The sequence below is a fragment of the Salmo salar genome, chromosome 16 (assembly GCF_965601325.2).
Source record: "Salmo salar chromosome 16, fSalSal1, whole genome shotgun sequence".
NCBI classification, from domain to species: Eukaryota; Metazoa; Chordata; class Actinopteri; order Salmoniformes; family Salmonidae; genus Salmo; species Salmo salar.
Window position 1 is genome coordinate 22,926,072 of NC_138306.1, and position 121,896 is coordinate 23,047,967.

The 121,896-nt window shown below is 43.3% G+C and overlaps 1 protein-coding gene across 4 annotated transcripts; it reads left to right on the plus strand.

Moving 5' to 3' along the window:
- The first annotated feature begins 52,366 nt into the window (after positions 1 to 52,366).
- On the plus strand, positions 52,367 to 120,160 carry trim44 (TRIM family member 44). 4 transcript variants are annotated; one of them, XM_014148330.3, is made up of 6 exons: positions 52,367 to 52,652; positions 60,526 to 61,199; positions 63,901 to 63,978; positions 81,825 to 82,109; positions 89,164 to 89,189; positions 117,792 to 120,160. In XM_014148330.3, exons 2-6 carry the CDS (start codon positions 60,573 to 60,575, stop codon positions 117,874 to 117,876), a joined length of 1,101 nt encoding a protein of 366 aa, XP_014003805.3. In that variant the 5' UTR covers positions 52,367 to 52,652; positions 60,526 to 60,572; the 3' UTR covers positions 117,877 to 120,160. The 4 variants fall into 4 exon arrangements, with proteins under 4 accessions (XP_014003805.3, XP_082818733.1, XP_082818732.1 ...); XM_082962606.1 differs by lacking the exon at positions 52,367 to 52,652 and adding an exon at positions 58,896 to 59,188 and having other exon boundaries at positions 89,167 to 89,189; XM_082962605.1 differs by lacking the exon at positions 52,367 to 52,652 and adding an exon at positions 59,166 to 59,188.
- The last annotated feature ends 1,736 nt before the right edge of the window (positions 120,161 to 121,896 follow it).

Here is a 121,896-nt window from a genome sequence, read left to right on the forward strand (position 1 = left end):
CATAATGACAAATTATAATGACATAATGACAAAATGACAAATTGAAAACATATATATATATATTTTATCTAACCTTATCTGCATAAGCACTCAGACCCTTTGCAATGAGACTTCGTAATTTGCTCAGGTGCATCCTGTTTCCATTGATCATCCTTGAGATGTTTCTAAAACTTGATTGGAGTCCACCTGTGGTAAATTCAATTGATTGGACATGATTTGGAAAGGCACACACCTGTCTATATAAGGTCCCAGAGTTGACAGTGCAAAAACCAAGCCATGAAGTCGAAGGAATTGTCCGTAGAGCTCCGAGACAGCATTGTGTTGAGGCACAGATCTAGGGAAGGGTACCAAAAAATGTCTTCAGCATTTAAGGTCCCCAACATCACAGTGGCCTACATCATTATTAAATGGAAGAAGTTTGGAACCACCAAGACTCTTCCTAGAGCTGGCCACCTGGCCAAACTGAGCAATCGGGGGAGAAGAGCCTTGGAGTCACGTGCGAGAGAACCTGGCGTGATAGCAGGTTCACTATGATCCCCGGGTTCGTCCCTTTGATGGCATCCTGTGACTGGAGCCACGTGTCAGGGAGAGTGTACTGTCGCATATACTCCCTCTCCAGCCTCTACATTTTTGTCATTTAGCAGACACTCTTATCCAGAGCGACATACAGTAGTGAATGCACAACCCTGGCATTGCACACACCATGCTGGCATTGCAAACACCATGCTCTACCAATTGAGCCACAGGTCATCAGGTTGCTGATTACCCCGCACACCTGTCACCATCGTCTCACACACCTGTGCCTCATGAAGCTCACCTGGACTCCATCACCTCCTTGATTATCTTCCCTATATCTGTAACTCCCCTTGGTTCTTTCCTCAGGTATTATTGACTCTGTTTTCATGTCGGTGCGTTTGTGTTTCGTGTTCATTGTTTATTTTATTTATTAAAACACTCACTCCCTGAACTTGCTTCCAGACTCTCAGCGCACTCATTACACTTGGTCAGGAAAGTGACCAGGAACATGATGGTCACTCTGACAGAGCTCCAGAGTTCCTCTGTGGAGATGGGTGATCCTTCTAGAAGGACAACCATCTCTGCAGCACTCCACAAATAAGGCCTTTATGGTAGAGTGCCCAGACGGAAGTCCCCGCTCAGTAAAAGGCACATGACACATCGCTTGAAGTTTACCAAAAGGCACCTAATGACTCTCAGACTATGAGAAACAAGATTCTCTGGTCTGATGAAACCAATATTGAACTCTTTGGCCTGAATGCCAAACGTCTCGTCTGGAGAAAACCTGGCACCATCCCTAAGGTTGTGGCAGCGTCATGCTGTGGGGAAGATTTTCAGCGGCAGGGAATGGGGGACTAGTCAGGATTGAGGGAAAGATTAATCTCTACGTGATTGGTGTCCCCCCACGGGGCGGTTGAGCTAATTTAGGCTTATGTGATTAGCATGAGGTTGTAAGTAACAAAAGAAAAACCAAAGACGTAGATATATCAGATATGGGCAGAAAGCTTAAATTCTTGTTAATCTAGCTGCACTGTCCAATTTACAGTAGCTATTACATGAAATAATACCATGCTATTGTTTGAGGAGACAGCACAATTATGAACTTGAAAATGTATTAATAAACCAGTTAGGCATACTTGGGCAGTCTTGATACAACATTTTGAACAGATTTGCAATGGTTCATTGGATCATTCTAAAACTTTGCACATACATTGCTGCCATCTAGTGGCCAAAATCAAAATTGCGCCTGGGCTGGAATAATACATTATGTCTTTTCTCTTGCATTTCAAAGACGATGGTACAAAACAAATACAAAAAAAGGGTTGGATCAGAGAGTACAGAGAGTACAGTACAGAGAGATCCTTGATGAAATTTGGCTCCAGAGCGCTCAGACTTCAGACTGGGGTGATGGTTCACCTTCCAACAGGAAAATGACCCTAAGAACACGGCCAAGACAATGCAGGATTTGCTTTGGGAGAAGACTCTGAATGTCCTTGAGTGGCCCAGCCAGAGCCCGGTCTTGAACCTGATCAAACATCTCTGGAGAGACCTGGAAATAGCTGTGCAGCGACACTCCCCATCCAACCTGATAGAGCTTCAAAGGATCTGCAGAGAAAAATGGGAGAATCTCCCCAAATACAGGTGTGCCAAGCTTGTAGCGCCATACACAACAACACTCGAGGCTGTAATCGCTGCCAAAGGTGCTTCAACAAAGTACTGAGTAAAGGGTCTGAATACTTATGTAAATGTGATATTTCTGTTTTTTATGTTTTATAAATTAGCAAAAATATTGAAAAATCTATTTTTGCTTTGTCATTATGGGGTAATGTGTGTAGATTAATGAGAAAAAACAACAATTGAAACAATTTTAGAAAAACGCTGTAACGTAACAAAATGTGGAAAAAGTAAAGGGGTCTGAATACTTTCCAAATGCACTGTATAATAAACAGAGTAGCAGCATATGTGAAAGTGTTTCTAGTGTGTGTGTGTGTGTGTGTGTGTGTGTGTGTGTGTGTGTGTGTGTGTGTGTGTGTGTGTGTGTGTGTGTGTGTGTGTGTGTGTGTGTGTGTGTGTGTGTGTGTGTGTTGGAGTGTCAGTGTAGTATGTCTGAGTTTCTGGGTAGAGTCCAGTGAGTGTGCATAGAGCCAGGGCAAGGGAGTCAGTGCAAAACAATTAAAATAAAAAACTATTTAATAAAGCAGGTCTATGTAAATAGTCCAGGTAACCTTTTGATTAAAAACCTCTCTAGGGGGTGTGGGATGCTACTGTCCCACCTGGCCAACATCCGGTGAAATTGCAGAGCGCCAAATTCAAATTAAATTACTATAAATATTTAACTTTCATGAAATCACAAGTGTAATACATCAAAATAAAGCTTAACTTGTTTTTAATCCAGCCGCCATATCAGATTTCAAAAAGGTTTACGGCGAAAGCAAACCATGCGATTATCTGAGGACAGGGCCCAGCACACAAAACATTACATACAGTTACCAGCCAAGTAGATTAGTCACGAAAGTCAGAAATAGCAATACAATTAATCACTTACCTTTGATGATCTTCATATGGTTGCACTCACAGGACTCCCAGTTACATAATAAATGTTTGTTTTGTTCGATAAAGTCCCTCTTTATATCCAAAAACCTCAATTTTGTTGGCGCGTTTTGATCAGTAATCCAATGGCTCAAATGCAGTCACAACAGGCAGACGAAAATTCCAAATAGTATCCGTAAAGTTCGTAGAAACATGTCAAACGATGTTTATAATCAATCCTCAGGTTGTTTTTAGCCTAAATAATCGATAATATTTCAACCGGACAATAGCGTCGTCAATATAAAAGAAAAACAAGGAAGGCGCGCTCTCGGTTGTGCACAGGAAACAGCTCTGGGGACATCCCACTATCCACTCACTCAAAGTGGTCATTCTCCCTCATTTTTCAGAATAAAAGCCTGAAACAATGTCTAAAGACTGTTCACTACTAGTGGAAGCCATAGGGAACGGAATCTGGGTCCTATCCCTTTAAATGGTGGATAGGCTTTCATTGGAATAACAGCCATTTCAAAATAATGGCTCATCCTGGATGGATAGTCCTCAGGTTTTCGCCTGCCATATCAGTTCTGTTATACTCACAGACAGTTATTTTAACAGTTTTGGAAACTTCAGAGTGTTTTCTATCCATATCTACCAATTCTGTGCATATCCTAGCTTCTGGGCCTGAGTAGCAGGCAGTTTACTTTGGGCACGCTTTTCATCCAAAGGTGAAAATAGTGCCCCCTACCCTAGTGAGCTTAACTGTTCAACAGTCATATGGCTTGGGGGTAGAAGCTGTTAAGGAACCTTTTGGTCCGAGGCTTGACGCTCCGGTAGCACTTGCCGTGCAGAAGCTGAGAGAACAGTCTATGACTTGGGTGCTTGAATGCATAGTGCCAACTGTAAAGTTTGGTGGAGGAGGAATAATAGTCTGGGACTGTTTTACATGGAATTGGCTAGGCCCCTTAGTTCCAGTGAAGGAAAATCTTAATGCTCCAGCATACAATGACATTCTAGACGATTCTGTGCTTCCAACTTCATGGCAACAGTTTTGGTAAGGCCCTTTACTGTTTCAGCATGACAAAGCCCCCATGCACAAAGCAAGGTCCATACAGAAATGGTTTGTCGAGATCGGTGTGGAAGAACTTGACTGGCCTGCACAGAGCCTTGACCCCCAACTCCATCTATCACCTTTCGGATGAATTGGAACGCCGACTGCGAGTCAAGCCTAAAAGCCCAACATCAGTGCACAAGCTCACTAATGCTCCTGTGGCTGAATGGAAGCAAGTCCCCTTAACAATGGTCCAACATCTAGTGGAAAGCCTTCTCAGAAGAGTGGAGGCTGTTATGGCAGCGAAGGGGGGATGAACTCCATATTAATGCCCATGATTTTGAAATTAGTTGATCAATGAGCAGGTGTCCACATACTTTTGGTCATGTAGTGTACACAGGCACCATCCTACAATGCACAGCTAAGCACAGACACAAGCATTTGCTATAGCACACACCTATCTCTTTTCCTCTGTCAGTAATTGTCATTCTCTCTCTTTCACTCTCACTCACGAACACAAACACATCTGCCTGGTGTGTATTGAGCCTGGCAAGCTGCTGTGGGCTGGATGACTTTGGAGCGTGCAGACTTGAGGAATGCAGACTTGCTGTGCAGGAACCACAGAGCCAGGACAGGGCACGACCTCAGCCATGTTCTGTTTTTATAACCTCCACTCCCCTAAAATACGCCCTTCCCGTCACTCAACCTCTCCTCCCTCTGTCTCTGATGTTACCGCCGGACAGGGCCCTATTTCCATGCTCATTCTTGAGTTCAAATGCTCATCTCCCAAACTAGATACAGATGACTAGCACAATCAATCCATCAGGCTCCTTCCCTGTCAACAAACTGCCATATATAGGTGTTAGGTTGAGGGGGTGGATCTTAACCCTCCCTCATCCTCCCTATTCTCCATTTCTCTTCCCCCTTCCAGGTGTTCCCATAACTCACAGAGTCTCAGATCCAGGGAAGACATTCCTGAACTTCAGAGGCAGAGGCATCTTGACAAATGAGGAGATGGATTTATGACTCACTGTGGGGGGAGGGGAGGGTGTAGAGAGAAGGGGGGGATGGGTGAAGGAGGGAAGGTGATAGGTGTCTCCAAAACTAGACCCTGAGCCGGATCATTTAAAAATGTTGGGAGGCAATGCAGATGTCTAGAGAGACTAGGGAGAAGGGGGGGGGGGGGGGGGTTAAAGGAGGGAGGAAAGGTGATAGGGGTCAAGTTTTTTCTCTCTCTTTTGCTCTCTCTCTGTTCATTTCTTTTTCTCTCTCTTTCTCTCTTTCTGTGCGTCTGACAGCTGGAGTGTTCACAAACATCTTATTCTTCTCCCCGGTCTCAGCAGGTTTCACCACGGTATGGTCAGGCACGGACAAGGTGCTGCACCATGTCATGGGGAAAACATTTCAGACTGAAATTGGTTTGTACTCAAAAGAATGCTTGTGGCAGGGTTTAGCAGTTCTCTCAAATGTGAACTTAGCTATTTCAATTGACAGAAGAGGTGACATTTCACCGATTGCATTTCAAGTTTCTTATATTCCACCTGCATAAGGTATTCAACCTGCTCTTAGACAATCGCCTTCTCCAATGGTATTTTAATTTGTTTTGAATGACTTTTCCTGCCACGCTATAGGACATCCACGCCCATGTGCCCTTGCTGGTGAATAGGGAGTGTTATATTGCGGTGCCCTATGGTGTGTGAAGTTGATGGATGTGCAGACTGGTGTCATTCCTCTGAGCCTCTGGTGTAATGAACCCTGTTCTGCTCTTGTAACATTTGTGCTGATTGATTACAAACAGAAAGTGTTTAACATGCAGCGGTTGCCCGACTTTTAAGACTGTGACACAGCTTCAGAGACGAATGACAGAGAGAGGAGAGAGATCTAGAGAGAGAGAGAGAGAGAGAGAGAGAGAGAGAGAGAGAGAGAGAGAGAGAGAGAGAGAGAGAGAGAGAGAGAGCTGGAGAAGGGAGAAAATTCCCACAATGCTTTTTTTCACACTGCACAGCTTGTTAAATCAAAGAGCTTTCGTAATAAGGCTTTTGTTCCACCCACATAAGAAGAAGAGCAGTCCAAGTCAAGGCGCCATGCTTTCTTGCTGCCTTGCCACTTTCTATTACATACTTATCCCTATAGTATCTGATAGTATCTGGTGGTGGGAGTCTTAAAACATGATCTCCTACATTGTCTTTCTCCATGTGAGAGGAGGACTGAAGGATTTGTTGCTGTGCCATCACTTTCTCACTTCACTCTTTTGCTATCTTTTACCTCTTTCTTTCTCTCTCAATTTTTTTCACTCTCTCTCTCTCCCCTATCTGCTTTTCTCTCCCCAACTCATTATCAACACCCATTTAGACTTTCCTTTCCTCCTTTTATTCCCAGCTCTTGTAGTTGTTAAAGTGGAAGGAAAAAAGCTAATGGAAGATAGCTGTTATTCTTACTAGCTGGGGCTCCAAAAAGCACAGCTCACCCCTCCCTCTCATGTTCCAACTCTGCTTGTTCACTCCCCACTCACAGTCAGTCACTCCTCTCTTGTCTCACAGTCAATCTTCTATCTCTCAAAGGGCGCTGTCTGGTCTGCTAGCCCTGAGACAAGGCAGGTATTTGCTGTGTTTGAGTTGGACTGAGAACCCTTTCCCGGCTTGGGACCCCTCCAACCTTCCCTGGTTTTGTTTGTCACCCCCCCCCCCCCCCCCCCCCTATGTATCATCCTAGCTTTAGTTAACCTTGAGTTTCTGAACCAAACTGTTATGATTTAGTTTGTGAGCCAACCCCACAATCTCACATCTTCCTGAATTTGAATATCAACACTCTCTGCTTACTGATGAACCTAACCTGTCCTTCCTCCCCATGTCCTTCCTCCCCACTCTCTCTCTCTCTCTCTCTCTCTCTCTCTCTCTCTCTCTCTCTCTCTCTCTCTCTCTCTCACTCTCACACTTTATCCATCTCTCTTGCTCTCTTTCTTTCCAACTCTCTCTCTCTCCTGTAGCAAGCGCCAGCAACTTACCTACTGGCTGTGGTGTGACAGAGAGGGAGATATAAATAGAGCAGCCCCACAGATCATTGTGCCAGACAGAATGTTGCATCTGCTGTGCAAAGTGTTGGGTGCCTCTAAACTCCTCATCTTTCATCTCTCTCTCCCTCTGCTTCTTTCTCTCTCCGCACTCTGCACTCTCTGCACTCTGCTCTCTCTCTCTCTCTCTCTTTCTCACACACACACACACGCACAGTACACACACCCACTCAAACACCCCCATACACCTGCTGCCATATGTTGGGTGTTGAGTGCTCCTAACTATTTCCACGTATAGTACACACAAATACAAATGCACGCACACATACATACATGCACACACGCTCACACACACACCAAGTCTGCTGTGCTCGGTTTGCAATGCATGTGTTACTTCCATCCATTTGAAACAGTGTAATGAATCTTCTAATAGGATCCTCTGCGTCCACCACCCAGGACAAGGCTCACTCGGGATACATTATCAGAGTCGGTACAGTCACCTGGTTTCTTCACGCATCGCGCTGACAGAAGCCAACATCTCTCTGGTAAGAAGAAGGGCGGGGGTGTATGCCTTATGATTAACGAGTCGTGGTGTGATCATAAAAACATACAGGAACTCAAGTCCTTTTGTTCACCTGACCTAGAATTCCTTACAATCAAATGCCGAACGCATTATCTACCAAGAGAATTATCTTCGATTATAATCACAGTCGTGAATATCCTCCCCCAAGCAGACACCTCGATGGCCCTGAAAGAACTTCATTGGACTCTATGTAAACTGGAAACCACATATCCTGAGGCTGCATTTATTGTAGCTGGGGATTTTAACAAGGCTAATCTGAAAACAAGGCTCCCTAAATTTTATCAGCATATCGAATGTGCGACCCGGGCTGTTAAAATTCTGGATCATTGTTACTCTAACTTCCGCAACGCATACAAAGCCCTCCCTTGTCCTGCATTCGGCAAATCTGACCACAACTCCATTTTGTTGCTCCCAGCCTATAGACAGAAACTAAAACAGGAAACGCCCGTGCTCAGGTCTGTTCAATGCTGGTCCGACCAATCTGATTCCAAGTTTCAAGATTGCTTCGATCACGTGGACTGGGATATGTTCCGGATAGCGTCGAACAACAACATTGATGTATACACTGATTCGGTGAGCAAGATTATTAGCAAGTGCATCGGTGATGTTGTACCCATGGCGACTATTAAAACCTTCCCCAACGAGAAACTGTAGATTGATGGCAGCATTCGAGCAAAACTGAAAGCGCGAACCACTGCTTTTAATCAGGGCAAGGCGACCGGAAACATGACCGAATACAAACAGTGTAGCTATTCCCTCCGCAAGGCAATCAAACAAGCTAAGCATCAGTATAGAGACAAAGTAGAGTCACAATTCAACGGCTCAGACACAAGTGGTATGTGGCAGGGTCTACAGTCAATCACGGACTACAAAAAGAAAACCAGCCCCGTCACGGACCCCGATGTCTTGCTCCCAGACAAACTAAACAACTTCTTTGCTTGCTTTGATGACAATACAGTTTCACCAACACGGCCCGCTACCAAAACCTGTGGGCTCTCCTTCACCGCAGCCAATGTGAGTGAAACATTTAAACGTGTTAACCTTCGCAAGGCTGCTGGCCCAGATGGCATCTCAAGCCGCATCCTCAGAGCATGCGCAGATCAGCTGGCTGGTGTGTTTACGGACATATTCAATCAATCCCTATCCCAGTCTGCTGTTCCCACATGCTTCAAGAGAGCCACCATTGTTCCTGTTCCCAAGAAAGCTAAGGTAACTGAGCTAAACGACTATCTCCCCGTAGTACTCACTTCCATCATCATGAAGTGCTTTGAGAGACTAGTCAAGGATCATATCACCTCCACCCTACCTGACACCCTAGACCCACTTCAATTTGCTTACCGCCCCAATAGGTCCACAGACGACGCAATCGCAATCACACTGCACACTGCCCTAACCCATCTGGACAAGAGGAATACCTATGTAAGAATGCTGTTCATTGACTACAGCTCAGCATTTAACACCATATTACCCTCCAAACTCCTCATTAAGCTCGAGACCTTGGGTCTCAACCCCGCCCTGTGCAACTGGGTCCTGGACTTTCTGACGGGACCCCCACCAGGTGGTGAGGGTAGGAAACAACATCTCCACCCATCTGATCCTCAACACTGGGGCCCCACAAGGGTGCGTTCTCAGCCCTCTCCTGTACTCCCTGTTCACCCATGACTGCATGGCCATGCACGCCTCCAACTCAATCATCAAGTTTCCAGACGACACTAGAGTGGTAGGTTTGATTACCAACAATGGCGAGATGGCATACAGGGAGGAGGTGAGGGCCCTCTGAGTGTGTTGTCAGGAAAATAACCTCACACTCAACGTCAACAAAACAAAGGAGATGATTGTGGACTTCAGGAAATAACAGAGGGCGCACCCCCCATCCACATCGACGGGACAGTAGTGGAGAAGGTGAAAAGTTTTAAGTTCCTCGGTGTACACATCACGGACAAACTGAAATGGTCCCACCCACACAGACAGCGTGGTGAAGAAGGCGATGTCACCCACCCGATGTCCACAGGAAGGCCAAAAAGATCATCAAGGACAGCAACCACCCGAGCTACTGCCTGTTCACCCCGCTATCATCCAGAAGGTGAGGTCAGTACAGGTGCATCAAAGCTAAGACCGAGAGACTGAAAAAACAGCTTCTATCTCAAGGCCATCAGACTGTTAAACAGCCATCACTAACATTGAGTGGCTGCTGCCAACATACTGACTCAAATCTCTAGCCACTTTAATAAAAAAAATTGGATGTAATAAATGTATCACTAGTCACTTTAAACAATGCCACTTTATATAATGTTTACATACACTACATTACTCATCTCATATGTGTATACTGTACTCTATACCATCTACTGCATCTTACCTATGCCGTTCGGCCATCGCTCATCCATATATTTATATGTACATATTCTTATTGATTCCTTTACACTTGTGTGTAAAAGGTAGTTGTTGTGAAATTGTTAGATTACTGCATGGTTGGAACTAGAAGCACAAGCATTTCACTACACTCGCATTAACATCTGCTAACCATGTGTATGTGACCAATAACATTTGATTTGATTTGACAAGTCCTTTATTCTGCCATTTAAACAATATACGTCTAATAAAAAAATGAAACCTATCACACTAAGCATTTGACATCAGGTAACGTCTTTTTTCCCCAGAATGTTATTGTAGTTGATGTGGTCTGTTGGTTTATTCTGTAAGTTGGACCACTTTGAACATCATCGCTGACAGTTTTTAAGCATTTGAAAAAGCTAACATAAGTGAATGTGATAGATGGAAGCAATAATACATATTTTGTTGCATTCTCCAGTTGGCTCCTCTTTCTTATTGATATCATGGTTACTTAATTGAGAGTGTAAAGCAGTTGAAATTTGGCCATAGAATCAATGACCAAAAAATACGTATTTTCAATGTCTGTAAATTACATATTTTTGATAAAACGGATTTTCAACGTCCGGAAATACGTATTTTTACCTTTCTTTCAGCACCTAAAATGCAACTGATTTCAATGTCCAGAAAATATGTATTTTTGACGTCCGTTTATAAGACGTCTTTCAAACGTCATTATAAGATGTATTTTTGATGTCCGGAAAGGACATCTTCAGCACCAGAAATGGACGTGATGTCAATGTCTGGAAAAGACGTCTAAAATTTATATTTTCAGCGTAATTTTGCTTACTGGGATACTTCTATGATTATACCATTGTTGATGTTATAAGCAGTTCAGTGTTGCTCTAACATTGTTTGGAGGTCTTAGTAAAATAATAGCGTGGGAGATTTTCCTGTATTATCCCAGATTGTTTTGGCCACTGCCTGGCCATGTAGTCTTAGGCAGGGCAGTCCAGTCAATGCTCAGCTACAGTAAATTAAAGGAAAAAGGAAAAGTCATCGGAGGCAGAGATGCTCTGCAGGTAATTCCCCACCTAGAGGCGATTGCTAAACTAACAGGCCGTGCAATGATTAAGAGATTCATTTCCCACCTCTCAGAGATGCCATTACAAAGTCATCATCTCACTCACTCCCACAGGCACACACGCAAATCCACACACATTTCTTTTAGCAAGCTGAAGAGGAATGATTTCCAACCCATTTTGATAGTACATTAATTTACATACAGTATTATTATGTATTTATTTTTCCTGGTTGCATCACTTAATCTCATAATCTGCTTTTGCCCTGAATAGTTTTGTTTTCATCCAAAGATGCCTGACATACAGCTTAATTAAACACACACACATACACACACTCATACATGCACTGTCAGCCTAATCAATGAGGCTTAACTTTCATTAAATCAAAATTTTGATGATGATTATTTCGTTCTCCCTCCTATCCTTTTCCCCTTTTTTCTCTCTTCCCTCTCGCTCTCCGTGACACAAAGCTAACAACAAACGTTCAGACAACTTTAGAGAATGTTCCCTTAAGAGTCTCATTAGGTCATGAATTAACGTTTTAGGAATGTTTCCAAGAGACCATTCGTTTAATGTCAAATTGAACTTACCCAGAACGTGGTTATCGTGTTCTCAGAACTTAAGATATTAATGTTCTAGAAATGTTCAATGGAACGTTGCAACAACATTCGTGCCCAGTTTTCTGTGGGTTAGGAGAATAGTCCTTCAAAATCACACCACATTCACAGAACATGGTTGACATGTTCTCAGAACATAATATATTGATGTTCTAGAAACGTTTCAAGAGAACGTTGCAAGAAAATGTATGTATACAATTACAGATCGAAATACAATAACTACAGCTGATGTGATTCCTAATCAGAGACAGGAGACAAAGGGCTGTGAGACAGGGGTTTAATTCTAGATACATGGAAAGTGGGATGTATACAGAGGGTGCGGGACAACAGAAGGAGAACAGCAAAGGGGCTAAGGACCTTAGAGATGGGGAAAGGGCCGATTAAACAGGGGGAAAGTTTGCGGGACTCCACACGGAGGGTCAGATCCCGAGTGGAAAGCCATACCCTCTGCCCAAGACGGTAGCGGGGAGCAGGGGTCTGGTGTCGTGGATACCTTTTAGGTGGTCTTGAGAAGAGCGGCCCAGGCTCTCTTCCAGGTACGGCCGACTTCAGACAATGTGCATGGCAAAACAGACTCCAACCCAGTCGATTAGGGGGTTGTGCCTCTGGAGCCATGAAAACCCCAAAACTATTTGGTACATGATGAGACTCCAGGAGCAGAAACTGCATAGCCTCACTGTGGTTGCCTGACACTTGCAGGTTGATAGGAACCATATTGTGGGTGACTTTGCCAATAGAGCGCCCATCCAGCGCTCTGGCGTCCATCGGGATGGAAAGGGGTAGAGTGGAGATACCCAGCTCTGACACCAGGGTAGTGTCCATAAAGCTCTCGTCGGCCTCAGAGTCAATGGACTGATCTCCCCACAGCAGGGTAGCAGAGAGTGGGTTACGAGTAGTGAGAAATTGGAAACTCCCCGTACGGCTCACCAGTGTACTCATTCCTACTGATGAGCCTGGTCTTTTAATGGGCAGCTAGATAAGAATTGTCCCGTAGCTTCACAATACAAACAGCTGTTGGTGTTCAGTCTCCATAAGCACTCAGCAGTAGACAATATAGCCCTGCCCAGTTGCATGGGCTCCGGAGGAGGTGAGTCGACAGCCCTCTGTGATCTCAGATGGATCTCGGGTGACACCGAATTCTTCAACGTAGTTGGAGCAGCTTACGAGCAGCCTCTCTCCCTGACAACGGAGAATCAAACACTTTTCGTACCTCCGCCACAAACTCCTCCAGACTGAGGCAAACGGTGGACTTTTGCTCCCACACCGCCATAGCCCAGGGCCCTCCCGGACATCAGCGTTATCAAGTACGCTATCTTTGAGCGGTTTGAGGGGAACGAAGAAGGCTGCAGCTCAAAGATGAGGGAGCACTGGGAGAGAAATGCCCGGCAGGTTACAGAATCTCCAGTGTAGCACCCCGGAGGAGAGAAGCGGGGTTCTTGGTACACTGGGGTAGGCTGGGAAGAAGCGCCGCTGGTGGCGGGGTTGCTGAGAGTCTGGGGATTACTGTTGTGGCTTGCTGCCTAGTTGGGAATCCGTGGAATTGCTCCAGCAATGTATTCAACCCATGGTCATGGCATTCTGCCAGGGTATGGAGTCGCTCAATAAGGCTTTGCAGTAACTCCTCATGTCTTCCAATGGTGGCTCCTTGGGAGTAGACAGCGTTGCGGAGCTGGATCCAAGCCTGCTGGGTCAGTCATGGCCAGTTCGTACTATCACGGCTCAGGCTAAGACCCAGGTAGGTCAAGGCAGGCAAAGAGTCGTAATCCAAATTAGAGTCAGGCAGGTACAAGACGGCAGGCAGGATCAGGGTCAGGACAGGCAGAAAGGTCAGAACTGGGAAGACTAGAAAAAGCAAAAACTAGAGCACAGGAAACATGGGAACACGCTGGTAAGACTTAACGGGACAAGACGAACTGGCAACAGACAAACCGAAAACGCAGATATAAATAGACATAAGGTAATGAGAGACACCTGGTGGGGTTTGGAGACAATCACAAGACAAGTAAAACAGATCAGGGTGTGACAGTTGCCAAATAATGACTTTAACATATATCGCTAAGAATGTGGTAGTAGAGTGACTCCCGTAGCAGGTTTCGAACCCAAGCCACTAGCACCAATAACAAACACCCTATGCACTATCCCAATAAGGGATATCTATGGGGGATGTGTTTATTGGGCCAGTAAAGTTCGGCCCTGTCCAGAAAAAACCCTAACCCCTCCTCCCAAGGCACTTGTGTAGATCTGAAACAACTTAATCCGTGTAAGCAATAGGGTGAATGCACTTTGAAGTAAATCTCAGCTCTGTTGAAAGTACACTCAACAAAAACTTTTATTGATCATAATGAATCAGGAATATAAATAAAACAGGTTAATATACCCCACCAACATTAGACAACAATGCAGAAAGCCCTTAAAATGTTGCAATAAGTCAATGAAGTGAACAATGAGAGAATAGTCAAATCAACTGATAGCTGACACAGGCATGTTGGCATAGCAGGAAGATCTGAAAGCTATGAACCAAGAGGTTGTGAGTTCAAATCAGTATTGAGGACATGTTGAATAATAATTATTGCATAAATGGACATGCATATTGTAATCATGCATGTCAAATTTGTAAGCTGAAAGGACTATGTGAGTATTTCTAACTTTGCCAACAGACTAAAAGAGCTGTAAGCGATCAGGCCCTTGGTGTGCTTGGCAACAGTAACAAGGTGTGATGTGTTTTGGGGAGAACATTTCTTTGGGACCATCAGGCGACGTCCTAACAACTGATACTCAGAAATGTTCTTGGAACGTTCCCATGTTATGTGTCTTGAACATGAATATCTTGTATTCTGAGAACATGGCAACTGTGTTCTATGTTTGTTTGGCAGGATGTTGATGGAATATTCTCCTAACCCCCCGAAAACTGGACACATTAATGTTCTTGCAACGTCCCATAGAACATTGTAAGCACGTTCTGGATAACTTCTGTTTGACATTAAGGGAATGTTCTCCTAACTTTAACACTAAAACAAGCTAAAAATGTTCTCAGAAGGTTTTTGTTATCATAGATAGAATGTTCCCCTAACTAATGGAAAACTGGACACTAATGGAAACATTACGGGTAATATTACAAAACTGTTCTCTCTCCCTAGAATTGTTAGCTGGACAGATACTCTTCCCGGGTCTGTTGGCTGTCGCTGGCTCTACACTCCCTCTGGCACTTCAATAATTGTTTTAGAAGTTGATATTGGACACTGACACAGAGAGATGGAGAGAGAGAGAGGAAAAGAGAGGGAGAGCACACTCCATCCATCAGCCAGGCTGAGACAGAGACCAGTGGCAGGTCATAGTTTTATCCTTTTGTTTTGGTGAAGGCAGTGTTCCCGTCTCCGCGAAGATGAAATTCAATCTTCTTCCTTTCACTCACTCTTTCTTTTTCTACTCTACCTCTTATTATTTTTCTCCTCTACCTCCTATTCACTCTCTTGCTCCCTTTCCTTTCTCCTTCACTCAACCTCCCCTTCCCATTATTTCTCTATCTATCCATCAGTCACATCAGCCTATCCACCCTACACACAAAGCCCTCTCTTTCTGTTGTGTTCGCCTATGGCTTCGTTGGATTGCGTTGTTTGAGGGAACATTATGTAATTCACATTCACCTTCAAATCTGTAATTACCTGAACAATTGTGCCAAATGCTAGTAGCCCCCCCGTTACTCTTATAGATAACAGAACAGGTTTTGATGCTGCTGACTTCTGATTGACAGTTTAGATAAGCTACTCTGAGCTTCATACCAAGCTGTAGAGTGCAGAAATGGGGCCCGTTTAGAAGGTTAGATACAGTATGAAAAGAGAAGGACAAGAAAGGAGAGAAAAGAAAAGGAGCCGCACTCCAGAAATAAGAGGCTTGTCACTTGATATAATATGATTTTCAGATATTTGTATTATATCTCTTTTTCGGGTTATAGTAAATGAAGGTAACCCCTGTACAGCGCACCACAAAACTGTCATCGGTCAGAATCTTTGCTAGTCATTTTCAGGTCAGAGACTGAAGGCAATGATGACATACAGGTATTTTGGCTGTAATCAGTCTACTTCCCTCCTTAACAACCCATGGAGTTGGGTTGTGTCCAGCCTGAGAGCCAGAGAGTCTGGGCCTCTGAGTGGCAGGCAGGCAGGGGGCAGGCCTGGGGGAGAGAGCCCAGTGGTGGCTTTGGCAGGGTCTGGCTCTAGGGCCTTTTGGCTGGACAGTCAATTCTGGTAGGGGAGCCGCCCAGGGCCACAACAGTGCCAGGATGGCAGTCGCTATACCCAAGCTCAAGACCAACAATTTAAAGTAGGCAACAAAAAACAAAAAAGTACTCTAAAATCATTCCAATCCAGATTAAACTGCAATGTCTGTTTAGTGTATACGATGTCTGGCTTTAGGACCATGCGGAGCATCGCTCAGAGAGCAGCTGCCAGCCTGTGCCCCTTTTCTGTCACTTTTAGAAAGCAGAGGGCAGAGACAGTGTCATTTGCTTTGCCGGTTAGCCGTTTAGGCAGTGCGCCGATTGCTTTGAATTTGATGTTGACATTTGAACTCAGCCTTGTAAACCTTGTAATCTGATAGTCAGGCATTAATTGAACCAGGCATTGGTCGCCCTCCTTTTTGATGACCATTCAAAACCAAAAGCTGTTTTATTGCTATTAAAATATAGGTTGTGATAGCTGTAGGCCTAAATGTTGTTTTCAGTTTTATTGCTTCTTTAATCAGGACAACAGTTTTCAGCTGTGCTAACATAATTGCAAAAGGGTTTTCTCATGATCAATTAGCCTTTTAAAATTATAAACTTGGATTAGCTAACACAACGTGCCATTGGAACACAGGAGTGATGGTTGCTGATAATGGGCCTCTGTACACCTATGTAGATATTCCATATAAAATCTGTCACTTCCAGCTACAATAGTAATTTAGAACATTAACAATGTCTACACTGTATTTCTGATCAATTTGATGTTATTTTAATGGACAAAAAATGTGCTTTTCTTTAACTCTTACATCTAGACGTTCCACTAGCGGAACACCTGCTCCAATATCCAATGATGGGCGTGGCGCGAAATACAAACTCCTCTAAAATCCGAAAACTTCAATTTTTCAAACATATGACTATTTTACAGCATTTTAAAGACAAGACTCTCGTTAATCTAACCACACTGTCCGATTTCAAAAAGGCTTTACAGCGAAAGCAAAACATTAGATTATGTCAGCAGAGTACCCAGCCAGAAATAATCAGACACCCATTTTTCAAGCTAGCATATAATGTCACAAAAAACAAAACCACAGCTAAATGCAGCACTAACCTTTGATGATCTTCATCAGATGACGACCCTAGGACATTATGTTATACAATGCATGCATGTTTTGTTCAATCAAGTTCATATTTATATCAAAAACCAGCTTTTTTACATTAGCATGTGACGTTCAGAACTAGCATACCCCCCGCAAACATCCGGTGAATTTACTAAATTACTCACGATAAACGTTCACAAAAAACATAACAATTATTTAAAGAATTATAGATACAGAACTCCTCTATGCACTCGATATGTCCGATTTTAAAATAGCTTTTCGGTGAAAGCACATTTTGCAATATTCTCAGTAGATAGCCCAGCCATCACGGCTAGCCATTTAGACACCGACCAAGTTTAGCCCTGACCAAACTCCGATTTACTATTACAAAAGTTTGATTACCTTTGCTGTCTTCGTCAGAATGCACTCCCAGGACTGCTACTTCAATAACAAATGTTGGTTTGGTCCAAAATAATCCATCGTTATATCCAAATAGCGGCGTTTTGTTTGTGCGTTCAAGACACTATCCGAAGTGTAAATAAGGGTCACGAGCATGGCGCAATTCGTGACAAAAGATTTCTAAATATTCCATTACCGTACTTCGAAGCATGTCAACCGCTGTTTAAAATAAATTTTTATGCCATTTTTTTCGTAAAAAAACGATAATATTCCGACCGGGAATCTGCGTTTAGGTAAACAGAGGAAAGAAAACAAAGCATTCGGTCGATGCGGGCACAAGCCTGAGTCTCACAGTACTGTAACCAGCCACTACCCAAACGCACTACTTTCTTTCAACCAGAGCCTGCAAAGCCACGATTCAGCTTTTTGCCGCCTTCTGAGAGCCCATGGGAGCCGTAGGAAGTGTCACGTAACAGCAGAAATCCTCTGTAATGGATAGAGATAATCAAGAAGGGCAAGAAATTGTCAGACAGGCCACTTCCTGCATGGAATCTTCTCAGGTTTTGGCCTGCCAAATGAGTTCTGTTATACTCACAGACACCATTCAAACAGTTTTAGAAACTTTGGAGTGTTTTCTATCCAAAGCTAATAATTATATGCATATTCTAGTTTCTGGGCAGGAGTAATAATCAGATTAAATCGGGTACGTTTTTTATCCGGCTGTGAAAATACTGCCCCCTAGCCATAACAGGTTAAAAAACAAGGACATTTCTAATGAATTTTGTTGTACTACTGAATGAAACTGAGAAGACGCACTCAGACCAGCCTTTGTGATTGAACGTACGTTAGCTACATTACTTTAGTTGCCTGCTTTGAGCAAATATTGTATGTAGTATAACCTATTCTGGGAGCTTTGTGTGTGTGTGTGTGTGTGTGTGTGTGTGTGTGTGTGTGTGTGTGTGTGTGTGTGTGTGTGTGAACCATATGGAATATATTTGGACAATTGGCTTTCCTGAAAACAGGTACTGACAGAAGGAGAAATGTGAGTCTGTCAGAGGTCGTCACGCTGATGGGGATGGTGATGGAGGTGTTTGTTGTGTTTGTGGTCCACACAAGGAAGAAGCAGGTGTCCCTTCCAGTGATGTAGAGCTGACCTTGGACCTGGTGCCAGAAAGGATGGTCATCACGGAGGCTGTAAAACCCTCCGTCCTTGATATAGAAATTATTTGACTTCACTGCCTCTTCAATGGTAAGGTCCCTTGCAACATAGGGGCACTTGACCTCCATCACTGCTGTGGTGCCCACCAGACCATCTAGCGACCCAGCGACCCAAAGCCCTGACTCCTGCACATCCATTCCTGTAGCCATTTGCCTTGATACCTCAACAGATGGTCTGGTGCCCTCTTCTTTGTTATCTGTGCCCCACTTTACAGACAACACCCCATCCAACGACTGTGATCTGAGGAAACTTTTTAGCAGCAATGGAGTAACGCGCTTGGCGCTAACCACTGCTCCATAATTGCTAGCCGTCAACCTCCCTCTCCTCATGGTGTTCCAGTTGGGGTTGATGCACTGTCCAACTGTTGCCTGCCATGCATCCTGCTGCTCCACCGACAGCCAGGATGCTTGCATGCCCCAGGTGCCCTTGTTTTTTAACAATGTCCAGTACAGACAAGGATGACAGGGAGGGTAGCCATTGTTCTGGCTCAGGTTCAAGGAGACATGCCATTCAACTAAACCAGCACCAGAAACGTGTTTTTTAGCCACTGAAGATCCTCCTATTTGGGCTCTCGGGACAGAGGGTTGTCATCTTCAAACGGGTACGGGTCCTCCACTGACTGCACCTGGTTGGGTATGGCTAACTTACTTCACTCGCATTCCACATCCATACTGACGATATTGTGAACCACCAAAAAAGGCTGCGTGGCTACATTTATGAGCTCCACCAAGGCATTCACATGAGGTAGAGAGAATCCCCTGGTCACCTATAGAGACCTGCCAAGAGGAAGGATGTTAAGTGCCACATGCCTTTCAATGCATGACTTTGAACAGCTTGAAATGAATTTGTTGTAAGAAATGTGCTATATAAACAAAGTTTGATGACATTACAGCTGTAGAATATTTAATAAACTGTCATTTTCACATGAAGACAAGTGCAGTTTTTTCATAAACTTTTAATTGATAACTTGGGATTTGATCACTTGATATTAATCATATAGTGGGAAGGATCCTATAAATCAAGAATGTGTGAATCCATGTACGGTACCACTTGGTGGTCTTCTCTCCTTTTAATTGAACATCATTGTACATCACTGGGGCCAAACTTCCTGCCATCCAGGACCTCTATACCAGGCGGTGTCAGAGGAAGGCCCTAAAAATTGTCAAAGACTCCAGCCACCCTAGTCATAAACTGTTCCCTCTGCTACCACACGGCAAGCGGTCCCGGAGCACCAAGTCTAGGTCCAAGACACTTCTAAACACCTTCTACCCCCAAGCCATAAGACTCCTGAACAGCTAATCAAATGGCTACCCAGACTATTTGCATTGCCCCCCCCCCCCCCCCCCTTCTACGCTGCTGCTCTACTCTCTGTTGTTATCTATGCATAGTCACTTTAATAACTCTACATATATGAACATATTACCTCAATTACTCAACCCCGGTGCCCCCGCACATTGACTCTGTACCGGTACCCCCTGTATATAACCCCGCTATTGTTATTTACTGCTGCTCTTTAATTATTTGTTATTCTTATCGCTGACTTTTATCTTAAAACTCATTGTTGGTTAAGGGCTTGTAAGTAAGCATTTCACTGTAAGGTCTACACCTGTTGTATTCGGCGCACATGACAAATAACATTTCATTTGATTTGATATTAATGCTCTTATGCTCATCCTTGAAAATGCCATAAGATCTGAAATAGACACCAAAGTTGACATACTGTACAAACAATTATCTAGGCTAAGTAAAACAAAATAATTGTTTGATATACTGCTCTGCTTACTAGCTAGCTAAGGTGTAGTCAGTGGCTAGCTAAAAAAGAGAAAGGGGACACAAGAAGTGAATGGATTGGACACATAAGGTCTCTGGTCGAGCTGGTGAATGGCAGCTGACAGTGTCAGTTGAGATGGCATGCTGGAGCTCACTGCAGGAAATTGTGGTCTTGCTGAGGTTTTCTCTGTTGCTAATTAGCGTTCAGAAATTTTGAAAATTGAGGTAAATATATTGATAAAACTTACCTTGTCCAAGAGATAATTACACAGTTATCAAAACAAAACGGCAGGGTAAGAGACAATTTATGCTTGATCTGTAAATGTGGTCGGAGACGTCGTATTACCTTACAACTCTCAAATTTTGTAACAATGCGGAGGGCTCCGTATAGCTCCACATTGACATGATTGGTTGACGGTAGGTGAGGGCAGGAGGTCCTGTATAAAAACAAACTCACTTCCTTGACAACTTCCTTCATAACAGCTCTGCCCTGCTCCGCGAAGTGCAATAAGTATGAACGCCCTGACTTCTGCAGAGGCCATATCACCGCAAATGCTACACGGCCAATGCAGAAGTCGGATTAACCATGCAGCGCCTTTAAGTCTACACAAAACACAGACCTTATATGAAGTAGTTCTAAAATCCCAGACGCAAAATTGGATAGGTTTTATGGGTATTATGACGTCTCCACTGTAGCAGACTATTGACTCCCATTGTAAAAGAGCCAACTTCGTTGTCTATTTTTTGTTATACAGAAATAACAAAAAAAATGCAGAAAAGCTGCTGTGTTGTTCAATGTACATGTAACCAGGTCAAAAATCCCTCTCCAACGTAGGGAAAGGCCTATCCCTTACAAAAATGTACCATGGTACTTTCATTTATACCATGGTACCACTATGGTACTTTCACTTATAGTTTCAATGTCACATGCAGAAGTACAGTCAAACTCAAAACCCAACAATGCAATAATCAATAACAATGTAATACTAGAAAAAAACACATGAGAAATAAGAGGAAATATGAAGAACACAATAAGGAAGTAAGCATACTATATACAGGGTCAGTTCCCATACCATATTTACAAAGTGCAGGGATACTGGAGTGATGGAGGTAGATATGTATAGGGTAAGGTGACTAGACATCAGGATATAAGATGAACAGAGTAACAGCAGCTTGTATGTGAGTGGGTGTGCGTGTGTGTAGAGTCAGTTTAAATGTATGTGCATGTTATGTGTGAGTGAGTAGATGATGGAGTAAGTGAGTGTGTAGGGCCCATTGTGCATTCATAGAGACACAAATACGAATAAAAAGGTCTATGAGGATACAAGGATACAACTCAGATAGTCTCTGTAGCTATTTTGTTAGCTATTTATCAGTCTTATTGCTTGGTGATGGAAGCTGTTCAAAAGCCTGTTGGTGCCAGACTAAATGCATCGGTACCGCTTTAAGCAGAGAGATCAGTCTATGGCTTGGGTGATTGGGTCTTGAACGATTTTCCGGACCTTCCAACCACCCCGCCTGATATAGATGTCCTGGATGGCAGGGAGCTTAGCCCCAGTGATGTACTGTGGTGTCCGCACCACCCACTGTAGCACAATGCGATTAAGGGCGGTGCTTTTGCCATACCAGGCAGTGATGAAGCCAGTCAAAATGTTCTCAATGGTACAGCTAGGGCTGTTGTGGTGATCATATTACTGCCACACTGGAGGTCATGAGTCATGAAGGCAGTCAAATTCCACGTGACCGTTTAGTCACAGTAATTAGGCTTCTCCAAGCTTTGATGCTGCTGATGGTCATTAGTACAGTGAGGGGAAAAATTATTTCATCCCCTGCTGATTTTGTACGTTTACCCACTGACAAAGAAATTATCAGTCTATAATTTTAATGGTAGGTTTATTTGAACAGTGCGAGACAGAATAACAACAACAAAAAATCCTGAAAAACACATGTCAAAAATGTTATAAATTAATTTGCATTTTAATGAGGGAAATAAGTATTTGACCCCCTCTCAATCAGAAAGCATCCTGTATTGATGCTTTACCCTTTTGATGGTTTGTCGGAGGACATAACAGGATTTCTTATATGCGTCTGGGTTAGAGTCCAGCTCCTTTAAAGCGGCAGCTCTACCCTTTAGCTCAGTGCGGATGTTGCCTGTAATCCATGGCGTCTGGTGGGGGTGTGTACATACGGTCACTGTGGGGACGACGTCATCAATTAACTTAATGATGAAGCCAGTGACAGATGTGGTGTACTCCTCAATGCCATCGGAAGAATCCCGGAATATATTCCAATCTGTGCTAACAAAACAGTCCTGTAGCTTAGCATCTGTGTCATCTGACCATTTCTGTATTGACCGAGTCACTGGTGATTACTACTTTAGTTTTTGCTTGTAAGCGGGAATCAGGAGGATAGAATTATGGTCAGAATTGCCAAATTTTGGGCGAGGGAGAGCTTTGTGTGTGTAGTAAATGTGGTCTACAGTTTTTTCCCTCTGGTTGCACATTTGACATGCTGGTAGAAATTAGGTAACACGGGTTGAAGTTTCCCTGCATTAAAGTCCCCGGCCACGCTGCCTCTGGATGAGCGTTTTCCTGTTTGCTTATGACCTTATACAGCTCATTGAGTGCGGTCTTAGTGCCAGCATCGGTTTCTGGTGGTAAATAGACAGCTACGAAAAATATATCTGATAATTCACTTGGTAAATAGTGTGGTCTACTGTTTATCATGAGATACTCTACCTCAGGTGAGCAAAACTTTGAGACTTCCTATTAGAGATTGTGTACCAGCTGTTGTTTACAAATATACACAGACGACCTCCCCTTGTCTTACCGGAGGCAGCTGTTCTATCTTGCCAATGCAGCGTAAACCCTGCCAGCTGTATGTTATCCGAGTCGTCGTTCAGCCACAACTCTGTGAAACATAAGATATTACAGTTTTTAATGTCCCGGTGGTAGGATATTTGTGATCATAGCTCTTCTATTTTCGTTTCCAATGATTGTACTTTGGCTAATAGTACTGATGGTAAAGGCAGATTACCCACTCGCCGTTGAATCATTACAAGGCACCACAACCTACGTCCCCGATATCTCCGTCTCTTTCTCATGTGAATGACGGGGATTTGGGCCTTGTTTTGTGTCTGAAGTAAATCCTTTGCGTCCCACTTGTTAAAGAAAAAATCTTCATCCAGTACAAGGTGAGTAATCGCTGTCTTTATATCCAAAAGCTTTTTTGGTCTTAAGAGACGGTGGCAGAAACATTATGTACAAAATAAGTTACAAATAATGCAAAAGAACACACACAATAGCACAATTGGTTAGGAGTCCGTAAAATGGCAGCCATCCCCTCCGCCGCCATTCTGTCATATCTAAACTAGCCAGCTGCATTTGCTAGCTAAGTAATTTAAATTTGAAAGTTAAAAAAATTACAAAATCTCTCTCTCTCTCTTTCTTGCTTCTCCTTCATTGTTGAATAAATTAATTTGTTCACAACTGTTCAACTATTGTCTTTCTCTATCTTTGAGTCAACTACTCACCACATTTCATGCACTGCCATGCTAGCTAGCTGTAGCTTATGCTTTCAGTACTACATTCATTCTCTGATCCTTTGATTGGGTGGACAACATGTCAGTTCATGCTGCAAGAGCTCTGATAGATTGGAGGATGTCTTCCGGAAGTTGTCATAATTACTGTGTAAGTCTATGGAAGGGGGTGAGAACCAAGAGCCTCCTAGGTTTTGTATTGAAGTCAATGTACCAAGAGGAGGACGGAAGCTAGCTGTCCTCCGGCTACACCATGGTGCTACCCTACAGAATTCTGTTGAGGCTACTGTAGACCTTCATTGTAAAACAGTGTGCTTTAATCAATTAGTTGGTGACGTGAATATATTTAGTATTGTTTAATCTAAAAAGGACAACTTTTTCTGTGTTTTACCATTTTTTATTTTTTTTTCACTGAGGAGGATGGTCCTCCACTTCTTCCTCTGAGGAGCCTCCACTGGTGTGGAAAACTTTTATTCACAGGTAAGACATTTAACTTGATTTGGTATAGTCTGTTTGTAACTCCACTGATTACTTGTAGCTGAAAAGTATGTTTGTGTTCACGTGGCTGCTAGCACCTTCATGAAAAGGGTCATGAGGGAAGCCCTACAATATTACGTTTTTATGAGTACTGAGAACATTCGGAAGCAGGCAATGTTGAAAAGTATTCTTAAGACATGTTGTACTTTTCTTAAATGTAGTTTTGTAATTGACTAAAACAAGCAGACAACAAGAACATTGTGTTTGAAAAAGTAAACGTTTTTGCTGTGAGCCAATGGGGTAACCTTGGTAACCACAGGTTGTTTTCCCCACAGCTGGGCGGGGCCGTGACGTTGTATCTAATAACGACTGAGACTTATAGCAAAGATTTTTCATAACTAACCCAAGATAGACGACAGCCTGTCATTTCAAATGGGAAAAAAATCAGTCATAGTGGACTGTTTTTTAAAACTGTGGAGTGGGTAAAGTCTAAAGTCAAAACTTAGTCCACTCTGTTCATGACAGATTCTAGTTTTAGGAACAGAAAACTGTATTGAGATCAAATGTTTTATCAATTAGAAGACTTGCAGAATGTCGGCCAAAATCAATTTCGCCGGCAACTGGGATTCCTCTCACTACCATATTTGGAGAGATAATTGCTTGATGCAAAACGGTTTTCTCATGTGATCCTTATTTAGTATTTGTCAAGTGCTACAGTTTTTTCCCTTATTGTAAATGTCTTTCAAATGATTTCCTTCTTTCAAATTATTTCCATATTTGGTAGTGAGTGGAAACACCAAGCGGATGCTTCACATTTATACATCCGGTGAGATATATGTCTCATTGTTCTATCTGTGCTTACAGTCTCCTTGGGAGTGTGGGGTCATAAATGTGATACCAGTCCCCTTCATTGATTTTAACACATAAAGCAACGTATTCACGGTTTCCTTCCTCTCAAGCAACTGAGTTAGGAAGGACGTCTGCATCTTTGTAGTGACTGGGTGTATTGATACACCATCCAAAGTGTAATTAACAACTTCACCATGCTCAAAGGGATATTTTGTTTTTACTCATCTACCAATAGGTGCCCTTCTTTGCGAGGCATTCGAAAACCTCCCTGGTCTTTGTGGTTGAATCTGTGTTTGAAATTCATTGCTCAACTGAAGGAACTTACAGATAATTGTATGTGTGCGGTACAGAGATGAGGTAGTCATTAAAAAATCATGTTAAACACTAATATTACACACAGAGTGAATCCATGCAACGTGTTATGTGACTTGTTAAGCAAATGTTAACTCCTGAAGTTATTTTAGCTTGCCATAACAAATACTTATTTACTCAAGACATTTCAGCTTTTCATTTTTAACTAATTAGTAAGCATTTCTAAAAACATAATTCCACTTTGAAATTATAGGGTATTGTGTGTAGGCCAGTGCCACAAAATGTCAATTTAATCCATTTTAAATTCAGGCAGTAGCACAACAAATGTGGAAAAAGTCAAGCGGTGCGAATACTTTGTGAATACTATATATACGTCTATTTCAGGTTGCACTGTATGGGCCATTCCACAAGTAAATTAGTCAGTGTATGATGAGGTTGAGTGGTGGTTGACATTGTACATGCCGTTCCACAGACATTTATACCTAATATTGCGGTGATAATTAATGTCTGAGGTCATATTTGTTCGTTTTTGCTGTTCCTCAAATAGCATTTTGGAGTTTTTTTAATTGTGTAGAAATGCAGTAAATGAGCTTCAACTTCTACACACCCTACTTTGCCATACCTTAGGTTTAGCTGAGCTGACACACAGAGGACCGTTGTGCGCTCACGGTTAGGGCCCTGGTGAAAGGGGAGCACTGGGTTTTATTGTAAGGAGGAGTCCAAGGATCTGTTCTGTGTCCTCTGCTATGATGTCACGGCTGTGAGCATTCTAATTGTGGTGGAACAACATGTAAGAATGGAACAGACAGACTGATAATAGTGCCCTAATATGTGCACTGTGAGTGGAGGCATTCAAAGCATAGGCTCTGTGGAGAAGAAAGAGTAAGTATGAGTGATGTGTGTGCATGCATGAGTGTGATGTTGGAATGCCTTTTCTGTATCTTCATAGTCCACTCTTGCCCTGAATTGAACCATTATGGTATAGTCCGAGAACACTGTTATCTAACAGTGCCTGTTAGAGTTCATATCTCTGTGTCTGTGGTGTCCTGACGTGTCTGGTGCTCTGGAGTGAAGTAGAGTAGAGCAGCACTCAGACAAGGAACAGGCAGAGACTTGCCAACCTCAGATGAATCACTGATACAGTATATCAGCGAGCGCCTTCAGTGTCGTACACCATGCCAACACGTGACAGTCTCAGACAAATCCCCATTGTGTTTGGTTAGGACTTTTATACCCTTATTTTCCTGGCAGAGGAGGCAGTCAGTGTTTCTGTCTCTATTCTGCTGATCTGGACAAGATTAAGTGTTGCGTTAGGACAGAATTATTCTTGACAACATAGACGACAGTATTTGCTTACTTAGAGCTACTCCTCTTTGCTCCCTGTGGAGCATTAGGCCTTAACAAACCCAGAGGCTACAGTAAAGTAATTGTAACTCCACTGTTCCTTTGTAAAGATTCTGTCTGAAAGAATGTAAGGACCAATGGCGTCCGGTCATTCAGGGCCACCTGTTTTGAGACCCAAATTTTTTGAAAATAAATGAATAAAAATAAATACATTTTAGAAAATGTTTTTGGGGTTGCCTGTTCTGCATGTTGTTTTGGCATTAATATGTGTCACATCAGTTTGCAAACAATGTAAACTATAATAATAAAACCTCCATACAAACATGGTCTCTTTTTTGCTTTCTTGAGTAAGGCAGCTCCAAAATGCAGGTGTTTCAGCTTTGCTCAGTGTGTTCTGTGGTGGTGGGGCAGCCAGCGGAAAATATGGAGCGTAGAGGTTGGTAATATTCTCTAGTTGCGCCATGATTGGCTCAGTGTTCTGTCACTCATGGGGACACTACGTCACTGCCAAATCTAAAGGTGGAGCTAAAAAATTCAAGGCCCTTGGGTGCTGCCATAGAGTTACATTAGAAGTGCCCATCCAAAAAGGCTCAAGGTCATTGGCCACAGATAAAATGACGTCAAATCACGTTATATCTAGAGTAGCTTTGATTGGACTGATCATTTCAACATCATACTTTCAAAATCTTAGCTAGCAGTCATGAATCAAGTCGACACTTTTTAATCCTTGTCATATGAAGAGAAATAATGAAGAGAAATTATAGATAAAACATATCGGTGCTAATCGGCCATTGCACATAAACATTACACAACAAGTTGGAAATCACAAATTCAACAATGAGTGGTTTGGAAGGAATCAGTGGCTAACTGCAAGCATTGCAAAGCAATCACTAGCCTGATATTCTGTGGAGTGGGTGTGTTCTCCCAATTCTTGGTTTATGGTTCTCTTTCCCAGTTTAAAATGATAAACATTCAACATTGGCCATGCTGTCAATCCAGCATGATTTCTGCCACGCTCAAAACAACTGTTAACTCAGAACTGGGAAATCTGACTTCAGTGAGTTCAAGACAACTGGGAAATCTGACTTCAGTGAGTTCAAGACAACTGGGAACTCAGGAAAAAATGAGCTCCGACTGGGAAAATACATTTTGAAAGGTCATCCAACTCGGAATTGTAAGTAGGGAACTCGGGCCTCTTTCTAGAGCTACGACCTGAAGATCACTGACGTCATCATGATTCAATCTTGTTTTTTCCAGAGTTCCCAGTTGTCTTGAAAGCACCATAAATCCAGAGAATGCCAGACTTTGATGACAAAGTTTGATGACAAACTTTGTCCACGAAGGACCACCGCACCCCCTTCCTGTTTAAGTGAGCACAGCACAACAAGGTGAGTCCAAAAATGTCTTGTATGCTGCTGCATAAATTCTGTAATATGCCAGGGAGATATGTATACAGTAGCTAAGTTATACTAAGTGTATGTTGTGAAGTAAGATGTTAGAAGCCCATGTGCCTCACCCTAATAATTTGGTCTATTTTCCCCTCTTAATTTCGCCTATTGTTCTGACTTGCTGATGCACAAGTAGCCTATGACCTGTTTTAGAGAAATGTATTCATTGAATATTGTAAGAGCTTTCATTGTCTGCTTAAATGCCCCCTTTATTTATCCTACGGTTCTGACTTGGTGTACAGGGAGGACACTGTAAGAACGGCCCATGTTCTGAATTCTGTCGCTGTACATTTCAAAAGTGGTGAGCAAATAGTTATATTGACTAAATCCGTCCTAGCTCGCTCATTAATGTCTTAATCGAAATTTTGGATTGCCTCTTACCTGCTTGTCATCTTCTTATGCCATAGTTTGTACATCTCAGTTGTCAGTAGGAACCACATTTGTTTAAGCAAGTCAGCCATATCAGCTATGTTTTTTTAAGGTAATAAATCAGACTGAATGAACTCTTTCGCTGCCAGACAAGGCTCCGCTGATAGCCAGGTGTAGCAGTGGTAAGGTGTTGGGACTGCTGTTGGGACTCTGCTGTTGGGAACCTTGCTAACCTACGGTTCTGTTCAAATAATGGTTTAAAGTTACACGGATTGGCATAACTTGACAGTGTCTATCTCTAGAGATCAAGCACAAACAGAAGTGGAAATCCAAGACAGATATTAGAAGGCAAACAGAATGTCATAATATTAGCTGAATGGGTTGTTTGACTCTAAATAACTCTCTCGTTTCCCCAGCTCTGACAGCAGTCAGAAAAAGCAGGGGCCGACCTCGCTGGAAACCGACGGAGGCACATCACTGCCCTCAGATTGGTAGTGTAAGATGGTTACCATGGAGACGTCCTGTGTGAAGAGGGGACTAATAAGAGGTAGTCGTGGATCGAGCGGGGTGGAACGAGGCTGCAGAACAGGACTGCGTTCGCTAAGGCTCTGACGGTGAGTCACCGATTTATCTGATTATTTACGTCTGTCAAACTGACATGGCACAGGATCCAAACCATAGCCAAATCGACAGAATCTCGTTTGCGGCTCGATGGAGCTTGTCTAGAGCCCAGAGCATTAGAAATGGAACAAGAGGGAAAGGGATTGTGCTCTGACGTCTTTGGAAAATATGGTACACTTTCAACCTTTGGATGACCAGTTTGTTTTCACCCCTTTTGAGCAGAGAAAACATCAAATATTGGCCTCAGTGGACAAATTAGTGTTCCCTGTCGTGGAGGCTTTTCTGAGCTGGGACCAGGAGATCAGTTGATTAGCTTTGATCAGTATACTGATTGAAATAAAGCAACTTTGAAAAGGCAGATGACAGTGGTGATGTTTACAAGCTTGCATCTCCTTTCAGTTTGTCTCCAGACAGCTGGCTGGGTGTCAGGCTTGACAGCATCGGTTAAATGCTTTTCATCTGAGCCACAGAGTGACAGGGGCTATTGTCCATATATTGTACTGTCAACACTCAGTGAATCACTGTCAATGAGTATACAGTTTTCCTTCCAACAGTAATTTGATTGTGCCAGTCGTCTCATCAATCAAACGAATGCCAGTGTTAACCCAGTCACTGTAGCATATTGACTAACCATACATCCTCTCAAAATCAAATTGTTTTGAACAGATTAACAGAGGATATTGTTCATGATTCGGGATGCATTTTGGTTTATTTTAGGCGCAGAGGACATTGTTAGTGATTTGGGGCACATTTTGGTTTAGTGGATGAGCTCTTTAACTTTTGTATATACTGTAGATATTTACCCTGGTCAGCCAGTCAACTGCCTGACCATCTCCCAGCCTCTAATTGGCTCGATGGAAGTTCCATTCACTTCTATTGAATCTTTGTGTTCATTTCAACAACTTTGTACTTGTAATGTACTAGACACCTTGAACAAGATTGATGTAAAGGAAATCCACTGGGGCTGATTTGCTTGATCCTTTCTTGCTGCAGCTTTCTGCTCCTCTGATTACAGAATCTTTAACACACATTTTTAACCTTGCAATTATCTCTGGTACCATCCCCAGGGTCTGGAAGGTGGACATATACTCCCCATTCACAAAGTTGGGACCCCTGTGACCTAAATAATTATTGCCCCACTTCAAAACTCTCTTGATTTGCAATAATTATAGAATCAGTGGTAAATATTCAACTTACTTCCTTTTTAACTTCAACATTTATTCTAAATGTCCACCAGTCAGGTTTGTGCGGCACTTTTTATTCACCTGTCTAAAGCAACACTGTGGACTACTCATTACTTATCCATAGGCATTCATCAATTTGGCTGGACCAGGCTGCGTGTAGCTTGTTTGGAAATTATTTAAAGGACAGAATACAGTGTGTATTTACTGATGGTGTTTAATCAGGTTTTCTGGACAAAACAAAGGGTGTCCCACAGGGATCGATTCTTGGTCCGGTTCTTTTCAACACTTACAATATTGGTTTATCTGTGCAGATGACACTGTGGTGTATGCTATTGCCCCCACAGCTGACCAGGATCTGTCATAGCTTTAATCTGCCTTTATTGCCCTGCAGAAAGCCTTTGTTGAACTGAAATGGGTACTTAATGCAGGTAATACCAAGTACAGTGCATTCGGAAAGTATACAGACCCCTTGACTTTTTCCACATTTTGTTATGTTACATCCTTAAATATTTTTTTCCCTCATCAAGATACACACAATAGCTCATAATGACAAAGCAAAATCAGGATTTTAGACAATTTTGCAAATGTATTACAAATTAAAAACGGAAATATCAAATTTACATAAGCATTCAGACCCTTTACTCAATATTTTGTTGAAGCACCTTTGGCAGCGATTACAGCCCCGAGTCTTCTTGGGTATGATGCTACAAGTTTGGCACACCTTTATTTGGGGAGTTTCTATACTTCTATGCAGATCTTCTCAAGCTCTGTCATGTTGGATGGGGAGCATCGCTGCATAGCTATTTTCAGGTCTCTTCAGAGATGTTCAATCGGGTTCAAGTTCAGGCTCTGGCTGGACCATTCAAAGACATTCATAGACTTGTCCAAAAGTCACTCACTCCTAAGTTGTCTTAGCTGTGTGCTCAGGGTTGTTGTCCTGTTGGAAGGTGCACCTTAGCCACCAGTCTGAGTGCTCTGGAGCAGGTTTTCATCAAGGATCTCTCTGTACTTTGCTCCGTTCATCTTTCCCTCGATCCTGACTAGTCTCACAGTCCCTGCCGCAGAAAAACATCCCCACAGCATGATGCTGCCACCACCATGCTTCACCGTATGGATGGTGCCAGGTTTCCTCCAGATGTGAAGCTAAGGCAGGGTAGAGATGGCACCGGAGATCAAGGCTGACATTTTAGGTATTCCTAACCAATTTTTTTTTTCTTCGTTCTTTGCGTTGTTTGTAACTTATTTTTTACTGATTTTGTACATAATGTTGTTGCTACCGTCTCTTATGACCGAAAATAACTTCTGGGCATCAGAACTGCGATTATTCAACATGGACTGGCAGAATCCTTTTTTTCCTTTAACAAGTCTGAATGATATACTGCTTTCCCTATAAAAGGCCCAGATCCCCGTCATTTGCGTGAAGAGAAGGCAGAGAAAAAGGTGCCAGAGGGCGGACTGCCTTCTGAGAATTCGTAGGCGATCGAATAAACTCTCACTTCCTTCCATTCTGCTAGCAAACGTGCAATCTTTGGAAAATAAAATCGATGACCTACACGGAAGATAAAACTACCAGTGGGACATTCAAAACTGTAATGTTTTATGTTTCACAGAGTCGTGGCTGAACGACGACATTATCAACATACAGCTGGCTGGTTATTTGGAGTATTGGCAGGACAGAACAGCGACGTCTGGTAAGACAAGGGGTGGCGGACTATGTATTTTTTTGTAAATATCAGCTGGTGCACGATATCTAAGGAAGTCTCAAGGTTTTTGCTCACCTGAGTTAGAGTATCGCATGATAAGCTGTAGACCACACAATCTATCTAGAGTTTTCATCTGTATTTTTCATAGCTGTCTACATATCACCACAGACCGATGCTGGCACAAGGGCTGCACTCAATGAGCTTTATTCCGCCATAAGCAAACAGGATAACGCTCACCCAGAGGTGGCACTCCAAGTAGCCGGGAACTTTAATGCAGGAAAACTTAAATCAATGTAACCAAATTTCTAGCAGCATGTTAAATGTGCACCAGAGGGAAAAAAAACTCTGGACCACCTTTACTCCACACATAGAGACGCATAAACAGCTCTCCCTCACCCTCCATTTGGCAAATCTGATTATAACCCTATCCTCCTGATTCCTGCTTACAAGCTAAAATTTAAGCAGGAAGTACTAGTGAATCGATCAATAAGAAGTGGTTAGATGAAGCATATACTAAGCTACAGGACTGTTTTGTTAGCACAGACTGGAATAAGTTCCGGGATTCCTCTGATGGCATTGAGGAGTACACCACATCAGTCATTGGCTTCATCAATAAGTGCATCGATGACGTCGTCCCCACAGTGACCGTACGTACATACCACAACCAGAAGCCATGGATTACAGGCAACATCCGCACTAAGCTAAAGGCTAGAGCTGCCGCTTTCAAGGAGCGGGACTCTAACCCGGAAGCTTATAAGAAATCCCGCTATGCCCTCCAACGAACCATCAATACAGGACTAATATTGAATCGTACCTCCCCAGCTCCAAACACTCGTCGGATATGGCAGGGCTTGCAAACCATTACAGACTACAAAGGTAAGCACAGCCGAGAGTTGCCCAGTGACACGAGCCTATCAGACGAGCTAAACTACTTCTATGCTTGCTTCAAGGCAAATAACACTGAAACATGCATGAGAGCACCAGCTGTTCCAGAAGACTGTGTGATCACGCTCTCCATAGCCAATGTGAGTAAGACCTTTAAACAGGTCAAAATTCACAAGGCCGCAGTGCCAGATGGATTACCAGGACGTTTACTGCGAGCATGCGCTGACCAACTGGCAAGCGTCTTCACTGACATTTTCAACCTCTCCCTGTCTGTAATACCAACATGTTTTAAGCAGACCACCTTAGTCCCTGTGCCCAAGAACACTAACATAACCTGCCTAAATGACTACCGACCCAAAGCACTCACGTCCGTAGCCATGAAATGGCTCACATCAACACCATTATCCCAGAAACCCTATACCCACTCAATTTGCGTACCGCCCCAACAGATCCACAGATGATACAATCTCAATTGCACTCCGCACTGCCCTTTCCAACCTGAACAAAAGGAACACCTATGTGAGAATGCTATTCATTGACTACACCTCAGTGTTCAACACCATAGTTCCCTCAATGCTCATCAATAAGCTAAGGACCCTGGGACTAAGCACCTCCCTCTGCAACAGGTTCCTGGCCTTCCTGACGGGCCGCCCCCAGGGGGTAAGGGCAGGTAAAAACACATCCACCATGCTGATCCTCAGTACAGTGGCCCCTCAGGGTTGCATGTTCAGTCCCCTCAGTCCCTGTGGCTCAGTTGTTTGCAACACCAGCATAGTGTGTGCAACGCCAGGGTTGTGGGTTCGATTCCCACGGGGGGCCAGTACAAAAAAAATGCATGAAATGAAATGTATGCATTCACTACTGTAAGTTGCTTTGGATAAGAGCGTCTGCTAAATGACTAAAATGTAAATGTAATCCCTCTTCATTCATGACTGCATGGCCAGGCATGACTCCAACACCATCATTTAGTTTGCCAATGACACAACAGTGGTAGGCCTGATCACCGACAACGACGAGACAGCCTATAGGGAAGAGGTCAGAGACCTGGCCATGTGGTGCCAAAACAACAACCTCTCCCTCAACGTGATCAAGACAAATGAGATGATTGTGGACTACAGGAGAAAGAGGACCAAGCATGCCCCATTCTCATTGACAGGGCTGTAGTGGAGCAGGTTGAGAGCTTCAAGTTCCTTGGTGTCCACATCACCATCACACTAACATGGTCCAAGAACACCAAGACAGTCGTGAAGAGGGCACGACAAAACCTATTTCCCCTCAGGAGACTGAAAAGATGTGGCATGGGTCCTCAGATCCTCAAAAGGTTCTACAGCTGCACCATCGAGAGCATCCTGACTGGATGCATCACTGCCGGGTATGGTAACTGCTCGGCCTCCAACTGCAAGGCACTACAGAGAGTAGTGCGTACAGCAAAGTACATCGCTGGAGCCAAGCTTCCTGCCATCCAGGACCTCTACACCAGACGGTGTCAGAGGAAGGCCCTAATAATTGTCAAAGACTCCAGCCACCCTAGTCATAGACTGTTCTCTCTGCTACTACATGGCAAGCGGTACCGGAGTGCCAAGTCTAGGTCCAAGAGGCTTCTATACCACCAAGCCATAACACTCCTGATTATCTAATCAAATTGCCACCCAGACTATTTGCATTGCCCCCCCCCACACTTTTATACCGCTGCTACTCTCTGTTGTTATCATCTATGCATAGTCGCTTTAATAATTCTACCTACATGTACATATTACCTCAACTAAATGGTGCCCCCGCACATTGACTCTGTGATGGTACCCCCCTGTGCATAGTCTCGCTATTGTTATTTTACTGCTGTTCTTTAATTACTTGTTACTTTTATTTATTATCCTTAATCGTATTTTTTTTTAAACTGCATTGTTGGTTAGGGCCTCGTAAGTAAGCATTTCACTGTAAGATCTACACCTGTGGTGTTCGGCGCATGTGACTAATACAATTTGATTTGATTTGATTTGGCATTCAGGCCAAAGAGTTTAATCTTGGTTTCTTTGGCAAACTCCAAGTGGGCCTTCATGTTCCTTTTACTGAGAAGTGGCGTTCGTCTGGCCACTCCACCATAATGGCCTAATTGGTGGAGTGCTGCATAGGTGCTTGTCCTTCTGGAAGGTTCTGCCATCTCCACAGAGGAACTCTGGAGCTCTGTTGGAGTGACCATCGGGTTCTTGGTCACCTCCCTGACCAAGGCCCTTCTTCCCCGATTGCTCAGTTTGGCCAGCTCTAGGAAGTCTTGGTGGTTCCGAAATTCTTCCATTTAAGAATGATGGAGACCACTGTGTTTTTTGGGACCTTCAATGCTGCAGACCTAATCCTGTCTCGGAGCTCTACGGACAATTCCTTTGACCTCATGGCTTGGTTGTTGCTCTGACATGCACTGTCAACTGTGGGACCTTATATAGACAGGTGTGTGCCTTTCCAAATCATGTCCAATCAATTGAATTTGCCACAGGTGGACTCCAATCAGTTGTAGAAACATATCAAGGATGATCAATAGAAACAGGACGCGCCTGAGCTCAATTGAGTCTCATAGCAAAGGGTCTGAATAATTATGTAAATAAGGTATTCATTTTTTTGTTTTTTATATATAAATTAGCAAACATTTCTGAAAACCTTGTCATTCACTTTGTCATTGTGAGTTATTTTGTGTAGATTTATGATATATACTTTTTTATCCATTTTAGAATAAGGCTGTAATGTAACAAAATGTGGAAAAAGGGAAGGGGTCTGAATACTTTTCACATTTATTTTCCATATCACATAAAAATGCATCTGATGATTTATGCGTACATACTTTTGATGGTGCCCTTCATTGACTGTATCCCTGCTTATATATAGTATATTTGGGCATCTGGATTGACTAAAAGCTGTTAATTAAGAAACTAAGAATGAAAATAGGCACATTTTATAGGAACAGGTCCTGTCGTTCGTTAAATAGCGTAAAATAAATCATTATTGACAATGGCCATTTCGTCTATTTGAATGCAGCTGCCACTATTGGAGGCAGTATTACGGTTGATAGGTTCAGTACACATCATTACATTTTGTATCAGAAAGTAGGCTGGCCTTCTATGAAGTCTCGTAGATCGATGCATTGCACTCTTTTTGACTTTAAAGCCCTCTTCCATAAACTTCCGCCATACCTTAGCTCATTGTTAACCTTCAGACGTACAGTATAAGTTACCAGACCCAGACTCAGGGATGTCTAAACCTGGAGATCCCTTCATTCTCCAGCGAGCTTTTAGTTTTTTTGCATCTTATGTTGGTGCCTCTAGAGCAATTCAGGCAGATGTTAGAGGGCCTTTTTATTGAAGAATGTGTTTGTTTCATATTATTATGTTTTCCTTTTCATGTATTTTGTAAATGAAAATGTATAAAGATATGTATAGTGTAATTGTTGTTTATTGATACGTTCATGCAGGGCTCATCTACAAGAAAAAAATGTGGTCTCAGCATGACTCCTAAATAAAGGTTGAATAAGAAAATATGTGGAGTAGAAGATGATTTCACTCCATCCTGTTTTGTCTTAGCCATTCTTCTGTTAGTGGTGAAAAATGGCATGTTAAGACCTGCAACTTCCTGCCAAGTGGCTCTCTCCCACACTCCTAGCGTAACCATCTGCTAGTAGCAATAAAGTCCAGGTCAGGCCTGGTTTTATGATAATAGACATGCTACAGACCTGGCTCAGAAGATGATTGAATCAATGACTTATTGAGGGAAAGTGTCCACTAAACCTGGGTATCAATTCTATGGTAACATTACATTTACATTTTAGTCATTTAGCAGACAGTAGTGAATGCATACATTTCATACGTACTGGTCCCCCATGGGAATCAAACCCACAACCCTGGCGTTGCAAACACCATGCTCTACCAACTGAGCCACATGGGACCACATAAATAAGAGAAGGAAAATAAAAATGAGCAGATGAAGGCTTTCACAGTCTCATAAAATAGCCTGAGAGCTGTTAGTGAAGTGTGAGTGATGTGAAATCACCACCATTACTGCTAATAACATCAGAGCTGAATGCTGCATCCAGATTGTGCCTGACACCACACACACACACAGACACAGACACACACACACACACACACACACACACACACACACACACACACACACACACACTGTGTGTCACCTACCTATCATTGTATGAAGCAAACACTCTCTCTGCCTTCTCTCCACCTCTTCTCCTTCCTTGCCTCATATGCATGTACAGGATTAATCTAATTCTGACTGCATAAGAAATATACAGATTATATTTGAATATTGAACATTGTATATTAGGGGTTTTCAGGAATGAAGGATTCTGCAGAAAATTGGTTTAGAGTTTTGGATTGAGTGCCCAAATAGAATATTCTGGGATGATTCTGAAATTATTAGCTTTTCCTCTGGGACTGCAGAGGATCAGGAGCAAATTCAAATGTCCCCCTTTGGCATTATAATCTCTCTCTTTCTGTCTCTTTCTGTCTGACCTTCTATTTCGGTCTCTATTTCTCCATATCTCCCATTATATTTATTAATTGGATGGGTCTCCCATTGATCGGATTCCCGTCTACAAATATCTCGGCATCTGGATTGACAAATACTTCATGTTTTAAAAACATATGGATGAGCTAGTTAAAAAGCTAAAGTGGCTTATTTTTTTTAATAGATCTTGCCTCTCCCTAAATAGCAGGAAGCAGATTGTACAGTCCACTTTCCTGACAGTTCATTATGGTGACACCATTTACCAGATTGCAGTAGCCACTACTCTTAAACCTTTGGGTGCCGTCCACCATAGCACCATTTGTTTTATCACTGGTGACAGTTTTAATAGTCACCACTGCATCCTGTATCAACAGGTTGGCTGGTCCTCATTAAAGTCCCATAGGTCAATTCATTACTCCCTTTTTGTTTACAAAGACCTATTACACAAGCTTCCAACTTACCTAACTTAGTTGCTAACATATAAAATAATTTGATACCAAACCCGTTCACATGGTTTGTTAACTCTTCAGATTCCTCGGGTCTCCACGGAATTAGGTAAATCTGCTTTTAGTTTTCACGCTCCACATTTTTGTAATCACTTGCAAAATGTATTACATTTGGATTCCGTGGTGCTACTAGGGAACTAAGACAGTTGTTTTAATTGATTGATTGTTTATGATGGCTGTGATGTTCTAATGTAATGTAGTTGTTATTGTATTTTGTTATATTTTTTTATGTTTTACTTTATGGTCTCAGTGCACAATTGAAAATCAGACCCTGGTTTCAATTGGGCTCCCCTGATTAAATAAAAGTTAATAAAAAAATTATGGATCGCTATCTCTCCCCTCCTCTCTATATCTCTCTCTCCTTCTATTTCTCTCTCATTCCCCCTTTCTAGATTTCTTCTCCCTCTCCATTTCTCTCTACTCAGCAAACTGGATGCAGTCTATCACAGTGCCATCCGTTTTGTCACCAAAGCCCCATATACCACCCACCACTGCGACCTGTATGCTCTCGTTGGCTGGCCCTCACTACATATTAGTCATCAGACCCACTGACTACAGGTCATCTATAAGTCTTTGCTAGGTAAAGCTCCACCTTATCTCAGCTCACTGGTCACCATAACAACACCCACCCGTAGCACGCGCTCCAGCAGATATATCTCACTGGTCATCCCCAAAGCCAACACCTCCTTTGGCCGCCTTTCCTTCCAGTTCTCTGCTGCCAATGACTGGAACGATTTGCAAAAATCACTGAAGTTGGAGACTTATATCTCCCTCACTAACTTTAAGCATCAGCTATCTGAGCAGCTCACCGATCGCTGCAGCTGTACACAGCCCATCTGTAAATAGCCCATTCAACTACTTACCTCATCCCCATATTGTTTTTATTTACTTTTTTTTGCTCTTTTGCACACCAGTATTTCTATTTACTTGCACATCATCATCGGCACATCTATCACTCCAGTGTTAATTTGCTAAATTGTAATTACTTCGCTACTATGGCCAATTTATTGCCTTACCTCCTCACTCCATTTGTACTCACTGTGTGTAGATTTTTCTATTGTTATTGACTGTACTTTTGTTTATCCCATGTGTAACTCTGTGTTGTTTTTTGTCGCACTGCTTTGCTTTATCTTGGCCAGGTCACAGTTGTAAAAGAGAACTTGTTCTCAACTGGCCCACCTGGTTAAATAAAGGTGAAGTAAATAACAAATAAAATATAATCTCCCTCCACACAGACCCATCTGAGCACCACCAGTCCAGACACTGACTTACTCTCTAAAACCTACTGATTCTGCATTATTATTTGACACAGTGTTATACCAGGCAGGGTGTACCGGGCTGGCAGAGAGCAGCCCAGGGACTGACCTGCTTTGAGATGAGGGAGAGAGAAACAGGAACATACTGTATATTCTGTACCTTTCCATTCAACCAAGGTGCATGAACAGAGGAACACACTAGGTTGTAGAGCAGGTATGTCAAACATATTACCTGCCAGGGGGTCCAATGCGGTCTGCGGGTGGTATGAGTAGAAAATATATAATATACAGTAACAGTCAAAAGTTTGGACACACCTACTCATTCAACGTTTTTTCTTTATTTTAACTATTTTCTACATTGTAGAATAATAGTGAGATATCAAAACTACAAAATAACACATATGGAATCGTGTAGTAACCAAAAAAGTGTTAAACAAATCAAAATATATTTAACATTTGAGATTCCTCAAAGTTGCCACCCTTTTCCTTGATGACAACGTTGCACGCTGTTGGCATTCTCTCAACCAGCCTGGAATGCAATTCAATTAACAGATGGGCCTTGTTAAAAGTTAATTTGTGGAATTTCTTTCCTTCTTAATGCATTTGAGCCAATCAGTTGTGTTGTGACAGGGTATGGGTGGTATACAGAAGATAGCCCTATTTGGTAAAAGACCAAGTCCATATTATGGCAAGAACAGCTCTAATAAGAAAAGAGAAATGACATTCCATCTTTACGTTAAGACATGACGGTCAGTCAATGCGGAACATTTCAAGAACTTTGAACGTTTGCAGTCGCAAAAAAACATCAAGCGCTATGATGAAACTGGCTCTCATGAGGACCACCAAAGGAAAGGAAGACCCAGAGTTACCTCTGCTGCAGAGGATATGACACATCTCAACATCAACTGTTTGATGTTTTTTTGCGACTGTGAGACTGTGTGAATCAGGCCTTCATGGTCGGATTGCTGAAAAGTAACCACTACTAAAGAAGAAGAGACTTGCTTGGGCAAAGAAACACAAGCAATGGACATTAGACCGTTCAAAATCTGTCCTTTGGTCTGATGAGTCCAAATTTGAGATTTTTGGTTCCAACCGCCGTGTCTTTGTGAGATGCAGAATAGGTGAGCGGATAATCTCCGCATGTGTAGTTCTCACCGTGAAGAATGGAGGAGGAGGTGTGATGGTGTAGGGGTGCTTTGCTGGTGATACTGTCAATGATTTATTTAGAATTCAAGCCACACTTAACCAGCATGGCTACAACAGCCTTCTGCAGCGATACACAATCCCATCTGGTTAGGCACTTAGTGGGACTATCATTTGTTTTTCAATAGGACAATGACCCAACATACCTCCAGGCTGTGTAAAGGCTATTTGACCAAGAAGGAGAGTGATGGCGTGCTGCATCAGATGATCTGGCCTCCACAATCACCTGACCTCAACCCAATTAAGATGGTTTGGGATGAGTTGGACCACAGAGTGAAGGAAAAGCAGCCAACAAGTGCTCAGCATATGTGGGAACTCCTTCAAGACTGTTGGAAAAGCATTCCAGGTGAAGCTGGTTGAGAGAATGCCAAGACTGTTCAAAGCTGTCATCAAGACAAAGGGTGGCTACTTTGAAGAATCTAAAATATATTTTGATTTGTTTAACACTTCTTTGGTTACTATATGATTTCATACGTGTTATTTCACAGTTTTGATGTCTTCACCATTATTCTACAATGTAGAAAATAGTCAAATAAAATGAAAATCCTTGAATAAGTAGGTGTGTCATCTTTTGACTTGTACTGTAAATTAAATATAATATATAGTTTTTTTGGGTGGCGGGGGGTGGCGGGTGAACTCAATATAAATAGCAACATGCCACAATTTCAAAGTCTACTGAGTTTCAGTTCATGTAAGGAAATTAGTCAATTTAAATAAATAAATTAGTCCCTAATCTATGGATTTCACATGACTGGGCAAGGACGCAGCCATCGGTGGGCATAGGCCTACCACTTGGGAGCCAGGCCCACCCACTGCGGAGCCAGGTCTGGACAATCAGAATAAGATTTTTCACAAAAAAGGGCTTTAAATACACCAAGAAATACTCCTCAGCACCGCCTCACACAATTCCGCAGGTGAAGAAGCTGGATGAGTGGGTCCTGTGCTGGCGTGGTTACACATGGTCTGCGGTTGTGAGGCTGGTTGGACATACTGTCAAATTCTCTAAAACGATGTTGAAGATGGCTTATGGTAGAGAAATGAACATTACATTCTCTAGCAACAGCTCTGGTAGACATTCCTGCAGACAGCATGCCAACTGCACGCTACGTCAAAACATCTGTGACATTGTGATGTGTGACAAAAAATGCACATTTTATAGTGACCTTTTATTGTACCCAGCACAAGGTGCACCTGTGTAATCAGCTTATTGACATGCCACACCTGTCAAGTGGGTGGATTGTCTTGGCAAAGGATACATTCACACTAACAGTGATGTAAACTAATTTGTGCACAAAATTTGAGAGAAATAAGCTTTTTGTGCATATGGAAAACTTCAGGGATCTTTTATTTCAGCTCTTGAAACATGGGACCAGCAATTTACATGTTGAGTTTATATTTTTGTTCAGTATACTTAAAAATTATTAAATCCAAATCGTAATGATAACGGACCTACAGTTTATTGACTGTGTCCAGTTCACTATTAATCACTAAAATGTAAGCTAGACAGTGTGCAAAAGTTTGCAAGAAAAAAATCTGATTTAGAAGGCTAAAATCACATTTCCATCTAAAAAAAATCATATTTAATCATATACTTTTTACAACATTTAGATGTAAATCTGATATATACAGTGTGAAAGCTCTTAAAGTTACAATGTTTCCATTATAACGTCTTTATGATCATTGTAATGACATCATAAAATAGACATTAATTTCCCATATTCCATCTCTCATCATTCCCAAAATTCGGATGTTGAAATATATTGTCCCAGTGTTCATTGTTTGTTGTTGAAGTTTGGGGAAGAGTCTCTCTGTAACACCCAGACATTCCATTCTCCCAAAATAGAGATCAAGAAAGAGGAAGTTGTCACACAATTTTATGATCCACTGTTAAGTCATAAAACCGGCCCAACTCCCCCATCTCCTCTCATGTGGGAGAGAGGGGGGCTAGTTATCTGTCCACCATGGGCCTAGCTGATCTGGCACCTTTGATCCTCATCAAGGAGAGAGAGTCATGACAATGGTATTGGCGATACTATCTTTGTTCTCGATTCGGGCCCAAAACGTTTATTCTAAAATGTCCATGTCCAGTATCCGAGTTTGGGAAACCTGCTGTAACATATAGTATATAGTAAGTTAACAGCCAAACCCTGTGACACGTCCACTAGATGTCGCCGGTCTACTAACCACCGGTCCTGGGAACCCATCCTTACGCACACCTGGCAACCTTCATTCTGCACACCTACACCTCATTAGGCACACCTGGACTTCATCATCTCCCTGATTACTTCCCCTTTATATATTACTCCGATGAATCACCCACCAGGCAATATTGTTTATGTTCCCATGTTTAGACGCTTTCTTGTTTTGTATCATTCAATGTCCTTTGTCATTAAACTCCCTAACTGCACTTCCTGACTCCCTGTGTCTACGTTACAGAATATTGCCTCACAAAATGGAACCAGCAACCAACCGAGACATCTCCCAAATGGTCAGTGAACAGGGAGACCTATCTCGCCAACACCACGATCAGCTGGCGCAACTGGGGATGGTGATGGATGAGGTCTTCCGCCTTCTTCAACATCTAGATCTTCCCCACAGGGCATCACCCCAATGAGCGGAGGATCCTCTACCATGGGTTGACCGAGCGAGCCAGCAGCCCAGCACATTCAGCAGTCTGCCCAGGTCAGCGATGCCCATTTGTCCCTTCCAGACAGATTTGACGGGACCCCATCCAAATGCCGTGGCTTCCTTCTCCAGTTTTCCCTCTATTTCCTCATAAAATGGGAGCCCCCACCACCGAGATGTCCAAGGCTGCCACGGATATTTCACTGTTGACTGGGCTGGTGTTGGAATGGGCTACGGCCGTCTGGGAGAGCGGAGAGGAGAAGCCTGGTTCCTATGTGAGGTTCATGGCTTTGTTTAAAGGAGTCTTCGATCATCCACCGGACGAGGATGGAGATTATGGACGGGGCCCCGGATGCCAGAAGACCTGCTTTCCCTTACCTTGTGGTTCCACTTGCAGTTGAGAATCCTGTGGTTGCCCTCCAGGCCGACTTTTCACCTGTGGATGTATTTCAAGGCCTACCTTCAAACTCAGTGCCTCTTTGCTTGACATCATGGGAAAATCAAAAGAAATCAGCCAAGACCTCAGGGAAAAAAATTGTAGACCTCCACAAGTCTGGTTCATCCTTGGGAGTAATTTCCAAATGCCTGAAGGCGGTACGCGGTCCGCGTTCATCTGTACAAACAATAGTACGCACGTTTAAACACCATGAGACCACGCAGCCATCATACCGCTCAGGAAGGAGATGCATCCTGTCTCCTAGAGGTGAACGTACTTTGGTGTGAAAAGTGCAAATCAATCCCAGAACAACAGCAAAGGACCTTATGAAGATTCTATAGGAAACAGGTACAAAAGTATCTATATCCACAGTCTATATCCACGAGTCCTATATCGACATAACCTGAAAGGCCGCTCAGCAAGGAAGAAGCCACTGCTCCAAAAACGCCATAAAAAAGCCAGACTATGGTTTGCAACTGCACATGGTGACAAAGATCGCACTTTTTGGAGAAATGTCCTCTGGTCTGATGAAACATAAATAGAGCTATTGGCCATAATGACCATCGTTATTTTTGGAGGAAAAAGGGGGAGGCTTGCAAGCCGACGAACACCATCCCAACCGTGAAGCACGGGGGTGGCAGCATCATGTTGTGGGGGTGCTTTGCTGCAGGAGGGACTGGTGCACTTCACAAAATAGATGGCATAATGAGGTGGGAAAATTAAGTGGATATATTGAAGCAACATCACAAGACATCAGTCAGGAAGTTAAAGCTTGGTCGCAAATGGGTCTTCCAAATGGACAATGACCCTGAGCATACTTCTAAAATTGTGGCAAAATGGCTTAAGGACAACAAAGTCAAGGTATTGGAGTGGCCATCACAAAGACCTGACCTCAATCCAATAGAACATTTGTGGGCAGAACTGAAAAAGTGTGTGCTAGCAAGGAGGCCTACAAACTGGACTCAGTTACACCAGCTCTGTCAGGAGGAACGGGCCAAAATTCACCCAACTTATTGTGGGAAGCTTGTGGAAGGCTACCTGAAACGTTAAACATTTAAAGGCAATGCTACCAAATACTAATTGAGTGTATGTTAACTTCTGACCCACTGGGAATGTGATGAAAGAAATAAAAGCTGAAATAAATCCTTCTCTGTACTATTATTCTGACATTTCACATTATTAAAATAAAGTGGTGATCCTAACTGGCCTAAAACAGGGAATTTTTACTAGGATTAAATGTCAGGAATTGTGAAAAGCTGAGTTGAAATGTATTTGGCTAAGGTGTATGTAAACCTCCGACTTCAACTGTACATGTTTAAATTACCTCGACTTACCTGTACATTGACTCTGTACAGGTACCCCCTGTATATAGCCTCGTTGTTGTTAATGTGTTACTTTAATTTTTTTATTTTTTTAAACTTTATTTAGTAAATATTTTATTGAACTGCATTGTTGGTTAGGGCTTGTAACTAAGCATTTCACGGTAAGGTGCTATTGTATTCCAGGCATGTGACAAATAACATTTGATTTAAAAAGTCCTTAGAAATTAAATTCTTACGTACTCCTCTTTAAATGTGCGTATTTCTCCAAGCTCAGTTGTCCTGAGTCTGCACAGAACTGCCAGGACCTAGGATCAATGGAGACACTCAAGTTTCTGAATCCAGTATCTCGTAACATTCCTGAAAATAGTCATGGTCTCCAAACCTTCAAGTTGCATACTGGATCCTATTCCAACTACTGAAAGAGCTACTTCCTGTGCTTGAACCTCCTTTGTTGAATATAATAAATTGCTCCCTATCCTCCTGGTGTGTACCAAACTCACTAAAAGTGGCAGTAATAAAGCCTCTCCTGAAAAAGCCAAACCTTGACCCGGAAATGTAAAAGAATATTGGCCTCTATCGAACCTCCCATTCCTCTAAATATGTTTAGAAAAATCTGTTGCGCAGCAACTCATTGCCTTCTTGAAGACAAATAATGTATATGAAACATTTCAGTCTGGTTTTAGACTCCATCATAGCACTGAGTCTGCACTCGTGAAGGTGGTAAATTACCTTTTAATGGTGTCAGACTAAGCCTCTGCATCTGTCCTCATGCTCCTAGACCTTAATGCTGCATTTGACACCATCGATCACCACATTCTTTTGGAGAGAATGGAAATCCTAATTGGTCTACATGGACAAGTTCTTGCCTGGTTTAGTTCTTATCTTTCAGAAATATATCCGTTTGTCTCTGTGGATGGTTTGTCCTCTGACAAATCAATTGTACATTTTGGTGTTCCTCAAGGTTCCGTTTCAGGACCACTATTGTTTTCACTATATATTCTACCTCTTAGTGACGTCATTCAGAAGCACAATGTCAAATTTCACTGCTATGAAACATGGTGAAGCCCCAAAATTGCCTACACTGGAAGCTTGTGTTTCAGGCATAAGGAAGTGGATGGTGGCATATGTTACTTTTAATCTTGGACAAAACAGAGATGCTAGTTCTAGGTCCCAAGAAACAAAGAGATCTGCTGTTGGATTTGACAATTAATCTTGATGGTTGTACAGTCATCTCAAATAAAACTGTGAAGGACCTCAGTGTTACTCTGGACTCTGCTCTCTTTTTTTGACAAACATATCAATAATTTTTAGAGGACAGCTTTTTTAAATTGTTGTAACATTGCAAAAATGAAAAACTGTTTGTCCAAACATTATGCAGTAAAGCTAATCCATGTTTTTATCACTTCCAGATTAGACTACTGCAATGCTCTACTCTCCAGCTACCTGGATAAAGCACTGAATAAACTTCAGTTAGAGCTAAACACGGCTGCTAGAAACCTGACTAGAACCAAAAGATTTCATCATATTACTCCAGTGCTAGCCTCTCTACTCTGGCTTCCTGTTATGTTAGGACTGGTATCAAGGTTTTACTGCTAACCTACAAAGCAGTACATAAGCTTGCTCCTACCTATCTCCCCGATTTGGTCCCGCCATACATACCTACACATACGCTAAGGTCACAAGACACAGGCCTCCTTATTGTCCCTAGAATGTATAAGCAAACAGCTGGAGGCAGGGCTTTATCCTATAGAGCTCCATTTTTATGGAATGGTCTTTCTATCCATGTGAGACTCGGTCTCGACATTTAAGTATTTTCTGAAGACTCATCTCCTCAGTAGGTCCTTTGATTGAGTGTAGTCTGGCCCAGGGGTGTGAAGGTGAACGGCAAGGCACTGGAGCAATGAACCACCCTTGCTGTCTATGCCTGGCCAGCCACTCTCTCCACTGGGATTCTCTGCCTCTGACCCTATTACGGGGGCTGTGCAACTGGCTTACTAGTGCTCTTCCATGCCGTCCCTAGGAGGGGTGCATCACTTGTCATGGAAATTCATACTGAGAGAGACTGCCATTTCTTCAAACAATCATCTTTATTTCAAATGTATTAATTAATGCAATAATGAGGCTGGTCGACCCCACACCCTTGAGTGTTGGACCGAGTAACCTAACCTTTACACAAGTGCAGAGTACTATATATAGCTGACACTAAAAACGCTTTGTCATGGTTGGTTCAGCACCTCTCATGCAGACCAAGGGGAATCATACGCCACTCTGGGTTCATACGGTCGTTATCTGCACAGGGTTGTTGTCTTAACCCCACCCTGGCTTCATTTCCCAGTTGCAAGGATGATTTTGAGACAATGAGGGATTGTTCTAGTCCTAAGCTATCTCTAGTAAAACACATTATTGTCTACAGTATGTAATGCAGTCTTGAACTCATTTGTCAGCTCTAGCCATCTCTAGTGACCAAACGCCCAGATTAGCTGCAGGGAACTAGAGTGGAGACCATAAAAACACAGACACTAGTAGGACAGAAATGTCTTACTATGAGTGGGTTGAGTCACTGACCTGATCTTCCTGTCCGTTTTTGCACCTCCTTGGGCTTGTCTCGGTGGAGGAGATCCTCGTGGGCTATACTCAGCTTTGTCTCAGGGTAGTAAGTTGGTGGTCTGTTGATATACCTATAGTGGTGTGGGGGCTGTGGGGTTATATTCTGCCTGGTTGGCGCTGTCTGTGGGTTCAACTGTTCTGCCTGCGGCTATGGAACCCTGACCTGTTCACCAGACATGCTACCTTGTCCCGGACCTGCTGTTTTCGACTCTCTTTCTCTCTACCTCACATGCTGTCTCGACCTCTGAATGCTCGACTACGAAAAGCTAACTGACATTTACACCTGAGGTACTGACCTGTTGCACCCTCTACAACCACTGTGATTATTATTTGACCCTGCTGGTCATCTATGAACGTTTGAACAGCTTGAAGAACAATCTTAATGACCATGTACTCTTATAATCTTCACTTGGCAAAGCCAAAAGAGGACTGGCCACCCCTCAGAGCCTGGTTCCTCACTAGGCTTCTTCCTAGGTTCCCGCCCTTTCTAGCCACAGTGCTTCCACATATCCATTGCTTGCTGTTTGGGGTTTTAGGCTGGGTTTCTGCACAGCACGTTGTGACATCTGCTGATGTAAAAAGGGCTTTATAAATACATTTGATTGATTGATTGATTGATTGTTTGATTGTTTGATTGATTGATTGATTGATTGATTGATTGATTGATTGATTGATTGATTGATTGATTGATTGATTGATTGATTGATTGATTGATTGATTGATAATGGCACAGCATTTCATAACCTTCATTGTGGGAAAGTTGATATGTTTCAGTTTTCTGCCATATGACTGGTTTCACATTTCTCTCCAGTGATCAAAAGATAAAATAGATCTAAAAAAGTCATTTATATTCACAATCCCCTTATGCAAATTAATTACTCAACCGTTTGTATTAATTAGTAAATTACAGTGCATTGAGAATGGTGTTATTTCTATCAGGAAAAAATCAATTCGTAAAGTATTCAGATTCCTTGACTTTTTCCACATTTTGTTACTTTACATCCACATTCTAAAATGTATTAAATAGTCAATCTACTCACAATGCCCCAGAATGACAAAGCAAAAAAAGGGTTTAAGAAAATGTTGCTAATTTAGAAATAAAATAATAATAATAATAAATGAAATATCACATTTACATAACTATTCCGACCCTTTACTCAGGACTTTGTTGAAGCACCTTTGGCAGTGATTACGGCCTCGAGAATTATTGGGTATGACGCTACAAGCTTGGCATACCTGTATTTGGGGAGTTTCTCCCATTCTTCTCTGCAGATTTTCTCAAGCTATGTCAGGTTGGATGGGGAGCATCACTGCACAGCTATTTTCAGGTCTCTCCAGAGATGTTCTATTGGGTTCAAGTCCCGGCTCTGGCTGGGCCACTCAATGACATTGAGACTTGTTCCAAATCCACTCCTGCGTTGTCTTGGCTTAGGGTCGTTGTCCTTTTGGAAGGTGAACCTTTGCCCCAGTCCGAGGTCCTGAGCACTCTGGAGCAGATTTTTATCAAGGATCTCTCTGTACTTTGCGCCGTTCATCTTTCCCTCAATCCTGACTAGTCTCTCAGTCCCTGCTGTTGAAAAACATCCCCACAGCATGATGCTCCCACCACCATGCTCCACCATAGGGATTGTGCCATGTTTCCTCCAGACATGACGCTTGGCATTCAGGCCAAAGAGTTCCATCTTGGTTTCATCAGACCAAAGAATCTTGTTCCTCATGGTCTGAGTCCTTTAGGCGCCTTTTGGCAAACTCCAAGTGGGCTGTCATGTGCCTTTTATTGAGGAGTGGCTTCCGTCTGGCCACTCTACCATAAAGGCCTGATTGGTGGAGTGCTGCAGAGATGCTTGTCCTTCTGGAAGGTTCTCCCATCTCCACAGAGGAACTCTGGAGCTCTGTCAGAGTGACCATCTGGTTCTTTGTCACCTCCCTGACCAAGGCCCTTCTCCCACCATTGCTCAGTTTGGCCGGGCGGCCAGCTCTAGGAAGAGTCTTGGTGGTTCCAAACTTCTTCTATTTAAGAATGATGGAGGCCACTGTGTTCTTGGGGAACTTCAATTCTGCAGAAATATTTTGGTATCCTTCCTCAGATCTGTGCCTCGACTCAACCCTGTCTCTGATCTCTATGGACAATTCCTTCAACCTCATGGCTTGGTTTTTGCTCTGACATGCATTGTCAACTGTGGGACCTTATATAGATTGGTATGTGTCTTTCCAAATCATGTCCAATCAATTGAATTTGCCACAGGTGCACTCCAATCAAGTTGTAGAAACATCTTAAGTGTTATCAATGGAAACAGGATGCACCTGAGCTCAATTTTGAGTCTCATAGCAAAGGGTCTGAATACTTATGTCAATAAGTTATTTGTGTTTTTTATTTTTAATACATTTCTTAAAACCTGTATTTGCTTTGTCATTATGGGGTATTGTGCGCAGATTGAGGATTATTATTTTTTAATATCACTTTTAGAATAAGGCTTTAACGTAACAAAATGTGGAAAAAGGGAAGGGGTCTGAATACTTTCCGAATGCACTGTAAATTGGCTTAAAGTGACGGTCAGAATACGTTGTATCTTTAGACACACCTCCACCAAACCTTCATTTATTTGCACTCCACCTCAAACGGTTAGTGGGTGAATAGCATGCTATTCTCATACTAAAGTTCAAGGTCAGAATAAGCATAGAGAAAAAGTGCATAAAAAGGAAATGATGTTCTATAGTGAGTAAGTTATGTGGTCTTGCCATATCTTGTCAATTAGAGCTTACTTAACCCTCTGCATAGTTTCACTCTGAGGTGGGTTATTCCACGAATTGAGGCCCTTTAGCATCCCTTTCATATTTTAAGTAGAAATTGTTCACCAATATTGGATTTTAAAAGCCTGTTATATTTAATTAAGTGTCCTTTAATATAGACCACATTCAAAATATGCACTCTCTCTGACTTCTCAGAGGATGTTATCCCACTTAAACCCAAACCTTCTCCAGGTTATCACCATCCTTGTAAAGCCCTAGTTATTTTGTTGTTTTGAGAACATTATTCCTGATGACTGTTATTTATTTAATGTGATTAGTGAGCCATTTTAAGGGGGGGGGGGGGGCTATCCCTCAATTTAAGGTAAACCCTGTTACGTGAACTGAACTCTCTTTTAATTTGGTGAAGCTATTCCTTTTAAAATATTTTTTTCAAAATAAACATTGAACATCTAATAGTCAAATCATAGTGTAAAAACAAGTGAGCTGGTTCTACTCTTTTTGGCCACTTTCTAGTGCAAAACTGAGTGGGTCGAGCGTAACACTTCAACAATGTTACCCATAGACAGGCTAGAAATGTTTTAACAATTACATTTTTTTATGCTTTTGTATAGCTTGCATTTAATTGCCCTTCCCTGTTGCACACCACAATCGTCCATTTCCCCTGTCATGAGGGGATTTATGGCCGATTTAAGATTAAATCATCAACCCAGTTACTTAATTTGGTACCTAAAAGGCACTTACTTTACTATAGTCTGTTTTTTATTTAACATCTTGAGATGGGAAAACGTGTTTTTTATTAAGTTGAATGTGCTGGTCATGACAGAATGAAAATGAGGTGAATGTTTTATTCCCCACCAAGTTACACAACCCAAAAGGGACTCTCGTGAAACTACCCAAGTGAGCTATATCAAGTGTTGTCTTTGTTGAAATCTGACTTTCCGATTATTTTTTTAAGCCGTCCTTATTTTCCACTGGAAATCACTAAAGATTTGGAAAATATAATTTTCTCATCTGTTTGTGCTAAATGCTTTTTTTTTTGTCTCTGTTGTTTATTCTCTTGCAGTGTGGCTTGTCTGGCTTTATTCTTTTATATTTTGCAATTGGCAACACATCTTTGTCTGCATCCTCCGAGGCCCACTCAGACTGTAATTTCAGTTTACACCTTGACCAAACTGGCTCCGTGCATGCATCCTCCATCATGCGCATGTTGATTTTGTCTATTCCCACCAGATGCATTCATGACACACCAGTTAAAATAGCAAAACCAAGTGTGAACCAACTATATTAATTTGGTGACAGGTCAAAACACAGATGAACCATTAATGGACATTTCTAGTTTGCTGTTGCTAGGTAATTTGTCTTGTTAGATAATCATTGGGTTATTTTACCTGAAATGCATATGGTACTTTTTTTTGCTGGATCTTTGTAGAATTTTGACCAATTTTGTGTCATATAAAATCGTGTTTTTTCTAATCTGACATTTAATCCACAGATAAAGGGGAAACCTAGAGAGTTTTTAGTTAGTTCTCTTTTATTAATCTCTCGTATTTTTGTATTTTTCTTCTTCTGTGGATTCTATATGGCAGTTGGCAACCAACTTTAAGGTGCATTACCGCCACCAAATGGACTGGAGTGTGGACCTTGTTCATTTTTCAATCACCCATGTGGGTTAGTATTCTCCTAAAAAAAACAATGAGTAGATGGGAGAGGCGGACTTTCAGCGTGTCAAGCGTCTAAAATAGCACATGCCACTCAACGTAGCCGGTTTAGTTAATGAAAAATGTATTTATGTTTCACCATAGAGTAGCAGGCAGCACTCTAAACACTTCTGCTTATGTGGAGCCTAGCACAATAGCCTCTTAGCTCTCTCTGAGGACAACGGTGGAAGAGTTTGTTTACTCTCCCTCTGAAGCCTTCTAATCCTGCTCCGTTGTCTGTGTTTGCTAGCGGGCTGCTCCCTCTGCCTTTAATGGTTGTCAAGATAGTTTCTCTCTCCCACCTCTGTGTCTCTCTTTCCGGCTGCCGCTAGAGAACCAGGAAGTAAAGAGAGAAGGGGGGAGAAAATGTATACCCAGCAGCTGAGGAAAACAAGGAAGTGAATGCAGCCAGAGCTTCAGCTGTGAAGTGAAAGTAGAGCAGGCTAGAGCACAACAGACCAGGGCAGTTGGCATAAGGAAGTGCCAGCTAGCTAACGTCAACACTGGCTGTGCTCGCCCTAGCAGAGAGAGTGAAACGAAGAGCGACAGAAAGAGAACGTGACTGCAGAGCCTGCCTCACAGAAATACCAGCAGTGAGTACCCATTTGAACTGAGCTGCACACTGGTAGGCCTCACAGGGGGAAAGTTAGTGTGTGAATGAGTCAGAGAATTGGATATAGCAGAGGGGAGAAGAGGGGGATTTTTTTGGCAGCGAAGCCCGGTTTGTGCTGGATGTTTGTGTCAGGAAGGAGAGAGAATACCCGAGCAGTGTTCAGGAGGGATAGGCCCCAACATAGAGAAAAATACAAAGAGAGAGGGAGAACTGAATAGAAAGCAAAAGAGCGGGTTTGAATGAATTTTAGGCCCTGCTGTGTATAATCGTACATATTACTACGGACCTACAGTACCAGCCTTTGTCTCATACACTATTACTATGTTCCAAAATGCATACTTGTGTTCTATCTAGAGCGTATAGCGAGTACGTAAGCCAACTGTCATTTCTCAAGTGCGACGCGAAAAGGTAAGTATGTACAAAGTTTATCGGATTTTTCTTATTTTTTTACCGGAAGTTCTATAAGCGAAAGGTCTGAAAAACAAAGCACGTATGGGAGCATATTTTTTCGTTAGCCGGGGAGGATATCCCATAACACCTTGCGACACAGCGAAACTTTTGAATTAACGGGGTCTGTGGTCCGTGCTTGGGAGAAAATGTTCCAGAGGAATAAGGAATAACTTTGTAAAATGTAAGTATTAGCTTTATTGATTTACGATATTTTGTTAAAATGTTGAACGAATTACTTTCATATAAATGTTTCATTCAAATGTTGAGTCACTGCGCCGACTGGTTTGGAGGCAAGACATTTTAACATCTGATTTTAAAAAAACTGCAGGAAATGCAGCTAGCGGTGTTCTGTTCAATCTAGGCTTGCTAGCCAGGCAAGTTATTTGTGCATTCTTAAATTATCAGTAAATACATACATGTAGTATGTTTACCTAACGTTAGCCAACTTTCTTCTTGTCACTTTCCCCTCCCCTCTTGTTTCACCATTGCATATAATGAAATTAACGTTTTAAAACTTACGTGATCAAGCCTATGAATATGAAAAACCATTGCACATTAACAAAGCTAGTTGTGGTTCTCAGCAGTTTCAACCAGCATTTTAAATTTGAGCAGTGAGGTTAATTTACCCTCCCTTGGCTTTATGTTTCTGCTCTGTTTTCCTCAGGTTGACACACATCCCACCCCATCACCAAGACAGTGAAGAATTTGAGAACCTGTCCACCAGGAAAATCACCCTATCACAGGAGTTTAGTCAGGAACTTATTCAGCAGTGTGCAACGTCACTATGTTAGAAGTGGATCCACACAGTATTCTCCCATCATGCAGAATTGTCAGCTCATTGTAACATATGAAGCTCATTCTAAAATACAGATGTGGATGATTTCTGCCCCAGGGTACTGTACTGTGTGCACATTTTATTACTGCCCAGCAGACACCATGTTCAACTATTTGTCTACAATTTAGACCACAATTAGTTGAATGAGGTGTTGGTGAAAGGTTGGCACAAAAACCTATAAACTCCTGACCTGTGTATTAAAAAAAAAAAAAAAACCTGTGGTTGTAGTGAAAAAAATGTGCCCTCGTGTCCTGAACAAGCTTTTGAATGTTCATCTCCTTGATGTGTCTCTCTTGGGGTTGATTAAAGGTTTTTGCTACTGAACCATTTACTTTTTGTTGGTATTCATTTTATTTCTTATTGTTACTTTGTCGAGAATGAACCTGCACGTAAGCATTTCTTTGGCCAATGTGTATCCTGTTGTATTCATACTGTACACAGATACAGGAAAACAATGGTTCATATTTTATAAGAAATAACCAGTGTTGATGTCTCCACACAATTCTGGTTTTGAGGCATGGGCATCTGGGGACTGCAGTTCATCTGTCTAATCCCCTGCAAGGAGAGAGAAAGGCATTAATAATATTTGGTGTATTCATTTAATATATATTCCTGTTTGATATGTATGCATATAATTAATTTGGACATGTTCTCCTTTATAATATGCCAGTGTTTGTTTTGTATCTAATACATTTAGTTTACATTAAGATGTAGTCTAGACCTAATCTAGTTGTATTGAATCATATTGCCTATCAATTAGTTATCAATGCATAGGGTGAATATCAAACCAAGCTATCTTTAACATCGGTGTAATTGAATAATATGCAATATGAATTTATCACAATGTAAAAGCCTGCTCGTTGGAAATAAAACACCAGCAGTCCTAATGCAATGCAATATAAGATTTACAGTGAAACACCAATATTCTGGCTATGTATCATTCTTAAACAGTAAGCAAAATAGCTTATTTCACTATTTCATTATTTTTTTGTTTCTTCAGCCATGGTACAGTGCATGAAAGCTTACCTGTCATACGTCCACAATGATGTAGCAGCAGACCAAGCAATTCTGGTTGGTTTCAGCTTAATTTAGTGACCGGTACTGAGAGACTCGATTCTGTTCCTTTTTTACTTAGTATTTGTGTTAAATATTTCCATTCTGGGATAGTCCTTCACTGAATTGGTAGCACTAGTGGCTAACACTACTACATTGGGTATATTGTAAACGGACGTAGCTAGCTACACTACATGACTAAAAGTATGTGGACACCTGCTCATCAAACATCTCATTCCAAAATCATTGGCATTAATATGGAGTTGGTCCCCCTTTGCTGCTATAACAGCCTCCACTCTTCTGGGAAGGCTTTCCACTAGATGTTGGAATATTGCTGTGGGGGCTTACATTCAGCCACAACCGCATTAGTGAGGTTGGGCACTGATGTTGGACGATTAGGCCTGGCTCACAGTCGGCGTTCCAATTCATCCCAAAGGTGTTCGATGGGGTTGAGGTCAAGGCTCTGTGCAGGCCAGTGTAGTTCTTCCACACCAATCTCCACAAACCATTTCTGTATGGACCTCGCTTTGTGCACAGGGGCATTGTCATGCTGAAACAGGAAAGGGCCTTCCCCAAACTGTTGCCACAAAGTTGGAAGCACAGAATCGTCTGAAATGTCATTGTATGCTGTAGCGTTAAGATTTCCCTTTACTGGAACTAAGAGGCCTAGCCCAAACCATTAAAAACAGCCTCAGACCACGGAAACCCGTTTTATTAAGATCCCAACAAACAGTTCTTGTGTTGACGTTGTTTCAAGACATTTTACATTTACATTTTAGTCATTTAGCAGACGCTCTTATCCAGAGCGACTTACATTAGTGAATGCATACATTTCATTTCATGCATTTGTTTTTGTACTGGCCCCCCGTGGGAATCGAACCCACAACCCAGGCGTTGCACACACTATGCTGGCGTTGCAAACACCATGCTCTACCAACTGAGCCACAGGGAAGAGACAGTTTGGAACTCAGTAGTGAGTGTTGCATCTTAGGACAGACAATTTTTTTTTCTTGCTACCCACTTCAGCACTCGGCAGTCCCGTTCTGTGAGCTTGTGTGGCCTACGACTTTGCGGCTGTACCATTGTTGCTCCTAGATGTTTCTACTTCACAATAAGAGCACATACAGTTGACCGTGGCAGTTCTAGCAGGCAGAAATGTGATTATCTAACTTGTTGGAAAGGTGGCATGCTATGATGGTGCCACGTTGAAAGTCACTGAGCTCTTCAGTAAGACAATACTACTGCCACTGTTTGTGTATGGAGATTGCATGGTTGTGTGCTCGATTTTATACATCTGTCAGCAACGGTGTGGCTGAAATAGCCAAATCCACTAATTTGAAGGGGGGTCCACCTGCTTTTATGCTACACAATATATCTTTGTTGACGCCAGGTGCGTGATGAAGTTTAGGTTAGAGGTCACGTCGAGGTACCTTTACATTTTTTGGGATTTTAAGCGTTCTGCGTTCTCCCAATCGACACGATGTGCTGTTTCAGGTGTTCTCGGAAGATCACGCTTGAAAGAACGGGAGAACGCAGAATGCAAGTGGGTATTTTGAACACAGACTATGTGAAGGTGGACACATGGAGTGTGAACTGCCTGACTGTGAAGGGGCAGGGCATTCTACCTCACACGTTTATATCTTATTTCTTGCTTTATACAGTGTTGGTCAGCTGTAACTCAAGCCACCTTTTATAGCTTATTTCTTGGTATATACACCGGGGTTCCGGATGGCAGGACTTAAGGGAAGTGTACAGTGTATTTATAATTGTGCTTTGTCCTGTAATGGTCACACCTCATTAAGCTAGCCTCTTTGCATAGCTTGTTCACTGTGGAACACGCAAGAGTCTAGGCAAGATGGCTGCAGGGTAGCCGGTCCCAGAACCGGAAGGCTAAAACCGTGAGGGTTCTGGTGGACAGAGTCCCACAGACAACTAAGACAAACCGCCAGCGCCGCAATACTGGTCGACCAAACCGAGTATTTCTCGGGTTGGTACACTGTCACGAGTGATTTAAAAACAAGAACAAAACCCGAACGAGATGACACAAGCCAAACCGAGTGCGGGGACAGCAGAGCACCCAGATGGAGAGGCTAGCTAGCTGCTCCAAGCTATTGAATAGCAGTGGGTATACTTCTGCGCCTATACACTCTCTAATATAGAGCTCTTAACAAGTGAATCCTCCCTGGAATGAGCCGAGAAATGGAAGATTTGGAAGTAGTGCGGCGGCAGCAGCACTACCCAGTACATGGGACTAATCTTACTCGGAATGTATCCTTCCGCGCAGAAGGATACCAAATTGGAGTGATTCAATATATTGCCACATAATGGGTTTGTATGAAGCTTAGGTCCTGCTGTGTGTGTCGGGTAGGCAGTGCGGGTAGCCTGCATTCTCATATGCTCTCCTGTAGAGTGAAATGAAAGAGGGACAGGAGCAAAAGATGACGAGTGAAGCGATTAAAAAAAAAAAAAAAGGTCAAGGTCTGACGATTGACAGGAGGGAAGAGAGAAAGGGAGTTCATTCTGCATGGCCGGTGTCCCGGGTGGGCGGAGTTTTATACATTTTATACAATTCCATTGGCCCTTAATAAGTAAAATCTCCACCCACCCTTGGCACTGGTCCATGGAAAAAGAGCTTGCCCAGAGAGAGAGTGTGTGTGTGTGTGTGTGTGTGTGCGCGCAGACCAAGACAGTAAACCTTGGCAGGTACAGTCTCAGGGTTGGGGAGTAACTTATTGCAAAACACCTAACCGTAATCTGTTAAATTACCAGCAAAAATATTGTAATCAGATTACAGATGATTACTTCTAGGATTAGAAGAAAATATTTATCTTTGACATTTTTCTGTTTTCTCAATTACATTCAAATCAGCATTGAAAAAAGGCACAAGTTTAAGTTTGTTCCACATGAGTCTGACCACAAGTCAGAGACCACTATTACACACCAAATGTTTGGTGGATTGTGGGAAAAGAGCAGGAACAGGCTTTCATAGGCCATAGTCCAAGCTATGTCTTCCAATGTGTGACTGCTGTCGGCATCCAAAGATTATCCAACTTGAATAAATGCTTGGAAGTAAGGATGACAGCAGTGGCATATTCAACACCCGTTGAATATGCATAAATTGTAGTTTACCTGGAATGCATTTCAATTAACAGGTGTCCATTGTTAAAAGTTAATTTGTGGAATTTCTTTCTTTCCTTAATGCTTTTCAGCCAATCAGTTGTGTTGTGACAAGGTAGGGTTGGTATACAGAAGATAGCCCTATTTGGTAATAGACAAAGTCCATATTATGGCAAGAACAGCTCAAATAAGCAAAGCGAAACGACAGTCCATCCGTCAGTCAATGCGGAACATTTAAAGAATTTGAACGTTTCTTCGAGCGCAGTCGCAAAACCCATCAAGTGCTATGATGAAACTGGCTCTCATGTGGACAGCCACAGGAAAGGAAGACCCAGAGTTACCTCTGCTGCAAAGGATAAATTCATTAGTTACCAGCCTCAGAAATTGCAGCCCAAATAAATGCTACTCAGAGTTCAAGTAACAGACACTCAGTAACAGACTTCTCAACATCAACTGTTCAGAGGAGACTGCGTGAATCAGGTCTTCATGTTTGAATTGCTGCAAAGAAACCACTACTAAAGGACACCAAACAGAAGAAGAGACTTGCTTGGGCCAAGAAACACGAGCAATGGACATTAGACCGGTGGAAATTTGTCCTTTGGTCTGGAGTCCAAATTGGAGATTTTTGGTTCCTACCGCCGTGTCTTTGTGAGACGCTGTGTAGGTGAACGGATGATCTCCACATGTGTATTTCCCACCATAAAGCATGGAGGAGGGGTTTGGTGTAGGGGGGCTTTGCTAATGACACTGTCAGTGATTTATTTACAATTCAAGGCACACTTAAGCAGCATGGCTACCACAGCATTCTGCAGCAATATGCCATCCCATCTGGTTTGGGCTTAGTGGGAATATAATATGTTTTTCAACTGGACAATGACCCAACACACCTCCAGACTGTTTAAGGGCTATTTGACCAAGAAGGTTGAGTGATGTAGTGCTGCTTCAGATAACCTGGCCTCCACAATCCCCCGACCTCAACCAAATTGAGATGGTTTGGGAGGAGTCAACAAGTGCTCAGCATATGTGGGAATTCCTTCAAGACTGTTGGAAAAGCATTCCAGGTGAAGCTGGTTGAGAGAATGCCAAGAGTGTGCAAAGCTGTCATCAAGGCTATTTTGAAGAATCTCAAATATAAAATATATTTAGATTTAACAATTTTTTGGGGGGGGGGGGGTTACTACATGATTCTATAAGTGTTATTTCATAGTTTTGATGTCTTTGCTATTATTCTACATTGTAAAAATAAAGAAAAACCCTTGAATGAGTAGGTGTTCTAAAACTTTTGACCGGTAGTGTATATTTATATCAACATTTTTTTACTGCAACCGTCAACCACAGGAGCCCGCTCTGCTAATCATCAAATGGGAGGAGGAGAAGAGGTAGGGGGCCCACATGGGTAACTGGGGGGCCCTCCTTGGTTGGGTAAATGATTCAGGGCCGGCCCTAGAGACCCTAAGCGAGCTTTGGTTGGGCAGGGCCTCTGGGTATGTGCCCAGTAGGTATTAGACCATTATTAATAGTTTAGATATCTGGCTAGACTAATTTACCAATCAAAAAATTGTTAGCTGACATGGCTAATTTGAGTGACAAGATAAAATACTGCTGATACACAACATTTCAAAATTGCACCTTGTGTATCCTACTATTCTAATTCTCAACAGTAAATTGAGACCCCGCCTGAGTATGAAAAAAAAAAAGTGTGTGTGTATATGCTCAGGTAAAACTATTTGGCTAGTCTATATTTCCATATTTAATATTCTTGAAGATCAAGGGGTATTAAATTAATTGGAATGACGGGAAATCTGACGGACTTTTTTTGTAACCATAAAGCCTAATCGTATTATTATCTGTAGTAGAAAGCAATGGGTTATAAGAGGCCTACATAACCAACCCATAAAGTAAAATGCAACATCGATTTATGGCAAGCTATGTAAACTCTAACATTGATTTATCCTGCAATAGATCTTTGTCATCTTCTAATTGCCTCTTAAGGGGAAAGTAACCCAAAGTAATCAGATTACTTTACTGAGTTTGGTTAATACAAAAATTACTTTGCTGATTACAATTTTGGACAGGTAACTGTAACGGATTACATTTAGAAAGTAACCTACCCAACCCAGTACAGTACCTGTGGAAGAATTGGGTTGTGTTTTCCCTCTGACAGTAGTCGCTACAACTTGTTACTGTTGCTTAGGTGATGTACAGTAGGAAGATGTGTTTGTTAAAGGTGTAGATTACTGTTGTATTCTTAGAGAGATTGTCTGTCCCTCCCAAACACATGTGATATGTCTAGAGGAGCTGACTGTAACATTCTGACTACATGAGCTTGGTGTGAGTATGTGTTCCCTGGTCACCACTATTTATATACTCTGTCCTGTACTACTGATCTCTCCTACAGGGTGTCCTGCTCTTAGCCCTCTATTCACCCTACTCATACCCACCACAATGACAGACCAAGGGGAACCCTGGAGAGGAAGTGGAGGACCTGAGGAGGAGGAGTTACCACAGATGGATGGGTCATGTGACGCTTGTGAGCCTGATGAGGCCCAGCAGGCAACCCAGGTGTGTTACACCTGCAGCTTCGCCTTCTGCTCTACCCACGCTGAGAAACATGTCCACAGCACACGGCACCTACTGACGCCCTACAGCCAGGAAGTGGCGCAGCCCCAGGCCCGGTCCCAACAGCTGGCCAGGGACAGAGACACAGGGGAGGGGGCGGGGGAGGAAAGGGTTCGAGAGATTGGGCGTAGGGCAGAGCAAGAGGTGGTGGAAAATGGGGCATGGGGTGGGATTGGGGTACAAGAGAATGAGGCATGTGGAGGAGAGAGAGTCCAGGGGGAGGGGAAAGTTGATGATGAAGATGATGGTGATGAAGAGGCAGTGGCAGCCCCAGAGGGAGGTAGTAAGAGGGAGACGGTGACAGTGGAGAGGCTGCGCTGTAATGAGCATGGCCAGGAGGGTACTCTTTACTGCAAGACTGACGAGAAGGTCATCTGTGTGGTGTGTGCCGTGCAGGGGGAGCACCGCGAGCATGAGATCATCACCTTGCGCGAGGCCTACGTCTGGCAGAAGGTGAGTCGCACTTAAATGACATCATACCTGCAGGCGGACTCGCAATGATCACTACCTGTCAACACATGTTTATAACATAGATATTACAATGTACCACCGTTAATAACCTTCATATTAGCGCAGTACCACATTTATAACATGGATATAAGCACAGTCCCACAATTTTTAACAAACACTACAGTACATGACCAAAAGTATGTGGACATCTGCTTGCCGAACATCTCATTCCGAAATCATGGGCATTAATATGGAGTTGGTCCCCCCCTTGGCTGCCATAACAGCCTCCACTCTTCTGGGAAGGCTTTCCACTAGATGTTGGAACATTGCTGTTGGGACTTGCTTCCATTCAGCCACAAGATAATCCACTAATCTGAAGGGGTGTCCTTTTATACTTTTGTGTATATATAGTGTATACAAACATGCAGACCCTTAACAATGGCCAACAAGAGTTCTAAACTTGCATTCCATTGTAAAGGGGGAGAGAGATCCTTGCCACCTGTGTCCTTGATTATATGACCTGCAAAGGTATTCTTCATGGATAGAGATTGTATAGCAGTGGCGGTCAGCATGGCCTTATTTCTATTACAGCATATTGGATGACTGACATTCATGTTCCATTCACCCAGTTCAATGTAACAGCAATAGGTTTAGACTACTACACGATACTCAATGTTTCCCTATACCCATCACAAGGTTGCTACAACCTAGCCTATGAATGAAATTTTACAATGTAGGTGCACACAGGTCGAGAGACAAATTTGAGGCGACAGACAGTGACACATGGACAGACAGTGACATTTAATAAAGCCTTGCACACTCCTGCTTGCATCTAGCTGATATAGGGTGTAATCGTTAGTCCAACATTTGCAAACAAGAGTTTCTATTGGACAAATTCAGGTATGTTTATCCCCATTTTGGTCCGTTTGCTTCTGTTATAAGAATCATTTTTCAACAGAATTGGCAAAATGAATACACCCCTGATCACGTTCACTTTCATATCAGTCACGTCGTATTCCTTCTCGCATCTATGTGCTCTCCTCCTCTCAACTCTTCCTTTCGCTTGTGGATTTCAATGCACATCAGCTGTATGTGACCAGGTGAAAAAACCTTTCCAAGCCAAACCACTACACACAGCCTACATCGTTGTCACAATATTAGCTAAAGTAACGTCATAGTCAGCGTAGCTAATAGAACTAACGTGTTCGTAAACCCGCAACAATCATGTAGTAACGTTACAGTGTAAAGTCAGTAAGCACTTACACCGGCGGGGTGGCAATAAATTTGTCAAACCAAAAGTTTACCTAGACTTGGAAGAGTTCCAGTGTTCTGTTGGATAGTCATAGCCAGCTAGCTAACATAGCATTCCTCTGTTTGAGTAGGCTTAACTAGCTAGCTGCATTTGCTAGCTAAGTAAGGGAAACAAAGTGAGGGGAAAAAAATACAATCTCTCTCTTTCTTTCTTGCTTCTCTTTCATTTTGGAAGAAATGTACAACTACTGTCGTTCTTTCTCTTTGAGTAAACCACTCACCACATTTTATGCACTGCTGTAGCTTATGCTTTCAGTACTAGATTAATTCTCTGATCCTTTGATTGGGTGGACAACATGTCTGTTCATTCTGCAACAGCTCTGATAGGTTGGAGTACGTCCTCCGGAAGTTGTCATAATTACTGTGTAAGTCTATGGAAGGGGGTGAGAACCATGAGCCTCCTAGGTTTTGTATTGAAGTCATTGTACCCAGAAGAGGACGGAAGCTAGCTGTCTTCCGGCTACACCATGGTGCTACCCTACAGAGAGCTGTTGAGGCTACTGTAGACTTTCTTTGCAAAATAGTGTGTTTTAATCAATTATTTGGTGACGTGATTATATTTAGTATAGTTGTATTTAAAAGGATAACTTTTTCAATGTTTTACCGTTTTAATTTTCATGAAATTCACTGAGGAGGATGTTCCTCCCCTTCCTCCTCTGAGGAGCCTCCACTGGCATACAGTGAAGTGACAGCCTGTATGTAACTCATTCTAAGCCCTCTACTGCAAATTACATCCCCTATAGTAGAAGCAATACTATCAATATTGTTTATGTAGTGTCTGTAATATTACATGATTACAGTAGACTAATAGCTCTCATGCACGCATACATTACCTCCAGTCAACACACTAGGGCTTTATAAAAGTTGAGCAGAGTATCTCCATATGTTTAACACAATGATTTCATGTCAAAATAATAATAGTATGCCACCATGTAAAGGCTACAATGACCTCATGACAAATCCTCCCAATTATTTAGCCCTATTAATAATTTGTATGGAAACAACATTTATTTTATTGTTTGGCTAGGGAGCAATTCCTTCCCAGATGGCTTTTTACTGCAGGCGTTTTACAGCCCGTCCCATCCCGTGACTCACTGACTAACTGACTGCTCCCTGTGGGCAGAGGAGATATCATGGATAATGTGCAGGAGAGGGAATGACACATCATCATCACTACGCAGGGAGGAGAGAGATGACATTCTCACTGCCCCATTTACACTCAGTATCATTATAGTACCAATTAGTGATGAACCAAGTGGGGTAATCATCATCATAATTTTGCCTCTGAGGAATAGATTAAGCCTAGGAGGGATGGAATTTTACAAAGTTCAAAAACAAACCAACTTCAAATTGTGTGACTGTCTGTCTCTGTGTTTTCTTTGTTCTCCTCCAGAGCAGGGAGGGTTATGACCTGCTGGGCTGCACACAGAACATGGCTGACCATATCAAGACCAAGTGGACCAACCCTGAGGTCAGTACAACCACACTATTACAACTAACATTCCAATATGGCTGACAGTGTTTCTACCTCGGAACACTGCTTTGAACGAGAAAGTCTGATTTATTCTCCTAATTCAAACAAAACCCAGCTGTGGCAGTATGACACACATCAGTCTAGTGTGAGCTAAAGATGGATTACACCCTAAATGAGACAGAGGAAGTATACATGGGAGCCAATTATTCCTATCTACTCACTGTGTTCCGTTCAGTGAGAAGGCTTCCACTTGACTTCCTGGAGCGTCATACCTTTCTAAAAACCTATTTATGACATCACCATCTAAATCTGTCTTCATCTCCTCCCAGACGGACATCTATGGCTTTGTTGAGCAGTACTGGAGTAACAGGGATACATCCTGGTTTACTTCTGAGACATAGCAGAGGGCTCAGAAGTGGCACAGCAGTCTAAGGCACCGCATCTCAGTGCTAGAGGCGTCACTACAGACCCTGGTTCGATTCCAGGCTGTATCACAACCGGTCGTGATTGGGAGTCCCATAGGGCGGCGCACAATTGGACCAGCGTCAAGGTTTGGCCGGGGTAGGCCGTCATTGTAAATAAGAATTTGTTCTTAAATGACTTGCCTAGTTAAATCAAATAGAAAATAGCACAGAGTCCTTTAGCACAGAGTCCTTTATACTGTGTTAGTGACTGTAGGTTTTCCTCTAAGGAGTTTATTGTTCAGTGTATGGGATTGATTATTTGGCAGCGGTAAGAGTGATATTAATCATTTCCCTCTGTGCTGTTGGTTCCTACAGTAGGCTATAGGATTGGCAGGTAGCTAAGTTGCTCTCCCTCTTGCCAGGTTGGCCCATTTTAACACACAACAACTCAAATAGACTTTCTTTATCCCCGGTCAACCTTGGAAATAATGGCTTTAATGTCAGCCTAAATAACTTCGTGCGGGACACAGTCACTGGGAGTAAAACTCTGTGTTCGTGCGTGAGCACGTGGGAGGTCATTGCTAATCAGCCAGGTCTAATTTATTTACCATAGACAGTGTTGAACCTGGCCCTCCAGCAAACCCTGCAGCCTTAACACTCTGCTGTGTCGTTACATAACTATGTCTCTCTCTGAGCGGAGCGGCGTAACGCCGCCTCCTCTGAGAGCTGACCCACTGTCATGCACCATAATGTAGCAGGTTAATTTGAACACCCTGTGAAAAGGTAATACCCTTATTGGCAAGTAGTCACCGAGTACAGTTACATGTACACAATAATGTGATTATTGTGGATAGTCAGATTAAAACGTTGACATGCTTTGCAAGAAGAACGATTTCCCTAATAATTATATTTACATGAACACATCTGAAATCAGGCTACCTGCTAGCACTCTTATCAATGCCAATCAAAATAAACATTCTACCACAGTGACCATGTTATTTTTGGGAAGCCTATTTGATTCTGAGTTCAGACATATATAAAGTTTGTATGTGAAAACTACTTCTAAGACACATGCATTCAGTTGTTCCGAACTCACTTCACTTGTGCTAAAGAGGGAGGCTCTCGGCTGGTGGTAGCACATGAGCTGATCAAATACACAGCTGGAACGCTGATTGAGGTCTTTACATGTCCTAATAAGTTGAAAGATTGCTCAGAAAACCAGGTGTTTTAATCGACATATGCATACTTCAATTTGGACCTTATGGCGATTTAATATAATCAGAATTAAGGTGTTTCCATGACTATTGCATAATCTGCCTACTGCCATAATCAGTTTAATATCGTACTCACTGGAATACCAGCCCTGGCATATTATCATACTAGAATACCAATGCTGCCCCCGGGCCTTCCTGGACCCTTTGTCTCCTGTCTTCCCACCAGAGAGGTGTGTCATGTTCAGGAGAATCCACTTCCCTCCTCACTCACAGGCTGAAGCGTCAGGAACCATTAGGTGGATTTGTCAGTGTGTCCTCTCCATGCTCTCAAATGTCACAGCTTCTCATTATGCAAGACTACTAGCTGCTACAGTTCAATGCTGGCAGAGGGAAGGGTGTGTGTGTGAAGGGGAAGTTTGAAGAGATTAAACTTTAGCATGGTCCCAAGGGAGTGTGTGTGTGTGCGTGCGTGTGTGTGTGTGCTTTTCAGGGAGGTGAGTGGATAAAAAGGTTTAACCCATAGCTGCTGTTTACTTATTAAATTCCCTCTACTTAATTATGTACTCTGCCTCAGGTATGGGGATTTTAATCTTCACGTCTCTTAACTCACATCTCCATGCTCCGCAGGGGGATGGAACACACACACACACACACACACACACACACACACACACACACACACACACACACACACACACTATACCTGCAGGGAGAATGGAATATTATATAAAAAGCACAGTAATGCTGTGACTCAGTCCATACATATTAATGGGTGACCAGGGGATTAGGATAGCATGGGGGGTATGCCCGCCTGCCTGCTTGCCTGCATATCTAACCGCCTGCCTGCATACCTAACCGCCTGCCTGCATGTCTCTCTGTCTGTGTGTCTCTCTGTGTGTGTCAATATGTCTGTCTCAGAGAGCAGGTAACATTGTGTGAAGCAGGGAGGTTTACATCAAGGCAGCAGGTAGTCAGCATATTTACCTCTGTCTGTTATTTTATTTACTGTCTCCTCTGCATAATTCTGTCAGTGGCGCACTGCCTTCTGTGGTGCTGCTGGCTGCCTACTCAATCACCTCAGACAGGGCCCATTGATTTATGGGATTTCACAAAGTGTAATCCATAGAATAGTCTTTTGAAGGAAGAATTGTTGACATATATTTGACATTTGTATCTAAAAGCATAATTGAGAAATAATTGATAAAAGTTGGCATATTTATGACATTTGGCCTTCCACAGGCCTCCTTTAAGACTCCATAGTGTTTCATCTGTTGGTGCTACTAAGCAAACATTGGTGTCATATGAAGCTTTATCGTTTGCTCTGTAATATCAGTAGTGTTTTGATTTCAAGAACTTTTTTTTGACATTACTTTACAAATATAAAAAAATATAAACATGTTTGATTGGGAAAGATATTGTTGAACATAATATACTTTGTAGGCATAGCAAAGTTCCATAGGGGTGGGGATCTCTGCTACTTTTAGAGTTATGATCCAATTTGTAAGCATTACCAACAGAGTGAATGTGAAAATGGATTCAAAATGGTTGCCCTCTGCTGGTGTTTTGCTGGATGTGCAATGATACAAGTAAAAAGAGGGCTGGGATTGGTTACACTGCCTACTATGCGAAATTCTCTGTATAAAATGGGCAATAACTTTAAAGTGGAACTTGGTCCTCAAGAATTGCTGGTGGCCATGACAGAAGCCAAGCGTGAGTTGGTTTGGGGGTGTGATTTGATGTGGATGTTTCTTGGATGTGTTCTTGCCAAACAACCTTTTATATAATACCATGGAAGCAGTATTCTGCTGATATAACAATGTGTACCTTTCACCATTCCCAGCTGATACAGATACTGTGCCTATCGGCATTTTGTCTGGTGGTAATGAAATTACTTTGGCAAACATGTCACACACCTTCCTGTGTGGTGTCCCGTATACAACAGGGGTTCCCTGATCCTGGTGCAGAATACACAGGGTTTCTCCCTCCCCATACTGAATGATACCGTTCAAATCAATAAAATAAAAAATACTATACAAGTAAAAGTTGTCTAGTAAAATGTTAGTGCTGAGTGCCAGGTCTCTCTCATTTAGTTACATCAGTATCAAGCTAGTCTGTCAGTCTGGACTTCATCACATTCTTGCAAGTCTCCATGTGCTGGCTCCATACATGTTTCTGTGAACACACCTGCCACTGGTAATAGATCTGTGACTATGTTTTTACCAAAACAGGTACAATGTTGAAGTTTGAACAGGTCAGATACAGTGCATTCGGAAAGTATTCAGACGCCTTGACTTTTCCCACATTTTGTTACATTTACGTAAGTATTCAGACCCTTTACTCAATACTTTGGTGAAGCACCTTTGGCAACGATTACAGCCTAGTCTTCTTGGGTATGACGCTACAAGCTTGGCACACCTGCATTTGGGGAGTTTCTCCCATTCTTCTCTGCAGATCCTCTCAATCTCTGTCAGGGTGGATGGGGTACTTCGCTGCACAGCTATTTCCAGGTCTCTCCAGAGATGTTCGATCGGGTTCAAGTACGGGCTCAGGCAGGGCCACTCAAGGATAATCAGAGACTTGTCCCGAAGCCACTCCTGCTTTGTCTTGGCTGTGGGCTTAGGGTTGTTGTCCTTTTGGAAGGATGAACCCCCCCCGAGGTCCTGAGCGCTCTGGAGCAGGTTTTCATCAAAGATCTCTCTGTACTTTTCTCCGTTCATCTTTCCATCAATCCTGACTAGTTTCCCACTCCCTGACCAAGGCCCTTCTCCCCGATTGCTCAATTTGGCCGGGCGGCCAGAACTAGGAAGAGTCTTGATGGTTCCAAACTTCTTCCATTTAAGAATGATGGAGGCCACTGTGTTCTTGGGAACCTACAATGCTACAGAAATGTTTTGGTACCCTTCCCAGATCGGTGCCTCAACACAATCCTGTCCCGGAGCTCTATTGACAATTCCTTCGACCTCATGTCTTGGTTTTTGCTTTGACATGCTCTGTCAACTGTGAGGCCTTTTTATATAGACAGGTTTGTGCCTTTCCACAGGTGGACTCCAATCAAGTTGTAGAAACATCTCAAGGATGATCAATAGAAACATGATGAACCTGAGGTCAATTTAAAAAAAAAAGAAGCTGCGTTTCACACGATTACCTAGACATACTGACCAGCTCCAATAGACAGACGAGTGCTATATGGCACACCAATCCAAACTCATCTCTCGGCATGTCCAGCCCACTCATTATCTCAGCCAATCATGGCTATCGGGAAGGTTGCCTGCTTTTTCTGTGGCTAAACCAACTATGCTTGTAATTTAACACTTTTTTATTCATATTTACAGATGGCATACAAGTTTGATATTAAGGCACATGAAAGTTCACATGTTTGAGAAGGCATTTCTGCCAAAAATGCATTTTGATTTAAAAAAAAAATGTTTTACTTTCACACAGCTCTCCTGTGAAGTCATGACTTGCCTAGTTTCCTGAATCGGGTCACAAATGTAAATAGTCCGGTGGTCATTTGATTAATTGTTCAGCAGTCTTATGGCTTGGGGGTAGAAGCTGTTAAGGAGCCTTTTGGTCCTAGACTTGGCGCTCCGGTACCGTTTGCCGTGCGGTAGCAGAGAAAACAGTCTATAACTTGGGTGACTGGAGTCTCTGACAATTTTATGGTCTTTCCTCTGACACCTCCTATTATATAGGTCCTGGATGGCAGGAAGATTGGCTCCAGTGATGTACTGGGCTATACGCACTACCATCTGTAGCTCCTTACGGTCAGATGCCAAGCAGTTGCCATACCAGGTGGTGATGCAACCGGTCAGGATGCTCTCAATGGTGCAGCTGTAGAACCTTTTGAAGATCTGGGAACCCATGCCAAATCTTTTCAGTCTCCTGAGGGGGAAAGGGTTTTGTCGTGCCCTTTTCACGACTGTCTCGGTGTGTTTGGACCATGATGATGTGGACACCAAGGAACTTGAAACTCTCGACCTGCTCCACTACAGCCCGTCAATGTTAATGGGGGCCTGTTCGGCCCGCCTTTTCAAGTAGTCCACAATTATACCAGAGTGCATTATATTCCAGTATCTCTGGTTATAATTAACCACCACAGGTCGTTGCACACCAAGCTAGCATTACTGGTGCAGACGGGGGCCGACGAACTCCAAGCACCTATTCTGCATTCCTAGGGTCCTTCGGCAGGGCATGCACACCTTAGAGGCATGGTCAATACGTATTGCGGTTTTCAGTCTCTAATGGCAGTGATCCTTTGAGCGCGTTGGGGGAGATGAAACAACGGAGCCCTAATCATAAGGGAAGGGCAGAGGGGTGATTTGCATATGGAGCTTGGCATAACGGGGCATGATTTCCTGTCATAATTGTTCACCACACGGCAAGCGGTACCAGAGCGCCAAGTCTAGGTCCAAGAGGCTTCTACCCCCAAGCCATAAGACTCCTGAACGTCTAGTCAAATGGCCAGACTATTCGCATTGCCCTCTCCCCTCCCCTCTCCACACCACTTCCACTCTCAGCTATGCATAGTCACTTTACTTAAATCTACCTACATGTACATACTACCTCAACTAACCGGTGCCCCCGCACATTGACTCTGTACCGGCACCCCCCTGTATATATTATTTTTTTTACTGCTGCTCTTTAATTACTTATTACTTTTATCTCTTATTCTTATCCGTATTTTTTTAAACTGCATTGTCGGTTAGGGGCTTGTAAGTAAGCATTTCACTGTTGTATTCGGCGCGTCTGACTAATACGATTTGATTTGAAGGCCGGATGTGGCCAAAATGTCATAAAAACGCCAACTTTGATTAATTATTTCTCAATTTTGCTTTTAGATACATGTCAGCAATCCTTCCTCCAAAGGACTATTCGATGGATTACATTTCGTGAAAATCCCCCAAATCATTTTTTGTTGTTGTTTTGTCTGGGTTTTGTGAGGAATCACTCCATTTTAGGAGCGCCTAGTAATACATACAGTATATATACCATCTGTCTCCATCTCTTTACCCTGCTTCAGAAAATCTACAAGAGCAGTAGACACATTAAAGCTGTCACAGGGATGCCAGGAACAGACAGAAATGCACCAAAAAAAAATATGGTGTTGGGCTATTTCTCTCTCCCTATTTCCCTCTCTATCTGCCTCTACCTCCATTTATCCTTCTTTCTCTCTTTTCACAGCATTTTAATTTAATTACCGTGTGTATCATTAAACAGGAGCTCACTGTAGCTGATGTTCTTTCACAGCCGATGTCACAGGCCCTCTCTTTTGCTCCCTCTCTCTGATTCTCACTCTCCCTCTCTTGCTTTCCACATTTCTACATTATTTTAGAGGGAAAAAAGGGAGAAAGTATATAAAAAAAATGTACTTCTCCTTTGTTGAGTTAGTGGGTAATTTGGAGAATGTGATTGCTTGCAGAGAAATGCCGATAACAGAGAGCGAGAGTTAGAGAGAGAGAAAAATGGGGCTTTGGATCTCTCTGGAAAAGTGTTTCGAGCGGGGCCATTGTTGCCAGAGGGAGGGATAGACCGTTCAAAGCCATTTAGTCCTAATGTTCCATTAATGCTTTTTAGGCCTTGTAAAAACAGTACGCAGAGCCTGGGACTGGGGATAAGCACCAGCCGGACCTACAGTATATAGGGAGAGATGATCTGCACAGAAAGTTTTATAACAAGTGTACAGGCCTTAATGTTTCATTTATGATTTGCTCAGTGTTGCTTCTAATCCAACCAGGTCTAAAGATCTGACCCGTTATTACCGACGCAACATTTTTTCTTCTTCCTATAGCGCTTCTCAGGGACCGCATTGTCTAACCATTTGTTTACACTCTGTTCAGTCATGTTACCTCATTGGCTAGCTAGCTAATAACCTGGTAGCTTTACCAGTATAGCCAAACATTTGGAGCACAGAAAGAAAGTAAAAGGGATAGCTTCTTCAGTAGATCAATGATCATAGACATAGCAATGAATGACAGATCTCTTGCATGTCATCATCACAATATGTTTTTAAAGGGACGTGTACAATTTTCAATTTTATTTAACTAGGCAAGTCAGTTAAGAACAAATTCTTATTTTCAATGACGGCCTAGGAACAGTGGGTTAACTGCCTTGTTCAGGGGCAGAACGACAGATTTGTACCTTGTCAGCTCGGGGGTTCGAACTTGCAACCTTGCAACCTTTCGGTTACTAGCCCAACGCTCTAACCACGCTCTAACCAAGAAGCTACCCTGCCGCCCAAAAATAATGCATCTCAATAGGAAAATTGTGTTTTTACACCATGTAGAAACCTAATATTTCACAAATGACTTTGTATTTTCAATTACAGGTATTTGTATAAACAATTTAGCTTTTATAATAAACTCATGTCTTTACAGTGTTACATATTAGTTTCTAGGGCACAACATGTGCTTCAAAATAAACTACCCACTGGGCACACACTGGTTGAATCAACGTTGTTTCCATGTCATTTCAATGAAATTATGTTGAACCAATGCAGAATAGACCTTGAATTGACGTCTGTGCCCAATATAGGCTGTATCTCAGTCAATTTAGAAAATCTTATTTTCTGGTGCTCCTACATTTTAATGTGGTGCTTTTAACTTTTTAAAGTTGTTAGCACCTGGGTGCATTGCTACTAATGTTAGCGCAATTACATGCTAGCAGTTCCCATAGGCTTCCAATCATTGAGCCAACAACTATCCCTTTTAAAGAAAATACATATGTGACCAACCTCCTCGATTCGGTCTTATGTAGCAAAATTTGAAATAGTATTTTTTACAATGGATAAAAGTAATGACTCCGAGCTAGTAAATGGTATATCATACACTGCAGTTGAGGAACAATGTGAAGTAATTCTGCTTTGAAAGTTGATAAACTTGTAACTCCACTTTTGAGAAAATGGCCCTTGAATAATTTGCTACACCTACTGGAGAGAGTTATTCTTTGTCTACACCCTTTCAGCATCTTTCATATCCTCTTAAGCCTTAGCCCCACCCATCTCATTAAGGATTCACATGTGAGGTCATGTGGTAAACACACAATATATACAATAAAATCTATGTTTATTTGTCACATGCAAAGGATACGGAAGGTAGAAATGGTTCACTGAAATGGTGACTTGCATAGTAGCAATATCAAAAACAAAGTGTCCAAATAAAAATATTTTAGAATTTTTAGATGACACTTAACCAACACACTTGTCTAAATTGATGGGCCATATGAAGGAAATTCTATAACCACCCCCCAGCCATGTTTAGCTAAGTGGATGGGTCACTATTGTCTAGACATGTACACATGTTCATGAAGTATAATAGATGGCCGTAATCAACCCCAGATACACCTGGCTAATTTGATGAGTCATGTAATAATCTGGCCGAAGTGGAGTCTTTTTGTTTAGACATGTAGCTAGCTAGCTAAACAATGAACCGGCATAATCCGAACTCCTACTACTACCAATACAAACATTGTCATAGCTGTAGTACGAATCTGCAGGATGCTAAAGCTAACAAACTAGGTTCAATGTTAGCTATCTAACATTAGACTAACTAGCAATGCACATGGATTTCTGATTTGAATAATTTTACTACATAGATCAATGACTTTCTGATAAAATTAGAAGTGTATACCTGAATATGTGGCTAGACTCTTACCTGTATACATGGATGAACGCTTCACGGCAGACTGGAACCATTTAACTCCGTTTTGTTTGTAGCTACATCTTGTTGGGCAAGATTGTGTCAAGTTCCCACTGACCGTGGCGTGTGCAGAAAGTAGCCCATCACTTTTTACAACTGATCTGTCGATAGCGCCTGCTAAATTCAGGGCATCAATGTTGTTGAGGAAAAGTAGCAAAACTTTTGTACTTCTCGATGGCTAACGTTATATCTTTCAAAAACGGCATGTTAGTCCTTTCTATCAGCACATACTGAACAGCTCACTTTATAGACAGAAGCGTGCTTCATGGCAGACCAATCCAAACTCATCTCCCGGCATGTCCAGCCCATCCATTATCTCAGCCAATCATGGCTAGGGGTAAGGTTCCTGCCTTTGTCCGTGGCTAAACCAACTAGGCTCGTAATTTAACCATTTCATTTGTATTTATGGATGGAATACACGTTTATTATTACAGCACATTAAATTTCACATGTTCCAGAAGACATTTCTGCCAAAAAACGCATTTTGATATATTTTTTTATGTTTACATTCATATGGCTCTCCTGTGAAGTAGTGATGTGCGACATACGCCTAGTTTTCTGAAACGAGTCACATATTTGTTGCAGCGGGGGAGGAATGTGAATATAGGGGAAACGCTGATGCTAAATATTTCAATGTAACCAAGGCTAAGGAGATGATTGTGGACTACAGGAAAAGGAGGACCGAGCACGCCCCCATTCTCATCGACGGGGCTGTAGTAGAGCAGGTTGAGAGCTTCAAGTTCCTTGGTGTCCACATCAACAACAAACTAGAATGGTCCGAGGGCACAACAAAGCCTATTTCCCCCTCAGGAAACTAAAAAGATTTGGCATGGGTCCTGAGATCCTCAAGACGTTCTACAGCTGCAACATCGAGAGCATCCTGACTGGTTGCATCACTGCCTGGTACGGCAATTGCTCGGCATCTGACCGCAAGGCACTACAGAGGGTAGTGCATACGGCCCAGTACATCACTGGGGCTAAGCTGCCTGCCATCCAGGACCTCTACACCAGGCGGTGTCAGAGGAAGGCCCTAAAAATTGTCAAAGACCCCAGCCACCCCAGTCATAGACTGTTCTCGCTACTACCGCATGGCAAGCGGTACCGGTGCGCCAAGTCTAGGACAAAAATACTTCTCAACAGTTTTTACCCCCAAGCCATAAGACTCCTGAACAGGTAATCAAATGGCTACCCAGACTATTTGCATTGTGTGCCCCCCCAACCCCTCTTTTTACGCTACTGCTACTCTCTGTTCATCATATATGCATAGTCACTTTAACCATATCTACATGTACATACTACCTCAATCAGCCTGACTAACCGGTGTCTGTATGTAGCCTCACTACCTTTTATAGCCTCGCTACTGTATATAGCATGTGTTTTTACTGTTGTTTTATTTCTTTACTTACCTATTGTTCACCTAATACCTTTTTTCCACTATTGGTTAGAGCCTGTAAGTAAGCATACCTGTTGTATTCGGTGCACGTGACAAATAAACTTTGATTTGATTTCTAATGTATGCATGACTATGAGTTCAAGTGATCGTTAAATACAATTGTAAACACATACAGGCTTTAGCTGTCAGCTATGAGTATGTGATGTTTTGCTGGTCCCAAGAGTGTTGGCTCAATGTTAGCATTCTCTATCAGTACTAATTGGTAGCACCTTCTGAATCTTTAATCCCAAAGGAGCCACTGTCTGATGTTAATTTCATTGGTGTGTCTAGACTTCTGAAGTCATGTGCACAGCACTCCTCTATTTCTCTCTCTCATGGCCAATGTTTAAGAAGTTTACTATATTTAGTCAAACCCACAACTCTCCTCTGTAATATTTTGATACCTAGCAGTCGTTCTCTGTCTTTGTGTAGCCTCGGAGGCACAGTGGCTCAATGCCCATGGCCTTGCCAGTGTGCCCTCTCTCTCCTTGCCTCTCTCTCTCACTTTGCCTCTCTCTCTCTCTTTGTTTCTCTCGCTCTTTCTCTTCATTAAGTCCTGTACCCGCTCTCTCTGGTGTCTCCAGTTGGAGGCCTCGGTCTGTTCCAGTGTAAATGAAGATTAGCACGGATGGCTGCCTCCCCTCTCACTATCAGGGCAGATGCTCAGCTCCATCCCAGGGAGAGAGGTCCAAGGGCAGAGGGCCATGCTCCACAAACAGGGGGGCAGTGCTAGGAGCATGTCCCCCATCTGGTGCAGGGGTCGTGGGGACCCAGCAGGAAAGGGCAGGGGGCTCAATCGAGGGCCTGGAGGATGGGAGAGGTGGTGAGAGAATGTGTCAACTGTGCCAGATTGATGACATGTTTTTGCATTCGGGACATGACCTAAGAACCTTGCTGCAAGCTATGCTGACTGAAATGTCCTTCCCTTTTAATTCTTCAATGGATGATCTTATTTCTCAGATTGATCTGTGTTAAAGCTAATGGGATAGCTGGGACTGAAAAAACAACTTTTAGATTCGGTACACTGACTCCATGCCTACTAATTTGCTCTGATTCGATTTTCCTGGGATCTGAATGAGTGATGGGCATGTTTCTATCCCCCCATACAAAAAAAGTTAATTAAATGTTTTAAATCTCTCTGTTGAGTTGGGGGGTAATTTGGAGAATCTGATTGCTTGTGCAGAAATGGCAGTTACTGACAAGACTTTGGTCTCCAATGGCCTCATCCAATGGCCTCCGCTATGCTAACTTCTGTGAAACTGCTCCACTGGAGCAGTTAGGGGGAGGGATGAAGGAAAGGAGGTAAAGATAGGATGTAATGTGAGAGATGTTGAGGGCAGGTAAGGTGACATGAGGGCATTCAGGGGCAGAGGGGGTGCCATGAGACCTTGACTGGGGGCTGGCTGGAGCTCCTCAATGCATCACCATCTATGTTGCGTTGGAGGCGGAGGCGTCCCAGCGAGGGGCCTGCTAGTGAAGGTGTCGTATGCTAATGAGTCGTAGCTAAAGAGAGCTGGGAAATTGATTAAAATGCAATCTCAGTTAGGAGTTCAATTGCCCTGAAAGCCAAACAGATGGCATGGCGGCGGTGCAGATGGCTCTGAGGTCTCTATCTACAGACTGGCACCGTGGAGGAGAGCCTGGGGAGGAGATGCACTACTCAGAGAGAGACAGAGAGAAAGAAAGAAATAGAGACAGACTGTTAAAAAAAACAAGCGGAGGTTGAGGCCTGGCAGTTACTTACCCCCATCCTTCTTTCACTCTTTCTTTTTTTCACACTCTTTCATGGTCTTGATTTATTTTGCTATTTGTGTGTCGATCTCTCGCTATACCTCTCCCTCTCTGTTACCGTCTGGTGCTAGTCTTTTACCTCATCGTCCTCTATTCTTTTATAGTCTCCTTATGTCTTTTTTACTTCTACATTTATGCACTCGCTCTCCCCGTCTCGGTCACTGTTCACAGTTTTATGTCTACAGTGCTTTCGGAAAGTATTCAGACGCCTTGACTTTTTCCACATTTTGTTACATTGCAGCATTATTATAAAATGGCAGCTTCATTAAATAGTACCCGCAAAACACCAGTCTCAACGTCAACAGTGAAGAGGCAACTCCGGGAAGTTGGTCTTCTACGCAGAGTTGCAAAGAAAAAGCCATATCTCAGACTGGCCAATAAAAAGAAAAGATTAAGATGGGCAAAATAACAGACACTGGACAGAGGAACTCTGCCTAGAAGGACAGCATCCCGGAGTCGCCTCTTCACTGTTGACTTTGAGACTGGTGTTTTGCGGGTACTATTTAATGAAGCTTGAGGACTTGTGAGGCATCTGTTTCTCAAACTAGACACTCTAATGTACGTGTCCACTTGCTCAGTTGTGCACCGGGGCCTCCCACTCCTCTTTCTATTCTGGTTAGAGCCAGTTTGCGCTGTTCTGTGAAGGGACTAGTACACAGCATTGTACGAGAGCTTCAGTCTCTTGGCAATTTCTCGCATGGAACAACCTTAATTTCTCAGAACAAGAATAGACTGACGAGTTTCAGAAAAAAGTTATTTATTTCTGGCCATTTTGAGCCCATAATCAAACCCACAATTGCTGATGCTCCAGATACTCAACAAGAGTAAAGGCCAGTTTTTTGCTTCTTTAATCAGAACAACAGTTTTCAGCTGTGCTAACATAATTGCAAAAGGGTTTTCTAATAATCAATTAGCCTTTTAAAATGATCAACTTGGATTAGCTAACACAACGTGCCATTGGAAGACAGGAGTGATGGTTCCTGATAAGGGGCCTACGTAGATATTCCATTAAAAACAGTAGTTTCCAGCTACAATAGTCATTTACAACATTAACAATATCTACACTGTATTTATGACAAATTTGATGTTGTTTTAATCGACAGAAAATGTCTATCTATCTAATCTGTTAAAGTTGGAAATTAACATACACCTTAGCCAAATACATTTAAACTCAGTTTTTCACAATTTCTGACATTTAATCCTAGTAAAAATTCCTTGTCTTAGGTCAGTTAGGGTCACCACTTTATTTTAAGAATGTGAAATGTCAGAATAATAGTAGAGAGAATTATTTATTTCAGCTTTTATTTCTTTCATCACATTCCCGGTGGGTCAGCAATTTACATACACTCAATTAGGATTTGGTAGCATTGCCCTTAAATTGTTTAACTTGGGTCAAATGTTTCGGGTAGCCTTCCACAAGCTTCCCACAGTAAGTTGGGTGAAGTTTGGCCCATTCCTACTGACAGAGCTGGTGTAACTGTGTCAGGTTTGTAGGCCTCCTTGCTCGCACATGTTTTTTCCGTTCTGCCCACAAATTTTCTATGGGATTGAGGTCAGGGCTTTGTGATGGCCACTCCAATACCTTGACTTTATTGTCCTTAAGCCATTTTGCCACAACTTTGGAAGTATGCTTGGGGTCATTTTCCATTTGGAAGACCCATTTGCAACCAAGCTTTGACTTCCTGACTGATGTCTTGAGATGTTACTTCAATATATCCACATAATATATGCAGCAAAGCACCCCCACAACATGATGCTGCCACCCCCGAGCTTCACAGTTGGGATGGTGTTCTTTGGCTTGCAAGCCTCCCCCTTTTTTCTCCAAACATAACGATGGTCATTATGGCCAAACAGTTCTATTTGTGTTTCATCAGACCAGAGGACATTTCTCCAAAAAATACAATCTTTGTCCCCATGTGCAGTTGCAAACCGTAGTCTGGCTTTTTTATGGCGGTTTTGGAGCAGTGGCTTCTTCCTTGCTGAGCGGCCTTTCAAGTTATGTTGATATAGGACTCATTTTACTGTGGATATAGATACGTTTGTACCTGTTTCCTCCAGCATCTTCACAAGGTCCTTTGCTGGTGTTCTGGGAGTAATTTACACTTTTCGCACCAAAGTACGTTCATCTCTAGGAGACAGAATGCATCTCCTTCCTGAGTGGTATGATGGCTGCGTAGTCCCATGGTGTTTATACTTACTATTGTTTGTACAGATGAACATGGTACCTTCAGGCGTTTGGAAATTGCTCCCAAGGATGAACGAGACTTGTGGAGGTCTACAATTTTTTTTCCTGAGGTCTTTGACTGATTGCTTTTGACTTTCCCATGATGTCAACCAAAGAGGCACTGAGTTTGAAGGTAGACCTTGAAATACATCCACAGGTATACCTCCAATTCACTCAAATCATTTTCTGGAATTTTCCAAGCTGTTTATTAAAGGCATAGTCAACTTAGCGTATGTAAACTTCTGACCCACTGGACTTGTGATACAGTGAATTATAAGTTAAATAATCTGTCTGTAAACAATTGTTGGACAAATTACTTGTGTCATGCACAAAATAGATGTCCTAACCGACTTGCCAAAACTATAGTTTGTTAAGAAGAAATTTGTGGAGTGGTTGAAAAATGAGTTTTAATGACTCCAACCTAAGTATATGTAAACTTCCGACTTCAACTGAATATTTAAAAAATCCTAGGGGCTCTACAGTGAAATAAGACAATCAATAACCAGGACAGTAATGGACAAGGCATATTGATATTAGGGAGGGGCATGCGTAGCCTGGTGATCATAGGGGTCCAGTGAGTGGTTGGGCTGGCTGGAGACACGGCGATTCAGACAGCTAGCAGGCTGGGGCTAGCAAGCTAGCAGAAGGGCCTTAGAGGGACATCTCAACGGGGGGGAAAGTCTGTTTTAGCCTCCGCGTGCGGTGACGTCGATAGACCAGTCGTGATGGATTAGTAGGGTTCCGAGTAGCAGAGGGGTCCAAGTCCAATTGGTAAAATAGGTATAGTCGCCCAAGAAATTGTCCGATGGATCCATACAGCTAACAGTCCAATATTCTCTAGACAGCTAGCGGGCCGCGGCTAGCAGATGGGCATTCAGGGGACGTCGCGATGTAGGGGCCAGTTGAGTACCCCCTCGAGCAGATTACGTCGTAGTCCAGTCGTGAAGTATCGGCGGGGTTCCATTCCCCGTACCAGCAGTAGAAGGGGTCCGGCTATTGTAGCCCATTCTTATTGGATATGACGCTACAAGCTTGGCACGCCTATATTTGGGGAGTTTCTCCCATTCTTCTCTGCAGATACTTTCAGGTTGGATGGGGAGTGTCGCTGCACAGCCATTTTCAGGTCTCTCCAGAGATGTTCGATCTAGTTCAATTCTGGGCTCTGGCTGGGCCACTCAAGTACATTGAGACTTGTTCCGAAGCCACTCCTGTGTTATGTTGGCTGTGTGCTTAGGGTCGTTGTCCTGTTGGAAGGTGAACCTTCGCCCCACTCTAAGGTCCTGAGTGCTCTGGAGCAGGTTTTCATCAAGGATCTCTCTCTACTTAGCTCTGTTCATCTTTCCCTCGATCCTGACTAGTCTCCCAGTCCCTGCCCGCAGCATTATGCTGCTCCCACCACCGTGCTTCACTGTAGGGATAGCGCCAGGTTTCCCCCAGACGTGACGCTTGGCATTCAGGCCAAATAGTTCAATCTAGGTTTCATCAGACCAGAGAATCTTGTTTCTCATGGTCTGAGAGTCCTTTAGGGGCCTTTTGGCAAACTCCAAGTGGGCTGTCATGTGCCTTCTACTGAGGAGTGGATTTCATCTTGCCACTCTACCATAAAGGCCTGATTGGTGGAGTACTGCAGAGATGGTTGTCCTTCTGGAATGTTCTCCCATCTCCACAGAGGAACTCTGGAGCTCTGTCAGAGTGACCATCAGGTTATCTGTCCATTCCTTGACCAAGGCCCTTCTCCCCCGATTGCGCAGTTTGGCTGGCGGCCAGCTCTAGGAAGAGTCTTGGTGGTTCCAAACTTCTTCCATTTAAGAATGATGGAGGCCACTGTTCTTTGGGACCTTCAATGCTGCAGACATTTTTTGGTACCCTTCCCCAGATCTGTGCCTTCCTTTGATCTCATGGCTTGGTTTTTGATCTGACATTCACTGTCAACTGTGGGACATTTATATAGACAGGTGTGTGCTTTTCCAAATCATGTCCAATCAATTGAATTTACAACAAGTTGAATTTCCTTTCAAGTTGTAAAACGACTGTGAGGTCACTTCTGGTGACTTTTTAAAAGGACATTCTACACCAAAATCAATTTAAATTAAATTATGCTGACACCATCCAAAATATAATTTCCCCTTTATTAAAAGCATTATAACCTGTAGCCCAACTAATGCAGCATTGCTTTATTCAATAAATAGGCAGCCCATCTGCATTTACCTAATTGAAACCCCCCAAAATATTCTACAAATATATGTTTAAACTTGCCTCTTCAGGGGTTTTTCTGGATCAAAATGTGGCTTAGGTGGTGGGCATAGTCAATGATGCAGTCTTCGACCTAAATTGTATTGGCTCTCCTCTTGGCCGCAGAGACAACATTTGACTATTTTAAAGATAATTTCCTAATGAAAAATGAATATTGCTTTTACATTGATAAAGTTTGATCATAAAGTTACTAGTCTCCCCGTATCAAACACTTGGATTCAGGATTATTAAAGGTATAGGGTGACATCATCATTTTAATACACCAACGGTAACATGATATATATAACCAACATCAAAGAAGGAGTGTTTGCAGAGGGGTGTGGTTTAAATAGCTAGAAAGCTACTCTTCTGTTGGGAATATTTGATTTTAGGGTGTCAGTAAATATAATTAAAAGTTTACCATATTCATCTATGGCAAAGATACTTATGTTTCCCCTTTTCATCTGTGTCTGGTGTTAGCGTGTTACTGGCTAGCTAGGTCTTCAGCCAGAATGGAACAAAAGGGGGCAAGGGTCGTTCAAAACTCCAACGCAGTTGTCATGTCAACACACCCGTTAGTGCTGCTGTGAACCACATCACATAATAGTGTTTTAGTTGTTTAAGTTTACAAAACATTTTTACAATCCTGATTTTAAAAAATAAATAAATGTTATATTTTTTGGGCGAAATTGATATAGGGGAAACACTGACTCAGGGCAACTGTCTGTAGACTGTCAATGCGACTGTCACACCTTTTCATCCTACTATTCTTCCTCACATCTCTTCACCTTCTTTCACATCCTTCCATCTCTCTCGCTCTCTCTCTTGCTCTCTCGCTCTCCTCTCCTCTAGATGTCTACAGAGCAGTTGGAGGCGTATGTCAACAGTCAGTTTGATGAGCTCCACCGGCTGGTTCGTCTGGAGGAGAAGAGGACCCTCCACCTAGTGGACCTGAAGGAAGCCTTCCTGACCGCCGCCGCCGCCGAGAAGATCGCTGAGATCACCGTGCACACCGAGCGGCTCCAGGAGGAGATGGCCTGCATCACGCAGCAGCTGGGCCAGCTGGACCAGGCCGAGGCACAGCCTGGAGCCGGAGTAGCTGCCCTAGCCCAGGGAGGACCATGCCCCAGACCAGCGGTGAGGCACCTCTCCCTTATACACCACCATTGTCAGGGTAGATGTTACCACTGTAGGCACTGATCTTGGATCAGTGCATCATTGGGTGTGTAACGCAGCACCGACCTTATAACTGACCTCTTGTGAACCAGCTCAAAGTTCATAACAAAAGGGAGACAACGTGGAGACAAGGAATAACAAAATATATATTTATTAACTAAAGTAACCTATATACAAATAAACCATAGTGTGTCTGCATGGAGAGAGTCTCCCCCAATGAATGTGGAAGAGGTGCCTTTATCCTGGGACACACCCGGGCCCAGGTGTTTCCCATGTAGCTGACAACCCTCCCAACTCCGCCCACTGGCATCCTAATAAGGAAACAAGAGCAAAGAGAGAGAATACGGCAGACGGAGTGGGAGGGTCGTCACACACCCCCCCCCCCCCCCCCCCGATAAAACCGGGGACCAACAAGGACCCAGGAACAACGTACCAGCCTCTGCGTCCCAAATTGACACAGCCTCTGTGTCCCAAATTGATGAGGGGTTACATGTTCACACTTCCACTTGCCCTAGCCAACCTCCTCCTCCCCAGACCTCAGCAACCTTTGCGCACAGGAAGCAACGTTTTATGAGGAAAGAAGAAAACGAGACCAGGAGGGAACAGACAGGAGAGATAGAACCTGACAATACCAAACTGGTCAGTCACGTAAACATTCAGGAACAGGGCAAACAAGAGACCACGTCAACTACAAGCTCCAACGAAAAGAACATCTCAGGGTCCTTCCTAATTTCTACAACATCTCCCAATGACTCAGTCACTTCCCAACGACTCATAGTCACTTCCCAACGACTCATAGTCACTTCCCAACGACTCAGTCACTTCCCAACGACTCATAGTCACTAACGTAACAGAATTTCAATCATAATGTTCCACGATCAACAGCTGTTCTTCAGTACATAATTCTTACTGTTCCCCTGGAAAGCGTACGAGCTCATATACATTAGACGCCATAGTCTAATTATCTCGCTCAACCCCTCTGCTGAGCACACCAGACCACAACAAGAGAAATGACAATCACACTGGGCACCACAGAAAAGAGATGGGATATGGAGCTTCCTCAAAACCTACAATAACTCAACCCTAGTCTTCGTGCGGATTCGTGGTGGGTAATTATGCACTGTAGCCCGCTGGCAAGGAAATAAACCCCCCAGCACGCTGGCAGATTCCCCCAAGCCACGGATGTGCCCCCGAGACAACTGCTCAGTCCACAGACACCACACAAAAATAAAAAACATTAACCATGCCCAACGTATTCCAAAATGAAACACGTCGCTAAGCCTATCAGGGAAAAAAGGCTATAGCTTTGGATAGTAAGTTTCACTACCCTACCCAAATCTCCCACCGAGGTACACAGCTGATTGTACTCACCTCCTCAGACCGATGTCCCAACAGCGAGTAGAATAAGAGTTTCTAGGCTGGGCAGGGGCCTGGAAACTAACCAATGTACTCTCTCCAACGCAGTACACAAACCAAACAAACAAAGGCAACCAATACTGTGCCTATCAAACTCAAACAAACTAACAAAATATACAAACAGAGCACCTACAGAATTTAACATTAACTCCACATTCTCTCCCAAACACAATACGTTCAAAATCCCAGAAGAGCCCCCCTTGTCACGAACCGGCTCAAAGTTCAAAACAAAAGGGAGACAACGTGGAGACAAGGAATAACAAAATATATATTTATTAACTAAAGTAACCTATATACAAATAAACCATAGTGTGTCTGCATGGAGAGAGTCTCCCCCAATGAATGTGGAAGAGGTGCCTTTATCCTGGGACACACCCGGGCCCAGGTGTTTCCCATGTAGCTGACAACCCTCCCAACTCCGCCCACTGGCATCCTAATAAGGAAACAAGAGCAAAGAGAGAGAATACGGCAGACGGAGTGGGAGGGTCGTCACACTATATAAATGTCTAGGGGAAATTTCATCCTAACCCACCATCATACTCGGATATCTGAAAAGGCACAGCAGGCATCTGCATGTTGATTGGTATGAAGTACAAAGGGATAAAATCAGTTTACACCACTTTTTTTTAGTCTATGAGACCAGGCTAACATAGTAAATGTAAATCCGGGTCACTCAAATTAGTACCATATGTTACATTTGGTATGGTTGCATAAAACAGATGGTTACTTAAGGCAAACATTAAAGTAGGGTGGTTGTTCTTGGTGGATGGGCAGGCGTATAACGCGAATGTTTAGAAACCCAAAGGTTTCGATTTCAAATCTCATCACGGACAACTTTAGCATTTTAGCTAATTAGCAACTTTTCAACTACTTACTACTTTTGATCAACTTTGCAACTACTTAGCATGTTAGCTAACCCTAACCCCTAACCTAGCTAACGTAGGCCAGCTAGCTAAAGTTGGCCACCTAGCTAGATTTTGCAACATATCATACGTTTTGCAGATTTGTAACATATATAATTTGCAAATTCGTAACATGTAATACGAATTGTAATTCATAACATATCATATGAAATGGGTGATGATTATCCACAAATTATTACAAACTATATGAAACGTAACATATCATACTAAATGGAATGTCCCGGATTTACCCAGAGAATAATACAAAATGCCCTGAGAGCAGGTTTTTTTATTTGGGAAGCTGCTTGTGTAAAACTAGGGTGGGTTCTTAGATGTAAACATGTTTAGCACTGCATAGCTGGGGGCTTAAGTGTAACTATGTATGTCCTCTGGCTGCTTGTCAGGTACACACATACAGAGAGACACCAGCTGGAAATACTGTACCTCTTCTACATACCAATCCCTGCCAAGGTTACTTTCTCATACGCCCACACCATTACTCGCACACTCATACAGTGACACATTGACACATTGACATTTACATACATACACACATACTCATATGTATTCTCACTCACTCACATGCACACACCCCCTCCCCATTCCCCTCTCCACACACTCCTCCTCCCTCATACTAGTTAAGAGAAGGCTCTTATTTCTACAGGGGTAAATTAAAAGATTCTCCTTGCCCATTACTCAACTGCTATAGTTTAACTGTTGGAGACTGGACTGTTCTCTTCCCTGGTGGAGCCTCTCAGGCAGGAGCCAGGCAGGGGGGCTGGCAGTCAGGGAGAGACGGAGGGATGTAGTAATGGCTGTGGCCAGCCTGCAGATTGCTTTCCGGGGTGAAATGATCGGCTCATGGTGGGCTGAGTTCATTAAGGGCCTAATTGAATGGTGATGGTTGCCCTGTTTGTTCTCTCCTGTAAGTCATTTCTGCTTTGAGTAACTCCTGCTGTGACTTAGAGATGTCTATAGGAGAGAGAGAGAGACATGTACAGTGTTTGAGATGCCTTAGGGATATATGTGTGTGTATGATGAGGTACAAATGGAAACATTCGTGTGTGTGTCTGTGCAAGAGATACAAGATAGGGAACGAGATAGAGAGAAGACCCTAATACCAATTTATACACACAATCTAATCACATTCTCCAGCGCGTTTCAGTTCTAGCCGTCTGTATTCTCTGATGTAGTGGTCCCACTATCTACTTACAAGATGGAAAAGATGCCAACTGCAGATCTGAGAGAGGAAAGCAACAGAAATGCACTGTATGAATACCAACAGTCCAGCAAGCACAAACCACATCTGAAAGAATAAGACTATGGAAATAATTTAGGATGGAATAATATCAGCCCGATCATTATCCTTCCTCAAACCCCTCTCTAAAACATACTTCTCATAATTGACATGAGTCCGCTTGCTTTAGATCAGGCAAACATAGGGTTTCAAAGGTAGTGAATATTACTGGAAATGTTCGAAGGAATTTTGGTAATCTATCACAATACATCTAGTTTCCCTTTTGGGTACTTCGGATTATCACAGGTGTCTGTGATTGTCTCTGGCCCTCTGTTTGGCCTTATCACATGTAAAATATATATATAACATGATTTTTAAACAAAAAATAGAATGACAAAGCTGTAAAACATGATCCTAAATATATAGCATCAACTTAGTGAATTCCACTGGTGTTTAATATGAGGGCTTCAGCATGAATTGTACTATGTCAATATGTCTTTGTTGTAAATGTTTTGTTGCCAAACTGGTGGCAGTTGTGAAAAAAGTCAATAGTTGGAAGAGTTGCAGAGTTAATTGAAAATAATGCCATTGTTGATTAGATGTTTTTTTTTTTTCATTAATTAGGCTCTTTTCTCCTGAACCATATGGTCTATCCACCAGATACTCATGGGAAATATGGACACAGATATATAAAAAATGAATACTATACATGAATTAATTTTTGAAAAGTGTAAATTGCCAAAGTTACCGTAGATTGCCATACATGACTTGTTAATTACCCAAGTTACCTGATAGTTTTGTAACTTTAGGCAAAAACATTAACATAATCCCATAATTTCTCCTATAAGATACATACTAGTTTGAGAAGTCCAGTGCTTAAATGGAGAATGATGCTTGTGCGTGTGTGTTTGTGTGCATGTGTTAATGCTCGCTAAGCAGTTAGCCTAAATAGAGGTAAAGCTGATAAAGAATGGGCCAGCTGTTATGGCAGTTGCTGTGTACATTTATTACAGAATGAATGGGCTCCTGTTTTGCAGTGTAATCTACAGATCTGTCATTAAATCAATAGAGAGCGGGGCGGGCGGCCGGGCGGGCGGGCGGTAGGTAGGTAGGTAGGCAAGTAGACGTACGCCCGCTGTGTTTACCCTCAATTCACCACCCACCATGATTACTGAGCACTGATCTGTCACCCCGGAGGAAATCATCCCTCAGCCTGTCTGACAGAACACACACACAAAGTCTCACATAGCACACACACACAACCACACACATAGTCAGAGAATGCACACACACACACACACACACACACACAATGCAGAACACACACAGCTAAGCATACAGACAAATACACACTGCAGAGCATAAACACACACACAGCAGAGTGCACAGACTGGAATGATACCCATAGAGAGAGACAATCATGCACACTGACCCTCTCACATGCCGCAGTGCACCAATACACAGACTAACATGTTCCATTGAATTGTGTGAGATGTGTTTGCACCCGTATGAATCTGTGTTGGTGTGCATACTAGAATGAGTGTGGCTGTTTGTGTGAGCAAGTTACAGTAGTTTCCTTATTTGTACATTCATGCCTGTGTGTGAGCAAGTGAGTGTTTGGCAATAGAGAGTAGAGGCAGTGGGTACAATCATGTGTAAGGCCTCCTGGCCTCAGACAGGGTCCAATCAGCCATTAGCTTGTCATTAGATGCCCAATGTGCTGACCGTGTTGACCCAGGCCTCAACCTGACCTGCTCCTAAACCAGACCAATCACGTCAGATCTTTTCACATCAAAGCTGATCTGATTGGTCAAAAGGGAAGAAGATCAGATTTCAATCAAATGTATTTATAAAGCCCTTTTTACATCAGCAGAGGTCACAAAGTGCTTATACAGAAACACAGCCTAAAACCCCAAGGCAATGCAGATGTAGAAGCACATGAATTTGGCTGCCAGTCTAAACGCAGCCATAGAGAGAATAATTACTGCCATCACTGTAGATATCACTCATTTGACATTTCACCAGTCTCAATCAGACCTGGGTTACTATAGTAAACTAGACCCCACCCATCTGGCCCACCCAGCCTCACAATATGTTATTATTTTTACAATTGATTTTAATTCTGCACCTATTCAAATTAGATTTGAATATCAAATAGTCCACTTTTAACTAAGTGGGAAGAAGGAGGGTAGTTCTGTTCATTGTGTCTTGATTGTGGACTACAGGAAAAGGAGGACCGAGCAAGCCCCCATTCTCATCGACGGGGCTGTAGTGGAGCAGGTTGAGAGCTTCAAGTTCCTTGGCGTCTACATCACCAACAAACGAACATGGTCCAAGCACACCAAGACAGTCGTGAAGAGGGCACGACAAAACCTATTCCCCCTCAAGAGACTGAAAAGATTTGGCATAGGTCCTCAGATCCTCAAAAGGTTTTACAGCTGTACCATCGAGAGCATCCGGACGGTTTGCACCACTGCCTGGTATGACAACTGCTCGGTCTCCGACCGCAAGGCACTACAGAGAATAGTACGTACGGCCCAGTACACCACTGGGGCCAAACTTCCTGCCATCCAGGACTTCTTTATCAGGCGGTGTCAGAGAAAGGCCCTAAAAATTGTCAGACTCCAGCCACTCTAGTCATAAACATAGACTGTTCTCTCTGCTACCGCATGGCAAGTGGTACCGGAGCTCCAAGTCTAGGTCCAAGAGGCTTCTAAACAGCTTCTTCCCCCAAGCCATAAGACTCCTTAACTTCTAATCAAATGTCTACCCAGATTATTTGCATTGCCCCCTCCTCTTCTACGCTGCTACTACACTCTGTTATTATCTATGCATAGTCACTCTACCTACATTACATATTACCTCAATTACCTCGACTAAACCGTGCCCCCGCACATTGACTCTACCGGTACCCCCTGTATATATCCTCGCTGTTGTTATTTTACTGCTGCTCTTTAATCATTTTTTACTTTTATTTCATTTTTTTAGGTATTTTCTTAAACATTGTTGGTTAAGGGCTTGTAAGTACGCATTTCACTGTAAGGTCTACACCTGTTGTAATCGGAGCATGTGACAAATAACAACATTTGATTTCAATTGTTTTAATGAAAAGGAGCCGAGAGATGGAGTTAGCAGGGCCCTCCAGGGGAAGCTACAGTATAGTACTGTCTTGTTAGTCTCTGCGGTTCTCCTCTATAGCTGGCATGGTGACTGAGGTGGTTGCTTGTGGCTGCTAATTAAAGTGTGAACAGTGTCTACTGTCAGAGAACTGATCCACCACTGGGCTCGTTTACTCTCCTCTCATGTAACACACTCATGTCTTTGAGAATAGCTTTTGATATGTGATGGCAGCTGTGTGATGTCTTGCCATCTGTGTAGATGTGTGATTGTGTCAGTGTCAACCACTGCGCTGTGTTATAGTCTCCTATATTTAAACTGCTGTTTCTCTTGTCTTTTTCAGCAGCGCGACATTGAGGCCAGGCCAAGGTAAGACTGATTCATAACAACCTCTTTTATAGCATCTGGCAGAGCTGGGAGAAAAATACCCTTTTAAATCCCCACACTCAGGTGGTTTTACAGTGGGCTAACAGGGAGAGGGGATCAGTATGCGACACACATCCATGCTCACACTCACACGTACAGTAAACTCACACCCTCTCCTCTCTCACTCACTCACTCACTCACTCACTCACACATACACACACATTTGTTTTACTATCCTTGTGGGGACCAAACAATTGATGCCCATTCAAAATCCTATTTTCCCTAACCTTAACTCCTAATTCTAACCCAAATTGCAAACCTAAACCTAATGGACGTTGTTTTTACTGTCTTTGTGAGGACCAGAAGTCCTCACAAGGATGATAAAACAAAGAAAGTGAGGACATTTCGCCGGTTCCCACAAGGAAAAAGGCAATAGCCAAAATGTCCCCACTTTCCTTGTTTTACAATCGTGAGTACTTCTGGTCCCCACAAGGATAGTAAAACTAAAAACACACACACACACACACTTCTCTCTCCAGCCCTTGCACAGTGTCCCCCCCCCTCTTTCTCTCCTCCTCCCCTTTAGTACCTTATGTGTGTCACGTCCGTGGCCCAGCCAGGCAATTAGCTGCTCTAATCTCTGTCCCCGCTGGAATTAAATGCTTGGAAAGGTGACGACTTGCCCTCTTTAATCACACGGCAACACAGAGTGACCTGCCCCTGTCCGCTTCATTGGACACTGGGCCGAGCCGGGCTGGATGCTGGAGAGACACACTGTCCACTAGTGTGTGGTCAAGCTGTAGTCTGATTATTGGGGTCAACTCAAGCCTTCAGGTGGATCGACCATGCTTAGGCAGCATGGTCTGTGTTGTAGTAAGCTGGTCTGGTAGGTAGTCGTGTAGGGGGTGTGTGTGTCTTGTCTGCCTGCCTACTTGTCTATATCTCTGTCTGTCTGTTCATCCTCTCGTCCATCTGTCCACCTGTCTCTCTCCGACTGTCTGACTTGTAAAGGTGTGTAGGCTAGTGTGGGAGACAGTAGGTGTAACAGATAGCCTTTACCCAGTCACACACGTATTGATTCCCTGACACTGACATGGATCTCAGAGGAGCTGCTCGCTCGGAGCAGCTGCCTTCCCATCACCCCCTGCTGTGTCCTGTCCCTTTGGTGTGTGTGTCTCTCCTGGCCTTGATGTCAGGCTGCCTCCCCACCTCTCTCTCATGCACGCACGCACACGCACACACTCGCTCGCTCAGTAAAGGTCTGAGACACAGGCAGTGCCTCTATGTCTGCCTTTCTGAAATGTCAGCCTCAGTATATCCGGTGGGAAATAAATGCTTTATCTGAAAGGGACTTTGTGGTTGAATAAAGGTTAAAGAAGACAGTGTCTTCTAAGACAGACACCATCAACAAGCTTTGAACTAAAAGCTTTAGAGAAAGACAGACAGCTCTGTGTTTTATCTTTGGAATGTTGTTGGATTTTCAGAACAGATAAGGGATAACACAAATAACCAAATAGCAGCTACGGCAGGGAAACTGAATAAACACATCAATCAGCATTGCCTTGTTTTGTGTCACACCTGCAGAATATGGAGCAAGTACATAGAGGAGTTGGAGTATTTGTTTTGGAGAAATGTACAATATTTTCAGATTCTAGTGTTTTGTTTTTAATGGCCCTGACCCAGCCATGGAGAGACCCAGTATAACTGCCAGCTCAGGGGCTGTAACTGATGGGCCTGCCAATGGTAATGCTGAGACCCAAGCACAATCCACTACTCTCTATCCAGACCAGATGGCTGAGAGTTGGGACCCCACGGTTGGATGACGCATCTACAATGCCCTTGGTCAAGGTTAACCCACATAGATAGATAGATAGATAGATAGATAGATAGATAGATAGATAGATAGATAGATAGATAGATAGATAGATAGATAGATAGATAGATAGATAGATAGATAGATAGATAGATAGATAGATAGATAGATAGATAGATAGATAGATAGATACATAGATACATAGATAGATAGATAGATAGATAGATAGATAGATAGATACATAGATAGATACATAGATAGATACATAGATAGATATCACACACACACACACATACACACTCTACCAGTCAAAAGTTTTAGAAACACCTACTCATTCACGTGTTTTTCTTTATTTTTACTACTTTCTACATTGTAGATGAATAGTGAAGACATCAAAATTATGGAATAACACATGGAATCATGTAGTAACCAAAAAAGTGTTAAACCACAGCATTCTGCAGCGATACGCCATCCCATCTGGTTTGCGCTTAGTGAGACTATATGTTTTTCAACAGGACAATGACCCAACACACCTCCAGGATGTGTAAGGGCTATTTTACCAAGAAGGAGAGTGATGGAGTGCTGCATCAGATGACCTGGCCTCCGCAATCCCCCGACCTCAACCAAATCTAGATCGTTTTGGATGAGTCGGACCGCAGAGTGAAGGAAAGCATCCAACAAGTGCTCAGCATATGTGGGAACTCCTTCAAGACTATTGGAAAAGCATTCCAGGTGAAGCTGGTTGAGGGAATGCCAAGCGAGTGCAAAGCTGTCATCAATGCAAAGTGTGGCTATTTGAAGAACCTTAAATTTAAAATATATTTTGATTTGTTTAACACAAGAGTGTTGACGAAGACAAGGCTGGAGATCACTTTGTCATGCTGATTGAGTTCGAATAACAGACTTGAAACTTCAAAAGGAAGGTGGTGCTTGGAGTCATTGTTCTTCCTCTGTCAATCATGGTTACCTGCAAGGAAACCTGTGCCGTCATCATTGCTTTGCACAAAAAGGGCTTCACAGGCAAGGATATTGCTGTAATATTGCACCTAAATCAACCATTTATCGGATCATCAAGAACTTCAAGGAGAGCGGTTCAATTGTTGTGAAGAAGGCTTCAGGGCGCCCAAGAAAGTCCAGCAAGCGCCAGGACCGTCTCCTAAAGTTGATTCAGCTGTGGGATCGGGGCACCACCAGTACAGAGCTTGCTCAGGAATGGCAGCAGGCAGGTGTGAGTGCATCTGCACGCACAGTGAGGCAAAGACTTTTGGAGGATGGCCTGGCGTCAAGAAGGGCAGCAAAGAAGCCACTTCTCTCCAGGAAAAACATCAGGGACAGACTGATATTCTGCAAAAGGTACAGGGATTGGACTGCTGAGGACTGGGGTAAAGTAATTTTCTCTGATGAATCCCCTTTGCGATTGTTTGGGGCATCCGTAAAAAAGCTTGTCCGGAGAAGACAAGGTGAGCGCTACCATCAGTCCTGTGTCATGCCAACAGTAAAGCATCCTGAGACCATTCATGTGTGGGGTTGCTTCTCAGCCAAGGGAGTGGGCTCACTCACAATTTTGCCTAAGAACACAGCCATGAATAAAGAATGGTACCAACACATCCTCCGAGAGCAACTTCTCCCAACCATCCAGGAACAGTTAGGTGGCAAACAATGCCTTTTCCAGCATGATGGAGCACCTTGCCATAAAGCAAAAGTGATAACTAAGTGGCTCGGGGAACCAAACATCGATATTTTGGGTCCATGGCCAGGAAGCTCCCCAGACCTTAATACCATTGAGAACTTGTGGTCAATCCTCAAGAGGTGGATGGACAAACAAAACCCACAAATTCTGACAAACTCCAAGCATTGATTATGCAAGAATGGGCTGCCATCAGTCAGGATGTGGCCCAGCAGTTAATTGACAGCATTCCAGGGCGGATTGCAGGGGTCTTGAAAAAGAAGGGTCAACACTGCAAATATTGACTCTTTGCATCAACTTCATGTAATTGTCAATAAAAGCCTTTGACACTTATGAAATGCTTGTAATTATACTTCAGTATTCCATAGTAACATCTGGCAAAAATATCTAAAGACACTGAGGCAGCAGACTTTGTGAAAATGTAATATTTTCGTAATTCTCAAAACTTTTGGCCATAACTGTACTCTTCTCTCCCTAGCTTCCTCTCCCCTTTGTTAGTGAGGAGCCTTTCTCCCTAGTCCCCTCTCCTCAGTGTTTAGTGATGAGCCTCTCTCCGTAGTCCCCTCTCCCCAGTGTTAGTGAGGAGCCTCTCCCTAGTCCCCTCTCCCCAGTGTTAGTGAGGAGCCTCTCTCCCTAGTCCCCTCTCCCCAGTGTTAGTGATGAGCCTCTCTCCCTAGTCCCCTCTCCCCAGTGTTAGTGATGAACCTCTCTCCCTAGTCCCCTCTCCCCAGTGTTAGTGATGAGCCTCTCTCCCTAGACCCCTCTCCCCAGTGTTAGTGATGAGCCTCTCTCCCTAGTCCCCTCTCCCCAGTGTTAGTGAGGAGCCTCTACCTAGCCACCTCTCCCCAGTGTTAGTGAGGAGCCTCTCTTCCTAGTCCCCTCTCCTCAGTGTTAGTGAGGAGCCTCTCTCCCTAGTCCCCTCTCCCCAGTGTTAGTGATGAGCCTCTCTCCCTAGTCCCTTCTCCCCAGTGTTAGTGATGAGCCTCTCTCCCTAGTCCCCTCTCCCCAGTGTTAGTGAGGAGCCTCTCTCCCTAGTCCCCTCTCCCCAGTGTTAGTGATGAGCCTCTCTCCCTAGTCCCCTCTCCTCAGTGTTAGTGATGAGCCTCTCTCCCTGGTCCCCTTTCCTCAGTGTTAGTGATGAGCCTCTCTCCCTAGTCCCCTCTCCCCAGTGTTAGTGATGAGCCTCTCTCCCCAGTCCCCTCTCCCCAGTGTTAGTGATGAGCCTCTCTCCCTAGTCCCCTCTACCCAGTGTTAGTGATGAGCCTCTCTCCCTAGTCCCCTCTCCTCTGTTAGTGAGGAGCCTCTCTACCTAGTCCCCTCTCCCCAGTGTTAGTGATGAGCCTCTCTCCCTAGTCCCTTCTCCCCAGTGTTAGTGATGAGCCTCTCTCCCTAGTCCCCTCTCCCCAGTGTTAGTGAGGAGCTCTACATAGAAACAGGTCATGACCATACTTATCATCTGGCTCTAATCGCACAATTGAAGCCTCTTTGTGAACTTGGTCATGGTTTGCCTGTTTGTGTGTGCTAATGATGTATTATGAGATTGTCTTTTATTGAATCAATTTATATCCTACCAAGAGGTGCCATTGCCCCCCTTGCACATCTCTCACATAATACACCACACACAAACATTGATTTGGTTAATGGTTTCTCATCATCCTCCCTGAGCCCCCTTGAAATAACTCTTCCCTGATCAGAGAGCGGTGTTGGTTTGGGAGATGGTAGGGCCACTGATCAATAGTTTGTGTGTGCGCATGGGTGTGTTAGTTTGTTCTGATCGATGGAGGAACAGGAGAGGTGCTTAGCGTCTCCACACACACCTCCTCAAAGCATCCTGGGACATCAGGGGATGGGGCATAAACGGTTCATTTCACAGAGCCAATGTGTCTCCCTGGAGAATATAGGAGGATTGGAGAGAAAGAAGAGAGTAAGGGGAAGAGGGACAGAAAAAGAGGGAGATGGAGGGGGAGTGCATGAGAGGGAGGGTGAGAGAGACAGAGGCAATATGCAACTTTGCAAATGAGAAGGGTGAGTTGTACTAAAGAAAGCAAATAAAACATCCCAATCGATGGAGTCTCTCTACATCTCTAAAAGTTGATCATTGCTTGCATTCTTAAATTGTTTTTCACCCTAGGTGAGTTGCAAGTTATGCTCGACGGGTGGTCCTTAAGGGACGAAGATTAGGAGAGCAGGGTTTCTGTTAGTTTTCTGATAAAAAGAGAGGCTGGACATTCACTGAGGCCTATGCCACCGGAATCTTCAGTAATTTTGGTAATTAACAGAATCTATGGCAGTCTACCAAATGTATGTTGTTTTGTCGTTGAGCTGTTCTTTTCTATTAATGTTCTATTAATGTTCTGTACTATTTCATGTTTTGTGTGGACCCCAGGAAGAGTAGCTGCTTCTTTTGCAACAGCTAATGGGGACCCTAATAAAATACCACAAAAATACCAAATCATAACTTTGGTCATTTATACTTGAATAACTTTAAACAAATGTGTTCATATACAGTACCAGTCAAAAGTTTAGACACACCTACTCATTCAAGGGTTTTTCTTCATTTTTACTATTTTCTACATTGTAGAAATAATGAAATAGGAAATAACAGATATGGAATCATGTAGTAACCAACAAAAAGTGTTAAACAAATTAAAATATATTTTTGATTCTTCAAAGTAGCCACTCTTTGCCTTTACGATAGTTTTGCACACTCTTGGCATTCTCTCAACCACCTTCACCTGGAATTATTTTCCAACAGTCTTGAAGGAGTTCTCATATGTGGAGCACTTGTTGGCTGCTTTTCCTTCACTCTGCGGTCCAACTCAACCCAAACCATCTCAATTGTGTTGAGGTCGAGTGATTGTGGAGGCCAGGTCATCTGATGCAGCACTCCCAACACATGTGGAGATCATCTGTTCACCTACTCTGTTTCTCACAAAGACATGGCGGTTGGAACCAAAAATCTCAAATTTGGACTCATCAGACCAAAGGACAGATTTTCACTGGCATAACGTCCATTGTTCATGTTTCTTGGCCCAAGCAAGTCTCTTCTTCTTATTGGTGTCCTCTAGTAGGGGTTTCTTTGCAGCAATTCGACCATGAAGGCCTGATTCATGCAGTCTCTTCTGAACAGTTGATGTTTAGATGTGTTTGTTACTTGATCTCTGTGAAGCATTTATTTGGGCAGCCATTTCTGAGGTTGGTAACTCTAATGAACTTATCCTCTGCAACAGAGGTAAATTTGGTTCTTTCTTTCCTGTGGAGGTCCTCATGAGAGCCAGTTTCATCATAACTTTGAAAATTCTTAAAATGTTCCGCATTGACTGACATTCATGTCTTAATGTAACGATAGACTGTCATTTCTCTTTGCTTATTTAATCTGTTCTTGCCATAATGTGGATTTAGTCTTTTATCAAATAGGGCTATCTTTTGTTTACCACCCCTACCTTGTGACAACACAACTGATTGGCTGAAACGCATTTAAGAAGGAAAGAAATTCCACAAATTAACTTTTAACAAGACACACCTGTTAATTTAAATGCATTCCAGGTGACTACCTCATGAAGATGGTTCGGAGAATGCCAAAAGTGTGCAAAGCTGTCATCAAGGCAAAGGGTGGCTACTTTGAAGAATCTAAAATATAATACATATTTTGACTTAACATTTTTTTTGGTTACTACATGATTGTATGTGTGTTATTTCATAGTTTTAGATGTCTTCACTATTATTCTACAATGTAGAAAATAGTCAAAATAAAAAACCCTTCAATGTGTAGGTGTGTCCAAACTTTTGACTGTTACTGTATTATATTCCTTTTTTATGTGTCCATATTGTCCATTAGTTTGTAGACCATATGGTTTAAGAGACAATAGCCTAATTAATCAAAACAAAGCATCTAATCAGCGATTACATTATTTTCAATTACCTCTGCAACTCGTCCAACTATTGACTTTTTTTCACAACTACCACCGGTTTGACACCAAAACATTGGCGACAAATACATACTGACATAGTCAAATATGTGAGTAAAAAACAAAGGATATTTCTTGCTGAAACCCCGTATTTAACACAATGGTATTAACTAAGTTGATGGTTTATATTTAGGATAATGTTTTACAACTTTGTTATTCTAGTGTTACGCTCACCGTAATGATCGGACCAAGGTGCAGCGTGGTAGGCGAACATTTTATTTTATTTTAAAATGAACACCGTCAAAACAACAAAATATAAAAAACGAGCGTAAAGTTCTGCAGGCTACACAGCAGCAATACAAAATCAAGATCCCACAATCTAAGGTGGGAAAAAGGGCTGCCTAAGTATGATCCCCAATCAGAGACAATGACAAACAGCTGTCTCTGATTGGGAACCATACTAGGCCAACAAAGAAATAGAAACATAGATTTCCCACCCTAGTCACACCCTGACCTAACCAAATAGAGAATAAAAGGGATCTCTAAGGTCAGGGCGTGACATCTAGTTTGTATTTTAAAATCATCTTATTTAATAATTTCATCTGTTTTTGTGATGAGGCCACATAGAGGGCCAGAGATGATTACAGACACTTGTGATAATCTGAAGTACACAAAAGGGCCACTTACATGTCTTGTGATAGATTACATAAAATCCTTGAAAGATACCACAATTCGGGTAGTTTACTGGCAAACTTCAAAACTTTCCAGTAATGTACCATCACTTTACAACCCCAGTTGAGACGAAGATATGTGTGTCAGAAAGAGTTACGGGACTGTGATGTGCAGAAAGTCTGCTTAGCAGGGGAGGCTTGGCAAGCATATAAATCATGCAGTGTAATCACACTAATATGATAAGGCACGCTGGGGAGTCTGGCACTTATAAGGATGATAGGAGGTCCCTCCACTTATTCCTCCACTCTGTCACATCGCTATGGTCTTTCTCTGGAGCCATGCAATGCACCCTGACTTCCAGACCTGCTTTTTCATGCGTGGGACCTGTGGGCGCGCACACACACACACATTTCCTCTGTTTTATCATGAATAGGACCTGAGCAGAAGTAGCATTACCTCAGAGAGTAGCGATTGCAGGGCTAAGGGCTAGTGCTCTCACCAGAGCCTTTATGTAATCACGCATACTCTTCTCTCTCGTTTTCTCCTTTTCTCCATCTCTTGCACTCTCTCTTTCCCCCGGCTATCTCCCTCACCCCCCACCCGCTCTCTTGTTCTCACTCGCTCTCGTTCTCACTCGCTCGCTCTCAGATACGCTACTAACACCAAGACATTTATGTAACACAGTCAACTGTGAAATCGGTTGCCTATTTTGTTTTTGTTGTGATCTTTCTCTCCTTGAATGGATGGTTAGTTAGTAGTGTTTTGGTTGTGCTGGCAAGGCTGTACAGGAAGAGGAAGTGGTAGCTCTCTGGCTTTGCCCTCCTGATGTTCAGTTAACACACCCAGGGTTAGGAGAGGGAAGGGGGTGGTGTTGAGATGATTTGGCTCAGCTTTAGCCACTATGTTGAGCTCTTTGCCCTTCAGAGGGTCAAACAGATGGATGGAAGGAAGGAAAGAGAGGAGTTAAGTGGTAGAGGGCTGGGGAAAGACCCCTGAGATGGAAACACAGAGCTGGGTTTCCGCTAATGAAATATTTACAATCCCCAGAGAGAACAAAGGCACTGCAGCCTCCTCCCCCCCTCCAATATCCCATCACATTTGTGTGTGTGTGTGTGTGTGTGTGTGTGTGCGTGGTGTGTGTGTGTGTGCGTGTGCGTGTGCGTGTGTGTGTGTGTGTGTGTGTGTGTGTGTGCGCGTGTGTGTGTCTTACTGTGTGTAACTGTATGCCGCGGTATAATCAACATGCCCTCACTTAATAATTTAAGTGGCTATAGTTGGAAACATCAGCCAACAGGGTTTAAGTGACTGCTGGTGCGTGTGGGTGTGGCGTCCGTGCGTGCATGCGTAACAAGGCCCAGCTGGCTGCTGTGCGTGATGATGGAGGATCACACTCCTTTCCTCTCACATTCCAATGGGACTGTGGATCTCGCATCCCACACTTCACCCTCTACACTATCCTGCTAAACATGCACTGGCATGTGTGCACTAACACACACTGACATAACACCGTTCTCTGTACAAGCACACACACACACACACACACACACACACACACACACACACACACACACCACTCACTGAATGTCACACCACAAATAAATATGCATTATTAATTCAAAGAGTCACATGTACTACACACAACCCACAGACTTCTTTAGGTTCATGTCACTGGTACTCACTTTGAGGTCCACTATCGAACGACATCGACAGCCACAGCAGCTCTAAGCTTAAACGTGTGTGTGTGTGTGTGTGTGTGTGTGTGTGTGTGTGTGTGTGTGTGTGTCTTGCGTGATTTTTCACGTGCTCCGCTACATGACTAATGGTATTTTTTATTTTATTTTTTATCTCCGGGTTAACTGGAATACAAAAAAGGTCATTTTACCACAACAAAGCTTCCGATAACAATCACAATTTAACCTTGGGAGTTGCCATAGCAACTCGTACATTATGGTTTTGTATTTTGTTCCCCTCTTCAGCCATTCTGAAGAGATGTGGACCTAAATGGAAAGGGTAGTGCTGCTTAAAGTGGACTGGAAAATGTAAAACTTTTTAGATTAATAGAGTTTCTGAAATGTCAGAATCTGAATCATAAGATTGTATTCTCACACATCAAGAAAATGGTGCAGTTGGCAATAATGTATTTTCATAAAAGATGTGACTGAAAGTGTCTGGTTTTATTGTGGATGTGGATGAGCTCAGATTTTGTTGAGTTGTAGAGAGGTAGACTTTAACAACCATAGCTAGATATAGCCTGTGGAGTTAAGTTTTGAATCCTAGGGGTTGGAGTAAATACTAGACTCTGGTCATGTGTGTTGTTCTGTGTTGACCATCATCCCCAGTAAGAAGAAGGGAGGTGTAAAGTGCCAATCTCAGACTAGTTATCTGCCTGGACTTTGATCCCAGAACTCCTAAGAAAACAGTGGCAAGTGTTACTGAATGGATTATCCTTGCTCAATAAAATTCATTGAAATATGGTTAGTATTAAGGATACTTTGGGCAATGTTATTATTAAGGGAATTTGGCAGTAGAATTGTTAAAGTGCATTCTCTTCTGGCTCCTTTTAAATATTAGCAGAAAACTCTGAGGATAACTGCTTTCAAATTAATGAGTAGGCAAACACACTGTTTAGATATACTTAACTGACGAACCGACACACACACAAATACTGCAGACAATCCATTATTTATAGCCACTATAAGCTTGAAACATTAAAGGGATACTTCGGGATGTATCTACTTCCCCAGAGTCAGATGAACTCGTGGATATCATTTTTATCTCTCTGCGTCAAGAAAAAGAGCACCTCCACCCAGCTTCCCACTGCTCTGAGGCTAGGAAACACTGTTACCACCGATAAATCCACTATAATTGAGAATTTCAATAAGCATTTCTCTACGGCTGGCCATGCTTTCCACCTGGCTACCCCTACCCCGGTCAACTGCCCGGCACCCTCCACAGCAACACGCCAAAGCCCCCACCATTTCTCCTTCACCCAAATCCAGATAGCTGATGTTCTGAAAGAGCTGCAAAATCTGGACCCATACAAATCAGCCGGGCTAGACAATCTGGACCCTCTCTTTCTAACATTATCTGCCGATATTGTTGCAACCTCTATTACTAGCCTGTTCAACCTCTTTTTCGTATCGTCTCAGATTCCCAAAGATTGAAAAGCTGCCGCGGTCATCCCCCTCTTCAAAGGGGGTGACACTCTAGACCCAAACTGCTACATTTACATTTTAGTCATTTAGCAGACGCTCTTATCCAGAGCGACTTACAGTAGTGAATGCATACATTTCATTCTTTTTTTTTTTTTTATAAAAAAAATTGTACTGGCCCCCCGTGGGACTCGAACCCACAACCCTGGCGTTGCACACACCATGCTGGCGTTGCAAACACCATGCTCTACCAACTGAGCCACAGGGAAGTCAGACCTATATCTATCATACCCTGTCTTTCTAAGGTCTTCGAAAGCCAAGTTAACAAACAGATTACCGACCATTTCGAATCCCACCGTACCTTCTCCGCTATGCAATCTGGTTTCAGAGCTGGTCATGGGTGCACCTCAGCCATGCTCAAGGTCCTAAACGACATCATAATCGCCATCGATAAGAGACATTACTGTGCAGCCGTATTCATCGACCTGGCCAAGGCTTTGGAATCTGTCAATCACCACATTCTTATTGGCAGACTCGACAGCTTTGGTTTCTCAAATGATTGCCTCGCCTGGTTTACCAACTACTTCTCTGCAAGAGTTCAGTGTGTCAAATCGGAGGGCCTGTTGTCCGGACCTCTGGCAATCTCTATGGGTGTACCACAGGGTTCAATTCTCAGGCCGACTCTCTTCTCTGTATACATCAATGATGTTGCTCTTGCTGCTGGTGATTCTCTGATCCACCTCTATGCAGACGACACCATTCTGTATACTTCTGGCCCCTCTTTGGACACTGTGTTAACTAACCTCCAGACGAGCTTCAATGCCATACAACTCTCCTTCCGTGGCCTCCAACTGCTCTTAAACGCAGGTAAAACTAAATGCATGCTTTTCAATCGATCACTGCCCGCACCTGCTCGCCCGTCCAGCATCACTACTCTGGACGGCTCTGACTTAGAATAGGTGGACAACTACAAATACCTGGGTGTCTGGTTAGACTGTAAACTCTCCTTCCAGACTCACATTAAGCATCTCCAATCCAAAATTAAATCTAGAATCGGCTTCCTATATCGCAATAAAGCATCCTTCACTCATGCTGCCAAACGCACCCTCGTAAAACTGACCATCCTACCGATCCTCGACTTCGGTGATGTCATCTATAAAATAGCCTCCAACACTCTACTCAACAAACTGGATGCAGTCTATCACGGTGCCATCCGTTTTGTCACCAAAGCCCCATACACTACCCACCATTGCGACCTGTACGCTCTCGTTGGTTGGCCCTTGCTTCATACTCGTCGCTAAACCCACTGGCTACAGGTTATCTACAAGTCTCTGCTAGGTAAAGCCCCGCCTTATCTCAGCTCACTGGTCACCATAGTAGCACCCACTCGTAGCATGCGCTCCAGCAGGTATATCTCACTGGTCACCCCCAAAGCCAATTCCTCCTTTGGCCGCCTTTCCTTCCAGTTCTCTGCTGCCAATGACTGGAACAAACTGCAAAAATCTCTGAAGCTGGAGACTCATATCTCCCTCACTAGCTTTAAGCACCAGCTGTCAGAGCAGCTCACAGATCACTGCACCTGTACATAGCCCATCTGTAAACAGCCCATCTATCTACCTACCTCATCCCCATACTGTATTTATTTATTTATCTTGCTCCTTTGCACCCCAGTATCTCTACTTGCACATTCATCTTCTGCACATCTACCATTCCAGTGTTTAATTGCTATATTGTAATTACTTCGCCACCATGGCCTATTTATTGCCTTAACTTACCTCATTTGCACTCACTGTATATAGACTTTTTGTTTTCTTTTGTTCTACTGTATTATTGACTGTATGTTTTGTTTATTCCATGTGTAACTCTGTGTTGTTGTATGTGTCGAATTGCTACGCTTTATCTTGGCCAGGTCGCAGTTGCAAATGAGAACTTGTTCTCAACTAGCCTACCTGGTTAAATAAAGGTAAAATAAAAATATATTTTTTTAAGTATGAAGGAAGTTAGAGGTAGTTTTGCAAACAAATGCTAACTAGCATTAGCGCAATGACTGGAAGTCTACAGGAACAGCTAGAATGCTAGAAGTTCCCATAGACTTCCAGTCATTGCAATAACACTAGTCAGCAATTGTGCTAAAGCTAGTTAGCAACTTCCTTTAAAACTGCACACAGAGACATAAAAATGGTATTCACGAGTTCATCTGACTCGGGGCTAAAGGGCATCATTGCCAAGATCCTGAAGTATCCCTTTAATGTTTCAAGCCTATAGTGCCTATAAATGATGGATTGTCTACAGTAGTTCTGTGTGCGTTAGTTCGTGTTTGTCGGTTCGTCAGTTAAGTATATCTATTTATATCTAATTCATTTGAAAGCAGTTATTGTCAAATTTTCTGCTGACATTGAAAAGGAGCCAGAAGGGAATCAAGAGGATAACTTAAAATATTAATATATATACCCCCAGTTACCGCTTTAAGTATTCAAGAAAGGAGAGATCATGTTTAACTCAGAATAGAAAAGTGAAAGAGGGGAGATGGTAAAATGGGGGGGGGGGGGGGGGGGGATTAAGCTTTCTGGGCACGGGGGGGGGGGGGTAAGCTTTCTGGGCACGGGGTAATATAGAAGGACAGGGCATGAAAAATGGGAGCAAGCCTGGTGAATCATATCTCATAGGGCTCCAGTGCACAAGACAACAACAATAACTTAGTCTGACAGCCAACTTCACCATGTACGGTGGTATAAACAGTTTGCTATCTTCTCCTGTGTTGCACATTGAGTTATATCTGCTTCCAGTGATACCCTTGCTGATAAGCTTGTGGTATCCAATATGTTACCAAGTATTACACTTCCTACCAAGTCCATGTACTATGCTATGTATACCTCATGAGTTCAGTACAACTGTTTGACCCTATCAAACTCAAAATGTATTAACGGATTGTTTGTGTTTTGACTACATGGACTGTCAGTCCTTGCATCCGTAGCTCTGTCAATTAAATTGAGTGGTTGTATGTTTAGCTTGTTCTGTTCCATACCAAGTGGCGGAGCTGCTTTTGGGCTGAAACAGACTCCAAACAGAAGAATTCTTTTGTTTGGTTGCTTGTTAATCACAACGTTGATGGTTTGTTTTTGTGAAACACTCGTCCTTTCTCATTTGTTTGTTATTTGTCTCTTTCTCTCTGCACCTGCTCATTAAAAGGGTCTGCTCTCCTCTTTTACTCTGCTCTCCTTTCCTGGAAAGTAATCATGCCGCTCGTTGTCAGCACTAGCTTGAAAGACTGGGCTGTTGAGGAGGGAGAGCAAGGGAGTAAGAAATGAAGTGAGCCTAAGACAGACTGAAAATGGAGAGTGTGTGTCAGAGAGAGAGCCTATATGAGAGAGGTAGACCCCTGGAGAAGGTAGGAGCAGTGTATGTGTGTGTATGTGTTGTGATTCTGTGTGTACAGTGTGACTCCATCAAACACTAGTCATCGTCAGTAGGGAAGCGTTCTGATACAGCTTGATGAGACCAGGCAGCATCGCCATCGGTAAGGAGCTGATGCAGGAACGATGGAGAACATTTAATGGTTCGTAATGGGCTATGATGGCTAACTGAAAACTGGCCACGTCTGGCAACCACTCCAACTAGCAGATGCCAGTCAATCTAGCTGTCTCAGTCTCCAGGCTGGTAGAATCTTGGGTATAACACAGGGCAGGCCTATTGGTTGTAAAAATACAGCGAATGCCTGCTTCAGTGTTTGCTGGGACAGAGGGTTGTGTTGCGTTGGAATAACTGGGTGATGTGACTTAGTAAAAGAAGGATAACACTCCCTCCTCCTCTGTCACATACAGAAACCGATACAGACAACAAAGTTGCATTCTCTCTCTCTCTTTGAGTGCCAGTGGCTTTCCCAAAGCAGACTGTCACCCCGTATCTCTGTTAAGGGTAATCCCACACACACGCACCACTCTAGAAGTTACAGAACACACAAACATCATTTATTGCGTTCCCAAGTACTAAACACAACACGCACACATACTTCTTGAGCCTGATGTAAAATATTCCTTCCACCACATGAAGTCTATGCTCACTGTGCCCCTCTCCCTCTCTCTCGCACACAAACATACACACAGTCTGACACCCCGGGGTAGGGTTCCAGGTCTGGTGTCAGCTCAGTGGAGATGTTGGCGGGGTGATAGTGGTGAGCTGAACAAAGGCTGATGAATCCTGCCCCTCGCTATGACCTGTCAACACGGCAGCAGCAGAACCATATCACACCGGCTCATCTCCTAGCCCTGCTCCCTCCCGGCCCACTACACCACCAATATACTGTTAACACTGTTACATGCAGACAGGGGCCCGCTGAATCATGTGACATCACAACACACGGTTCACGGACCCCAGGCTCAGCAGAGTGGAAGGGCCGAAGAAGTCTGTCTCTTCTCTCATCATTTCCTCTTTTACTGCCTCCATCCCTCTGCTGGAGAGAGCGCAGAGAGAGAGAGAGGGAGAGCACGAAGGTTGTCATGGCCATGTTTAATTCAGCAGCCACCCGACAGGCGCTGTCACTGTTGCAATTTATGTGTTTCTGTGGCGTTATGTTGCCTAGCACATCAGTATTCGGCGGCGGCGGGAGAAGGCAACCTTGAGTGGAATGTAGAGAACGGGAGGAGTGAAGGAGTGTGAAGGGAGACAGTTCTTAATTACCCTACTATAGGAGAGTGTTAGTATGCACACCACATAGCACACCACCTCTCACTGGTCACACATCAAGAAAATATTTTTTCTCTTTTGCTATTTGCACTTAGTTTTTTTTTCTCTTTTGCATTGGATGGTGCGAGGGGTGTTGAGGGAGATTGCAGATCAGTTTTTATTTGTTTGAATGACATTTTAGAGTTTTTTTTTCTTCATCTTTCTGGTGGTAGTAGGTGAGAAAGATCTTTGTATAGGAAACTTGGTCCTGATTTAAATGACAGTGTATAGTGTTGTTTCCCTCCTAGCCTCCACTGAAGGTGTTTGTCTGGGGAGGGGGGGTTGCGTTTTAACTAATAGGCATGGATGGACAGGCCACTGGATTTCCCAAAACACTGACATTTCCTTCTGTCTTGTGCTATGATAAAATATCATGGGGGGAATATTAGTTCCAGGAGCTGGCAGGCTTTTATGACAGATGTTTTACAAGATGCATTAGCACCCATAAAAATGTATTAGTCATTCAACTAGCACTGTGGAGCTGTCTGGGCCCAGTGAAAGTGTCTGCCTGTTTCTCTTTCTGCTCCTGTCCCAGCTCAGTGTCCAATCAAATCAAACTTTATTTGTCACACGCGCCGATAAGTGTAGACCTTACCTTGAAAGGCTTACTTACAAGCCCTTAACCAACAGTGCAGTTCTAGAAGAGTTAAGAAAATATTTACCAAATAAACAAAAGTAAAAAATAATAAAAAGTAAAATAACAGTAACGACGCTATATACAGGGGGTACAGGTAACGAGTCAATGTGCGGGGGTACAGGTTGGTCGAGGTCATTTGTACATGTAGGTAGGGGTGAAGTGACTATGCATACATAATAAACAGCGAGTAGCAGCAGTGTAGAAAACAAATGGTGGGGGGGGGGGGGGGTGCCAATGTAAATAGTCCCGTGGCAATTTGATTAATGGTTCAGCAGCCTTATGGCTTGGGGGTAGAAGCTGTTAAGGAGCCTTTTGGTCCTAGACTTGGCGCTCCGGTACCGCTTGCCGTGCAGTAGCAGAGAAAACAGTCTATAACTTGGGTGACTGGAGTCTCTGACAATTTTGGGGGCTTTCCTCTGACACCTCCTATTATATAGGTCCTGGATGGCAGGAAGCTTGGCCCCAGTGATGTACTGGGCCGTACGCACTACCCTCTGTAGCGCCTTACGGTCAGATGTAGCGCAGTTGCCATACCAGGCGGTGATGCAACCGGTCAGGATACTCTCGATGGTGCAGCTGTAGAACTTTTTGAGGATCTGGGGACCCATGCCAAATCTTTTCAGTCTCCTGAGGGGGAATAGGTTTTGTCGTGCCCTCTTCACGACTGTCTTGGTGTGTTTGGACCATGATAGTTTGTTGGTGATGTGGACACCGAGGAATTTGAAACTCTCACCCAGCTCCACGTACGGCCCTGTCGATGTTAATGTGGGCCTGTTCGGCCCTCCTTTTCCTGTAGTCCACGATCAGCTCCTTTGTCTTCCTCACATTGAGGGAGAGGTTGTTGTCCTGGCTCCACACTGCCAGGTCTCTGACCTCCTGTCGAGTCTACTGCTGCTACTGCAGGAACACACTGCCACAGGGACCTGTCAAGACAGCTCTATTGTATTGTATTCACTTCTTTCTATTGTATTCATCATTAGCGCAGGATTGTATGCTCAAACATTAAACATGTGATATCCCCAGTGGTAAGTATTCTGGGCGAAGGTTCTAATTCTGTGTTTGTTTTTTTGAGAGGACATGTGGAACTGAGGGACAGGGAACTTTTATCAGGAGAAAATATTTGTGACAGCAGTATACAGGCAGGCAGAGAGGATGCTATGGTCTTCCTTTGTGTCCTTTAGACTTAGGCTATGTACGTGTGGATGACAGAACTTGGATGGGGAGCGTGTGGATGACAGAACTTGGATGGGGAGCGTTCACATGACAGAAGACTTAGCCTAATAGCCAGGCTGTCTCTTCTCCGTCACACAATCTCTTTTTCTCTCTCTTTTAATCTCTTCTTCCTCTGCTGCCATATGGTCTTCTACCATCTCTCCATCTCTGATGAAGGGAGAGAAGGGGAAAAAGTCATTTCCATGACATCGCTCAGAGGCACAACACACACAGACACAGCATTCCAAAGCATTCCTGGACAGCTTGCCTCGGCACCTGGGCGATTAATTTTTTTTCCTTCCCATGGTGGCGGCGACAGTAGTCCACTGTTAGGGAGGGAGATGAGGGCGGGACGCAGCTGTGCCAGTCTGCCAAGTGTGTTCGTGGGAGCGTGGGCGCCGTGACCAGTCACTCTTCATAATGGCCCAGCCTGGAACGACTCCCATACATCACATGGGACAGATATGCAAATAAAACCAGGGGGAGTCCACCTCTAGCAGAGCCCACTTCCAGTAGAGCAGGATTGATGGCTCTGGGAGGAGGGAGGGAGGGTGGTGGGGAGGAAGAGTGTAGGGATAGGGCAGGGTTTCACTGTTATTTATCCCGTTAGCTATTGATATGGTTTCTCAGCACACTTGAGGTGTTGTTCAATAGAGGGATAGATAAAAGTTTATCTGGCTCTAAATTGTTTTTCTCTTTGCTGGCCTTGACTCTCCAGGGAAGTTTAAGATATATTTAGAGCAGAAAGAGGCTTTTTAAACTGAGAGGAGGGAAATAAACCTTGTTTCAAGAAGCTGGCGAGAAATGACAAAGGTTCCTCCAAACTCTGCTCTCCTCTGTAGAAATGTCAGAGTATACCGCAGAAAGATACAAATACCCATTTCAGGGGTGGAGCCCACACAAAAACTCAAATTCAGGTGTGGCCAACCCTCCTCCTGGAGCACTGACTGGGTACGAAGGATTTTGTTCCAGGCCTTCTCCGAATCACCTGATTCAGTAAATCAAAGTCCATCTCTGCTCTAATTCAATAATTCTACCACCCCCTCGTCACTCCGAAGGACTTTTTCTCCATTCAACTACATTCTAGAGCTTATAATTTTATCAATGTTCCCGGAATGCAGTGTGATCGTAGTGTGACAGCTCAGCAGTTCCAAGAGTGGCTTGTCCAAGCTGATTAGAGCCTCTACTCTGTTACCCTCTGACACATGGTGGGAATCTATACTCTACAGTCACTACTGCACCCCAAATGTCACCCTATTCCTTACATAGTGCACTACTTTTGACCAGAGCCCTGGTCAAAAGTAGTGGACTATATAGGGAATAGGCTGCCATTTAGGACACAGCCTATACTGTCATCGTCTGGGAGCTAGTTAGTGATGCAGTACCATACTGCTCCAGGCCCTGTTCTCATATGCAGTCCCAATGAAACCCAGGACCAAATGGCATTGCTGCACTCTGGGGACAGTCTTTATAGTGCATTGTAAACAGAGAGGGCTTCAGCACCAAGACCTTGGTTGTTATGGGTCCTTCCTTCACTTCCTCATTTCCAGGCTGTCTCGTGTGTTCTGCAGGCTGTTTGCTGGGGGGATCCCGGCACATAGTCCTGCATTATACTACAGCATTACTGGACGCACTGATATGCTCCATTTCTCCATTTGGCCCCAAATAGAACTATGGTGGAGAATGAAATGAATATCGTCTGCCTTTCAGGCCTGATCCATCACTTCCAATAGAGATGATTGTTCTCTCCCCTATCTCGCTCTCTGTCTCTAGGCAAGGCCAGATGGCTATTGGCAAGTTCGGCATGGTGGCAGCACTTTTACTTTATTCTACATTAAAGAACGATAAATTCTCAGCAACTTCTGTCATGCCAACACTTCTGATGGCATCCAGCACTTCGAATTTGGAAGGAATGTTATATACCAAAACGATCATCCATGGCCAGTCTGAAATCTCAAATTAATGGAGATCTTATAAACCCAGCCCCACGGGGGTCCATGCCCGTTCTGCCCGGCCTGCGCCATGCATCTCCTGCGAACGTTGGGTTAGAGTAACAGCAAAGCTCTGGTATGTTTGGAATACGCGCAGTGGATTCATCTAAAATACAGCGATCCTAGCTTTGGGCATGGGCTCAATGAAACTTACCTTTGCTGTCAGTGTACTATACCCACCAGGGTATGTGAAACAGTGCAAAGTAAGATTGACTTAATATTGGTGTCTGATAAATCCCAAATATTGCAGAGTGGAGTAATAGTCTATGGAATCAGTGATCATTTTATTACATTTTGCACAAGGAGGGTTTTTAAAGATATTGTTAAGTGTCACAAAACTGTTCGAATCAAAAGACTCAAAAAATACTGTGTTGAAATATTTAGGGCGCAAGAGGGTAAAATTGTCTGGGCATCTGTGCTGGATAGTGTAGGGGTAGACAGTGCCTGGGAAGCCTTTAAATGTAGATTCCTTGAGGTGGTGAATGGGATGGTTCCCATTAGATGGGTCATAGTAAAGCTGAGATATATTCCTTGGTTTAATCATGAGATTCTAGAATCTATTAAAGCAAGGAGAAAGGAACTCTCAAGAGCAGCCTGATTTTCTCCTATATAAACGTAACAGAAATGAAGCACAGAGCAGGATGTATGAAGCTAAGAGGGGTTACTTTGCTGATAAAATCATTGAGAACAAAAATGACCCTAAAAAGCTTTAGAAATCATTTAAGGAACTAGGCTGTAGTAGTACTACCAAAAACAAACTAAACAGTATTGGACTGAACATCAGGGGGAGATGGTATATGAAAAAGCAGAGGTTGACGCATGAATTCAACTCTTTATTTACTCTGTTGCCAGCAAGCTGACCACCAATTCTGGTTTGTACAGAAACAACCAAGTCAAGAAGTATTATGCAGAGTTAGGGGTTCAGCTAAACCGTTTTTCTTTTGCAAAGGTAGCAACAGCCAAAGTAGCCTGTATGCTAGCAGAGCTTAAATGCTCCAAAGCCACAGTCTGGATAATATTCCTGCAAGGTTTCTTAGAGATTCTGCTGAGCAAATTTCCCCTTGTATTACGCATATCATTAATCTCTCTCTTGAACAAGGCATCTTTCCTAGGGACATGAAACACACTAATGTTATACCTCTGTATAGGAAGGGGATCAAGTCTGACCCTGGGAACTATAGGCCTGTATCTATCCTCAGTATAACATCAAAGATCCTGGTGAGAGTTGAACATGAGCAAATTTATGAATATGTCAACAAACAAAGTCTAATGTATGATTTTCAGTCATGGTTTAAAAAAAACTACTACACTGATTCAATTCTACTTTACTTGACTGACTACATCAGGAAAGAGATTGATGAGGGAAAACTCTGTGGAATGGTACTGCTTGACCTACAGAAGGCCTTTGATACAGTTAACCACTGTCTACTAATTTTCAAACTGGAGGCACTGGGGTTAAACAGTATCACTCTAGGCTGGGTAAAGTCCTAGTCGTCATGTAGGGAGCAAGTGGTAGAGGTTAATGGTTCACTGTCTCAGGCAAAACCATTGAGTTGTGGCGTTCCGCAGAGAGCGTGCTTGGGCCTCTACTGTTTTTACTGTAAATAAACGATATGAAATATGCTTGTTTTTGCCGTCTTTTCCTTTTATGCGGATGACTCTACACTTCTGGTGTCTCATAAAAGTAAAACTTTGTTGGAGAGGATAGTTTGCACAGAGTTTACTAACATTAGCAATTGGCTTGGAGATAATAAGCTATCTCTGCACTTAGGTTTTGGATTCAGACCTAAATTGTGTAGGTTCTCTGAAGTCAGAGTGGAGTTAGGGGGTGAGGTGCTGACTACAAAAACCTCTGTTAGTTACTTGGAATGCATCCTTGATTGAAGTTTGGGAGGTGTGAGCATGGCCACTAAAGTGCTAGGAAAGGTTAATGCCTGGACTAAGTTTGTGGCTAGAAAGTCCAAGCTGCTTGATAAGGACTCCATGAGAGTGCTAGCCACTGCTCTCATTCAATGCCGTTTTGACGACGCTAGTACTTCCTGGTTTGGGGGCATACCTAAGCTTCTGAAGGGGAAGCTCCAGATAGTCCAGAATAAGCTGATCATGGTAGTATTGAAGGTGAGTCCACATACTTACATAGGCAGGAGCTGCTTTCAGGAACTCAACTGGCTGGCTGTTGAGGCTAGGGTGTCCCAGATTAGACTGGGTTTGGTTTACAGGAGAATTTATGGTTCTGTGCCCAGATATCTAACTGATTACTTTCCTTGTGTTAGGGATGCACACAATCACAGCACCAGATCAGGTGTTGCTGATGTGTGCTTATACAGGTTCAGGAGTAATGCTGGGAAAGGTACTTTCTTGTATACTGGAGCCTCAGAGTGGAATGTGTTGCCTCTGCCCATAAAAACGATGTCCTCTCTGGGCAGCTTTAAAAATACAGTTAACAGTTTGATGTGCTCTGTTTGAATGTACCTTATGATGCAATTGCAATGATGAGATGTTCTTCTTTGTTTTTATGTTTTATTATCTCGCTGTCAAACTGTACGCAGCCGTGTTGGATCTTGCCTAGTCATCTTGTCTCAAGAGGACCACAATGGAAATAAGTCCCAGACTTTGTGTATTATCCTCCGTGATTTCACTCATGTGCATGTATGGCTTTTCAAGTTTCAGGTGTGATTGTTTTTTAAAATGGTCGAATTAATAAACTAAACTAAAACTCTCTCTCCCTCCGACTCCTCTTTCTATACCTGGCCCTCCACCTTTTTTTTTTTTCTTCTCTCTCCTCCTCTCTTCTATAGGATGCTTTTTAAGAAATGAATTAAGGCAGACTAATAGGACTTTAACGACTCTGAAGGAGATATAGGAGGCAGGCGCCGGCTGATCCAGGATGTGCTGAATGCACTCTAATTGTTTATCAATCTATTTACATCTCTGTGAAAATTGGCTTTATGGGGGAATTATCAGGCACGTGACGCCGCGCTACACTAACAGCCCTCCCCGGAGCACAGAGCCGCCAAATTAAATTTCACACTACTAATTAATGAGAGATTTTATTTCTGCGGCCTACGCAGGCGGCAGAGACAGCGTTGCTCAATGCAACTCCCCTCAATTAGGCTAATTCCTCAATTTTCCCTGTGGCAACAGTGATTGTAAAAGCACTAAATGAGCCTGTGTCAGATTGACTCTTTACAATAGTTAATGCTCTTATCAGAATGGCTCTTTGTTAATTCCTGTAAACGATTAAGGCAGGTGCGTACGTTGTCGGACACGCACAGGAAATTGGCTCTGGTTGGATAAGTGTTCATACCGGCTACAAAACTGCTACTAACTCACATCTCCTCAATGATTATTCAATTGGATAAACATCACCAACACTTGTTTTAATTCCACATCACTGACCTTGTGTGTTCCAGAGTTGTGGTTCACAGCCGGTAGCACACAGAGGCATTTTCAGGCTGATGTATGCTACACTTCACATGGTGGGGGGATTGCATGGATTTCTTCTGGCGAGTGGGTGGTAGTATCCAGTGAATTTCATAATGTACATTTTTATATAATGGCATGTATGAAGATGAGCTGGAATCAGGGCGGCTGGAGGCTGTGGATCAGTAAGCTAATGAGATGGATTCATCTCCAACTGTACTGAGCAGCATTTTGCTCACATCAATCACATGCAATGTAAACTAAAGGTCATATCCTATGCTCCTCTGCCTGTAGCATCACACTTCTCCCATTGGTGTACACTATTGCTGTACCCTTGACAGTACAGTACTGTATAAATATATGTATGGATACGGATGAGAGGGAATGCAGTATCTATCTGGCTGTGGGCTGAGATTACAGAGGGGTTAGTACATAGAATGGTATGTGTGTGTGTCACATGACAGGCTTCTCCGTAGACTCAGGACATGATTGATGGCTAGATAGCTTTTGCGTTTTCACTTTCTCTCTACTGCAACTTAGGCTTGAGGTAGCTCTATCAAAGGAATTATTTTCAAGAATGTTCTGGGAATTATGTCAGGCATCACTGAATGGTTTGCGATGATATCTCTTTTCTCATGGAAAAATATTCCCAATACTCTTGTTATTTTTCCCTCTGCGGCTTTGTTTCACAGCTTTATTAGCCCGGCTGTTCACTCTTTGTCTCTATTTTAGTGTGCACGCTTGTGTGTGGGCTGGTGTGAAGTGAAGAGGAGTGAGATGATGTGTGGGTGGATGGGCGTGAAGGCGTTCACTCCCTCTCAGGTCGGGGTAGGTTGCATCACCAAGCCGCTCCAGTTTATAATAGACACTCCAATATCAATAACAGCTTTTTATAGAAAGAATATCTACTCTCATCCAGCGTACTGAATAGCTATTGACAGCTCTTATCTAGAGGCCCTGTGGTGAAAGCATACATTTACAAAATCCTCTCTTTCCTTTCAACCTATGAAACGCTATGCGCTGACACAAACACACAATCTCCAATTTGCATAATAGCAGTTCCTCCTGCTTCCTCTGAATCACTCTTGACAGAGAATCCATTTCCTCCTCGAGCTTCATGTGAAGCACTGATACACTATATCTTTCTCTTCCTCCCTTCCATCTCTCTCTTTCCCTTATTCTCTACCCTCCCTCCAATACCTCCTTCCACTCTGCATTTCCCCTCATCACACTCCATCCCCAGCTCAGATTCTCTGTGGCAGGATAACTGCAGTACAAAGTGCTGGGGGATGGCACAGGGTCTCCCAGGGACAGGTGGATGAGCAGGGGCCATTTCTAAATTATACATTTCACACAGAGCAGATGTCAGATAGAAAGGAAGAGGACAGATCTACTGACATTAACCATGAGACGGAGAGAGTGGGATGGAGAGAGGGAAAGAGGAAGAGCGCTAAATAAAGAGAATGAGAGAGAGAGAGAGAGAGGAGGAAAGGGATGCAGTGCCTCGCAGGACAATGGCCAATTAGGCCCAGTGGAGTGTTCACTCTGCTATGTCAAATTACCCATCATACCCCTGGTTCCGTTTTCCACAACGGACTGCCAAATGGACTTTCTCTCTCGCTTTTGTTCTCTCGCTCTTTCTCTTTCTCTCTCTCTTTCTTCTCTCATTCTTTTGCTAATAACCCTCAACTCAATCTTCATCACTTATACTCCCTCTCTTCATCCCTTTCTCCCTCCTTTCCTATATCACTCCCCCATCTACTTCTCGATCGGTTCATGTCTCAGAGCTGTGTGCGATGTTAAATCATCCCGGAGAAGATTCAAGTTTTACTTCATTAAGTAGTGCAGTGCTTACTGGAGAGCCAGGGTAAGAGACTGTCCTGGAGGCCCTATCGATAACCATTAAGGATCCTCTCTCATTACAGCCCCCTTCCCTCACAGGCCCCCAGGAGTCCTGAGAAATGGGCCTCTCTTTCCCTAGCTAATGTGATTGAGTAGTAGGTCCAGGCGGCATCACCGCTGTTTGGAAATGCAAATGAGGGATATTTATTTACCACTTGGATGACTGGCATGAGTGTCTCTACTCTGGTGCCTTGGTGAAGTGCTCCTTCTGACAACCTCTATGCTTAGCCAGGAAAGACTTAAGTTACTTCCCAGTCCCCTCCTCATCAGCCTCTCCTCTTCATCTCTCCACTACTTCCGCTTTCCCCCAGTTTCCTTCAAGCACTAAAGTACTGCTAAATCAGTAGGGACCTCGCCCCCCACCTCCCCTACCACTACCACCCCTGCCCCCCCCCCCCCCCCCCCACATTGAGCCTATCCAGAGTACCGCAGTCTGATTATGCACTGAGCAATAATGCTAGATTGACGCGGCGAGGCTGGAGCGTGATGGGCGCATTTCCGGATGATGACTTAGAAGCCCTGCAATTTCTCTGCCAAGAGCAGGGAATCAAACTCAATCAGGCCACAGCTCCCCTCCTTCCCTCTCTCCTTCCCTCTCTGTCTGTCTCTATAGGCCTCAGCAACCCGGCCTCCCCCAAAAAAGAAAGAACAAAGTCAGCAACACCGTGCTTGATCCTACCCCCTGTTCCTCGCGGGGAGAACAACGTTTTCCAAAATGAGCGATAGGTTCATTTTAAGAGGGAAGGTGAGACATTTCCAATTTACACAGTCAGTGGATGTTAGTAAGATTCTGAGACTTTTTGAAAACCTTTTCCCCCAGAGCACGCTCTTTTTCTCACACACACATTTTTCTCTCGCACACATACACATCTGATCCCATCCATTGAGACCCCATCTATCCATCCATCACCCAGGGGTCTCAGAACTCTCCCGACCCCAGACAGTGAGCCCCGCATTGCGCTTTTCAGCTCAACGTGCCCCCTATCCGCGGGCCACGATCACAGGCAAAGGGACGAAAAACGTATTGGTGCTAATCAATAATGCATAGACTGCATTAGTCCTCAGTAAGACGGTACTTCTCCACAACCCCACTGATCTAACCAGGGCAGAACGGAGGGAGAGGGAGGTGGTGAAGGGAAAAGGAGAAAGAGGGAGATTAAAAGAGGTGTTGGAGGAGAGGTGTGTACAAGCTTGTGCACGTTTACAGAAAGAGAGAGAGGTAAAAGCAGAGAGCGGGAATCTAACCTTGTAGGGAATATTTCTCCCCTCATCCTGACATTTTGTTCCTTATTAACGCTCTCCCTGTTCTCTCTCTAGACGTACTGGCTTGTCTCCTGCGGGTGAAATAAATAAGTTATTACGTCCAAGGGCTGAGCCAGGACTATTGCAATAGAAATAGTTAATTTCCCACCGTAGGGGAGCCATGTGAATATATGTATAATTACATTTTCATATCAAACAGCAGGGAGACTTTTTGGTTGACTGGAGATGAAAGATGAAATTGCCTTACACAAATAAGACTTTCTGAGTTACTCCCAAAACACGGCTTCTCCCCCTCATGTCAGGCATGGGGGAACAGTGTCAGTGTGTGTGTTCGCAAACCTCTCTTCTCTCTCTGTCTTGCTCTCTCTCTGAGAAAAGGTGTTTAGGGTATAAGAGCCATCAGAGGTGCGAAGGTGTATACTTTCACACTGACTTTGTTGAAGAAAAATATAAAGACAACAGCTTGGCCTAAAAGACATACCATAGTAAACGGTTACATAAGACAGAAGGTTACTTCAAAAAACGAAAGGAAGGAGGCTGGTTGGGGAGGATGTGTGGGCGTATAACGTGAAGATCTAGCAACCCAAAGGTTGAATGACATTATGGACAACTTTAGCATTTTGGCTAATTGGCTACTTAGCACCTACTTAGCATGTTAGCTAACCCTTCCACTAACCTCAACCTTAACCCCTAACACTTATTCCTAACTTTTAACTTAACCCTAATCTTAACCCCTAGCCTAGCTAATGTTAGCCATCTAGCTAACGTTAGCCACAACAAATTGCAAATGTATAACATATTGTATGAATTGAAATTCGTAAGATGTAGTATGAAATGAGTGATGAACATCCACAAATTAGGAAGAGAAGTGGTTGGTGAGATTGTGTACTTGCAGGTGTGTGTGTGTTCTGCTCTTTGAGGTGCCCTGATAGCTGCCTGCCTGCTTCCGATTCATGGATATGCTGCTCTGCTGCCTCAGGTCACACCACAGTCTGAGGGGAGCAAGAGAGGGAGGAGGAGAGGGAGAAAGGCCAAATATCTGGGTTGTTAAAGGAGGAGAGAACAGAGTAGTAGTGTCTGAGGAGGTCCTAGAGGCAGGAGAGGGATGTTGGGTTGTTATAGAAGGAGAGAACAGAGTAGTAGCCTCTGAGGAGGTCCTAGAGGCAGGAGAGGGATGTTGGGTTGTTATAGAAGGAGAGAACATAGTAGTAGCCTCTGAGGAGGTCCTAGAGGCAGGAGAGGGATGTTGGGTTGTTATAGAAGGAGAGAACAGAGTAGTAGCCTCTGAGGAGGTCCTAGAGGCAGGAGAGGGATGTTGGGTTGTTATAGAAGGAGAGAACAGAGTAGTAGCCTCTGAGGAGGTCCTAGAGGCAGGAGAGGGATGTTGGAATTCAGACAAAGTGAGATCCAGCAGAGATGTGGTCTTTGGGAGGAGATCAGGGGGTGAGTAGAGTGCGAGGGGAGAATGGTTAGAAGTACAGAGAAAGTTCAGTTAGCAGAGTGGGGAGTTGGAGGAGAAAGAGTAGGAAGTGGGCAGAAGGAAGAGAGTGAAGGATATAGAGGGAACGAGAGGAGAATGAGTATGCAGACATGAGGAAGAAATGAGGAGGAGTTGGTCTGTTTCTTGGCTTCTCTCTCATACTCTAGGAGGGATGAGAGGAGGAGAGAGAGAAGTATTTTTTTCCTGTCACTTCTCTCTCTGGGAGGAGGGCTGTTCTGTCGTTCTGTCACCCTCAGAAGGTTGTCCAATTAGGGGATATGATTAGTGCAGCCTGTCCCCGGTGGAATGGAATCTATCACACTGTCTCTGATTGCTATAGGCTCCACCAATTTGGCAATCACTTTACCTGCGTCACTCGACAGCCACTAAGTAGAATAAAGCATTTCTACTTAAAATCTCAAAATAATACAAGCTAAGACTTTTGATTGGTGACATGTACTGTAGTGTTTGTGCATGCACCCGCAAATGTGTGTGTTTTTTGGGTCCTCACAAGGATAGTAAAACAAGAAAAATTTGGACAAGTGGGGACATTTCACTGGTCCCCCACTGTGTGTGTGTGTGTGTGTGTGTGTGTGTGTGTGTGTGTGTGTGTGTGTGTGTGTGTGTGTGTGTGTGTGTGTGTGTGTGTGTGTGTGTGTGTGTGTGGCAGAGAGAGTGCGAAAGGGTGACAGAAAGAAAGATGTTCCTCTCACCAGATCTTCTTGTGTGTCTCGTTCCTTCAGACTCCCAGAGCCGAGACGAGACCCTCAGGACCCCATGGACTATGGAGAGGGTGGGTCCAGATCCTCAATGGGACACGCCCCCTGACACCAGCTGCCCAATCACAGATCACTTCCCTCTCCTCTCTCTCCTCCTACTTCTGTCCAGGAGACCAACAAAATCAGAGAGATTCTCCTCTCCATGTCTGACGACAATGGAGTGAGAATGAAGAAGGCTGTAACAAAATGGATGGCTCTTTCTTTCTACTTTCAGAACTTTTATAACTCTACTAAGTCTTTTTTAATTGAGGTTCATGAGTCGATTGCAATCTATTACCGTCAGGCAACATTTTCACACTCAATCAGATCCTTGTCTGGTGAGCTGTGCTCAGCGAGGAGTGTAGGTAGAAAAGCTGAGGACCTGCTAAAACCCAGCTAATGTCAGGAGTGGAACATGAAATTCTGTGCTTTATATTCATTTCTTCTATATATTTAGTAATGACAAGCAGCGTTGACCAAAAAAAAGCAAAGCAAAATAAGTTGACAGAACACCTTAGACAAGGTGGGTGTTCCTGTTTTATACTCTAAAGGGAAATATATCACACGTGTCTTAAATCTGCCTTGACGTATAAACACAACCTAGTACTTACAACTGCTCTCCTCCCCTCTTCTCTTCTTGTTTGTCCTCACCTTCAAATTCTCTCCCCTCCTTCCTCTTGTGTGTGTGTTTGTCAGATCCATCATCAGATGATGCGTTGACACATATTGATTTGTGTGAGCTGCTGCGTACATGTTACGGGAAATCGAAGTGTATTTTGCCTGTATGTAATAGCTCTCTGTGCAGTGTCAGCGTTCTCTGTAATACTATGCCTCATTACCCGAGACAATCTGCAGTGTACAACAGACAGTGCAGTCCTGACTCCTGACGACTAACTGCACACAGTACTTTGTCTTACTCCATCATGTCATTCAATAATCACATACAGAAGGTATATTTTTGCTTTTGATGCGGTCTATTTTGTCTTAAAGGAGAAAGTAACCTTTAACCTAATCAATATGATTTGGGTTGTGACCAGGACCAAGCCCTACCCAATGGATCATGTTATTCTGTAGCAGTCATGAAAGGATTAATAGAAAGATGTATGTATATATATATATATACTACATGACCAAAAGTATGTGGACACCTGCTCGTCGAACATCTCATTCCAAAATCATGTGCTTTAATATGAAGTTGGTCCCCCCTTTTGCTGATATAACACCCTCTACTCTTCTGGTGTTGGAACATTGCTGCGGGGATTTACTTCCATTCAGCCACAATAGAATTAGTGAGGTCGGGCACTGATGTTGGGCGATAAGGCCTGGCTCGCAGTTGGCGTTCCAATTCATCCCAAAGGTGTTCGAAGCGATTGAGATCAGGACTCTGTGCAGGCCAGTCAAGTTCTTCCACACCAATCTCGTCAAACCATTTCTGTATGGACCTCGCTTTGTACACAGGGGAATTGTCATGCTGAAACAGGAAAGGGCCTTCCCCAAACTGTTGCCACAAAATTGGAAGCACAGAATCGTCTAGAATGTCATTGTATGCTGTAGCGTTAAGATTTCCCTTCACTGGAACTAAGGGGCCTATCCCAAACCATGAAAAACAGCCCCAGACCATTATTCCTCCTCTACCAAACTTTACAGTTAGCACGATGCATTGGGGCAGGTAGCGTTGTCCTGGCATCCTCCAAACCCAGATTAGTCCGTCGGACCGCCAGATGGTGAAGAGTGATTCATCACTCCAGAGAACGCATTTCCACTGCTCCAGAGTCCAATGGCGGCAGGCTTTACACCACTCTAGCCAATGCTTGACATTGCGCATGGTGATCTTAAGCTTGTGTGCGGCTGCTTGGCCATGGAAAACCAGTTCATGAACCTACCTATAACCAGTTCTTGGGCTGACATTGCTTACAGAGGCAGCACTTGGCAGTCCCGTTCTGTGAGCTTGTGTGGCCTACCACTTCGCGGTTGAGCCGTGGTTGCTCCTAGATGTTTCCACTTCACAGCAACAGCACTTACACTTGACCGGGGCAGCTCTAGGAGGGCAGAAATTTGACGAACTGACTTGTTGGAAAGGTGGCATCCCATGACAGTGCCACGTTAACAATCACTGAGCTCTTCAGTATAGGCAACGGGTGTGGCTAAAATAGCCAAATCCACTAATTTGAAGGGCTGTCCACATACTTTTGTGTATATATATATAGAGAGAGATAGATATAGATATAGATTCGTTTTGATTCAGTAATCATGGTAAGGGTAAAAGGTAAATAGTCAGGATATGAAATTGTTTATTTTTGCTGTTGCCTTAAATGAATTAATAAATGAAATGACAGATAATGGTTTTACAAGCATATTTTGTCCCTTAGTAATAATTTATTAGACAAGCTAAGTTCTGTGGTGTTTTCCACCTCCATCTGTGAGGGCCATTTCTCAAACCATCTGCCATCACCCGTCCTTCTCGGCACCTCAACAGCACTTCTTTGTAGGGGAGGGAGGGAGGGGTAGATGAGCTGGGTAAGGAAGGGAGTCATTTTCTCTCTTTCCTTAATCAAGATTCATGGCACCCTTTCATTCAGACAGGACTGGGGGTTGGGGAAGTAGAGGAATGGAGGGAAAGGGGAGAAGGATAGCTGCTCTTAAATGATGTCTTCTAACAGCCAGCACCATTTAATTGCAGTCAACAGCCATCAAGAGATTCACCGTAGACCCCACCAAGCTAGAACCACTCTCTCTCTCACAGCCGCAGTCGAAAACTCTTTGTCTCATCTTCCGCTCCCCCCCACTTCCCTTTTTACGCATTTAACAGAATCCTGGCGCAGCGCACACTGCGGCTACACACCTGCTTTCAAATGTATATGGAACGCTCCATCAAGTGTGGAGCTACAATTTCAGCAGACTTGCCAATGTCTTTGCATTGAGAACTCAACGGCTATAAACGACTGGCCATGGTCAGCTGGAGCTTAGTATGCGGTTCTACATTTTCTCCCCTCACCTGTTTCCCTTTATAGACAAGGGCCTTAATGACTTACTGTAGGAGTCATTGATCCCCATGCAGGCATGGCTAAGCCACTACTGAGTGTCAGCGGACCAAAGCACTAAAACCCTATTAGTGGGGCATATTTTTCCTCTTTGTGCGGCTAAATTGATTTTGTCCAGACAAGACGTGTAGAGGGAGAGGGGCTTTTATGCTATCAAAGGAGGGCTGGTTTCAACGCGTTATCATTAGCCTGTCATCTACGTCGCCTCGATCGTTGATTCCAACGTGATCAAAGCAATAATAACAGACCTGCGGGGGAACTTTGCACACTGTTGTCTGAGGAGGAAATGGAGAGGAGAAGATTGTTTGATCTAATTGAGCGAGAGAGACCACAAGGTTCCTTTTTTCCCACATCCAATTACACCTGTTCTCTCAGGCTGGGCTCACCTCGCTGAGCATGCACGCGCGCACACACACACACACACACACACACACACACACACACACACACACATCTGTTAGACCTCCATTTTCCCGATGGGCAAAAGAGACAATATGTTTGTTTGTATTGACAGGAATTAATTGCTTTGTGGGTTGTGAGATGAAATGAGTTACGTGATAGGAATGCTAGTGGCGGGTGGCTTTAATTAGTGTGTTTAATAATTTTAAAACACGTCTGTAGGCTGTGGTTTCAGAGTAGCAGAGCAGCTCAGACGCCCACCTTCCCACTATGACATGCTTTAATGATTCTGCTTATTGGCATGCAAGCCTGGAGTAGCAGTGAGAAATTGTACCACACACAGCAAGAGGCTCAAACCTGGTTGTACGGTTGCCCTTTTCAATATGTGGCTGTACTTTCGTGTGTGTGTGTGGATGTGTTTAACTATTCTTGTGAAGTCCCCACAAGAATAGTAAACAAACTAAAATTTGACTAACTGGGGACATTTGGTTAGGGTTAAGGTTAGGTTTTTGGCTTAATGTTAGAGTAAGAGTACGGGTTAGGGCTTAGGGAAAATAGGATTTTGAATGGGACTGAATTGTGTGTCCCAACAAGGTTAGCTTTACAAGACAGCCTGTGGGTGTGTTTGCGTGTGTGTGTGCGTGCGTGAT

Bases quoted from the DNA above. Each gene is read 5' to 3' on its own strand.
- trim44 (XM_082962606.1), top strand. From the start codon at position 59,116: ATGGTTTGGGAGGAGTCAACAAGTGCTCAGCATATGTGGGAATTCCTT. The intron at 61,200-63,900 runs GTGAGTCGCACT...GTTCTCCTCCAG, and splicing joins AGGCCTACGTCTGGCAGAAG to AGCAGGGAGGGTTATGACCT. The intron at 63,979-81,824 runs GTCAGTACAACC...CCTCTCCTCTAG, and splicing joins CCAAGTGGACCAACCCTGAG to ATGTCTACAGAGCAGTTGGA.